Here is a 142,779-nt window from a genome sequence, read left to right as displayed (position 1 = left end):
ACTGGTCTAACTTTAGTGCAGAAACCATAAAGTGGCTTAAATTATATTGCTTCAGGAGTGAGTTCAACAGATTTATCCCATAGCAACTGCGTTCAGTACATGAATATAATTACACTTATTTCAAAATTATATAAATGCCGACAACTATTTTAGTACTTATAAATACATAACCTGGATTTGTATGCATATGAATCTCTCTCTCTCTCTCTCAATATGAATTTGGAGTTGGGGGTGGGGTAGACATGCAAGCATATAAATAATTTAAAAAACGCAACACTGGATTTAAAACTGGGCAACGGATTGTGGTTCCAATCAAATCTCCTATTTTGTTAGTAGTAGACTTGATGGGAGACGATATATTGAACGTGTTTTACATACAAGAGTTATCTTCATATGAAAAACAAGATGACATGTACAAAGTTGTACAAATATTGAATGACCAAAGGTACAAATAGTAAGTATGTACTAGTGAAATGGAAAGGGTATAATGAATCGTTTTACAGTTGAAAACCAATTTAAAATACTATCCCGTTAAATAAATGACGAACTCAAAGTACACATCTCAGGCGACACAACTATGGAAGACGACCGAAAAACACTAAATTTTTAATAGCAGCAGGGAGAATGAAAATTGTGTCCTTTCGTTTTAATGAAAAGAAATTCTAGAATGGAACATGGTGGGGTGGGGGGCCAGGAAAAAATACAAACATATATTTGAAACACCAGGATGTAAGTGCATCCGAAAACATCACCGGTAAATACCTAAATCGGAAACGTTAACAAATGAATACGGCCACTACGATGTAGACAATGTCCTAGCAGGGTAATAAATGACATGACGACAGAAACGAGAACAATAACATTGACAAATTTTATATAAATAGTTACATACCAATGTGAAAAATTATTCAATTTTGGTTAAATGTATTTGCAGAAAAACAAATTTGATATCAGTTATTTTATCTAATTAATGAACTTCAGATTTGAAAATAAAATCTTAAAATGTTTTGCGCCTAACCATTGTTTTGCGATTCGGATGCAAAAGAATCGTTACCGAATCTTTACTAAGTCAACATATGTGTTATGTATATTTAATTTGTTTGACTGCTGGCTTTTCTCAACGATTAGTTGTTACGTATATCTGCATTTTGTAACAGACTTTAGTCCAAAATTAACTTGATGGTCCACCTAACCAGTGACTTTTATTCTGTAAACAACATAATAGATAGTCAATAATATTAAATATTCAGATTATTACTAATCGTAAAAATGTTTACTAGTTTTAGTTAAACATACAGCCTTGATTCTGACCTTGGAAAATTCCAGAAAAGAAACTTTCCATTAAGATCACAGAGTATTTCAAGAATTTAGTAATTGTGACCTAGGTCAAATGGAGGGCTATATAAAACTTGTTACTTAATGATTACTCATTCCTGCCTTAGCATCCAAAGCGGAATAAATCTCATTGTTGTGTTCAGTTTTTAATTTGGGTGTATTTATTTATTCAAATTATTATTCACTGGAACTATAAAGTTCACAGTAATATTTTTGGACGAAAACATTAAATTGGAATTATAGTGAAATCAGTCACGTTGTTATCTACATTTAATTTGTATTATTTGTTAGTTTTTTCTCTATGATTATATGTTATATGCATCTGTATTAAGCACTCGACGTAATTGATTTTGCAAACAACAGAATACACGGCTAATATGTTTCCTTTGATTGTGGATTAAGTATCCAGATTATTATTAATGTAAACATTTTTTTTTTTTTTAAATTTGCGTCTAGGATTTTGGAAATCTCTCATGTAATGACCTGGTTTACCTGATGTTTATGACACTTCTTATTATAATTTTGTTAATAGACTTTATCTGTTTAAAATATACAATTTTCTAGAAATGAATATTGGACCTACAACCTGGCTATTATTTTGTGTCCGAGTTTGTGTGTGTATATATATATATATATATATATATATATATATATATATATATATATATATATATATATATATATATATATATATATATATGTGTGTGTGTGTGTGTGTGTGTGTGTGAAATTCTTTCATTAATTTGGAATAATAGCGAATACAGACAAGGATATCTTGGATTATATTATCGTGATTAATTTGGAAGAATGTTAGTGCATAATCACACTTAGGGCACTGGTACAATAATACATTCAAGACTACAGGCACATCAACGCCTTCAATTTATAATTTTATTCATTTAGACTGGTGATATAACTTTTTGGAATATTTGAGAATTAATTCGCATTGCTATAAGTTCTTTTTCAATTTTCACTTTGTATTCTCAGGAAATAAACTATTTGTTCAATTTTACTAAACTTATTAATTTTCGCTCTTTTGCTATTTCTTACTTTAAGACTATATAGTCGTAATACAATGACATTTTAGACTATATTATTGTGATACATGAAAAGGCTGTTAAGACCTTGCCACATTCAAGTCCATTGGCACATTAGCATGTTCGAGACTACAGGCACATCAACACATTCACTATTGGAATTTATTTGGAACACCACTATAATTCATTTGGAACTTCTTACATCTGGACTTTTGATGGAACTTTTTGGACTATTTGGGATTTAATTCACAATACTTTAAGTTCTTGTTAAATTTTCGCTTTGCATTCCAGATAAGTCAAATATTTTTTGAATTTTACTAAATGTGTTGTTTTTTGCTCTTTTCCGTTACTTAGTTTTAGACCAAAGAGTTGTGGCATATAAACTGCATTTTGTACATACAGCCCAATGAACATTTTGATAACTAATCTTTCAAATGTGATCATGGTTAGTCTGTGAAAGATAAAGGGCACAATGTGATATGAGGATTTTGGAGTATCAGCTAAATTGTACAGTGTTGATGGAAGCACGTTGTTTTGATATTTCCAAATGGCATACAGTGGAGGAGAAATATATCTGAATTAGACAAATCAATAGATAAATTTCATGTTTATTTCATCATGCAAAAACTGTCAACTAAATTTATAACATATTTACTTTATGAGGATGTATCAAAATAAAATAATAAGACTGAAATTAAACGGTTTGATCTGATCTGCAACAATATCATAATTCCAATGCATCCTGAAAGGAAATACCTCAAGGGAAAAACAAATACTAGCTTGATAATGAGTAAGATGAACATAAAACTGTACATCAAACTGTTGGTGAGTCTACACATGATGTTGCGTTTGCTTCTTTTAGATATAGATATAACTATGAAACAGGAACTATTGAATACTTGAGAATATTGTAAGCAGATGAAATGAACTATATGGCATACAAAGAGTAACCTACTCTCTGGACTTAATTCCTTCTGGACGACAGCAGCAGATTAATGGACGAGGGAATATCTAGGTGAAATAAAAACTAATGTTTATAATCTGCATACAATCTGCCAGAAGTGTTAAACGGAACATCTATTACATGCTCTTTTTCAATCGTATCAGACATGGATAACAATTTAATGTTAATTTTTAGGAGAGGACGGCAATGACACGGATAAAAACATTATGGTTAAATTTTCAAGACAGTACCTATCGGCTTCAGAAGTGAAAAAAGACTAAGCCGTTGATGCATGAGTCTTTCTGTTACTGAGAGATGTGATAATCAACGTGTTCAGTCTCAGGAGATAAGTAACACATTTAGGAACTCCAGTGACTGTCTAAACTTGGCTAAAGCCTGACACTTATATAGATATAGAAAAGAAGGGCATTCTAAGGCTGGTAAACAGCGTGATAGTACGACAAGAAATTGCAGAAGACAAACAAAGGGTATAAGAATTGTGTACAGTTATTTTTACTCATTCAAGGTGGGGTTGCTTCTATCTGAAATGAGTACTAGCTTAATAACTTTCAAACATATTAATTACAAAAGACTAACATAAAATAAGGAAGAAATAGAAATAACCAGATATATTGCTTATAAATGCATCAGTAAACGCCTCCTGGTTACTGTGTTGTTGATGCTTATATATTGACACAAATAAACGCCTCCTGGTTAATATGTTGTTGATGTTTATATAGACACCAATAAACGTCTCCTGGTTAATATGTTGTTGATATTTATATAGACACCAATAAACGCCTCCTGGTTAATTTGTTATTGATGTTTATATAGACGCCAATAAACGTCTCCTGGTTAATTTGTTGTTAATGCATTTGTTGTCGTTGATGATGCATTTATGATTTTAACTAAAGTTGTTGTATGTTATTACAACAGTACATGCTAACCATGTAGAAAAATCACTGTGAGAATCGATTTGACAATTTACTTCTTTATCCCTTCAACGATGAAGTCGAGCAGCAGAGGGGGTGAACAGACCGAAACTAAAATAGTACTGAATAGACAAAAACAGTTTCGGTTTACTTATTTCGACGATAAACCTTTCCATGACGACCACAGAATAAAAAAAAAATATCCCTGAACGTCGAATAATTTCTCTCGGAGAGACTCTTCGACGACCGGGGAAATGCAATAACATCCGCGCGCTGACGTTCTTGGTTTACTTCAATAAATCTGAAACTATTCCCCCGCGGGTCGTCATTGACACGGTCGGTCGGTCCAGCCCCCCCCCCCCCCTCTGCTGCTCTACGAAATGAGTTTCCAAGGAAAAACATTTTTATGTTAGCGGAATTAAATCATTGACAAATAAATAATGGCAAATATTGGAGAAGCACATACGACTAGATTAGCTCGAGAACGTCTCGAAGCAATTCAGAAATTTCTTCCTGTCCGTGATAGTGTCAGACAAAAATTACAACTAAGACAGCAAGCACGGGAAGGCTTTGCAGAGACTACGGAGGAATTATTTAAACCCGTGACCAAAGCTACTGAAAAATCCGCAGCTGTTACCAAAGAGGCTTTAATAGAGCAAAGGAAAATTTTACAGGATATTTCAGCTGGACTTAAACCCCCGCCTCCACCCGATGAAGTTGTTGTGTCAGTACCTGCTGGTAAGCGAGTAACAGGGAGAATTACTGACCCCGCCAAAAGATTTACGCCGGATTATATTGAACTTCTTAAAAATGTACCAGAAGAGAAATTACCTGAGACAATACTGTTAGGATTGATTAGAAGAGATGTGTCTTTAAACCCAGAACACGGTTCTATGACAGATGATAATTTTATCAAATATTCGTATCGTATACGTGAAAATAAAAAACAAATCAGCAGGGACGATACAAAATACGATAGACTTGTAGATGCTATACGTAAACTTGAAATTCCACCATCGCAACCTCAAGAAGAAAAATCACCGTTGCAACACACAGAACGACAACAATATCCTTCACGGCGAAGAGCAATAGATCCTGACCTAACTCCGTTAAGTGAATACGAGGCTGCATCTGAAGGAAGTCCGCGGGGCCAAAAATTCAAACAAACTAGGTCGCCGATAATTAGCTTAACAACATCTTCTGAAAGTTTGCCTCAAGACATTTTATCCCCAAGAATTGTACCATCAACAGGGGAGGGTTTAGGATCCGGTTTTATTGCCTGCCCTAATAATATCATCGATGATGTATCACGGTTGGAAGTTCTCATCGGAGGAAGACGTGCCGGAAACAATTCTCCGGAAATTATAAATGAAGCCGCAGATATCTGTCAGAGACTATTTCAGCGTGGCATCATGGATATCAGCATCTACCGGGGGCTCATTGATGAACTCGCAGACGGTTACCACAGCGACTAATAATTAAATTTGCTAGCAAATTCAGTTAGATAAACAATAATTAAATAAAATGATACTACACGATTCTTTTCGCAGACCAAGAAGTGTCAGAGTAGTAAACTCACGATTACCAGTATACGAGGTTGTTTACGGAGATGGAGTCGGTGATGTTGTTAGGGATTTAGTCACAAGAATCGCTCCGAAAGCTGGACCGTTAGCAAAACAATTCGCGATGAAAGCCGCTGATGTTGTCAAGGATAAAGCCATTGGCACTGTTGGTAGTCTTGCCGGGAAAGCATTTCAATCAATCAAGGATCGACTAGCACAGCTGATACGAAAAAAAAACCCAGTCGAGAGGTTGGTGCCAGTAAAACTACCATCCACTGAAGCTATGCCGGCAAATGTTAGTAGCGTAGTAAATAAGGCCGTAAATCAGAAATTAGCTGAGATCGCAACAGCAGGAATTACCTCCAAAGCGTTGCAAGATAGTGTAACTGCTAATTTGATAGCTGGTAGTGGTTTCCGGTGACGATAACATTTTAATTAGATCATCACAAATAATAATAATGTTTGCACGAAAATCCAATGACGCGTTTGATATGTCCAAACCAGTACTTAAAGATGATTCTGTACGTGATTTTCAATATTATTCTTATGAAGCACGTGATCCTAACCAACGCGGAAGAATTCAACTACAGGTCCAGGATACAAGTAGATACTTCTTGCCCGCTGAGGCCTTCATCGAAGTTGAAGGTAGGCTTTTAAAGAATGATAACACTAACTACGGAATCGGCGACCGAGTTGGATTTGTTAACAACGGCATCATGGCGTTATTTAAATCCGCTATTTACATGATAGATGGAAAAGAAATTGAAACAATTCATGATAACGTCGACGTTGCCACAACAATTCTCGGGTTGGCGAGATACTCGGATGATTACACCAGATCAGCCGGACCATCAATGATGTTTGCAAAGGATATAACCGACAGCCCCGAGAACAGGAATGTAACAATGAATAATGCCGGTGACGCAGTTGCATCGATGAACGAAAATTTTAATTTGGGTTTTGCAACACGTAGATCGATGTTAAGTGGAGATGAAGAGTTCTCAGGTGTGATTCCATTGTCTCACATCTTTGGATTCTGCAGAGATGTCCACAAGGTCATATTCGGTGCCAAACACACAGTTGTACTTGTGCGAAAACCTGATGATAATGACGCTATCTGGCGAGATGCTGCTGTTGCCCCTGGTCAGGTAATACTAACTAAACTGTGGTTGTGGATGCCAGTGTTGTCTCCGTCAATCACCGAAGAACAACGACTGTTGTCTTTCATGGACACGGGCGGTAAATCACTGCTATCCTGGAAAACAACAACCACAGACGTTATTCAGGGTGATAATGGTGGGTTGTTTACATGGCATATATCATCGCAACAAGGAGTATCAGCACCACGACATATTTTCATTGCATTTCAATACCGTGCTAGAACAGATAGCCAGGAAAGAAATCCAATGGTATTTGATACACTTGGAGTTTCTGAAGTTTCGTTGAGAATAAATGGGCATCAGGAGCCATCTGAGGATATATTAATAGATTTCGAACATCATCGTGTCGCACGCGCGTATCATCGTCTGATGTCATTTATGGGGCGCGACCTTAATGTAGACACTGGCCTGCAAATATCACAGCGAGACTTTATGAGTTTATATCCGATTTATTACTTTTCGCTGGAACATCTTGATCTGGTTAAACAATCTGTTGTCGACCTACATTTCCGAGCTCGTGTAGGTGTTCCTGCTGGTGGTTACAGAGCGATTGCTGTCATACTCTCCGATAAAGCAATGCTGCTTGAAGGTGTTGGCGGACGAATGAGGGTCATCGACGCTCCAATCGAGAATATGTAACGCAATTAAAATCAAACTTAGGATATAATGTCATACAGTCATGTTAATGTCACCTTGACTTCCGGTCAAACGAAGAAATTGCAATCAAAGAACGCAAGCACGTGCGGGACATCAATAACACTAAAACGAGATCAGATTACTGGTGGTCCAAACAAATTGTCGTTGACTAATACTCAGCTTAAACATTTTAATAAGGCACTAACAGCAAAAACCGGTGTCCGACTTGATTTCTCTGCTGCAGCTATCAAGGACATGACTAAAACCGGTGGAATATTTCCTCTTCTCGCAGCAATACCGGCGTTGATTGCCGCGGCAGCACCAGCCGTAGCAAAAGCCGCAGCACTCGGTGCAGTTGGAACTGCAGCTGGAATGGCACTAAAAAAGGCAACGGGAAAAGGATACAAGAAAAAAAAGGGACGCGGTCTAAGACTACCAGGAACTCCACCATCATGGTATCCAAAAAAATTCTAACGCCGTTGAGCAATTTTGATTTACTCGATGCTGTTAAAAAATTGCGTGTAAAACATTTCAGAGGCGTATTTATGCGAGATCAATTACCGCAACGACCGAATAATCCAGAAACTGGCATTATCAATCTCGACAACAAAGATGGTCCGGGAACTCACTGGGTTGCTTACGCGATCGATCCACGTGGAATTATCTATTTTGATTCGTACGGTTTAGCACCGCCAGTTGAGTTTCTCAAGTATGTCAGCAGATTTTCTAATGTTCCAGTGTGGCAGTCGACGTTACCAACACAAACATTAATTGATCCGCCCATTTGTGGGAGGGAGGTTTTAAATGTTCTTGATGCAATCTCAAGAAATCCAGCAACTCCTCCTCATAAAGTAGTGTATGAATATACCGCATCGAGAAATGCTAGCATTTGAAAAACAGCAATAAGAATAATGGTGGATATTTACGGAAGACCTTTCACACGAGGAGGTAAACCAAGCACAGATGCTGATCTCTCAAAATATGCGACCAAAGATGAAGTCGATAATCTTTTGAATATAGCTGGAGTTGACCCAGATGAAGTTGCTATTTTCCAAGACAGGCAAGGAAAACTAAGAACGAGCAACATTAAGTGGAATGATATAATTCGCAGAGTTCTTGGAGCTACCAAGGATAACTTCGTTGCATTTAGTGATGGCGGCCGGATCAAGGACTCGAATATATCAATCGCAAGCATCAAAGACAGTATTGATAAAGGTGTTGATAAATGTGTGAAAAAAGCCGGTGACACGATGACAGGCGAACTCAGCATGAGCGGCAACAAAATAACCGCGTTAGCGAATCCCGAATCCGACCAGGATGCGTCAAACAAACAATACGTGGACATCGTCAACGGTAAACTAAATACGCTGCGTGCAGAGCATGATGTTCACGTGGGCGCGTTTACAAGATTTCGAAGAAACTTCGTAAAAACTGATGAGGTCGTGGATAAGTTCTTTGGGACTCCTCCAGTCGTCGATGTAAAACTCGCTGATGTAAAGACCGACATTAACACGATCAAACAAACACAGCAGGATATCGTATCGGGTATTCCTGATATCGTTAACAAAACCAGTTTGATTAAAGTTCCCACTGGAGTTACTCCGGGGCATATCACCAACATCGTATTCACGGTATCATCGGGATTCGCAACATGGTCACGACAAAATAACACTATCAAATATACAGCAACAGCCACCGGTGTTTACAGGTTGTCTGTGTTTTCAGCCGCTAAATTTGAAATCTTCACAACATATCCTTGGAGACATTCCACCGATAAGTATTCCGGGGTTTGCACTGTAATACTAAACAGCGGAACCGAGGAAACATTTATGCTTGAAGCCGAGGACGATAGTTTAACAGCAACATCTTACTGGTTTTGTTTGGAATTCGTCGCTGCAACGCCTCAATTGGTTACCGCGTAATTGAATAATGTCAACGACGCCAGATGCTCAACAATATCGATACAATCAAGTCCGTGAGTGGCAATCTGAGTTAAAAACTGTCATCGAAGTAACTAGTCAAAAAGTAAAAAAATACAAGCGCCGCATAACAGTGCTGGATATTATGGTTTATTCAGTATCTGCCGTTGTTGCATCTGCCGGAGCAATACTATCAGCGGTCACTCCGGTAACTGCAGCAGTCGCCGCCACGATCTGTGTTTCCGCGGCCACAACAACAGCTGGAGTTTTCGGCATCATAGCAAAAAAAATATCATCATGTGCTAACACAAAATTACACGATTACACGACAAAATTAAATACAGCCACGACCGCATATCAGAAATTATCATCGCTGATATCATCATCGTTAGACGTGCAAAGTAGCGACGCTACGATATCAGATTCTGAATTCAAACTAATGTCAGATGCGTACAATGACTATTTGAAAACTAAACAAATAAATAATGTCAATAGAACTGCTTCAACAAATAGTCACAAACACAACACCGGTAAGGACCACAATGATCTCAGTGTCCTCGACGACACCAGAATTCGGTATTAATTTTCGAACTCCAATTCCAGTGAGTGAAATCGCGTTAGCAAAGCTCAGTGTGTATCACAGCTGGCCCAATGTTAGGTCGGCATCATTTGGTGGTCTGCAGCCAAATAATTCATTCGTGTTCGGGAAAAGCAAAGCCGACTCCGGCGAACAGGGTGAACTTGACTGGAATACAATTACACTTCCCACTGGGAGTTATCAGATCGAAGAAATCAATAATGAGATACAACGCCAAATAAAACGAATCACCGGCAAGGAAGCCAAAATATCTATAACAGCTCATGAACCAACGCTGTCTGCGGTCATTGAAATCTCAACGCCAGGATATGCCGTGGATATTTATAACAGCTCAATCCGAACATTATTAGGATGGCCAAAGGCCCCCGAGGTTAAACCTCGTCCACCAAAACCTGAAAAATCGGATTTTATGACCTATAAAGAAGCACTACACGACCTCGAGTACAATTATTATTTACTCCTTGCAGATCAATTACTAGCAAGAAAAAGTACTTTAATGCCCGATACTTGGAGTATAGAAGCTCCACGTGTTAAGGGGGGGCAGGAGCTCCGTGTTTACCGTCTAGATGATATAGAATCTGAATTATTTATTCCGATCAATCTAGTACATAAACAACAGCTACAACTCCTGCGAGTATATTTCCAAGATTATATTTCTGATTTAACAAGTCCGCGTGATAATATTATCACAACCATAGAAAAACTAAACAAACTCGCATCGGCCATGGAAACTATAAATCTAAGAATAATTCAGGCTTTACTGGATCTTAAAGACTATATCGATGATAATTATAGACAGATAGCCAGAGCAGATTTTGCAATTAAATATGGTATTCAAGTGAATGATATTTCAGATTTTAAATTTCCTGGATATAACGTGCTCGAGCTGAGAAAATCAGTCTCTGATCTCATCGATCAATCTTTCGAAGATATTCTTGCCGCGTACGAACGAATAAAACCACAACCTGTTATTCTCAAGCACGACAACAGTACAGCATCCGATGGCAGACACATCTCACCCGGGATCGTAAATATCACAGATGTTATTGCGGTCAATCTTGTATGTGACGTCATCGATGGCAGTTACAGCGCATCAGATACTACGACGGCACAACAGGGGTTTATCCTGTATACGTTCACACCAAGAGACCCCCCTGGTTTTCTGATTGTGCAAGAACCAATCAATCCGGTCTATCTACGGTGTCATAACCCGTGGTTGTCAACGATAAATTTCAAACTCACCGACCAGAGGAGGAATTTGTTGGACCTGCGTGACGAGACTGTTAGTATAAACTTACTGGTGAAGTCCTAAGTCAAGGGATCCATAATATTTATAATAGTTTTTTTTTCTGCACTGATCCATTTTCGTCATTTTATCGTGCAAATACCCTATCAAAACCAGCATAAGTTATCGTTGAAAGTGCTAGCACGCATTTAAAAAAAAACGGTTGTGTATAATGTATCAACCCGAGTACATTCATGCACGAGTTCATATTCATGATAAGCAAATTCTTTACGAGGCAATAAAAACCGCATTTCAAATACAGACATTCCCAGAACAGTATTTCCCCGTTAAAATAGTTATTGACGTGTATGGTGACGAAGACTTCTTGTTAACTCCGTCACAATTAACAGAGCTACAGCAAAATCATATGATCATAGTTTGGTGTCAACGAGAACAGATTATGAACTATTCTCATTCCTGTATTGATGTTGAAACGCTTAAGCAAATCCTGAAAATCTGAAAGCGCCCTTCACTTGAGAAACTCTTTGAGTTTCCAAGGGCAAAAAAAATAATACACTTTTTTTTTTACCCGTGGAAATGTGCTTTACACTCCAAGCGGGGGGGGGGGGGCGCTAGCGTTCTCAGGTTCTACTTTCACTTTGTGCTGTGAGTCACACGCTATGCTAGGTTTATACTTCCTTGTCGGCCTCGTAGTCAGAAACACTAGTATTTTTGTCAGAAATGCAAGGCATTTCCGTGTCTAGATTCTTTATATAACCTTTTAACCGTCTCACCCTGGTGCTAATTAATTTTCGAGTCTCATACTCTTGTGACAATCCAAGACGAATCTTCTCAACTGCACGGCACAGTGGAATAAATTCAGATACCTGATTTTCAGTTATCCCGGCAAGTGATCTGTAAACACGATCTTGCAAACCCTTAATGAACCTATAACGAGCAGGGAGATTGTTCTTCCCCAAGCGTGATAGCTCATTCAAGGATTCAAAATCTGACATAATTGTTTCAGTGTCTAGTAAAATATTAAAACCTCGCTGTTGTAATTCTTTAATTTCAACAAGTATGGTATTTATATTTTCGTGATTCATATTATTATATATTTTTATATTTTTAATAGAAACACTTTGCATGAGAAACGCTAGCTTTCCAAAACAAAACGAGACAGTCGGAAACATTTATCCCCTGCAAGGGCCTAGATCGTCAAATAACGTTCTAGAACCCCACGAGGACTGCTTCCGACATGACAATACAACATGTAACACGAAACACTTTATCCCCTGCAAGAGCCTCTAGATCGTCAAATAACGTTCTATAGGCTCAAGAAGACGTGTTTAGTGAATTGACAAGGACAAACATATAACACGTAACTTATCCTAAGGACGGACCCCTCTGACTGCCAAGTGACTCAGAGGCACATTTATTTACAAGACGAGACAGCCCTGGCTTCTAGGATCGAGTTCTCTAGCAGGCCCGGCAAACATTTATTTGACAACACAAACAACCTTTACCTCTGATTCGAGTATCACAGCAAGCAAAGGTACAATGAACATGTAATCTTATCCTAAGAGACGGTACAGAACAGACAACCTTTACCTCTGATTCGAGTATGACAGCAAGTAAAGGCACAATGAACATGTAATCTTATCCTAACTTATCCTAAGACCTTATCCTATGACGACACAAACATACACAGGTGGGTCATTTTCTACGGTCAGCAGCAGAGCAAAACCATCCATTGAATCGACCATTGGATGGTGCACAAAAGACACCCGCCATTGGCGGATTAAATTTATGGTTTTGCTTGCGCGTGCTGACTTTCGATCGACCCAAAGGTCTTAGGGAGCGATTTCGTATATAACCCAACTGTTACTTGCGAGTTGGAAATTCGCTCTAGCAGTGGGCGGGACTTGTTTAAAATATTTTAATTGTATGTTTTCTTAAGCGCGGTCATATAACAAGCACAGAAGAGCAAAACAGTCGGATATATTCAGTAAAACGAGGATATTGTTTGTAAAAAAATATATATTCTACGGTAAATAAATGATTACATGTTATGAACTCGATAAAATATTTTATCAAGGTGGCTTTCTTAGGGGGAGCAAATCCTCTGACCAGCAACGACAACTCTGCAAAGCGTTACACACTCTCGGAGGAGTTATCGTCGTTTGTGTCAACGATAAGAGTTATATAACAGAATGAAATCTTCTGTTTGAGCTTCTTTGAAAATGCTGTTTTGTAGATCCCATCTGCGACATGCTGTACAGAAGGTGGACAAATACCGAAATACCTACCGGCGGCGTTTATTGACTGGAATACAATTTCTTCACCTGTAATTGCGTTTATAGATTTAATAGCTCTTCTTGCAACTGTTTTACAACGCCCTGTGTTACCCAGTAGGCAGTTCTTGCTCTGAGTGACCACGCGAAGATTGTTTATAGAGTTATCAAGTATGTTACCGTTAATGTGATCAATGACAAAACCCTTAGGGATCACTCCAAAGAAACATTCGTAAATAAAACGATGACATAAATACCTCTTTCCGCACGTGGCAGTAAATCTTGAATAACCACCATTATCAACTCCACCAACTGGTCGTCTTCGCGTGCAGTGTCGTACTATGCCATCTCGGTTTGCCTCATAATTTGGAATAGTTGGATGTCGGACGAATTCTTGATTCATTATACTATAAGCAAATCATTTGTCTAATTCATAATTTGTCTGAAAACTTATTTATGTAATCACGCTCCGAGAGAGCGTTATCACAGTCTGGATTTTTTTTATCATAATACCGTTTTAGTTCTCGATAGCGTTTTCCCCCACACGCTGAACATAATTGCGTTTTTCCTCGTACTCCAATGCCGCATCTGATACACGGTATCGGTCCTAGACTCCCACCGCGGACCTGTTGAGCATGTTGTCCACAGTATTCGCCTCTGCAGGGTTTGCTACACGGCGCTGATGAATTTAGTTTGATCCACTTGCATTGGTTCATCATATAATATATTTGTCTATTTAAATATTTGTCTTAATTATAATAATGGGTTTTGAAAGACTATCCAGAATAAAACCCATATCAGGTTCTAGATTCGATCTTGACCGGTTAACCGCTGATCCACGACGAAGAGAGTTAGCAGAGGTAATTGGTGTTATCAAGAATGCCAAAGAAGAGTTTCGTCGTGATGGTGCCGCACACACGTGGTCTTCGTATAAAATTATCCTCGGAAACGCGAGCGTTTCTCGGGAAATGCAAAGCATTTCTCGTGACCGTATCATTGATGCTACCATGAACGATACAATCGCGCGTAACATAATTGGGTATCTCGACGATAGAAGATATTTCGTACAGATAAAATTTATTGTTGGAGTCGGCGAGGGAACGTGGATTATCAGAGACAAACTAGACCCTGTTCTTGATGCCAGAGGCGTTCGTGGAAAAACCGTTCTGTTAAGTAAAGACTCAAAACCGGGAGTACTTGTTGGGATTGATATACCATATTATGCCAGAGCGTATCCTGTGACCGCAGTTGTTTATGGAATTTATCCGATGAAGAAACCACGCGTTGATAAACTCAAACCGATGAAGGTGTCGCCGTTGACAGAGTCAAGGATGAATTGTGTAGCTGAGCGAGTAATGGAACATTTTAAAAATGCAATGCGAGGAAACGGCCTAACACCGCTAAGACAAACTAAAATAACAGCGTGGGCGACACGAGTAGCGGATAAAGGAGCGTCAATAAATGATGTTGCTGAGCTAGAGCGATTACTAAAATTTCCTATAACGGTTTCATCGTTAACCGGTGAGGTATTGTATGAGTGTAAATACAATTCCCGTGGAACACCAATAACTATTATCGATCATAACAGTCACGCCTGGACTGACTCGGTTAGGATATTCCCGCGAGACCGTGTTGTGAAGTATTATCCGGAATTGCAAAGCAATTCTGGGAGCATGTTTGATTTTATTTATCAGATAAGTAAAACCGATCCAGTGTCTGTGTGGTTATTCAGAAGTAGCGAAGATGGAGAATATGATCAGTTTGTGAGACCCAACGGGGAAATATACAGAACAATGGCGTTACAGCAGGAAATGAAAAAACTCGCAGAAAAATATCATGCTGGCAACACTGATACGTTACTGACACACTGTTTTACTGTCCCGGGTGTTGTCGCGCATGTAGCCCGGGAACGAAATTCATGGAGACCAACTCCGAAAAGTTTTCTTGCTGATATCCAGCAGAGCTGTGTCGAATACGGACACGGCGGTTTGTGGAATACTCAGTATGATCACCGCGGTATGATATCCGTGGACATGACGGCGTGTTATCCAGGAAGTTTCCTTGGGCGTGGAGAATGCAGCGAATATTTTAAACGATTTGGCCACGCTGGCAATACCATGACAAGAGTAGCTGTCAACGGTGTTTTACCCGATTTTGACTTGACCGGATTTGCTTGTGTGTCGTCGTTTAAATTCGCTAAGGATTTACATCCTGTGTGTTATGTTTGGTTTGGCAGACATTTCGTTGAGAAGCGATGGGCACCGATAGTGTTATTGCGATACATGCTTGACAGTCGAATACTGTTGTCGCTGACGGTCAGCGAAGCGATTATATGTTATTGTCGTCAAACCGAAGTTTGGTTGCCAACTCCAACGCCGGTTACGTTAGAAGAAGTCATCGAAGATTGGTCACGAGAATATCCAGAAACTTCTATCGACGCTATCATCAAGAAAGCTCCTGAAGTACTTAAAAGCAAACTCAGAAATGATGAAAGCACAGCAAAAGATCTAGGACGAAGAATAATAGGGAAATTCACTCAAGGTGGAGCGTATGATCATAAACAACATCACAGTCGATTAATCATGGACAAGACTGAATTGGATCTTATTGTCGCTGATGCAGCCACGAACAACATGTTCTGTAACCGCAAAGATGTGTTTCTGTCAAACGGGGAAAAACTAGGGACTGTTTTTAGTTATATTGACGGAGAATCATCTCAGTACATACATTTGAGATCTTCGATGCTGGCTTATGTATCCATAAATTTGTTGTCGATGATCAATAGATTCCCTGTTGCCGCAGTGAGAGTTGCAACGGATTCATTTTATATTGATAAAAAACACTCAGCGCTGTTGGATAATGTTATATCGGATGATCCATCGTGGGGCTCGTGGAGAATAAAGAATGAAATGTTACACGGATATTGTAAATCGGCTGATGTTGAAATCGAGGATGAGTATCGCAGCGCAGAAATATCTTCGATGGTTTCGTCGGGGGCAACTTCGTTGTTGCCGCCGGTGCACGATCCTGTTACAAGACACAAAACAGTTTATCTGAACGGTCCTGGTGGTTCTGGTAAAACAACTCGAGCGATTGAATTATTTAGAAACTCTGACATGATTGTGCTAACACCCACACACAGACTTGCCAGGGAGATGAGACAACGGGATGTTAACGCGTGCACGTATCACAGTTTTTTCAAATACAGCGGCGGCACGTGGACACCTGAACGAATGGGAACGAAATATATTCCCGAGAAAATCATCTGGGATGAGATAGACACTGTGCCGTTGGATACATTAAAACAGTTTCTGGATTGGCTGCTAAAGAAAAATACCGCAGTGGTGATGTGCGGCGATCATGGTCAACCACCCCCATTTACAGGTGAATCTCCACACGAGTGGCTGAAAACTTTTGTAGATTATTATGAGGAAATAACTAACGATGTTAGAGCACTCGATGAAACGCTGAAAGAGTTTAAGGCACTGATCAGGCTACAAACCAATAAAGTCCAGTGTGAGATAATGCGTGAAATAATTCCAGAGACTTCGCTGAGCGACTTTTGGGAAACGTGGAAACCAGGTGATTTAATTGTGGCAAGTAGAAAGATAGTCAGGGACACACTTCAGCAGCGGTTATTTCAGTTACATCAGAAGAAATTTCCCATGTTGCCAGTGCCGTTGTGTTATAGACCAGCTGATACGCGATTGCAGAATATTGATGTTGATATTCCAGGGCGCCTGACTGCGTCGGGTCCGGAGAAACAGAATTTAGTATTAAATGATATTGTCACAGTTGATGTTGATGCTGTTGAACAGGCACTGAAAATGAGCAAATCCCCGTGGACGCTAGGATACGCTATGACCATCCACAGTTCGCAGGGACTAACTATTTCAGATACAACAGTTTGGATTGTTGATGATCGCATCGAGTGGTCAAATTTAGTTTATTTAGCCGTGTCAAGAGTAAGAAGGATAGGTCAGTTACGAAGAATTGTATTAGATGATGTTGTCAACGACAGCTCAATCGCTGATGACACAATAAGAAAGAAATTAGCCGGTTACAAACAGAGCGACAAAAAAAATGGTAGAGAGTTTGATCCCAAACAAAGTTTGGATGTTGAATTTGTAATACAATTACAACAACAGCAGAATAATCACTGTGCGAGTTGTAATTGTTTATTGCTGTGGCAGTATTCGAAAAACGACCCAAGGCAATTCACCGTAGATAGAATAGATAGCAGTCGCGGTCATACACGTGAAAATGTGATGTTGACCTGTCTTGAGTGTAACCGACGCAGAGGTGTTGCTGCAGTTATTTAAATGATTGAATCACTTCAGTGCGGATCACTTTAGTGATCGGGGTGGTAATTGTGTATCCTCGGGAATCACCTGAAGTTGCTCGCGTTTAAATCCGCGTTGAGGAGCAGTCGAATCTAATCTGTAGATTGCGTTTCTCCCAGTTGATCTGGTTATGCTGGATATCTTATGTGTAGTAACACTCCATGTGGGATCGGTTGCTCTTTTTTTTCCTCCTTCTAGTTCGCCTGGTTCGTATAAATACCTAACGGTGACATTACCCAGCAGTGGGGACGCTAGCGTCCCTGGCTGCGTTGAAACATTTTGTTGCTGTTGTCCGCGTTCACTGACGCGGGGTATATATTTTTTTGTGATTGCATTTACAGGTCTCATGTTTGTTGTTCTGGTAATTTCATTATTCAGTGCGGCTATCACGTTTGGCAGTCTTGCAACCCATTCACGAGATCTCGTATCGTAAATGAATTCCCTCGCGTACTGGTATCCGAATAATCTCTCAGCGAGTGTTCTATTAAATCGCTCAACAATTGCCTGATCCCGATGAATTTCAGTATGTCCTCGTCGTATAACAACGTTATGCTGCTTTGTCAGTGATGACACCGCGCCCTGAAATTCCTTGCCAGGATCAACTTGTAATAATCGTGGCCAGTTTAGAGGTCCTCGCTGATAAATTCGTTTAAACGCAGAGGCAACTTCAGTGGCTGTTTTAGTCGCTAACGGTTCTGCTTCTTTGTATCTACTGGCAACATCAACTACTGTTAGCGCGTATTTGTATGTTTTTCTACGGACAGTATCATGAGGCAGGAATAGTATGTCAGCCTGATGAACTTCATTGGGGGTACTAACATCAAAATGTGCAAAGTTGATTTGTCGAGGTGGTGGTAAGTAGATTTGCCATATTGCTTGTTTTGATAGCCAATTTTTGGCAACCTCGCGTGTTACTGATGCCGCGTTGGCGAGTTTATTAATTGCTGAGTTACCTCTCCAGTATCCGATTGGGGAATAATAAATCGCTTCCATTGTTATTAATTATCCAGCGCCTAATGCTAATTTAGATTTCATCGCTGATCTTATTAACCAATTAGCGAGTGACTCCTTAAATGATTTATTTTTTATGGCGCTTAGTGCATGAATTAATTTCACATCCGCGATATGCCTGTCTTGTAGATCTTTACTTCGATAAGCAACATCATGTATGTGACACGCTGCGTCGATAGCGTTTATCGGATACTCTCCCGGTTTTGGTTTAGACTGTTCATCAAGTCTGATATCTAGTCGTGTCCCTGGACCGCAGTAATTGTATCCTGGGAGATGTTTTTCTCCGGGATACTTTGCCCAGGGAGTTCCGGGGAGCTTTCCAAGTTTGGCTGCAATGTCACCTCCGCTAAATTCTCGCTTTTTTTTTGAAATCTAAATTTTTTTGTGCCACATCGCGTACACTTACCAGAAAGTGCTTGTCTGTTATTTTTTGTTGTAATGGTTGTTAGATCATTCGTAGGGGTTCGTGCCTTACACTTCACACAATATAGATCCATAATTATTATTCTTTATATACAAATGGAAATTACAGATTTTTCTGCGACGCGAAGAAAGGAGCCAGTTAAGCATAATTCAGTGCTACCAAACTCTATCAGAATGATCATCATAGGACCGTCAGGATCGGGTAAAACGCAACTGCTGTTGAACATGATAATGAAGTGGATGAAGTGGGATAAGCTGTATTTGGTAGCACCATCTGTAGATGATCAGCGATGCTATAATGTTATAAAAGATTTTAATGAGAGTGCAAAAGCGCTGAGTGAAGACGGCGAGGAAGTAGTTGAATTTATCACTGATATCGAAGAAGCTCCCAGCGTTGAAGACCTTAACGGGGAAATAAATAACCTAGTAGTGTATGATGATGTGATGCTGGACAAGCAAAAAAATCCTGCAAGAATATTTTCCCGGGGTCGTCATAAAAACACCGATGTCATTTATATTACTCAACGTTACACACAAATACCAAAAGTAATCAGGGATAACTGTAATCTTCTTGCTGTGTTTAATGGAGTTGATGTTCATACGCTGAGAAATATTCATCAAACCTGGTGTAGCGGCGATATGGATATTAATAAGTTTAAGAATTTCTTTAGTCACGCTCAAAGAAACCAGCACGGATTTGTGACAATAAATTTACACGACCCGCGGACACGATACCGTATCGGACTTGATACATTGTATGGTTAACATAAAAATGTTTTTCCTTGGAAACTCATTTCGTAGAGCAGCAGAGGGGGGGGGCTGGACCGACCGACCGTGTCAATGACGACCCGCGGGGGAATAGTTTCAGATTTATTGAAGTAAACCAAGAACGTCAGCGCGCGGATGTTATTGCATTTCCCCGGTCGTCGAAGAGTCTCTCCGAGAGAAATTATTCGACGTTCAGGGATATTTTTTTTTTATTCTGTGGTCGTCATGGAAAGGTTTATCGTCGAAATAAGTAAACCGAAACTGTTTTTGTCTATTCAGTACTATTTTAGTTTCGGTCTGTTCACCCCCTCTGCTGCTAGTCGACCATCTTGAATCATTCAATGTTTGCCTTGTGCTCTTACATTTCTTTTATAGGAGGCATTTCATCCATTCTTTAAAAAAATAAATGTTTTCATTGCGAGTATATATCTTGTATTTTAACGGTGAAAACTTGTTCTGTTTTAGTTTGGGATGAGACAAACCAAGTGACGGACGTCATCATCTTACAGCTGGACGTTTAACGATGTGTATGTACCTTCAATAGAAGTCAGTATATGATATACTGAGTAGTTTAAGATTAGTATTTAATACTGTCTCTTAATTCCTGTGAAAATTATATTTCTTGTTAGGTGAAATAATTTAAGATTTGCATCACTATTGTTTCGGTATTCACTGAACTGCTCACTATTTGAATTTCTCCATTTTTTCCTGTTTTCTTGCAGTGATCTCTTGTTTTATATTTTCTTTTAAGTTTTGTTTGTTTTCTCTATTCCACATTTTTGTGTATTTCTTCCCGCACAATTTCTGATTAAAATTGGTTATGTTTGTGTTATGTCTTTAGATGCAGAACTAATCCTAAAATCCATAGTTTCGCTTAGCCAATTACATTCGCAAATTATTTTTCACAATTCTCTGTAACATAGAAACATCACTTACAACTAATATTTTGTAACGGCTTCAAATCACGTTGAGACGATTTGGAAAACGTTCACATGAATTTAACAAAGTAAAAGCTGAACAACAACAACAACAAACAAAAAACAACGCAACATGACACCGTTGACCTATAATCCAGGCCCCTGGAGAAAAAAAAGTTAATTTTACAGGTAATAAATAGCGTCTGCAAAAATCATGGCGTATATCATTAGAAAAATAGCATAGCCGCTGTTTACAAGCAAATGTTGAGTGAAACATACAAAATAGTGTATAAACTTTGTTTACAATTAGAGCTGTGGACTATCGCAAGCCATGTTGTATCACAATATGTATTACATTATTGCCCTCAATACAGTATGCATCACGATACCATCGAAAAAATAAACTGAAAATTATATACAGGCGAGTTCAAGCTTGAAAAGCAAATATCTCTTGTATCATAGCATGATATGCTAGAATCCCATCATATAGACAAATTAACTCATTTAGTGCTGCCTTTCTTTTCAATGTTAACAAGATACGTATTAAATACGCTGCAATAGTTTTGAAATGCGTTTCTGTGTGTTTTTGTTGTTGCTGTTGTGTTTTTTTTTGTGTTTTTTTTTTTTTTTATTCTCTCGAAATAGACGCACAAGGCGCTTGACAATAAATGGAGTGCCACTGCTCAATACTCCCATAGCTAATGTATCTTGATCTTTCTGAGTTCGCTTTTAAGTAAAGGTACTTCACTGTAATATATAGTTATGTTTCATTTAAGACGGAAACATCAACGGAAACAAAACACTATATGCTGATATTTCTTTTGTCCGAAAATATACATGTTTAATGGGTAAATCAACATGTACAAGTCAAGATTGTGTGGCACTGACAAAGTCATGGCGTGTTTTAGGTTGAATTCGTTGAACCTAGGGCATATGGTGCGTAAAATTGGACAATTAAAGGATGTAGATGGTGCTTTCCTAATATAATTCTTTTTGAGTGCGTGTGTGGACATATCCAATTAAAAGGAAGGCACATGCTTGTATATAAAGGGTGGAGGTTGGTGGGAGTTTATTTAATCAATTTAATCAGGATGCGATATACACTCTTAGGGATGGTACATTATAAATCAGTCTTAGGCAAACTTGCTGGTAAAAACAAAAACGATATATAATATTTCCAATATTGATAAATGCTTTCTCGTGATAGACTATCATTCGGTGGAGAGAGAGAGAGAGTGTGTGTGTGTGTGTGTGTGTGTGTGTGTGTGTGTGTAGCAATAATGAAGATTGATTATAGTGTGTAGACGGATGCAATTTGTAAAAATGTTAAACCTTTCAGGCCTGTTGACTCGGGGCTATTTTTAAAAAATGGGATTTTATCGTTGATCCTTTTGTAAGTTCTAAATAAAGTGTTCGGGAGAACTGTGTACGTTTGACCCGGTTAACGAAAGAACACATTTCAACGTTGGTACGAAAGTCTACCTCAGAAAACAGATTATTGATTGATATACTAGCCAAAGTAAATATTGCGAGTCATCATGAAATTGAACCACCACTACTGTTTAACGAAATGTTGTTATCACACTGAAGTAATAGAAAGGTTATTACCCTGTCTTAGTAGTGCCAGATTACAAAATGGACAGAGCAGGCACCGGCCTAAGGGCCCCACCACAACGGATCAAATTAAAATTGATAAAACGTATTAGGATATAATTTGCGAGGGTGGGGGTAAGATCTCGACTGCCTAAGGGCACTATCTTACGATGCACAAAATAAAGTGTAAGAAGAACACATTCTGTATCGCACCTATGGGGAACATATGAAATATGTTATTGTTATTGGAGCGGTGCAGAGATGGACAAAGTGAATCGTTTATCCCCCACCCACCCACACATACCAAAGCGAGCGTCTATGTGACGTTCATTGATCATCGACTTGAAAGAAAGATATACATATTCTAAATCTACGTAAAGGCATTTTCGATGGGCCAAGGGCCGCACCACCTTTGATGTCACCTTGTGATGTCAATCATTTTGCGGGACACAGGATACGGCTTGTCGCGTGTTTGAGACCCTTGGTCTAGTTATTAGTGCAAGAAACCGTACACAACAATACAGATGCAAAATGCGACCTAGCGAAATCCGGAGTCGGAGTAGATACGATACATTGTTGAAGGTTTAGTCAATATAAATGTGACTGACTTTCAAAAATCGTGAAGAACAAAAACATGAAATAAAGGTTATTAACATATATAAAAAAATTGCATTTTATGCACAGCAACACACTTTTAAAGTTATATCGTCTGGAGGAAAAGGAGAGCAAGGTGACTGGTCCAATGACACAGAACAGTATCCAATCTTCTCCAATAAATCCCATAAAATGTACAAAACTAGAAGTTAGAATAATCTTCTCTGGTACACTTTTATTAATAACTATTCTGGAAAATATAATTTTTGACACCTATTTCAAATAGCTCACTACTTCCAAAGAGTTTGCCTGGTTTGTTTCAACTCTTGACATTTTCCGCTACTGACCTTGCGTTAACATTGCACCTATCTGTCTCTAACTGTTAACCGAGTGAGTGCTAATTAAAATCCACTCATGCTTCCAAACACGTGAGGTTAATTATTACAAGATGCCAAGCTATATATAGCGAGCATGGCAAATACATCAATCTTAATGGTTACGTGTCACGCTGACCACGACAAAATGCCCAATGAAATTATTCTACAAAATTTTCCACCATTACATGATGCGTCCAGGATTTTGGTAGTCATAACTCATTTATGGGTACATATCGTACTAGTTTTATTTGGAGACTGCTCATGGAGGCCGTTTGTTATAATAATGCAATAAGTATGTGTCAATATAATCAATGTTTCAGCCCCCACCCCACCCCATAAAGATACCCCCAAATATGGGAATAAAGCGAAGATTTTCATATTGAACACGACATATGAACACAGTCTATGCTATATTTCAACTTCCGATCAGTTGTGGTGGGATATAACGGAGACGTAGAAACTTGTAATGTGCATTTGATTATCGCTGTGACACCTGGGCACCTGTCCTTGCAAATCTGGAGATACATCAAAAGGCTGATAAAATGTGATTAGTGGATTAGCTAGAGTAAAATAAATAGTGTGGTTTGTTAATTCTCAAACAAAAAAAGGAAAGGTTGCAACGAAAACATTAGGAAGATAAACCTTTCAAAGTAAAAGTAAATATTTCAAAATGGTTAAAATATACATATGTTAAAATCTGTAAAATGTTTATAAAATAAAAATTACAGTGTGCCCACCAAGTATTATATTAACGATGTTTTATGTGAAGCAAAAGGTATTACAAATAGCTCCACAAAGCAGCTATATTATCTCGATTTTTATACGTTTAAGCCCGTTATTAGCGGTTTGAATGTGTTGAAATATGTTCAAATGAAAATAATGAAACGAATAAATTGAAATGTACTAGTTCGCTTTCTCGTTCCTTCAATTAAAAACTTTAAAAATTAATTTAAAGTAATAATTAAATAAAATTTTATAGTGATTGTGATGGTGCAAAATTTGTGTAGATGTTTTGTCGCAGCACATTTTGTCGTGGTCAGCGTGACACGTGCCCATTAAGGTTGACGTATGGGTTATGCTCGCAATATATTGCTGCTTTCAAACGATGGGATATACTCTGTTTGGACGCATGATTGGATTTTAATTACAACCTGCTTGGATAAAGGTCTGACAGAGATGGTAACGACGGACCAAGTATAGGAACGCGACAAAGTAGAAACAATCCGTGACCTTTGGTAATAAGTCATAATATGAAAATTTTCCAGAAATAGTCATTAATATAGACCCTTTCATTATCAAAAGGTAACTTTAAAAAAAAAAAAGTCTAGTGTTCTAAAGTTAACCCACCATAACAAAAAGTAAACTTTGGCATTTTAACTTCCAAAGAAAACACGGTTCCCACTCACAACGGCGAAACGTTAAACCGTTAACATGTTTGTTTAATATAATGGTATAGCAAAGGACAATGAATCTTAACGTGCTTTCACTTTACCGTGCGTGTTGACCCCCCCCCCCCCCGTCTAAAAAGTAATCAATAAAATATTCGTCTTTTCATCTACATGCACACAAATGATTACATGTATTAAAACTACCTTCAAAGGTAATTCAGCTATTAAAATAATGTAAAATTCAGGATTATTGAAATCTCTAATTTTAGTCTTGAATGAAAGCTCCAGTTTGTCATTACAACGAGTAATAAAATGCACAGGCTTCTATGTAGAAATAGAAAACAATAAAACTTTTCTTCATAAAAAAATAATAAACCATGGCTATAACACATGCAATGAGGAACACAATGTAATTAATACTATCTGTAAGTTTTTTCCATGGACCTGAGATTATTAGACAATAAAATCAATTAACCATCAAAATAATAATTTTTGTAATGATTAGTATGCGGGCGACAATATGGTGGTTTTTATTTTAAAAAATTCTTGACATTTCTGAAAATTATTAACAAGTACAGACTTGAGATATCCTCATGTGCGGATGAATCTGGCTACGATGCTAATGAGAGTTATCATCACTCGAGACATTTTTTGCGCCACAAAAAAAAAGATTATTGAAGCCGATCTTTTTAAATACAGATCGAAGACTTGGTATAAAATCTTCATCGACTCATACAGCTATACAGATATTTCTTTGCTTTGTCCTCGCGACTTCTATTGGATTTCATGAGTTGCCTCATGTGGCGTGACGGGGTTGTTTTGCCGTCACTGTGGTAGGTGTGGGTTTGGGTAGTTCCAATATTTTATTTAAATTATTATAGAAGGCCCACCAAAGCTCGATTTTCGTTGGAAGTTAAATTAGTGAAAGATAGATGTAAAGCTCCGAGCCCCCAGTCAGCAATGCCGACAGCTAAATGATTGGATATACAAAAAAGTGAAATTCAACGTATAACAATTTAATGATAATGCATATGAAGTATAAACATTTGTTATTGGGGTAGAATACAAAAAAAAAATTAGAAAGAAGATTTTATTTTCTTGTTTCAGAGATGTAGGTATTGATAATTCAATTGTCGAACTAGCAGATATAATAGGTAATTTCATATAGTTTTAATGTGTGTCAAGTTGGGATTTTTAGAGAATTTTTTTTTTGGGGGGGGAATTCAACAAGTCATCCAACCATAACTTGTACACAATGAGGACGTTATACAACAAACACATTTACTCTGAAGTCTAATGAATGATAATGTTAAAATACAATGGAGATATACTAGTATATCGGGTGAAAATACTTATCAAAATTAAACAATTAATGATATGTGTCAATATAATCATTGTGTTAGTTAAATAGTCATGATATAAGAATTCGGATACTTTTTCTTTCCCACCTGACACCAAGAAAAAGAAGTTTACGCCAGGCTATATAACTCTATGTAATACAATTTGTAATAGAAACAATCACGCATTTATTGCACCCTAAACTTGAAGGATACAGTTACTTTTACAGATGACGACAAAGATTCTCATAAAACATTGGGTTAATTCTGTATCCTGGCAGAAAACAGTGATTAAAGATGATTTTTCAAGAAGAGAACAATAAAGATGGTAATTTTTAAGATCAAGGCGGAATAACCGTTTCTCTTTGTTTTAAGAAATATATCAGTGGGAAATGGTTAATTAATTTCTGTTTTGGGTCATCTTTTAAATTCATTTGTTCCTTTTTTATTAGGCAGAAAAATGAATCACCGAACAAGCTAAGGAAAGCATATTTTGTCCTAAATAAAAGCATAAATGTGTCTATATTGCTATTACTGTTTTGTAAATGTGAAAGTATCAGTTTTAAGCATAATTCAACTGTGGAAAGCTCACCCACATTTTATTTCAAGAAAACGTATAATCTATGTGTGTTGTTTGGAGAGACCGGTAGGTTTTATACGAACACTGATATCAAAATTCTGGCCTTTATATTTTGAGGTACCGCTCCGGTGGCCTAGTGGTTAGAGCGTCCGCCTCGGATGCGGGAGGTCGTGGGTTCGATCCCCGGCCGAGTCATACCAGAGACTTAAAAAATGGTACTAACAGCTGCCTCGCTTGCGTTCAGCATTAAGAGGTTAGTGTTAGGACTGGTCGGCCTGGTGTCAGGATAATGTGACTGGGTGGGACATCATGCTACATGTCTGCGGCATGATGCCCCAGTGCTAGACATCACTATAAACTGCCACATTGCAGACATCGTAGCGATATGACTGAAAAATTATTAAAGCTACGTTAAAAATCAAAATCACATCACAAATCACATATTTTGAGGTAGACCTGTTACTGAAGACATCGTATATATATCTTAACCAAGTAAATTTTTAAAGGCTTTTTAAAGTATACTATGTTCACATGACTTCTTTGTTTAATACATGGGACAATGGGACAATGAATGTAAGTTAAGGAAATAAAATATTTGTTGATTTTACTAAACTTATCGATTTTGCTTCTTTCTGTTACATAGTGTATGACCAAGAGTCGTATATGTTTCTTTGCCGTGACACAACGAAAGTAGATCTCTGAATACTTCTGGTATTGTACTTCACATATTCGAACTTCACGGCATCGATCTGTAGCTTCTAAATAACGACTTGACACTATGTATTCTGATAATGATTTGCGGCATTGCAAAATCACGTATTGTTTGATGTAAGTCAGCGTTGTAACAAGAGTGTTTACCAAAAGTCTTTGGCTGTCCTGTAAATTCTCATCCTTGTAAGTCTTCGTAATTCCATGGAAAGATATGTATTGTTTGATATCGTAATCATCATGAAATAACTTGACTGGAGTAGTTGATCGAATGAATATTTTTTTTTTTGTTGTCGCCTAAAACAGTTTTAGTTTAAAATTAATTTATGGATATTTTCTTGGTTGCATGTCTGTGGAGATGAACAGTCCTTCTTGCAATATGGGTTAGATGCGGTATTTTCAATTGAATTTTGAAATTATGTGTATTTTACACAATAATCGTGAGCATAACTTTATGTCTTTGTCATATCGATGTTCACCAAATCCCTCGGGTTTATTGAACCGCTCGCTATTTGGACTCTGACTTCAACAACCCTTAGAATTCTGTAAATGTTGATACCAGAAATAAATATTTATGATTCCTCTATTGATAAATGATAAAGTACGTATGAATTGTCTAAACTTACTTACTCTGGCCTTCTTCAAAAACTTTAAACTCTGGCTATTTACACATCTTCGGTCTCTTTTTATACACATAATTTCAAAATTCAATTGAAAATACCGTGCTGTAATCTTCGGTCTGTCTCGTCCTTCTCTTTGAAAGCTGTTCCTTAAAGGACAAATTTACCCCATAATACTGTATACCTTTCTGTTCAGAGGCACATACTACAATTCTTTAATCGGTATTCAGATCCTGTGGCTATCCACACACCGCGTAAATTCTGACCTAGTACGGTAGGATATTGACCTCGCTTTCCAACGGCAAGTCATGAATTACCACATGACTACTAAGTATTACCGTATTAATTTACATATGCTACTACATGTTCGATCACTATTGCATGAAATCAAAAGAAATGTAACTCACTGCATTGCTTAACTACAAGATTATCCAAGCATTAAATCAGATACAATTAGGTAATTATCGTTAACTCACGATGATCTGTATCATACTAACAACAAAAGAAGTTATTTCATATAACCATATGAAATCTTACACATATGAACATTTGGATCGCATGCAATCAATTCTACCAATGAACTAATAATTGTATAATTGAAAAGGTAAATTGCATAACAATTCTATCATCAACACTTTCAATGAAATTGAATAAAATAAATTGCATAATAACTCTAACATCAACATATTTTCATGAAATTGAATAAAGCAAGTTGCATAACAAATCTAACATCAACACATTTCCATGTATTGAATAAACAACACATACTATGGAAACCTAGTCATAGCAAACACATTTGCATAATACAAACAATCAAATAACAGAATATTACGTGAAACTAAAATTGCGTATCTCGTCGCTGTTTTTCTTTCAGTACTTCCGTGCCATAGCATTAAACATGCCTTTCCTTTTACACAACGACCACTGGTCCCTTTCTTGTTTCGCGAGGAAAGCACTAATCTTTAGGCTTCCACGGAGTCGAGACAAATTTTCCCCTCCTAAGAAATTTCCAGACTAAAGAATGTACACTAGGGTCGTCACTTTAAAGTCAGATTGCTCTAAAGTGTACGCCTTAATTTATTCTACCCAATCGTAGGCAAGGGTCCCTGATCTTTCCCAAAGAAATAATTTCTTTCATCAGATTTAGACAGCTCAGAATCTGTGAATGACAGTGCGTAACAATTTTCCGTTTGAAAATATGATAAGTGGACGTAGGTTCCTACCAAGCGGTTAGGGTTGGTAGCTCAAATGTTTACTTCTAAAGACTGTTGAAGATACCTCGGTCGATTTCACTGGTTTGGAAATGTTGTTCCTTCGAAGTTTACACTGACATGCGGGAGATGAACGATGAAAGATCAGAGTGACCCTTCACAAAGACTTTCCTGGCTTAACTGCGATAACTTTAATTGCTAAATGCATTCAACTTTAAATTTTCTGTACTTCAAAATTCGACACTTCACACGGAGCTAGGCTTAGATATGTCCTGTGTTGCTGAGTCATCGGTCTGCCTGTGTCGCAGATATGGCGATTTACACTTTAGCTTTGAATTTTTAAAATGTTCTATGGGGCATACGAATGGGTTTAAACTGCACTCATAGGCAAGTGTTTTTTTTTCCTTACGTTTCCGATGGACCAATAAGTGACCCGAATTTCATACACCATACATACTGAACACACGCTTTTTACTTTCTTTACAATTTCTGGGCATATTTCACAGAATAGAGTAATTAAGTACATTAAATTTTGTAAAGACAGCTAATTAAATTATCTATTTTTATATTTTCATTTAATACACGAAATTATTGATACATTGAACTTAACGAAGATAATTTAGGCATAATTGTTTTAAAGGAAAACTAAGATACGGTCTCTTTCTAACATGTGGAATAGATTTTATAATTCAGAACGATATTGTTTTGTTTAGTTTTCTTTATTTTCTACTTGAACAGTCGCAAGAATTTACAATGCAAATAAACATACAATTCTCTGCATGTGCACCAGTGATAAAAAGTTTCAGTAACATTGTAAATATTTTCAATTCTTCTAATTTACAGCACAGTCCAAAGAGATGCTGCTGTCAGTGATACATCTTCCTTTATGTTGCATGTGTTTCTGTTTTATCCTCAGACCTGCTTAACACATTCGATTCGTCAGTAATATTGATAGACACAAGAAAGTTCCTACCTTAAATTTGATCCGAAAAATATTAAAATACAAACTCCGTAGAACATATTTTTTAAAGTCTGCAGCTGAAATTGATGTTGGGTAAGTTTGAAATTATTTACAATGCATCTTCTCTGTGTCCCCATTACTGTAAATGAGAACTAGATCAATGGGTGCGTCCTCATTACTGTCAATGAGAACTAGATCAATGGGTGCGTCCTCATTACTGTCAGTGAGAACTAGATCAATGTGTGCACGGTTCATAAGTTTCTTGTTTTCTTAGGCCTTCTTGTTTACGGTCGTTGCACCCAGAATTCAACACTTTTAACAAACTCTTTTGACTTTCAAATGCTATAGCCGTAGTTACTGTCCCTTAATTACTTGTTTATAGGTGTGCTGTAACTATGAAGAGTAGCCAGATTGGCACCAGTTTAAGTGTCTAATTAAACGTGGGATAATGTTTTCTCCGAACGTGGGGGGCATTCCAAACTATGCGTTGAATCTTGATATGAGTCCTCGAGTCTTTCTTAATTTGCCTGGATATTTTTACTTCCATTACAATATTTCTGGCTTGCCGCCGTATCCAATGAAAATCACAGATCCAAAGTACAGAAATATCTGGTCGTTACGCCAAGGTGTAGATAGGGTTATCGGAACCTTGGCTAGCGAAGATGGGTATAATGTGGGAAGTACCATTAAGTAGCGACGAGTAGTTTGTGTGTATTTCACTGTATCTACCGCCGAGAAATTAGAGTTAGTTGAGGTTGGCAACAATATTTTGGACAACATGTTTGATAACGAGCTAACAGATGAAGCTGGCGTGCAAAGAGACACCAAACGTGATAAAGAGGGAGAGACCGACCGAGTACGATGCCACTGAAATCTTGCATTGAAAGTTGTAAATAAAATCCAGAACAGCAAGAAAAACTCAGGGATCATATACAGATTTCACGACATGGTTAGAAATGAGAAAACAATTGTTACGACTCAATGGTCGTTAACTAAGTAACGAAAAGAAGCGAAACCTACACGTGTTGTAAAACTTAACACATGATTTAATTCTCAAAGTTATAAAAATGAACATTTATGACGAACTTACAGTATTGTGAACCAATCTAAACTAATCGCAAAAGTTCAATCACAAATTCAATGAATAGAGTGTTCCGAATGAATTCTAAGTCCTGAATATGCTGATGTACTATTATCCATGATGTTCCATCAAATATACAGAAGAACGGCCAACAGCCTTGAACGTGTTTAAGTACCAACATTTTTTATCTCCCAGAATGGCATTGTCCAAAACCTCTTGGAATAAATTCACAATACTTCTAAAACAAGTCCTTAATCGTATGAGCACTTTGTAATTCCAAACGTTTAAACAGTTCTTCTCAAACAAAACCCAAACACAACATTAAATATATCAGCGGACTGATATTAATATAATAACATAAGAAATATGAATACAATTAGAAATCGGAGAACACTTTGTTTTAACTGTGCATCCATTGACGTGTTTCCCGCCGCAGCACAGTTGACACCGGGAAGAGACAGCCCACAATGTAAATTTATCTAAAAATCCGATAATTACCATTTCATCTTCAGAGTTTAAAAAATGTGGACATTTGTTTTAAACATTGTTAAGGAGCACGTTATATATATATATATATATATATATATATATATATATATATATATATATATATATATATATATAAGCAAAGCCCCAGTTACCTACGTCACATGTGGATTTTTCAGATGGTTGTAGAATATCTTTCATTAAAAAAAAAAATGTGCCTCATTTATTGTTTTAATATACATTCTAAAAGTTGAAAAGAAAATGTGACTAAAATGGGATGCATAATTACTAACTACAAAACCACAAAAGTACTTTGTTCCGAGTCGAAGGAAAAGAACTATTAGGAACATAGTCTCGGCTACATCAATAAGTAGCTCTCCACCTTTTTTCTGACATTACTGGTGTCAGCGGTGCTTGGCACTATATGTACCGGAGTGTTCAGACTTTGGACCTCGTGGACTATCGGGACGCTCGCTCCCATGCATGTATCAGCAATTTAAAGTGTGTCGGGCCAATAAACTAAGGATAAACATGAGTTATGATATGAACGTGATGAACTCTGAAAAGATGACTGTTGTGAAGGATTAATGTCATCGGTGAGAAGAAGAGGGATTTTACTTACCATCCGCATATAAAGGTCATTCAAAATAAGTTTATTAATGACTAGCGAGCAGCCGACATTGCGACAGAACAAGAGTTTGAAAACTCTAGCACAACTAGCGCGAAAAACCGTTGGTCTCCTCATCCAGTGATGTCGGGGGGGGGGGGGAGAAAAAGGCGGTGAACTACTTGATGGTCTAACATTTCGGCCTAACGGCTCCAACATATTCCTACGTCGTATCAAACTGATTCTTTCCGCCCACTCAGCATCTTCGCTAGCCCAGCTATTTACACCTTAGCAGATCGAACATCTATACTGGTGCTTTGTCCTGGCGACATCTATGGGGTTTCATGTGTTGCCTCTCTAAGTATGTTATGCCAATTAACCAATACCTTTGTACATTGTACATCGGCCGAAACCGGTGGAGGCAATTGACCTAAAAAGGATACTTTGTAAGTTTAACATCGAAAGTATGACTTTGTACCAGACAGAAGCCATTACAAGTGTATTTGAGTGATAGGTACTTGTGTAAACACGGACCGGCAGTGGAAAATTATTTATCAGTCCATTCAGGCTGTTTGCTCCATTTGACTCGATCACTCTTTTTTGATTGGATGTGGTGGCTTGCCGCCGCATCCCATGAAATTTACAGACCCGAAGCACATAAATGTATGTTCGATATGCTAAGGTATTGATAGGGGTGTCAGAACCTTGACTAGCGAAGATGTTCACTCAGAACAAAACATGTATGTTGTTTCTGGTTCTGAAATTTACATGGAATTTTGTATTCTTTTGGACTTTTTTTCAGGATTATTTTGGATTCACTTCACAATACTGTAAGTTCCTCTCACATTTTCATGTATACTTTTGATAATTAAATGATTTGTTAAGTTTGCAAACTTGTTGGTTTTGCTTTATTCTCCTACTTAGTTTATGACCATAGAGTCGTAACAATCGTCTCAGACGATTTAAAAACATTATTATCTCTCAGCTGTGCAGGTAATAAAGAGTCCCTGTTTCTACGTTTTCTCCTTTAACTGAAGCCCCAGGCAGCCGAGTGGTCCAAGGTGCTCACCTTTCTTGAACACTCACGTGTCTCGCCTTTGCTCGCGTGATTTCGAGTCTTGGCTTGACCAACATGGGTATGCAAATAATTAGCTTTCTTTGAGTCGGTAGTTTCAATAAACATATTGCCGCCATATATTGCTGTTGTTGTTGAGTTTAATTATAGTAGCGTTCGTACAATTGTGCATGTGCCACTTTTTTTCTGACTGCACTGCAGCCTGCTAGTTGTTCCTGGGGAAGGGGATGGTGCCACCTCCCCCAGGCTTTTATGGATTCAAGGAACCCTGATAGTTTGGCCTCAATCTGTGGGTCCATAAAGGTCCCTACAGTTGAATGGTTGGCTGTCATTAGTGGGAAGGAGAGCTCGGGAACGGTCCTGCTTGCTTTACATCGCTTGTTTCTTGTTGCATTTGCCTTTTCTTTTTTTTTTTGTTTTTTCGAGATTTTTTTTTTCTTCTTCAAAATGTTCTAAAAGGAGAGGGGATGTTCTATGCTGTTTATAGAGGTTCTTAGTAGATATCATGTATGAAGAGAGATTTTCAAGGTTATTATGGTATTACTAGTCGAGGTGTTTAGGGTGTGTTTCCTACGTTATGTTATTTATAAGTTTTTAGATATTACCTCTTTAAGTTATTTATTAATTGATGTTTTTAGAGATTGAATGTTATTTATACTTTATTTAGCAAGAGACCGGAGTCCTAGCCGATTACACGGTTCGTTAAGGACATCTAGGACAGGAATCCTAGCTGATTACTCGGTTCGTTAAGGACATCTAGGACATCCGATTTTGCGGTTTCCTTAGTTTTTTATAGGTGCTTCGTAAGTGAATTATTTATTAATACTTTTATAAAATTGAATGATATGTTATGGTTTTTTATGTGGTGGCTTCTAAATTTATTTAGCTAGTTACTGGGTCTTTTGGTTTTGTCGGGATAGTAATTATATTTTGTTCGTAAGTCCTGCTGAGTCTATGAATTGATTTATATTTTAATATGCTGATTGTTTATTTTTATTAGAGTCCATAAGTAACTCTGGGCATGTGTGTGGTGATCCAATCTCTTTTTGGTTTTTGATAAATATTTTCCGAGCGGGTTGATATTTTGGGCATATACTGAATACGTGGTGTAGATCTTCGGTGCTTAATGGTTGCTGGTTTGGGTCCTATAAACCTTCGAAAACTGCTTGCTAGTTTAGTTTTTCCAGTTATTATCCTGTTTATGGTTTTCTGTTCTAAATAGGTACCCTTACGTAGCTGTATGTTCCTATCTACATTTTTTGGGGTTTCATGGTGCTTTTTACCTTTTGTGGAGGAGTTCCAAAAATCTTGTCATGTTTGGTCTATATATGTTTGTGCGAAGCTTATTGCTTCTTTAGAGCTACAGTTAAGCTTGATAGAGTTTTGATCTCCTAGTTTGGTTTTTGCAACTTTGTCTGCTGTTTCGTTGCCAGAGATTCCAATGTGCAACGGTATCCACATGAGCTCGACTAATTGATGTGCTGTGGTGATATCGTCGATTAATTGGCATGCTCTGTCGAAGAATTGTTCCCTAGAGTGTGTATTGCGATTTTGGATCGATTTGATAACGCTTAGGGAATCGCGTATAATGACTGCTTTAGGTATTTGGTTGTCTTTGATCCATTGTAGTGATTCAAGTATAGCTCAGAATTCAGTGGTGTAAATGGAGCAATAGTCAGGTAATCTGGATCCCGTTTGTATATTGAATTCAGGGATGACTATTGCTGCTGCTGTTCTTGGTGGGTTGTTTGTTTTTGATCCATCGGTATATATTTTAACATAGTCCGGGTATTTTTGGCTGATTTCGTTTACCAGTACAGGTTTTAGTAAGTTTTCTTGTCCTTCTTTATTGCCTAATTTGGTAGCTTCAATGTTAATCCTTGGTGGTTTTTGTAACCATGGTGATTTGTTCTGGTCTGTATTGTTTGTTACCTGTTTTTTTTAGTAGAGGTATCTTTTCTCTTAGTTCAAGGATTACTTTGCCACTTGGTGTGATAGGTATGATTTTGGGTTTGAAGACAACTTTACACTTATCTATAGCTATTTTGGTGGGATGGTTGTCTGGGTGGGTATCTAATCGAATGGAGTATCGGAGAAGCAGTTCTTGCCTACGTAATTTTAAGGGTAGTTCTCCTGTTAGTATTTGTAGTTCTTCTAATGATGTTGAGGGGAGTGTTCCTGTGCATAATAGCAAGGCTTTTCTCTGGATAGTGTCAAGTTTTTGTAGTACAGGCTGCTTAGCCGAGTTATATGCTTGGCAACCGTAATCCAGTTTTGATCTAATTAGGCTTTTATATATCGTGAGGAGGGTTTCCTGGTTGGATCCCCAGTCAGTCCCTGTGATGTTCCTGAGTAAACTGAGATTTTTGTTACAATTCTGGGTGAGTTGTTCAATGTGCTGTTTCCATGTGAGGTGGTTGTCAAAGAACATTCCTCGGAATTTTACTACTGTTACGTATTTGATTAATTGATTTTGTATGTAGAAGTTTGGATAGACTAGGTTGTTATTTCGTTTGGGGGTGAATATGATTGCCACAGTTTTTTCATGAGATATTTTGAAACCCCATTTGTCCGCCCATCTCCCTATGTTGTCTAGGCTCTGCTGGATTTCTTTAACTACTGTGTCATTGGCAGGATTTCCATTCCTCCATATGCCACTATCATCTGCAAATTGTGACAAGTTTATTTTTGTGGAGGCTACATTGAGGTCAAGGTCGTTTACCATTAGGTTAAATAGTAACGGACTTATTACACCGCCATGCGGTGTTCCATTTTCAAGTGAAAATTCTTCCGAATGGGTGTTGCCTATTCTTGTGGTAATTTTCCGGCCTGTGAGGAAATCGCCAATCCAGTTGAACAAGCGTCCAGTTATTCCAAATTGGTTTAATTTGGCCATTAGTCCATTGGTCCATACTAGGTCGAACGCTTTTATCTAGGTCTAAAAAAAACGCTTTGAGGTTGCGATCGGTTTTCCTATGTGCGTTAAAAGCGAGTTTGATGTCTGTTTCCAATTCCAATACATTGCTTATCATAACCTGATAAATGACGTCAAACCGCACAAAACTAATTCAGATTTCCCGTAGCTGTGATATACTTATAGGTTACTGCATTTGTACAGGAAAATATGAACGAGTTTTTGGGATGGAAATACTGCACGACCTTGGGAGTGCATTATACCCATGCGACAAAATGAGTTCATATTTTCCCATACAAATGCAGTAACCTTTTTATTATATGCTCATTTTCTTATTCTGCCTAAGGCTTCATTATGGAAACAAAAATACACAACACGAAACAAATGAATGTATGCCGTATTCCAAACTAAATATACGAGCGCAGATTCATCATTACACAATAACAACGTTATTAATGCACACTTACCTCCGCCCAGATATATTTGAACTTGGTCGCGCGCAAGACATACCTTTCGAAAAGAGTGGCGTTTTGGTCTAATTAAAATTGAAATTTGGAGTCAGATTGTGAATGAATGTGAATTGCAACAACTTTTCCATTTCATCTGGAATGAATAGACTTTGGTATTTTTGTCGTTTTACGAAATTTCGTGATTATGGACTGGATTTATGTGCAAATTCTACATGAAGTACATTGGATTTCAGTGGCGACGGAGCAGCGTGTTGACATCTGCAAGTGTGTTTCTGTTCTGCCCTTGCATGTTTGAAATCATAATTTGGGGAAAAAATGCGTAATCAAGATTGAGAACCCATGACATGGCTCATGTAATTCAGAGTTGCAGAACTAAGAAAGTACAATTTGAGGAAATTCAGGATGTAAAACTGTAAGTATATATTTTTTTTTTTTTGTCATTCTTATTACCAGCTAAAGGAGACAGTTTATGCCTTGTAACTTGCATGTTATTTGTAGGTACCCACCAATTTTATGAAATCTGGCGTCTATCGCCAAAATCCGTAACATTGTATCAAAATAGTTAACGCGGAATGTAGCAAAGCAGCTGGTATGTGGCAGTCCACGAAACATCTGCTTTAGTTCGTTCAGAAACAAATTTAATCAACCAAAACGTAAAGCGTCTGCTACACGAGTGTACATGATTTGTTTACAATGTATGTAGTTCATAATGCGCTATTGGGCACCCGTGTCCTGCACTTGAGTGCAATATACGAAGTGTACAATATCGTAAAATATTGCACGATTCTGACAATGTAAAGTTAACGGAGAAAAAAAAAAATATAAATATATATATATATATATATATATATATATATATATATATATATATATATATATATATATATATATATATACACACACACACACACGTTTCACAGGAATTCTGGTCCGCCTCGGATGCGGGAGGTCGTGGGTTTGATCCTCGGCTGAGTCATACCAAAGACTTACAAAAATGGTACTTACAGCTGCCTCGCTTGGCGCTCAGCATTAAGAGGTTAATGTTAGGACTGGTCGGCCTGGTGTCAGGATAATGTGACTGGGTGGGACATCATGTTACATGTCTGCGGCATGATGCCCCAGTGCTAGACATCACTATAAACTGCCACACTCCAGACATCGTAGCGATATGACTGAACAATTGTTAAAGTTACGTTAAAAATCCAAATCACACACACACACACACACACACACACACACACACACACGAATTTTGTAGATAAACGATGCTATTTCTCTAGTGACAAAAGCTGTGCTTTACACGGTATTTATTAACTGTAATAATGGAAGCATCTCATCATTGACTTCAACATCTTTTACAAGTCGTTGTTTAAAACTAAGGACCCCCCAAAAAAAAAATTTAAAAAAATACCCTTTTTACCAAATAAACAAGATACCATAAAGAGTTAGACCAACATCTATAGGATAATATATTTAATTTTAACTTGAAGAACTTATGCGTTTTCTTTCATCTTGCAATGTTTACTTCTCGTTCTTTCCTTAAACGTTTAATATTGACCTTTTAATTTATTGTGAAGGCTTCTCAAGTTGCCTGCAAAGTTAAACTCTTATGATTTTTTTTTTTAAAATGCGACTTAAAACGCACACGGCACTCATTGTATTTAGCATGATGTGTCATAGAATCTTCATGTTTCTTTTTTTTTGTGTGTGAGTGTGTGTGGCCAAGTTGACCTTTCATTCACTCTGGTTTACTCGCAGTGAAGGACCTAAGTTTTTGGACCATCAGTATTCAGGGAATAATGGGGCCCTCGAGGGATCCTTTTGGAGAATGGGACGGGCGAGCCATGCATAATGGATACTTGACCATTCGACGAGAGCTGTGGAACCGGAAATACATCATGATCGTCCGTTTTACGCAAGGAGAACATGTTCCATTTTTTAATCAACGTTATTCCATGAGTGAAAACAATAAATCACTATCGCTGTACGGGTGAAAATCTATAATACATACATCCAGCTTGTGGATGAAACATACATTATTCATCTTTGTCTATACGTGTATACATTGATCATCCACAGTAATACAACCATATCTCCATCATATTAGTTTACTAGTTCCATAAGTTCATTATGTTCGATTACTTGTTGAAGTTGCAAGTTCTGATTACATCCACTTCGGAACAATATAATTTCCTTATATCAGTTATTGAACTCTGTGCGCATTGTTGGACTTTATATGCAAGAGCATGGTGTCAGATTAATTAATCACTCAATTACATTATAAATAAGCATCTCTTTTCACGAAATTGCGTTTAGTATATTCCGTAAATCCAATCACAACCCGGCTTCACGTTGTTACACTAATTTCTCTGTGAGATTTCACTGCAAGTTTGCACCTTAAGTATATTTGTACTTCTGGCACAAAAAAGCCTCTAGTACACGGGCAGGGCACGACATTAAAAACATTGCTAAAGGTACGATTGCATCAACAAAGCAACCAGTACACATTATTGATCAAATATTTTTCTGCCTTGTACTTTGCTTTGCCATGGTATGCCAGTCATTGTCGCCATTGGTGAGATGTCACAGGTAGACAATGATGTTTCTGCTGTCCTGTTGTAAACTGGCCTTTTTTGTATATTCATGTTTAAAAAAACAAACTAGGACCCAAAGGAAAACCGATGAAAGCCTAGTTTAAGTGATAAAAATCAAGCGAAGTATCAAATTCCATTTTATATCATGTAATAATCTGAATGAAAGTTGTCTATTGTAAAATAAAATCTGCTAATAAATGATGTTACAGTGTAGATTACATCTTACAATAGGATATAAATACTTTATATATAGCCAACAAAAACGGTAACTCGTAATTGCAAATATGCTTGAAAAGTTAAATGTGCATACATTTAAACACTCTAATAAATTGGTAGCAATAAATAAAACCTACTGGAATAACGTCTGCACAAAATTTGTAACGTTAGTTGAGTAAAAAAATAAATATCAGTGACCTAGTTTTGGTCTTCATCAGTGCGAGTCTCGTGATAAGTGAACATGTGAATCCAAGCCTAATTGGTTTTTAAGCACTATACCTCTCCCTCGCGCATAACAGGTTCCAAGAACAGACAGTTATAAATGCGAGCGCAGGAGTTACCTTTAAACAATAATAAAATGATCAACAGTGAGAAAGATCCGTGTTAAGTGGATGAATACATGTTTAATAATTACATTGGCAATAACTGTCAATAATAAAAAAAAAACGTTTCTAATGAAGTTCTTTTATTCTCTGTATAATTTACCTTCATTTTAAATGTTTTAAATTCTTTATAGATCGCTTAAAACACTACTCCAAGTGATTTCAACACACATCACTCGTGTACCAGCGAAGACATTGTGTGTTACATCACTGAAATTTATTCTGAATATGGATACATTCTGGTGTTATTGTAGATTTAGAAAAAACAAGATTCCTTAAGTTAGAAATTGACATTGAGAGAAACAGCAATGTTGAACTGTATTTTTAAAAATATTTTTATATTAGTGAAACAATAATGCTGTGATTTCATTGCAATTGCTCGAAGTGCAAACCTCTAAGCGACAATTTGGAAACTTTAAGTTAGCTTTAAACTTTAGAATTCGCTTCTCCATAATTAACCAAATCGGTTGTACTAAGCTTTTGGTGTACCTAAATAATGCATTTTACTTGGTTCCTTTGCTGACGATTGTCACATTTGCCAACGAGTTGAATACACCACTGATTAGGGTTTGGTACTTGATAATACATGTACTTAGAGCGTTCTCGTTGTTCAGTTAGTCAACTGAAACGAATCAACTTAACACACGACCGTGACTGATAGTTGTTGTGTGCTTGAATACATTTTAACTTTTGTTAGTCTAACCCCTCGATTTGATAAAAATTCTAATTAACGGGATATTACATTTGTTAACTGATTGTAACGATGCAGCCAACACAGCTTGTCGGATTATATCGACACGTTTTACTACTGAAATGAAACAAGGCATATTACATCTATGTTTACACTGCACCTGAACTAAAAGATAAGACCCAAACAATGAATTTCACTTTAAAAGACTTTTTAAATTGTTTTTTTTTTTTTTTTGTTTCTTACAGTGTTAATACTAGTTGGCATTATTAACATTTTACTTGATCGATACTTCATTTTATATTGTTATTTACAGTATGCTTAGATTTTGTATTTCAAAAAAAAGAAAATTTAAGAAACATCAGTTTTAATGTAAAGATTACATATTTTCAGTACAATTTCTGGACACGAGCTGTTGTTTTCGACAATAAAACATCGACACATAAATATTTACCATTTTTTCGCGATTTATTCACATTCAGCAAATAGGAGAGTAGTTTGGAGGATGTTATAAAAAAAATGGAGCCATATCGGACACAATGTTTTCTACCAGAAGAAAAACAGCGCTCAGAGACACCTTATGTCATGACAAGCATTTGAAGGGTTATGAGTTAAATAAAAGAATTGTGTTCATTTTTAAAGGTGCGACTTTGAAGTAACTTACGGGCTTTTAATGCATTACTTCTCTACAAGTGCGTGAATATTTGCAAAGTGTGCGTCATTTGCGTGCCCTGGATAAATCTATGTATATATGACCAATAATATATGAAAAACTGACCCAAATCCATGACAAAACCAATGTTATTTAAGTGCGAAATGTAAATCACAGTAATAAAAAATTGTATCCGGTCGCAAGCAGACAAAGATGCGTCTACAAAGTTTAACGTCTGCGGCAAATAATGCCAGAAAAACTGACAAAAATCAAAGTTCTAACCAAACTTGCCAGGGCCAGATCAGGTCAAATGTCGGGGAAGGGGCAAATTTCAAAAGGGCCCTAAAGTTCCACAAAGGCCACCAATGCAAAAAGTCTGTGTCTATTTATTCAAAGTGTGCATAATATTCAATAAAAGTGCGCAAAAATAAAACAAAAGTCAAATTTTAAGTGACAAGTGATTACGTTTGTGTGCGAACGTTTTTTAGCTGGGGGTAGCTGTAAGAACCCCTTGCCCCCCCCCCCCTCCGGCCCTGCTTGCACAAGTGTAAAATATAAGTCACATTCACTTACTTTCAGCACGATGATGTATTACATCTATGGTCTTAAACTAATAGAAAAGAGCGATAACCCCAAAAAATTGTACAATTCAACAAATAATTTATTTCCCTAGAATACAAAGCGAAAATTCCAAAAGGAACTTATAGTAATGCAAATTAAATCCCAAACAGTCCAAAAAGTTTTATCACCAGTCCTAATGAATGGAGTTCCAATTAAATTCCAGCAGTATTCTAAATCAGATTCAGCGCTGAAGGCGTTGGTGTGCCTGTGCTCTTTGAATTTTCGGACCAAAGGGCTGTTTTGGCATTACAGTAAAATCATTTAAAATCATTCTGGATTATATCATTATGATACATTAAGATTCTTAGCACATTCCAGGCTACTGGCACATCAGCACCTTCAATGATAGAATTCATTAGGAACAATCAATAATTTTGATTTGTGAAATAACATGTATGACTATTTGGGATTTAATTTATAATACTGTAAGTTCAGCTTAAATTATCACTTTGTGTTCTAGGGAAATCAATTATTTTTTTTAACATTTTACAAGACTTGTTAGTTTTCGCTTTTTTCTGTTACTTAGCTGAAGAAGATAGAGTCGTAACAGAAAATTAAAATCTCGTCCGGGATACGAATTTCTGTAAAATATTTCAGAGAAAGTAAAACTGCTTTTAATATTTAAGTTCACCTTGTTTAGGAAGGTTTTTTAATCTTTGATTTCACATATTTGAGAACTCTTTAAAGAACCAAGTTTTCACATATTCATCTAAAGTGGAGCTTTGTTAAAATCCTACTCAGGAACAATCCTCGAAAAAGGAAAAATTAATTGAGCCTGCCAGAAAATATAATCTTTCTGAAGGGTAGGCTTCATCAATGAAATATGAAATACAAAATACATTTTAGTCCAATATTCGTTAGAAAAGAATATTTGGGTAAATGCTTTGGGTTTGATTAGCTGGCTCTGAAATGAAATCAAAAGAATTTAAATTAAAACAAAAATACACAAAAAACAGCAGCAGCTGGATGTGGAGTTAAGAAAGCTTAACCTTCAAAAAGAAATTATGGAAATCCAAAATGTATGTGTGTGTGTGCATGAGAGAGAGAGAGAGAGAGAGAGAGAGAGAGAGAGAGAAGAAAATGTAGTTTCAAATTAAGATAAAAAGAGAGGCAAATGCAAAGAGAAAGAAGTGAGAGAAATACATATGCAGAGAGAAGAGAAACGTGATTGAAATAAAAGAATTAGAACTGGCAAGCGGAAAGTCCCCACCCCTTTACATACACGTTCAAGTTTGATGTTACCTAATATAATAGGTTAGTAGTTACTAACCATTTAAATGAAAAAAGTATTATATCAATATTATCCTCATTTTGAGACAATTGATTTATATTTGCAATGGAGAAGACAACATTGGACTCTATTATTACAAAGTGTATTTATCGGAAAAACTCGTTAAGTCAACAATATACTCTTGGTACTACAAATTGTTCATTATAATGTGGTTTAGGAATAAACTTTGAAGAGTTACAAGTTTGTAAGTTAGGCATATCGACAATGGTTTATGAATTGTAGAATAGAAACTGAACTGACCCATATCAGATTTGCAAGAGAAAAAGAACGATTCTTTGATAGGTGAAGCCCACCCAAGAAGGTTAGTCATGAATACATCAGACAGCTCATAGTAGATGAAGAGTTAAAAAATTGCTTCCATAGTGACGTCAAGACCGACCGTGACGAGAAAAAGGTCAAAACTTTAGACAATACTGCTCGTACAGCTTTTGATCATTCCTTGACTCAAAAAGTTTCATTTGTTAACAAGTCTTCCTCAGCAGTTGTTTGGTAAAAAGCCATCCCAGTATCATACGAGGACTTCCAAATCTCAATCTGGCAAAACATTTAGGATTCAAACTTTTGATGAGAACTTCTCTTCTTTTCCCCAAGTGCACTTATTTAACAAGAAATGGAATTTTATGGCTGGTTGCTACATGTTAAAATATAATCAGCAGAATAAAGAAAGATTTACTCGAAACAGTCTTAGTTCGAAAAGGTTAAGGTCAAATATTAAACGCAGTACATTTTTATTGGGAGAAACAAACCGTGTGATTTTATTATGGAGAATTATGAACGATTGATTCTGAAAGGGTCTAGATCACTAATGGCATTTAAATTCAGGGACTTCTCAGAGTTTATATTATCAGGAACATTGCCTTTGTCTTCTTCTAGTGTAAGAGTTTCATTTTCAGTGAGTAGAGTATAGCCATGATATGTACCTCTCCATGACTGCCAGACGAAATCTTTTCAAATTGAGGGTATTCATTTATTACTAGGCAATGACCTAGCTTGAGATAAGTTTGTGACAATCCACTTGTAAGTGACAACCCTTGTTTGGATCAAAGGTTGAACCTGTAGAAATTTAAATCCAGAATTTATACCTCACTTGTGCAGTTACCAGAGCTATGATAAAAAGAGCTCTTGAAAATGATGTTGATCAGGATAGTATTCCTTTAGCTGACTCATTTATTGGTCCGTTTTTTGACGATGTCACTTTGGCTCCTACAGGGTTTGTACAGATCAGGAAAGCTGAAATTCGATGACTTTTCAATGACATGTTTTCAGTTATCAATGACTATTCAATGTGTGAAGTGTTTTGCTTCAGTTACTAGTTGAAATACGTGAAACAAATACATAAATACAGAAATAAATAAATGTAATATGAAAGGGAAATTATATTTAAAACGAAATTCATTGAAACCCAGATGTTAACCATAGCTCTTTAGCTTCTATACCTTCTGCTCTAGTGCTTTCACTTCTGAGATTAAATATAATGCGGGGTGGGGGTGGGTGGGGGGAGGCACATGTTACGAAAATAAGGGAGAACAAAAAGGGGCGAGGAGGAAATGGCCCCAGTTCACTATATACCCCTAACACTTCATCTTTAAAAGATGTTGCCTCTAGTTGCATACGCATTAATCTGTTGCTTTTTCTGAGTTTAATCTGTTCCTCAGCAGTGTATAAATATTGTTTTGTGCCGAGACGTTCCTGCTGATGGGGCATAGACGTAACTAGCTTAGCCAGTTGGAACAAGTTACGAAACTGTTCGTAATGTTTATTATGTACATTTTTTCACTGCTCATGTATATTGTCATTTGGATACTTTGGCTCCAAAATAAGATTTTTCACCGCTCTGCTTAAGTTTCACTTTCTTGAAATATATTTTATTTCCTAATTTCATATTGAGGTTATTTATTAAATTTATCTGAACCATTATAAGGCTATATGTAGCTATGCTCAATGTAATTTTGGATTTAACCTCATTATTACATATTTACGATATTACGCAACAAGCTGATTAAATTTGAAATCTGAAAATAGCATGTAGTCACAATTTTCCTGACTTTGGAATTTTGCAAACATATAAAAACAGTTTATAGTATCCTAAATTAAATAAATGTGTGACATCCCCACATTTCTTCAAGTGAATTAAGAAGACGGCGAAAACATGTCCCCATGTTTATCCTATCTGGGGAAACCCTGGCTGTAAATCATCCCCGATTGTATATTAAAATTCACCATGCATTGATTTACTCCTAAAAGAAAACATACACCAATAAGTCAATGAAGATAAATTAGTGTTACTATTCACTGCTTTAATTGCACTCATTTTTTGTACCAGGAAACAAAATATCCAGACAATTCTTTAAAACACTCCACAAGAATAAGGAGGAGTTAATCCGTATTTATAAGTCAAAGATTAGTGCTAACAATCCCCAACTGAACAGTCCAGAATTGACAACCTCTTACGCTGATGATCAGACCTATTAAAATTAAATTACAAATCTAGTGCTTGAAAAATTACAAATATGTTACATGCTCTGCCGATTTCGGGTCAAAAAGTTGACATACATTTGCAGTGTATCATATTTTCGAGCTTTCAAAATGATGCCAGTTCCGGTTTTGATTATGTGCGTGACCCACTCAATTCGAAGTTAAATTTCAGTCAATGCGCATCCGCTAAAATTGTCACTTTCAACACTATTCTAGCTTCAATAATCTGATGTTAATTCATAGCTCATATAAACTGCCAGCCAGTAGGCCTATTTGCCAAACTATTCATTTTCTCTATTCTAATCAGGATGACAATCACTCAGTCTTGAACAGGAATAACATCCCCCATTTGTTTCAGTGGGTTATTAGCGAAACTGAAGTCACAAAGTACGTTATTTTGTGAAAAAATGGTGTCCTTATGAGAAAAGGGTCACAACTTTTTTCCACTATTCATTTTCTCTATTCTAATCAGGATGACAGACAATCACTCAGTCTTGAACGGGAATAAGATCCCCCATTTGTTTCAGTGGGCTATTAGCGAAACTGAAGTCACAAAGTACGTTATTTTGTGAAAAAATGGTGTCCTTATGAGAAAAGGGTCACAACTTTTTTCCACTATTCATTTTCTCTATTCTAATCAGGATGACAGACAATCACTCAGTCTTGAACGGGAATAAGATCCCCCATTTGTTTCAGTGGGCTATTAGCGAAACTGAAGCCACAAAGTACGTTATTTTGTGAAAAATGGCGTCCTTATGTGAAAATGGTTTAACCAATCTTCAGAATACGGAAATATTAAACAAGCCGGACCAAAAACTTAACATCTTCAGTCAAAAGAAAAGAGTGAACCTAAACCGCTGCGAGTATGAGCACTTGTTTCCGGATATTCTAACAAGAACAAATAAAATTTACCATGATGGTGAAATTGTATCTTCTACACCCGAGAAACAGTATCCTTACAGGATGAATCCTGTCAAACAGAAGTGTTTGAAAATGGACATTCAATATTTTCTGGAGAATGATTGAAAAACCAAGTAAATGTAACTGTAGTTCACCGTGTATTCTTCTGCTGAAACAAGACAATACTTAATGCTTGTGTACCAACTACAGAAAATTGAACAGTTTCACCAAAAAAAGATTAATTTCCAATGCCTAGAATCGCTGAATGCATGGAAAAAATCGGAAATAAAAAAAAAGTTTGACCTTTTGAAAGGATCCAGACAAATTCTGCTCAAGGAAAGGGCAAAGAAAATTTTGGCATTTGCAATTCTAGAAAGAATATATCAATATAAAGTGGTGCCATTTTTTATGAAAGGTTCTCCTTCAGTTTTGCAGTGTTTAATAAACATGATGTCTGGTCGAGAAAAGTGTGATGGTTACATCAATGACCTCTACCTGGAAACAATCCTTTGAAACCATTTGGAAATTTGAATCAGTGATGCAAATTTGACAATTTAGGGTAAAATTAGTTTTGCCATGCTTATGTTAGTTTTCTGGATATATTGTATCATTCTCACGTTTAAATGGATTAGTTATGGTCAAGGCTGTCTCTGAATTCACAGTGCAATTTTTGGATATGATCATAAATGTTTAATTTTTCCATAACTCCTGAACCCTTAAAAAGTTGTTAAGAAAAGCAAGTTTCTTCACACTGACAAATATCAAAAGGCACTTGATAAATAAAGGCCATACTTTTAAAGAATGCATACATGCCAACCTCTGGCGAGTAAAAAGTATAATCCAAGTGGATAAAAAGAGTAATCTGAGAAAGAAAGAAAACAAAAAAAAGAGTAATGCACATAAAACATGATAAATATTCAATGAGCATATCTATAAAATGATTTATTTATCCCTTTGGACTTTTAACATCAATTATTGCTTCAAGTTTTTGTATATAACAATTTGAGCTTTAAAAAGCAACAGACTCTCATATTGCATTTCAAAACACTTTGTACCAGCTGAGACTACAAATGTTTTGCACACCAGCAGAGCACTAAGTAATGGGTTTTTACAGAGCCTGGATCCGAGTTCAGTTTTACTTTTGATAACAATGCTTAACAATCTGAGCATTAGAATGATAAAGAACCAATATTCCTTCCATAACCTGACAAAGAAGAGCAAATTTAATCTTCCAGTTATCAGGTCTTTAAGCTGGGAAATAAGATGAAAAACACTGTGTTGAACATTGTCAGGTAGAGTGCCAACTTGATACTTCATTTCTCCTAATTGATCAGCAGCCTTTCCTGCAGCATATGACAACCTGATATGAACAATGATTTTTCAAAATATAGTATGCTACTCCTTTATGAATTCCCATCATCACTGATGCCGCATCAGCTGAAACCCCCATACAGTTCTGCCAACTTATATTTATTTAATCTACTGTTAATTCTGGTGACTTTGCCCTTTTCATTGTCAAAGTCTCTTACACAGACTGGGTACAACTTTTTGTCATCATAATCATTACTCCTGTCACAATACTAAACGGCCCAATTTTCATGATTTCTGCAATTTTAAGTGAAGTATATTCTGCTAAACACCTAACAATGTTAGATGGTTTTGTTCTTGCACATGCATATTTCTGCAACTTTGGAATCAGGAAACATCCGTCTGAACAAGTGACCAACGTAGTCTTCTGCTGCTAGGGGTAATCTGTGTTCTTTTAAGGACTTGGTACATAATGCCTCTGCATTTATGAAAATCGTGTCCACAATTTAGTTCTTCTGTATAAAAAAAGTTACCTTAGTACTGGAGTTAGTAAAAGAAGTAATTCAAGGTTTCTTTGTTTTACCACCACAACCAATATTAAAATCCTTTCCACACAACTTGCAAGGGGCATGAAGCTGCCATAGAATGCTGTAATATGTTGTTCATGTATTCATCTCTGAATAGATTTTTCATCTTTTGAAATCCATGTGTGAAATTTGAAACACATTTTTGCTCTAACACACGCATCAACTAGTATAAATCTGATTTGACATATAGCGCCTACAGACTGGTTTTGTACCAGTTATCAGTTTGAACAAAATCTGTGAGCAAAGATTATAAGTCAGAAAACCAGTCATACTGTTATGAAGGAAAGTGCATGTAAGTCAACAGACTATGTTGTAGTTACACAGAAGTAGTCTTTTCTAGAATACGGTCTGTGGGATTAATGGGATGTTAACAAGAATGAGAATACTAATTATTTTTGGAGGGGGAAATGTGTAATCTGAACACATTCATGCGCAAGGCGTAATTTATTGAAAAAATGCATAATCATTACGCCAAAAGCATAATGGTTGGCATGTATGAGAATGCATCTGTTATTTCAGCTCCCGATTACAATCCTTTAAAATGTTCACTGATTAAAGTGATGTTTTGGTTGTATGGAGTACTGATTCAAGACAAAAATTGTATGGATCATCCAGTGTGCTATTTTTCTAAAAACTTAAATCACAGAAGAAATTATTCCACAACCAAGAAGGAATGTTTGATGCTAATGTTGGCTTTGCAACATTCTGAAGTGTATTAATTCAGCTCCTCCAATTACTGCATTCAGTAACACCCTCTTGCTTTCACTAACAAAATGAAAAACAGATCGTTGGGGTGTAGGAGGAATACAACACCGACACCAGACACATCAACAGAAAAGATAATCTTATTGCAGATGCACTTTCACCTATATGTAAGTATTATATTACTTTATGCACATTTGACATTATTCAAAAGACTCCTATGCGACTTATTACAGGATCACAAGTTCCTGCAATAAATTTTAAAAATTTCCTGACCTACCAATGTGGCAAGTTAACTTAATGAAACTAAAATACTTAAAAATTGCAAGTAATATGTGAAGACATAAAAACAATATAAACTACAAGATTCTACCTGTATACTAAAACTTTTCTCAACACCAGAGCAGTAGTCACCTTACTGCTTTAAATAATAAGAAAAACAGACTTTTTGTGAAAAATCATCTTTCATTTTCTGACAATTTCAAGAATTGGAAAAGCAATTTTGAAATTTTAGGCCTTTTCCCGATTTCTATACTTATACAATTACTTTGTACGTATATTTAAAAGAAAGCATTATAATTGAAATCTTTTTTTTCTGCGCGTGGGAAGTGTTTTGTACATTTATATTGTGATTAACATTTGTTTATCAATGATTGTAGATTGTACGTCATTTTGTAAACAACATATTACACATCTGTCTGCGATTGTAGATTATATTTTTTTGATAATTATCACATGTAGGAAAACACGCTTACTTGGGTTGGTTTTCCCATCAGAAATGTATGGTCTACCTGTCCAATTTTGATTTGCTAAAGTGTTAAAGACCTGACCTTGTTTACAACTTCAGAGATGGCACTGGGCATCGCCAATGTTGCAAACTGTGATATTTTGGCGACATGGTTTGACTTCAAACGTCTATATACCAACTTGGGTTCAGGGTACAGAAATTCAAAGGCACCATACTAGGAAGTCGCAAACTTGGATGTAAAATGCACTAGGAGATATCAAGTGTTACATAAATTATTTGTTCATATTGATAAAAGTGTCTCAACATTATAATCCAAATATGCAGACACACGGCCCGTGTACTGTAAGCTGTAATACACTCTGTCGTGCTATCGATTAATCTCCAAAGACAGGGACAGGAATGGCTGCAACTGACCAAGTGACTTTGGTCAATGTACCCCACACCAAACAAAACTTCAAAGAAAAACTGATTACTTTCTAAGCACTGATTGTTCTGTATAAATACTAAGCAAATGAAAACAAAAATATTGGTCTCAATCAATGCTCTGCAATAACCAGCATTTGTTTGGTCATCAAAGTTTGCATTAAGTGGCAACATCAATAACACCTGCAGCCTTCATCAAAGTATGCCAATTAAAAAACAAAGTACCTTTCATCAAAGGAAGTCAGTACCAAACTTAAAATAAATGGAAGCTGGATGATTGTTGCATTTTCCAAAGTGATATAAACCCTTTTATTGCGCCGGTTAAACTTTCTTCATTGCTGGAAAAATGTTTAGGCTTACAATCACCAAGGCATAAAATACAATTATTATGCCAATGTTTTCACTTCCCTATTAATGGCCTCTTCCCCTTGGCAGCCTCAAAAACTTGTTAGCTGTCTCCGGCTGAGCAAAATCTAGTACATGTACATGTAAACAGCTAAAGCAATGTCTTACTGGCAACCATAAACATCTGATTGAACAGTTTATAGTGATGTGTGTTTGCTGACAGTTGATAGATCAAACAAATAGCATTTTTTCTTTTTTCTACACGAATTATTTGTGCTTTCTAACTTGATATGAGTGACAATTTTTCTAACACGTGATCCTTATTCAAATTTAAGGACTCTTCATATACATGTAAAGTACCTTGTGCATTATGGATTTTTGTACACAATTGTAAGTTGTCAATACACTTGTGTATTTTAGACTAGTTTTTGCCTTCAATTAATCAAAATTTCAATTTCAAATGTTAATTTTCTCTCCCTGTAAATTCTACTGATGTCAAATCCCCCGTTACAAATTTGATCTTTGTAGCACTCCTCCACTAGCTTCCCATGTGTTGTGCTTCTTTTGGGGGTTTTCCCAGGTTCTTTCTCTACCATTGATACTGGCCACCATGTATAGCCTATCTTGTGCTGAAAAATGGCATTAAACCCTGAAACAAGCCATCCCTGGAATGTTCCTCTTATCGTGTCTTATGTTTTTATATTACGGATGTTTACATCAGAATAAGTCATTCCTATCTTTAACTTCAGTTGTGTTCGAGAGGAATCTTTATTGAAATTATTCATTGGAATTTCTGTTCCACTTTTCTTACTAAATCACTATTTTGAGATTATTGTAAATACATCAACAGACATTCTGGATTATATCATTGTAGTAGATTGAGATTCTTAGAACATGGCTATTGGAACATTCAACATTTAAATTTGTTGCCAACAATGTTATTGAGATCTGGACATATGCAATTACCATTCAGCCCCAGGTCATTGCTGGCCACAAAATTTGTACTAGCTAGACAAAAGAGTGTAAACATGCATATCATGCACTGAAATGCATGCAAACCTTCCTGCAAGAGACAATGGGACAGAACAACAATATAGCCTGATGACATTAGTTGGGCAAGAAAAAAGATATGCATTACGATGGAGCCGTAACTCTATTTTATTTCACTGTGGACTCTGAAATAGTTTTCTGACAATTTTACATAATAGTTTATTACATGATCAATATTCAGAGGAATCTTGTAAAATGAAGAGGAAAATGTACACGAGATGTATAGATATGCAGGAATATTCTTTACTGTTACACAACATATTATGATAACATGAAAAAATTTGTAATATTTGCTCCGATAAATGTAACTGCTTTAAACAAATTGTCAACAAAATAAAAAAATTATATTATAAAAAAATGATGACAATGGCAATATGAAATCTACCACAATAAGATGAGCATTCCTTCCCTATACCATTTTTTTTCCCCACAGCAATCAGAGTGTGGGAAAATGAAACTTCAATGAATCATTAACCACTATTTGAACTGCATTAATACAAGCAAGGGCAATGAAACAAGCAAACATACATTCTACAGGCTGCAAAATTTAACTGCCTTTGAAGGGCTTTGCTGAAAATGTTAGTAAAATATTTATCACTTTTATATTTAAGTGGTGAACTGTTGAGACTGCAATATAAACCAATGCGAAATGAATACCCCATCTCACTGAAAGGCCAATTTCTTCTATTTATATGAATGCTACAATGAACTGGCAGGTCTGCACTGAGCACTGCATATAAAAAACTGCCCAAAAATTTAAAACTAGTATGGGTACTCACCAAATGTCAAAATAGTTAGTAAAACTGCTTGTTACAAACTGATCTAGAGCATAAGGTGTTTGAGTGTTCATGAAAATCAGTTTTTGTCCAATACTGATTTTTAAGCTAGTATTCATACTGACAATAAAGTTGCCACTAGTATTTAATAGTGAATGAAACAATTCCAATGCAGTCTTTAGCACAGATTCTTCACACATTTTTAAATAAGTATACAATTAAAAACATAGCCAAGAGGAAAGTGGTCTGTTTATCTCCCTTGGTAAATTTGAGCTCATTTCAAATTAAATTTATTAAATTTGTTGAATACAGGCATTTCAAAATTTTTCCTTGCCAGGGCTCACAAGAGGCAGAAATTTCTCTACCTGCTTCACAGATTAAAGTTTAAATAATTGCTCCTGCAAGATCCTATATTTACCTAATCTGAAGTGCATTTCCATATTATATGGATTAAAAAAGATAGATGCCAGAACAAGACAAAACAACGAAAAATGATAAAAGCTACCATAACACACTTGGACATTCATCCTCAATCTACAACTAGACTGGGAACTCGCACACCACAACTGAACAAGATTCAAACTCAACTCTTGCACCACATATGAATAACGTACATACTGGCACACACAAATGTGGTCATTATCGTTTACAGCTACAGCAAAGCCTACCCAAAAGATCACCTGTATTAAGCAATTAAACAATCACCGGTCATACAGAGACAATTCTTGAAGGTCCTCTAACCTAAATTATTTTAATAAAAAATCTTGCTTAGGCAACCAGCTGTCTTTAAAAGACCAAATTTCTAATTATCAAGAAGTGTCTGCATAGGACTAGTTTGATTGTATTTACATAGTGAGGTTATAATCCTCCAAAGAATTTCAGGATGCAGTTAAAGGCAAAATCAAATGCAAGACTGACCAATTAATTCCCCAGTAGGAACCACTGAACTAATGAACTAAGAGAAAAGATCGCTATTGAAACACAGTAACTCAAGTGACATTAACAAAATCATTGAATGTAACAATATTTATGAAAATGAACATGTATATGGGCTACCCATGACACACCTATGCATTGTGTGTGTGTGTACGTGCGCATAATTTTGTAATTAACCAAAATTCAATCCATCTATTTTTTTAATTTACTAATGTGTCCATATTAAAATTCTGAGAGCTGTTGATTAATCTAGATTAAAATGTAATGAACGTTCACTCATTAAATATGGGAACTGCAATAGAAACAATACAAGTCTTTCTAAAAAAAAACCTGCTGCCTGTAGCATACATGACCTTTTAAAATATGCATTGTATACACTACAGATGGTAGTTGTGTTCATCACCATCAGCACAATTATCAAACTGAACAGTTCTCACCAGTGCATTCCACATTTTGTACAAATATGAAAGGTAAGTCTTTCTTTGAACAATTAATCCTGAACTACAGCAGAATGGAAATCTGAATTAGTACATTTCATTTATCACAAAATAAAATTAGATTCTTAAAACCTTAATAACTTTGCATGATCTAATTTTTTCTTTTTTTTCCAGTGTTGCAGAGATCAATAATATTTTTTGTTGTCACTCCACTGCATTTAGTATCCTGGGTAAGATAGACATGAATGATTTTAACATATGCTAAAAGTCGGTATAAAACGACTAAAATCACGTACACCATGGTCTCTAGTCACTGTCAGAATCTAGCTTTACTTTCTTGTTTTTGGATGAACCGGTGGAATCAAAAGACCTTCTTTTGTCCCCAAATCCTCTATCCCCTCCTCCTCTACCACCTCCTCTTCCTCCCCTACCACCTCTGTCCCAGTTTCCTCCTCTACCTCCTCTACCACCACGGAAATTGCCTCTTCCTCCTCCTCCTCCTCTGCCACGACCTCCAAAATTACCTAAAGTGTAAAGAATTGTTACTCTTGCAATTTTTTTTTATCAAGGCATCGTATTTAATTCAAATGATTAATTGATAAACAGAGGCTTATACAGAAGTAATAATTTTTTTCAATCTTGAACTTGCCAACCCTGATGTAAGGCAGTTGATTTTTCTCCCATATGACTGACCAGTTTTCAGTATGTAACAAAATATCATTAACTGCAATTGTAAAGCTGGAAAACGTAATTAAAAGTTTGATGTATTGATGATAAACATTATGTTCAACTGAAAAGTTTGTAATGTATTTGTATACTTTATTTACCACTAGTACAGTTGCATAAACTCTAGTTCCAAACCCTATGCAGCTCAATGACTGTTACAATCTCTCAACTTGACAAGTAGGGCATAACCGACTTTTGATCCGGAAATCGGATTCCACCGGATAGTATGAACTTCCGATTAATCGGAGTCGGACAAGGCAGGAACGGCCGATTCGGATAATAAAAATAATAAAGTTGAATTTCTATAGCACCGTGTCTAACACTGAATGTCATTCAATAGTGCGTTAATAAAGTTAAATAAGAAGTCAGAAAAGTCCAATATGGTCAACACAACGGGGTGAAACGATAATACTCGAGTTAGACCGAAAGATTTAAATTTATTAAAATATATAATACAGTCCTACCCGTTTATGTCAACATCCTCAATAATGAAGGCATAATATTGAATACATTGACACATGCTAATGAGGTATTAAAAGAAAATGATTCCGCAAGAGGCCAACTTTATAGGACCAAACAAAAGCCTGTTTTATTTTTATTTGACCGCGACATTAAAGCATGGCGGCAAGATCAACTAATTGTTGAATAAAGTACAGGATGGAACTGGCCGCTTGCCGACATAAATGATTAAGGCGGGAAAATAAAAGCCTGGCGGCAAGATCAACTAATTGTTGAACAAAGAATGGGTCGGAACTGGCAAAAAAATAAAAAATTTCATGGATTCTTTGTGGCTTTGAACTTCGTTGCATTTTGCTATAGTCCTGCCATATCCTTCCCCTTGTGACATCGGTGTGATATGCAAAACGTGTGTAACACGGTTTAAAAAGTTGATTTGAAAAACCTTTTAATTTAGCATTTCCGATTAATTGAATCGTATCCGGAAGCGGAAAAATTTCATGCCCAAAATCCGGAATCGGAAATCAGTAGAAAAATGCTAATCGGTTACGCCCTATTGACAAGCCTTTTCCATTTTACATGATGACGGCAATCATATCTCCCGCCATGAGATGTTCAAAAAACGTAATTGTGTCCTTTCCAGCTTTATTCACAAGAATCTGAATACTAGAAAATATGTCTGATCTGACAATTCTAGCATAAAAAGACCTATTAAAAAAGGTGCAACTATAAATAAACGGGGGCAAAAAAATACCAATTTGCATATGAACTATATATATATATATATATAACAAGATTACCTAAACCAGTCAGATTAAAATTTTTGATCAGTGACCATATGTTGTATGGGTGTGGTACTAATGGAGAACTGTAACATTAAACAATTAACAGTTATTGAAGCACGAAATCAGGCTCAGTGACCTATGTTTGATAAGCATGTAGCACTTACTTCCTCAAGATTCACAATTCCAGGTATAACAGAATGCAGTGTGCAAAAAAGGTCAAGCAAAATAACCTTTAACCAAGAATATAACTAATGTACAAAATTAGTCCATCCCAGATGGGCAGTTGCGCCAAAACTATCCAAAATCTTGCATAGAATGTAACAAAGAATATTCAAGATGCAGTGAGGCTGTACGTGTGTGACTGCTCTGCTCTCTGCAGATGCCAACAATGATACCAAGGTGCAATAGCTCCTCTCTACTCAAAGAGAAGCAACTCATAATAAATACCATACACTAACCAGTTATAAAATACAAAAATATTGTCCTTACCACCAGACGATCTTCTATCCCCTTTGTCCAAGGCAAAGTCTACTTTCATTTCTCGGCCTTCCAAGTCTTGTCCCTGACACTTGTCATAAGCCTCTTGTGCTGCCTCAGCGGATTCAAAATCGATGAAGGCGAACCTGGAAGATATAGATTCATGCTCCATCAGTCATCGTCAAAATTAAAATCAGCTCATAGCAATGGATGCATCACAAACAGCCTTGCTCAGTTCAATTTTCTATATAGTGTTGAGAAATCAATATTTTGAGAAGGCTGGCATTCATTCACAACACTCTTAAAATTACAATGTGGAATGCCTGAAATCTTGCTCTTTATAGTCTCATTGATACAAACAGCATCCCATTTAAAGATAAATACATAGTGCAGTCCAAAATGGAATATGCGAGACGAGTATTTGAAACATTCACATCAACAACCTACGTGAGACCACAAGTCCTTCAAAAAAAAGAAAAAGGAAAAGAAAAAAAAAAGGAAAGATTTAAAGCCATAAATTGCAGTTCTACATTTACATAGTAATGTACTTGCCAATAGCATTAATATATTCTACATGGTTCTTGAACTATGCGTTACAAGGATCTGCATTGTCCAGGAATTAGTACATGTCATTGCTTCACAAACTATGATGTAAACAGCCTGCTACAGACACACAAAACAAATTTCAGTACAATTTATAGAAATGTTTGATCATCACCCACAAATTATACTGAATATCCTGTTAACAGTAATTACCCTTTAGGTTTTCCTGTATCTGGGAAGGTTGGTATCCTGGCAGAGACGGCTCCTTCAAAGGTGTCCAGCAGCTTGTCATCTGTCACAGAGTAGGACAAATTCTTCACAAACAACACCTTGCTCTTTCCTGGTTCTGAAAAATGGCAGTACCAAAACATAATACGATGACCAGTCCTATGAAACAGAAGCTTAATCTTATGTGTGCAAAAAATGTAATCAAAGCAACAACAAAAATGTAATCTACATATAATAAGCTATGTAAAATGTAAGTATTTTTTTTAAAGAACATGGATCTACCACAAAGTCAAGTTCTCATTACAAATGGGCACTAGCAAAATAGATTACTGCCCATTTTCAAACACAAAACAGGTACAAGTACTTAACACACATCTATTCTAAACACAATCTTTGCCGTGATCATGAAATTGACCCCACAAATCAAGCAGCAATATCTTGCTCTTCTACAACGCATCTCCACATTTCAGAAGAACTTAAGCTGCATCCTTTAACAGTTTTCAAGTTCAAAAAGATCTCTCTTCCAATATTTTTGAGTTGTTTAACATTCAAAAGTCACATTGATAAAGCATGCTTAGGGCTGTTCAATTTAAACATACATGGTACCAAGGGAAGGCAGTATTTTGAAAATATATGCCAGGGTACTTTGATTTCATCAGAGTTCATATTAAAAGAAATTTCTTTAAAAGTGCATACCCTGGGTCCCATGGAACAGCCATCAACTTAATCAGACAATTTGGATAAAATCTGTCTTTAGACACGATTTCAATATAACAAACCAGTCTATTAATTTTCTGCAAAATCTAATGCACATCTTCTATAAACTACTACCACTAGAAAAAAAAACATGGATGCATATTCCTTTGGATAGGAAAGAACATATGCATACTCTTAAATAGGACAGAACATGTACACATACTCTTTTAAATATGAAAGTGATATGTGGCAACATCCTTTCCTTGAATTTTCTCCCATAAGTAACTTTTGGAGAAAACCTGGATTTAAAAAAGGACAAACACAGCTTATTATTGCCTCCTGTCATTTTATTTTGATCAATGTACATAGCCCACAGGTGATTAAGATGTAATTCAGTAAATAATGTGACATGCATTACCATTTCTGCAAAACATTTTTTTAACAGGCATATCATGTTCATGAAACAACAAATGTATCTGAACAGTGACCTACATGCCAACTTTGATCATATGGATGGGCCTGATGCAACTGACCTGGCACACAATGGTCTAAGAGACATTGGATTAAGACTGCAGGTTGAGAGATACGTCAGATTAATATCTAGCTGTTGGGAAGAAACTGGTGGCATGTTTATCTCCATTTATACTTACGCTGGACTAGATGATGCATTTGCATATTATTCTGAATGTGATGGATGCCCATCATGTTCTGATACATATGAAACACTCGTGAAAGGTTTAATAAATATTGGGTCTGCCATGTCCGGAAAAAAGTACAACATGGTCTGTCCACCTAGTTGCCGAGAATGCCACTCCACTGCCAGAGAAGTCAACTCAAGTACCATTTCATAAAGCATGTCCAAAGAAACATTCCCATCAAGTCTGAACAAGATTGGCACAGCTGCTCTGATGATGCTGAAAACAGGTTTTCTGACTGCTGCCATGGAAGCTATACCACTACAAGAGAAGTCACTCAGACAAAATGATCCCAGAACTGAGCGTGTGTGTGGCATCAAAGACACGGCCCCAAATGGAAGAAATAGATTTTGCTAGGAGCCATGATGTACATATTTTAATATAGCATATCCCATCCAACATTATGAAGTTGAAAATGGATCATCCACAAGACGTTTTCAACCTCACTACTGCCTGGGTATCACCCCAAACATAATTTTGATTCATCATTTCCATAACATACATTCATGCCAAGTTTGATCAGGACTGGCTGAAATTTCCATAAGAACATGTTAAAAATACATTTCTCATTTAACTAATTGGGAAGGGAATTTTTATTGATCATGCCCATCAAAAATGTAAAATCAAAAAAAAAGTCTGATCATGTAATACCAATGCAGCTATGACATTGCTATGGGAGCCAACAAAGATGTAATATTAGAACTTGATCAAAACTGGCACAGCAGAAAAATATATTAAGGCAGAAGGACAACAATCAACATGTTGGATCATACCACAAAATCACTGGATCTTGTAGGCTGCTGTGCCAATAGATCATCAGAATCATACTGTGGGAATACTTTGGGACGCATGTGTACAAGTTTATTTAGTTTGGGAGACATAGTATTGGTTCACATCTAATTCAGATAGTGAACATTCAGATCACAGAATTTCTGACAATTTTGCTAAACTGAATTCACAAGATTCTCCTTTTTCGTTTTTTTTAAAGGAAATGTATAAGAGTATTTAAGGTTTATTGCCAGTTATCATGGTTTTAGTGCAAATGTGTAAACTCTAGCTTTTATTATAGAAAAACCACAATTATGGTCTTGAAATCCAAAGACATACAAGACTATTATATTCATTATTCTTTTGGATGCACACCTCCTGAAGACTTGTTTGCTTGAGGACTCTTGAATGAGCTCTTCTGGCCAACATAATCTAAATAAAGGGCCTGCCCCTCCAGTTCTGCTCCCTGGAATTTGTTCATCATCTTCTCCACTACACTGGCATCTTTGAACTCTATGTAAGCAAATCTGGAAAAGATGGAAAGATACTTTAAACAAAACAAATTTAATGTAAACTATGCAACATAAATTTCAGTAATTTTAAACACCAAGATGACTTGTGAAGTCTACGGACAACTACAAACCATAGTGGTGTTATGGGGTTTAATGCCATTTTTTAACACAAGATAGGCTATATATGGCAGCCAGTACAGGAAGAACCTGGAAAATCCCCTGAAAGAATCACCAGCCCAAGAGAAACTAGTTCTCACATTAGCTGAGCAGAGCCAGAGTTCATACATATGCAGACAAGTTGAAATGGCAGTGAGCGAGAGCACTCAGCCATTTGGACTCCAAACAGTGTAGACCCAAGTAATGGGGTTCCATGATGTACTGGCAAATCAAGAGTAAAAATGCTGCTGGTTAAAACTCCAAAGATTGGTTTATGTTTGGTATTTTACAGCACAAGTAGATTATTTAGAGCCAAGTGCTTGACCTAAGAACACATCAGCTGATCTGATTGTAGGATTTAAACCTGCAACCCAGTTGGTCATTAGTGTAATGCACTAACCAGTTTGCACCATAGCTCATTTATAACAAGAAATAAATCAATTACATGCAGATCTAAATTGTCTTAGGTGAGCTTACATTACACTAGAGCAAAACGAAACATTAAAAAAACAAAGTAAAAGCACTGTCAAATTTTTCTTCAAAGTGAAAGATGCATACCCTTTATGGCTACCATCTGGTGACTTGGGCATCCTCATTTCAACAGCATCTGAGAAAAACTCTCTAAGGGTTTTTTCTGTGACAGAGTCAGCCAGGTTTTTCACAAACAAAGTGCAGTCTTTGTCTAAGAGAAAAATATTCAAAGATGAGTCCCATTGCAAATATTATCTGTAAAGTATTTAATTCAGAAGCAAATAATTCTAAAAATAAAACTGCTTGATCCATAAATGATGCCTCTTGAGAAGCACAGAATTTATAAAGCCATTCTCACAAAAATAGCAATGAACTCTAGTCTAGTGCATACCATTTTGTCAATTTTCTTTCTTAACTGAGGTGTAAATAATACAAAGCTCGTCACGTCAAAACAAGAATTTAAAAAAGAAGAAGAAATCAATAAAACATTTTAACACCTACAGCAATGGGGAAAGTTTCCTGCAATTCTTATCTGAATGACTGATGCATGTTCAATAGCACACCAGCATACAGACAGCATTATTTATTTGGTGGAGATGCACGAGAGCAACTGACAAACTGATCTGGACAAAGTTCAAATGTACAAGTGCTAAGACTATTAAAGAGAAAAATAGTACTATTGGCACAAACTTGCTTTTAAGTAGAGTAGAGTCCAACAGCAATGGTATGATTAGGGTCCATATTGTTTGTTCTGTTGATTACTCAGACCTGTGCAGCTTGCAGTAGCACAACTTAGAAGTACACATGGTAGATGAAATTAACACACACCCCCAACATGTTCTACATGGTACAGTAATCTTACCATCTTTCTGTGATTTGTCTTTAGCTGCATTTGGAGTTTTAGGTGTTCCTGTCATGTTGGGTCTTTTCTTAGCTTGTTCAAGTTTAATTTCCTGGTCCTGGAAACTGGACTGGTCCAGAGCAAGGGCTGCCTTAAGGTCAGAGGCATTTGCTAGATCAACATACCCAAACCTAAAAAAGAAACTTACAATGAATAATCCAGAACTTTCTACAAAAAAATTACAATTACAAAATACTTTATTCTGGACAAGTTGTTGTTGTTTTAGGGTTTAACGCCATTTTTCAGCACAAGATAGACTATACATGGCGGCCAGCATTAATGGTGGAGGAAGAACCCTGAAAAATACCAGACCCACGAGAAGCTACAGGCAGGCTTTCTCACGTACCAACGTTAGCCAAGCCCGAGCTCAAACTCACGCAGACAGGCGAGGTGGCAGTGATCCGTAATGGCGAGCGCTTAAGACCACTCAGGGCTACTATACCAGATTAAACAAAATGAATTTTTATCAATTCTTTGAAACATTTTTCAGTGGGAAAGACGGGTTTTTAAGGCAGTATCCCTTAGAAAATCAATAACCATGCACACAATAACTTTGAACCTTTAAATTTTTAAAAAAAACAAATATATTAAAAGGTTTATATAAAAGAGGCCATTGAGACTGAATAGTAGAATCCTCAGTTTATCATATTAAAAAAACAAAAATTTTGGCATGATATCGAATATGCTGGTCTGACTAGTCAGACACGTCAATTCCAAATTTTGGTGGGCAAACTCCCGAACTTTTTTATATTAACAGTCATGCCCCCCCACCCCTTCCCCCGTACAATATAAGCAATCTAGTGTGCAAAATAATAGTATTTTCTGAATCAATACTAATGGCGTCCACACAGAAATAGAACTATTAGAGATGTGTGCATTGCAACGGGCCCATTCTGACTAATCTGCTTAGGATGGCCTTAAACAAAGATACTCAAAAGTTTAGAGATCAGCAAACAGAGCTTAGAGCTCTAAACGATTACATAGAATGATGAAAATTCAATTCTCATCAGGATAAAGTTACAAACCAAACTTGGTTGATATGGAACAGAACTTTGTCATGGGCTATAATTGCTCTAAATGATGTCATGAAATCCTACCAACATAACACAGTCAAGATCTCTTCAATCTGAAACCACACAAGTTTAAATAAGAACAAAATTTGTTTCATTTTCACAACTATCAAATCTGGTAAACTATATCAGAGGAAAATATGCAAATACCTTTTGCCAACTTGTTTTCTTGCATCAGTAATGTCTATGCCATTCTTCTTGAAGAATTTTCCAAGGTCTTTTGGTCCACACTCGTCCTTGAGGTTCCCACAAAATATAGTTACAATGTCTGTAAAAAAGAAACGTAAAATAAAAATAGCAACTTTTTGTTATTATGGTTGTAGAATTATATATTCTGTTAGCAGAAAGCAGTGTGGTTTTCTTTAGAGTCAAAAAATGAACTGACTAGCCGTTTTAATAATTTCAATAGTAAGACAATTACAAAGGGCAAGTAATAATTCTTGCAATAAGTTGCAGCAAGACTGAAATGCATACTCGACTAAAGCATAAAGAACAATCAGATTCACTCCCACAGGGTAAAAAGTGAAATAAATTTTAAAATCTAAGGTATTTTTCAAGGCAAAGTCGCATTATATCCATGGTGAGCACAATATAAAAAAGTAAACTGCCTGTGAAAAAGCAGTTTTTGTTGAGTTGGTAAAAAGATATTTATCAGTTTTAAATTTATATTTTTATATATTCATATATATACATGTAGGTTACATTATCAAAGATTTTTTTAATTAAAGTTTCTAAAAGTAAAATTGAAAATTTCAGGTTCTTGAGGTCTGCTTCCAACCTTGCACACACCATCATGCATAGAAAACTAAAAATTCCTGTACCTGCAGGCATTTCTCAGAATTCAAAATCATTCTTTATTTTCAGGAAAGAATTTAGAATTCCAATGATTTTGGTAGTGTATCGAATGCTATAATTTAAAGCTAGTGCCCTTGTCAAATCTCAAACAATGGTCTTAACATTTCTTCATTATTTCCAAGTACATACCTCCATCTGGCACAGCATCTGATGCCTTGACAGATTCCTTATTCTTTTTCTTCCCCTCCTTTCCTTTTGTCTTTTCTTCGACCTCCTCCTCTTCATCATCAGATTCTTCTTCCTCAGATTCTGTAAATGGGAATAACTAAGAAATTGATAACTTTTACAGATATGAGATTTGGATTGAGATTTACTGCACAAGCAAATTCATATTACATTTTGAAGTTGATCCTGGCAAATACTTGTTAATTTAGTACTGAACCCGGAAGAAATTTAACACGGATGCCATTTAAGTTTCTTCAATTACAAATTATGGAAACCTTTTTTTAAATAAAAAAATTAACAAAATTAAGCAAATCTGCCACTACCTCAATTTAGCCTGATACAGTTGTATTTCTGCCGCCATTTCAATATTAGTCACAAGGAAAATTTTGTGCGTTGAATAATCTGATATTCTGGAAATGGTACTATGCATGTGGATCTGGAAGGAATGCACCATAATCACTGACGGTTCCCATTGTCTTTAAAAATACTCTACATCTGTTATTAAACTTTTGGCAAATTTAAAATGCATATACATTAACTTACCTTCATCTGAATCTTCTTCATCTTCACTGCTTTCTTCTGCTGCAGCTGTCTTCTGAGCCTGTTTGCCATTCACTGTAATTGAGGATGCTCGCTTGTGAAATGTTGGAGTATTTAAATTTTTGAAAACTTAACGGCTGAGGGTCAAGCACCCAAAAATCCAAAAGTAAATATTTTCTCTTCAGCTTTCTATTCACAGAAAGAAATATGCAAGGCCACTTGCATCATATATGCATACTCTTTCCTTGTATCTACTACTATATATACCTAATTAAATGCTATAATGTATTTGCCAGCCTGTAAGTCGAAATTGGCAAATTATCCATCCCTCATCCTTATACAAGTCGATGCAGAGTACAAGACAAGGCCAGATCAACATCCGTGTTTTTCACTTCGTTTGTGTAACCCAGTACCTTTTCCGGTCAGGATCATTAAATACAACTAAAAGTACCTAATTTATTTCACAAAAAGTATTTTAAATGCATTATGTACTTTTAGCTACGTATAATAACAGTTGTATCCATTTAGTCTCCATTAGGTTAAATCGCTATAATGACCATTTTGCAGTCTAATTTTCTTTTAAAGTATAACGAGCTCTCCATTCACAACAATTAAGATTTGTTTCGAGAGCATGTACTCTTCATGTACTTGGGCTGCAATTGATTCTGATCTTTGCTTATGCTAAAAAATGATACTGGATGTGAAATTTACAATAGTATCCCACTTGGCATTTCCTTCAACTATATGGTATGGTATTCAAAATATCCATGGGTAGCCTTGCTAATATGATCTGGTCTGCAGAATCTTGACCTCAAACAGGCATTATCTTGGAATGACTGAATATAGTCATAGCGCATTTAATGAGCAGGTAAATACGATTATAAAAGCCCTGTGATTCTTTTAATAATGGAAGTGGAAACAAATGTTAGAAGAAATTGATACTAGTGGTATTAATTGATAATGGAATATGGTACTGCACTTTTACACAAGTAAAATCAGTTAACAGGTAAATAAACAATACAGAAAATAAACAATACAGATTTACAATCATTAAGACATCCATCTGTCTCTCTCAATGGGGCATACAGATTGATTAGTAGGTACAAAAAGAAAATTGTGATGGAATAGGTCTTTGTCATGGTTATTGATCTTCTAACTTGTAAATCTGAATGTACATATGTAATTAAATTTAAACGTATATTACAAACAATGTATGTTACAAGTGCATGCTGCTTTAGTGCAATTACATATGATCTCTAAATTTTTAATTCTAACGATCATGCAATCATTTAAAATACCAACTGTGGGATCCTATTTGTTCATTCACAATCTCTTCCCCAAAATGAATCATTTTTACACAATTATTTTTCATATGATCAAACCATTTGGATGACAATCCATATACAGGTCAATTCAGATTATAAGACGAGGATAGGCTGGCAAATACTGTATTCTTTTTAAATTCAAACAATTGTAGTCTTTCATGAAAGCACTTTTCAAATAATATCCCAAGCATGTTTTTGATCATTCACAAATATTTGTTACTGCTTGCGCTTGAATGCTTTCTCAATATGGACTGTTAGCTTTGAGTAATCATGGTACAATTAAATCTGTAAGTACATAATTATTCATTTTTATCTACCTGCTCTAAAAAAAAACTTAAATACACCAATCGAAGCCCCATATACACAAGTGTTAACCTTTGACTTTCATATATCAACAAAGCAATTAAATATACGTATTTAGTTATGGAGCATGGATGATGTTTTACTTTATGACATGTCAATAACAAATGTACAGTACATGTTGCTAAAGTGTGCCCTAAGAGAAAAAGATAAATGTCATTGATCCACATGGTATATTAAAAATATATGGTCCAAATTTTTCAAAGGCATGCTGAAAGTTTTCATGGGCTTCAATAAATTAACCCGCTCACTTTTGAAGTCCAATTTTTAAATGATTTTGCAGTTTTCTTCCAATTATTTCATTTGTGGGCCGTTTCTTTACATCTTTTCCCAGGAAAGTTTGACTAACTGAATGGTATTTGTCGTCTGCCATGGGTAGTCAGCTTCTGATGTGATTGGGAAGATCTGACCCAAATGTGGGTTTGATCCAACAGGAGGGGGTCAGGGGTTGCAGCCAACCTTTGTCATTTTCATAATACCACCAGTTGGTATATTTTTACTTCTAATATTTGAATAAAAGGTAAGATTCCCCCACCTTTCCCAAAATCTGTAAACTTGTTCCACCATGCACACATTGCCATGGACTTGTACCTTTTGAACTCCCCAATCCAGGATTTTCGGGATCTGTGATTAAACATGCATTGCTCCACTGTTAATGTGGTTGAAGGCATCTTCACAATGTTGATCTGCCATTTGCCGAGACTAGCTTAGCATTATAGACACTTGATTCATGGGTTTTTACAGTTGTAAGTTGCATGGGTTCATCAAGACCAGACCTCAAATTTTATTTTAGGTTGGAAAGATCTGCTTGTGCAAGTATGATCAAACCAGAACAAGGGATATGCCCCACCCACCCATGCACTCTTTCTTTCTGCTCTCAGACCAGCCAATCATAACAAGACCTCAGTATGGCAGTCTATATTTTTTCATAAAAGGTTGACAGATTTTCAGTAGTGTTTAACAAAATACCATATGCTGGAGGTATCAACTGGAAAACATTAAAGTTCAGAAGTATGACCAGAGACTGATGCAGTGAAGGTTGTTCTTGTTATAGGGGTTAATGCCCTTTTCTGCACAAGATAGGCTATACATGGCGGCGTAACCAGGGAAAAAACCCCATGAGATGCTTCTGTCAAGCTTTCTCACATACCCACATTAGCCAAACATGAGACTAGAACCCACGCAGAGAGGCGAGATGGCATTGATTCGTAATGGTAAGCGCTTTAGACCACCCAGACCCTCAGGGCCCCTACAGTGAAGGCAAACATGTTAAACTAAGGAGCATGTAGAGTATACTTAAACTTAACTACATCCAGTTCACTTCAGAACCTGCAATTCTAAATTCCATGGAGCACAATGGCTTCTTGCCATCTCTCAGCCTGTCCAATATACAACCTAGACTAGGATCAAACAAACCAAGGAGGAGGAACTGACATCAACAATCGTATTTTTTGCAACATTTGGTAATATTTAAGCAAGATCGACTCAACAAATATCAAAAACATGCCTTTTTAATGGCAAAAAAGATGAGAAATCATAGCAAGGGTCGATCAAGCCATGGCCCACAATACCAGTTAAATTGTCAAAAGAGAAAATATACTTGTATGTTAAAACATTAACTGGTTTTCAAACCCCTTTTTTATTATTCTGCTGACATCAGCTATGTGCTCAGATAACCAAGAACCAAAAATGTTCCTGTATTCAGTATGGCAATGCAGGGGCTTCCCAAATGCCTTTTTCAGAGAAAGCATGGTCTGCAAAGGGAAACTTTCATTTCATGTTTAAGTAATCCATGTGCAACTGGCAGAACAAAGTTAATCAGAAATCACCACTAATGTTTCAAGAGGCAAACCATGACGATTCAGGAAAAGAGCAAAAACATTGGCAAAGACAAGACGATATTGTGTAAACAACTGCCCCAGTGTCAAGAAAGATAGATGGATGGATAAACACAGCCAAAAATGAAACTTTAATTTGCTAAAGCTTCTACAACTGCCCAAGATGAGCTACCAAAACAAAAGTCAGTAGTCTGGAAGACAGGAAAAATGGTCTGAAATTACTTATCTTCATGGTTTTGCTTATTCTTTTAATGTTCATGTGGCATGTGAACCATATAACTACTAAGTTGTAAAAGCTGCTCTGAGTGCTGTACATGTACCAACATATGGTTCTATTGGGAGAACTGGTCTCATCTTGCTTCATTTTAATTACTCCTCTAGTATTTGGGGACACTTCATATTATCCTTTAAAAAAACAATCAACTCATGCAAAAGAATTGCCTGCATTTATAGATGAAAAATATTAAAGTTAGCAGAATCCGAGACTCGAACCCACGCAGACAGTGGTGAAATGACAGTGATCCATAACGGCGATTGCTTTAGACTACCCACATGATCACAAAACATTTACAATGTTGTTATTTATGGTGCATTTCTGTTTACGAATGTGCTGAATGAATTTTCATGTTGGAGATTAAGGTTCCTCAGTCAACAATTGTATCCACTGTTCAATACAGCTTGTACGTCGTCACTAAGAATGTATGCCATTGGGAAAAAGGTCCAAGTCGTGGACTGGGTGCTTCAGAAACTAATAGCCTCTGCATCTATTTGAACTTTATTGTGAAAAATTAAAATGGTTAACCAACAAAAATAAGGTTAAATACATTGAATCAATTCTTGTGTATAACATTCAAATCAGACTGGCACCAGATTATATGAATACTCCCCACTTGAGAAGATTAGAAGTAATTTTACAATGGTTATGTTAATATAAAATATTTTTTACCTAAAAATACATACAAATTGTGCCATTTTTAAACACAAACACAAAACAGTCTCTATAACCCAAAAGATAGTACTGATGGCTGGAATTTTAACGTATAGAATCCCACCAGCAAAGTTGCAGTCCCCTCCCATAAGATGTGCAACTTTGCAGATTAGAAGAACCTGTGGCTACCACTTAATTTTGGACATTTTTTTTAACACCAATGACAGCTCTATTTTTGTCCATCAGAATTATACTGAATTTTGTCACTCCAAGGAATCGTCTTGTTTCAAACACTAAGCCAGACATTGTTTTTAAACTTGGCTACTAACCAATCTCTTCTAGATTTCAATACAATCAATTTGCTGTTTAACCCCAAAATACTTTTCCCAATTTTCAAACAGCATTTGTTTTAAGTCTTGATATATTTCAATTTTTAGGTCACAGGTGCTACTAATTCATCTGCACTCGGAAATGAACACAATAAAAAGCTAAAATTGTTCATCTGATGTACTCTTTTATATCTGAATTCACAACTAAATATTGGCACATTTTCCGAACAAGCAGCTAACCAAAGTCGTTGAGCTTGCTGCCCTGTTGCTGCATCATGTTCTTTTGTTATATTCAGTCATTCAGCTAAAGTGTTTAATTGATCAAGACATTTTCCCCACTCGGCAGGTGGTTAAAGAAGAACTGGCAATCTTTGAATTCGCTTATGTATATGGAGGACTACATGTGAATAAATGTTTCCAAGACCTCTGAAGATGATACCAGGAAATTTTTAACATTTTATTAACACTTGTAAAACTGTTGGACCAATTATGATGATTTCCTTTTCAAAGCATTTTAAACTGTCTTGCAAGTATCTCCATCAGCGGCAATAGCTAAATAAATAATTCAAGTGTAATCTTTTATCTAAAGCATAGCAACCCCTGTAAAGGCAAGTTGATCTATATACTTGTATTAAATCTTGCAAGTTTGTTACTATTATTAGTAATACCAAATATTTAAAAAAATGAGAACGGACAGGATGCCATAAGCATGGATGAAATGAAATCCTTTAAAGTAAAAAAAATTAATGCACATCCAGTTTAGAACTGGGCTTACCATGGTTAGCCAGTAAGAAGTCAAAGTGCCAACTGGATGGATGAGTAAAAATGTGGAAGTAAATCAAATACTGGACAAGTCTTGAATATTTATTATAAATATCAAATTAGAAACTGTACGCATCATCCATCAGAAGAATCACAACGAATCGAGAAATGTGAAGAAATGTTTCCTTTTTAATACATAGTAGTAGATGAACCCTATTATCTTTACAAGTTTGTCTTAAGCCAAAGCTGTAATATAAATGATAAAACAATGTCAGTCTGAACCAAGAAACAGGACCAGGTTGGTGTCATTACTGACTTCATATTAGTGACGCTTACCATTAGCTTTATTCTTCTGGGTCTGTTGGAATTGTTTTTGCTTCTTCATATCTACAACTGGTTCATCTTCTGATGCCTCAGACTCTTCGGAGTCTTCTAAAAAAAGAACAAGAAAATAGTCAATGTCTGGTCTATGTAGCTTGTTAGGAGTAGCGAGTTGAACTGATATCCTGATCAGACGATGCATTATGCAAATGGAGATCAGGGTCTGTTGTTTGCAGTTGAACTCTTATCGATTGAACGATTACAAATGGTAGTTTGGGATCCATGAGACCTTTCGAGTTATAAAACATTTTGTCCTGGGTGATGGAGGCAAACATTCTTCCTTGCATATTTAACTATCGATAGAGCACATATATATCTTCATTACATCCAAGTGGCTCCATAAAACTTGTCCTTATTAAAACAACACTATTTTTATGTACCTTTTCAGACTAATTTATGTACATTTTAGAATAATTCAAGGCTATAAGCAAATACCAATTAATTCAAGACTATAAACAAATACCAAATCGAGACCCATCATTATCATGACTTCAATAATGCCATCACTATTGTAATATACATTTTAGTCCATGACAACTTACCATTTTTAATTTTATCTAGTCATCACTACCGATGCTGCCATTATTTTTACCAACATGGCCTTACAAACTTCTGGTTTAAATTAGTGTTCTTGTCTTGCACAGGTATGGCTGGTACTGTATTTTGCCAGGCTCAGCAGATACACAACATAGCTGAAAAGTGACCAGTGTACTCTTTTGAAGTCTGCCACTGTCAGGTCAGGTTGTGAAATATACACTTACATCAACTGCTATACCACTCTGAACTTTGATAGAGTTTGTATCTGGTTTTAACAAGATCCTGAAAGGGATTCTTATGAGCAGGGTCTATTTAAAAATGTTTGAGGGAACACCCTCTCTACCAAGACTTCCCATCTGAAAACAATGGGGATGCATGGAATTGTCTGAATGGAGGAACTGAACAAGCTGCACAACATGAAATTTTAATACACAATTGTTGCCCAGTCTGTAAATGTTTCCAGCCAACTTCAGCAGAAATTAAGCCGCCAGCCCATTAGAACCGACTCCATTTTGAGTGCTATAAGGCAGTAGATAAGTTGGCTGGAAATGAACTTAATTTTTTAAATTTACATACACCTAAATCAATGGCTAAGCACTTGTATTCTGTGATTTCCTTACCCATCTCCTTACGAGGTTGTCACAGCAATGGTGACAGGCAGAATATTATACGCAAGATGCCATTACTTTCTTTGTTAGGTCTAATAACAGAGACTGAATGTAAAAGATTTTATAAAATTACAAACAGTTAAATATTAAGACTTTAAAGTATAAAATTAGAAATATCTTAGCCGTTGTTCTACTAAAAGAATCACAGTCTAAAAGCTACTAAGACCATCACCAAATAACAAGAATTTAATCAAATTTGGCCTGCGCTATGTTCAGTGTAAAGTATTAGCTCAGGCGGTACAAATAAAAGATCAGCAGTCATTTCACCACTGCTGTGAAGCCAGACCACAATACCAGCAAATGATATACTACGGGTACAAGTCAACACATTTTAAAGAGATAATAATTTCACAATGCGATGATTGTTCCCATATTCTACTTTTCAAGGCATGTTATTTTCATTTCAATAAATCTTCCCAACTGAATCGCTGCATGTGAAGTTAGTAAAGCTATTAAAAGGCTCACCCTCATCATCAGATTCTTCCTCATCTTCACTATCTTTTTCAGGCTTCTGTTTATTGTTTCCTAAAAATAATTTTTAAAAATTCAATTATATTGCACAATTTTTCAAGTTACACTATTACATTATGAGCTTCCTCTATGATGTATGTACTTGTGGCCATGTATGGCACGTTGTGCGCTAAAATTAGCATACACACATACAATCACAAAAATTTAAAGATTTTTTAAAAAAAAAAAAGCAGATCCATTACTTTATATGCAGACATAAGAACCAAACCATACACAGAACTTCAGGATGCTTTCCCAAGTAGAAAAAAAAAAGTTCTCAAATGTGATTGCTTCACAATCTTTCTGAATCAGTGTTTTCTAATAATTTGCCAAAGATAGCTAGAAGTACAATTTACACGGCTGCTTGTAAGATCTTCTCAGATCACTAATTAACAGTAAAGGGAAACATCCACCGATTTAAATGCAATGCCTGCAAATTACTTTCATTATTACTGCACACCACAGTCATAATGCAGGAATGAAAATGTCAATGCTCAATTTGGAACCTTATCCAGAACTTAATGTAAAGTGTGCTTAATTGAAGAAAAAAAAAAACCCAGACAAATCAAAAAACTTTGATTTTCAAGCTGTTTTTGTTTTTTTAGAACCTTGCACAGCTCACAACTTCTAAATTATTTGAAAGAATAAAGCACACCTTCCTGTTAACAATGTTTCACATTCTGTATAGATGTCAGCAATGCCAATTCTTCACAGAAGCTAGGATATATAGCAATTTAATGTCCTAAAAGGTTACCTTTGGTGGCCTTCTTTGGAGGTTGTACAGTCAGTTGAGGGAGTTTTCTTTTCTGTCCAACCACTGGCTTCTCTTCTTCCTCCTCTTCTGATTCAGAGTCTTCTGCAAAAGAGAACTTCACATTAATTGTTGAGATTTTAAAGAGCCAACAGAGACATTAGGAAACAAGCAACATTCTATCTTGTACTCCATTGACAGGATTTAATATGAATGCAATTTATCTTCCTCCTTTATCCATAAAGCATCGTTTTGCAGTACATTAGTTAAAATGCAGGTAAATAGATCAGACTGTAGTTACATATTTGTGGAATTTCCATAGATGGTATAGTAGGTACAGGATATGTATAGTACAGTGGTAGCACACTATACAACTTTGTATCCATCATGGCACTAGTAGTAAAGGCATACAACTTGCGACCAGAAGGGATGCAGGGTTTGAATCTCACCAGCATCCAAAATTGCCTACAGTGGCATGTCCTTTAGTACAGCAGTTTATACTCCTGCATCAGAATAGCAAACCTTTCAAATATTGCTGAGCGTTGTTTTTAGTCTTGCTTGTAGAAATACATGGTTGGCTTTCTTAAGGGCACTCTGAACATATTACTGTTATATAATGCATAGAAAATGTTTGCCAGGTGCCTTTCCAAAGTCAAAAAAGCTTTATATTTCTTCATTTATCATGCTAATGCTGGTTGTTGTTGAAGGGTTTAACGCTATTTTTCAGCACACGAGAGGCTATACATGGTGGCCAGTATTAATGGTGGAGGAAGAACCTGGACAAACCCTGGAAAGAACCACTGACCCACGACAAGCTACTGGCAAGCTTTCTCACATACCCACATTAGCCGAATCCGAGACTCGAACCCACGCAAACAGAGGTGAGATGGCAGTGATCCGTAATGGAGAGCGCTTTAGACCACTCGGGGCCCCTGCTAACGCTGGAAATACTTTTACATTACCATTATCTCTGGTAGACCAGAGGCTAAAATGAACTACAATTTTGAGCTTTGGATGCTTTTGTTATCACATACCTTAAGAGCCATACTTAGCTGTTCTTTTCTAATACAGATAGACAAAATAAATTCTTAAGAAATCCTTGCTTACATGATCCTGTCATTTTTTTTAATAAGTAACATCAACTTTAGACTCACCTTCATCACTTTCAGCTACATTTTTCTTAGCTTGTTTTACAGCATTGACAGGTGTTTTATCTTCATCGGATTCTAAAAGTTCAAATTAACTCAACATCATTTTAAGAGAAAACTATATACATGTTTGAAAGCCTGTTGTATGCATATAGTAGTAGTGTTTTATAAAGGTGACTATGTAGTGACAACAAACAACCATGTTGTAAAAATGTAAAACTGTAAATATTTAGATAAAATATAAAAACTTTCTAACATTGCACAAGTTTTCAAAATAATACTCTTGTGTGGACTTCTTAAATATAGTGGTCAACACCATATAGATCACATGAAATTTGGAATACAACTACTTATATATATATATATATATATATATGGCCAACGACACAGATCACAAACTTCCCGAGAGAAGTAAAAAACCGCTGATGGTCTAAGAATAAATATGATCACAGGACAGGTGGTAGGTGTACAACTTGTCATTAAACAAAAGGCAAAATGTATTTCTGAAGGGAAAATAGGCTTCCATCTGCTTAACATTTCCACTGACCTCTTTATAACCACAGAATGGTTGCCATTAAAATGATTGGACTGCTTGGAGGAGATATTCAGAACAAAGTGAGCATGTGTGTGATTCTGGATTTTTTCTTTTTCAGTACTACTGCTATGTCTGCAATGTGACAGCTGATAGCAATGTATATAATGGGTGCATGATGTCGCAGACACGTAGCATATCCGATTTAGTCACATGAATGCTAAATCACATGTACTTCTTCACTTTAGCAGTGCTGCACAGGATTTGCTTCCACTAATTTCCTTGCATCGGGAAGCTGATGACTTTCTCCTGTTTTATATGTTGGATAAAAGAAGCAAGTCTTGTTCGATGTAGGAAAAGTGGGCAAGATAGGCTATATATCGCGGCTAGTACAACTGTTGAAGAAAAAACTTGTGTAAACCCCATGGAAGAACCATCAACACACAGGAAGCTATGGGCAGCTTTCTCACCCACATTAACAACTCCAGAACTCAAACTTGTGAAGAGTTGAGCTGGCAGTGATCAGTAAAGGTGAGCGTTCATGCTTTAGCCTACTTGGGACCCTGTAGCACATTTAAGGGTCAGCATTTAAGTGTTTGCAGGAAACAATTTGCTGTTTATGTGAAATGTGATGCATTTCACTTGTCACACGTTTGGAGAGTTCACATTTTTCTAGCATCTCAAATATTTATAGTTTATTTATTTGTGCAGCAAAACCATAATATGCATCTAGTTTCAGATGAAGGTCTGGCAACCACAACCAAGAAGCTGGGCCTAAATGCAAAATTTTTTAGTCTATATACCTTTCCTATGAATTTTCTGTGCATCCAAATGGAGATTAAATTTTATCACCAAAAACTTTACCGCATAAAGTAAAAAAATTAATGTTTTGAGGGTAGTCCAATTCTGTTAGCATGTTTAGTATTCTGGGAGGTCAATGATCCTTTGATCTTCATGCAACAGTAATTCCACACTGGAATTTATAATTTAAGCATATAATCCAAATAGAGTTTCCACAATACCTTCCAAGTCATCATCTGAATCATCATCTGATGGTTCTTGTTTTTTGGCTGGAGCTGATGTCTTCTTTACAACAGCACTGGCCTTCCCAACTGGTGGAGTTTCATCCTTCACAAACAAAAAATAGCACATGCAGTATATATTGTTTAGCATGATACAAATGGATAATTCTAATATGAAGATTGCACTATTTGCTGCGTTTTCTAATTCTGCATGAAGGAAACTGCAAGGACAAACCAAAAGACTGGCCCAAGCTAAAAATATTGGACATTCAGACTCTGGAAATGTAGAATGTTCACCCTACATGCATGTAAAAAAATAATATGTCCCTCCATCTTATGAAGATCTGCTTAGGTTCAAAACTTTGTAGAGAGAAACAGGTTGTATGAATGGAGAACAGTACCATTCCATTGGTTACCTGTAATTACTGCTTCTTGATGTATAATGAATTTGCAATTATATGGCAATTAAGCTAAGCCCCTGTGGCCAATAAGAATGAAGGAGGGTACATTTTCAAGAATATTAAACATATCAAGAGAAAATGAAACCAGACATACTTCAAATTCTCATGAATTAGAGATCTATGATCCAATCAGCAATGGATGGTATTGATATGGCAATCGAGATGCTAGCTGTCATTGCTTCAAGTCAAATAAAATTATATAATATATAGTTTTGCATGAAATCACCAATTAGTTTGGTACATGATGACCTGCAATAATTCATTTAACAGCAATTTGGACATGTCACAATTACAGTAAATGCTAGCCTTGCATCAATAAAATCAATAAATACTGTTTTAATACATTGATCAAAGTACAATATAATGATCTTGGTTACTTTACGATGAAAAAAATAAATATAGAGAGCTTAATTGTCAAACAACTGCATATGCTAGACACATTTAACCAGCGATGCATTATCAAGTATTATTCCCCATCGACTGGTTACCTGCCCACTCATCTTGGCTGGGCAACCAAAAATGTTACTATCTACCCATCCCTGGGCACTTTCAGCATCTGGCATGCATCAGTTAGTAACAACTTGTGCTTAATCTTCCTACATCTTGTCTAGAACACAAGATGTTTATTACAATTATATAATGTACAATACAGAAATACAAAGTCAATTTGGCAAAGCCACGGAAGCAATCAAGAGTCCACAAATTTGGAAAGGGGTGTGTGTGTGTGTGTGCAGTGTCCTTGTCTTTGGGATGTAATGTCCAGTTTTCTTTCTATGGCTTATTATGATTGAAACCCTTATTGTTTCTATTGCAACATGTGTTTATTTCTTTCACAATTGCAGTGCTGAAAGAATTTTTTATTTTTTTTTATGAAATAGAAGAATGCTATTGCTTACACTATGGCAAGTAGTTTGTATATGGGATATATCAAATACTGAACTGAGAAAAATGAATAACAAAATGCACACTAGCAAATTTTTTTTTTTATATCCAAGTCAAGTCCAACTTCACTGATCGCAATGGCTGAGTAATCACAAGAACAAGCAATACAGGCCCTAATCTGCCAGTACAGATGTGATGGTAGTTGTATGCATTTGGATCAGCCTTGTAAAAGAATATCTGACAATTATGTAGACTTGTAACAGTGAAGGAAAAAAGCTACCAAATACAGCTATTCTGCCAACATCAAAAATTAACCACAGTACTATGCACTATCACTTGCCTAATGAGCACAATTCTTACCTCCTCAGAAGATCCCAAGTCACTAGAGTCCTCTTCAGAATCTGATGCATCCATGGGAACAGCTTTTGTTGCCTTGCCCTTGGTTCCTGGAGCATTCTGTGGACCTCCCTTAAAATATACATTCATCCAGTCTAGTCTGGTCTTATAAACATAAACCCCGTTTATTCCTCTATTTTCTCCAACTTATCATCAAGAGCATTCAATTTCTTGGTATAAAAAATTATGTTAAGACTGCGTGTATGTACGTGATTTGGATTTTTAATGTAGCTTTAAAAAATGCTGCCATATTGCTATGATTCTACAGTGTGGCAGTTTATAGTGATGCCAAGCACTGGGGCATCATGCCGCAGACATGTAGCATGATGTCCCACCCAGCCACATTATCCTGAAACAGTCCTAACATCTAACCTCTTAATGCTGAGCGCCAAGCACGACAGCTGTTAGTACAATTTTTATAAGTCTTTGGTATGACTTGACCGGGTCTCGAACCCACGACCTCCCACATCTGAGGCAGGCACTCTAACCACCAGGCCACAGAAGTATCAATGGGAACAGCTATTTTTGCCTTGCCCTTGGTTCCTGGAACATTCTGCGGTCAACCCTTAAAATATTCAACATCCAGTCTAGCCCGATCTTATAAACATTTGCCCCATTTTCTTTATCTTATCATCAATGGAATTCAATTACTTAAAACAAAATATTCTGAAAAGCAGGACTGTCTGATGATCATGCTCATATCAATGGCAGAGTTCATAGACTTTGCAAGATAAAATTATTGGTCTTCTCCAGGACATTGGCAAGTTTTTCAAAGGATTAGATCTGACAAATCAAAAACCGCTTTTTTTTGTTGTAAAAATAGTTAATTTTGAAAAGTAAGAAAATAATCAGAGGCTAATCAATTTCTGAATATCAGAAATAGTAGCAAATGTAGTGCATGGCTTTCATCTGCCAATTTAACTGAAACAGGCCAAGTGGTTACCACAAAAATGTTTTTGGGATATGATAATATACTTTTTCCACAAGTGAAGGAACAAAAGGAAATACTCAAGATTCATGTTGAAAGTATAATCCAAATTAATAAATAAAAATTTGTACATGGAAAACAAATTTATGCCAATAATACTGGCAATGTTTTCCCCACCCTTTTTATGTAATTAATCATTAAAGTTTCATTAAAATTGTAAATATCATAGATCATCCTCAAAATTAACACTGAAAATCGGACGAAAAAAATTCTATTAAAATTAACCTTTCCAAGGCTTTTTACAATATTTTTTATATTTTTTTAAATTATAGATTAATGGAATCAGTATGCAAAGGTCAAGGTAAAAAAAAAAACGGCCATGTTGCAGCATGGTCTCATGTAGTGCTAGCCATTAATTTCAGCAAATTGTCTTTAACGAATTATTTTCATAACATTTTTTTATTATTTTTCCTACAAGATCTTTCTAAATCGTTACTTTAGAAAATATGGATTGCAAATCACAACAGTGGCATGCGATTATTCAAAGATCACGCTTTTAATGTTCGAATATCTTATAGCCAGTTTGGGGCTTGTTCAACATTTAGGCTACAATTACAAGATCCATGACTTTCAAAACCAGACCAAATAATGTGAAATAATTTAAGTTCATGTGAACAAAATTCTCTGTCCATTAGGCTGTTCACATTCATTTTTATAGGTAAATGGTACTATAATCACGATGTGCGATGTTGTTTGAAACCAACTATAGACTCATTTTGTTTTTAAAAAATCGTTTATCATGAAAAATTATGAAAATATAAGCTTGCTCAAATTAAGAATAAGCAAAAATGCTTTTATGATAGATATTTCAAGTTATTTATGTACTCCTGTATTTATAAATACATGCTGTAAGGACGCTTTTCTTTAAGAAACAAAGCAAGGAGCACGTGGTGTTTAAATTCCCCCCCAATTCCATGCCTACACAAATAAACCTCAATTTAAACAGTTGACACAATGTACTTTTTAAACAAATTGGACATCATATGATAGGTTAGACCAAACTATAAAATGTATAACATAAATAAAATTGACTACCTTTCCTTTCTTCCCAATTTTAGGTGGCATTCTGGAGACGTTCTGTTTGATACTTCCAACACGCGTGGTGAAAGAGTTATAAGAGAATGGAGGCTTACTGTTAGTTTAGTATTTAGCGTTTGTGCGTATTCATATTTTTGAAGTAGAAAACAGAAATAAACCATCAAAAATATATATAAATTCAAAATATTTAAAAGAAATATTGCCTCAATTAACAAATAAACGAATATATTCATTTATTATTTTTGCGAATAATAAATATAATGCTAGCTTTTATCTAGTGATTATTTAGCAAGCATATAATTGTTAAATTCGAATTTCTTAGCTATGCAAATGCATCACAGAAATAAGTAACAATAAAATGTTTTTTATTATTTGAATAAACTTAGTTATTCATACTAAAAACTACAAATTTACACTCAAATGGCTAATGTAAATCAGATACAAAACTAAAGCTAGTAAACACACGTGCTTTTGAACGTGGAATGGCATCCAAGAGAAACGCAAAGGTATAATTAATCTTGATTTCCAAGTATTTTTCGTTCTTTTTAACTGTAAAAAATAGAAATTTGTTATTATAAGCAAAAGAGGTATCAGTATATGTGTACATGCATATTAAAAGTATTGATAGCTTATACAGAATATTTTTTTTGAAGTTCAAGCAAATGTTCAAAACTTCTTGATCTGATCCCAGTCTGCAATTTCTCCATGTGGATTTATTTGCGAGTGCTTCAATCATCTATTCAGTCAGATGCAAAGATCATCATTATGTGGCCAATCCAATTGAAGTACCACATAATTTTAATGTTCAAACTTGGAGAAACGATATTGCTTTTAACTGTTACTAATATATATTTATTTTATGGATCCTTGTTAAGTCCCTGCACCATTGCCTATCTGTGTGTTGTTTGTTGTACTGTGGATCATTGTTAATGTTAAAATTATAATTTGTACAATTTTTCTTATTGAAAGAAGACTTGAAATGCCCTATGCCGAGACATGCCATAATACATAGTCTAAGTAGTCGTATAATGTAAGACATAGCACATGTTGGTTTTGTTTTAGTGCTATGTCTTACTTTCTAATAACAGCCTTGTATAGCATGTAGTCAAAGTTTCAGGAATATCACACATCTGGTAGCATATATCAACACTCGTCCACTAATTTATGTGTAATTAAGAACTTGCCCCATGGTAAACTCGCCCCAACGTATCTGGAGAAGTCACCGCAATTGGTTGAAGTCACCCAGATAACCTTTTTATAACATAATTAAATCATCTTTTACGTGATTCATATTTAGATTTTTATATATACGTGATCACAAAACAGATATTATTAGTAATCATAAAAAGCAATATTATAGTAATATTTCTAAGGACGAAATTCTTTATATAATTTAATGAATGACGACAGTATAGTGATTAAAAAGGATGATAAGTCAAACACTATTATTATTATGAATCTAGATGACTTTTAAAGAAGTTGAACGTCAATTAAATGATGAAAAATACTACAAACATATTATCGAAGACCCATCAATAGAAATTAAATAAAAAATTTCAACATGCATAATTGAGATCGCTAAAAATAATAATTTCTCATGAGGAATTTGATACTTTACCTCTTAACATACATACACATCAAAAATAATAATTCCATATACAAGGAATTTGATACTTTCACTCTTAACCCTTTCATCACTAAGTACTTGGGAGGCATAAAATGCTAAACACTGAGTAACTTTGGAGTTGTAAAGCAAACTGACTTGTGGATTTTGAAATGATGTAACTTTGCCAGTTTTAACCCTTTCATCACTAAGTAACTTTGGGGGCATAAAGTCCTCAACACTAAGTAACTTTGGAGTTGTAAAGCAAAATGACTTGTGGATTTTGAAATAACATAACTTTGTCAATTTTAAAGATATCTGGCTGGATTAGGTGTCAAAATCAAATTTTATGCCTAACTGACTAAAATGTGCATATCTATTACAACTGTTAAAATACAGGTGCAAACAGGTAACACAACAGGTAAAATACAAGTAATTATCTATTTACTAATTAGAAAACTTAGAAAGTTCCCAAAACTTGTTCAATTGACTCTAGATATACTCGTGAATAATTCCAGTAGCAATACAAGTCTTTCTTTCAGGTATATGACAGGTAGAAATTAAAATTCCATAAAATGCCTTGATTTCATCCAAGGTGAGATCTGTCCACACACTTATATCGCCTCTGGCACGTTTGATCGTCGCATTCAAATTCGTTAGATGGACAATGTTTCCAAAAACTTCATCTGAATAGAATATTTGAAAATATTCCAAAGATTTCCTGGAGCCATCTAACACTCAGGTGGGTCCAACTCTCTCAGAAAACTGAAACAAATCTCTTTGGTTTTCCAACTTGTCCAAACAAAATTACTTGGCGCATACACTTCCTCCAGGTCAAAACCTTCAAAGTCCTCTTCGTCGTCATCACTGTCACCCACAAGCGCATTCCATTGCCTCTCCAGACGCCTTCTCTCATTTTCATCCAACTTTACTGGGTCGAAATTGGTAAAATCCTCTGATAATTCAAAATCTAACACTTCACTCATTTTCTTCGAACTCCATCATATTGTATACAAATTTCACCATTCGGAAAACTCGTTATAAGTGCCTATTTTGTTCAATCTTTCTATTTGTGTAGAAGTTAAACTCACGAGATAATCCAAATATATCTGCATTACAAGTAGGAAGTTATTAGAGGTATCCCAAAATTTATATAGTCGGGTACTATACCGTTAGAAAAGAACATTGCCCCAGACCGGTATAGTGGTCCATAGGTTTTACGGACTTCTGGACCGGAAAACCAGTCCATAGTGATGAAAGTGTTAAAGATGTCTGGCTGGATTAGGTGTCAAACTCAATGTTAAAAACAAAATTTTATGACTAATTGACTAAATTTTGCATATCTGTTTAGTATTACAACTGTTAAAATACAGGTGCAAACAGGTAACACAACAGGTAAAATACATGTAATTATCTATTTACCTCTTAGAAGACTTAGAAAGTTTCCAAACTTGTTCAATTGACCCTAGATGCAGGGGTGGTCCTGGCTTTTAAAAAGCTGTCGCCAAAAAAATCGCCAACCTCAATATTTTGTCGCCAATTTTCAAAAAGTGTTGCCAGAACAAGCAGTGTACATATTTTCAAGTGTTAATTTAGTCTATTAATGTAACAGGCAATGAAAATTACAAAAGATGGGTTAGTTAATACTCTAATTGCAACAAGTATTAACAAAATGTTACAAAGTGTTACATGAAGATCCGTCGCGATTTTAGGGCTGCCCACTTGTTGAATGCAGTTTCAAAGTCTAATTTTTCACATCTGTACATGCTGATTCTCATTAAATTCTCGAGAGACGAGATGCAGAGTTTATTTCTGATGTCAGTTTTTATGAGGTTCATCTTACTGAATCCAAGTTCACAGTCTACAGTGCTGACAGGTGACACCAGTAGTCTCTCAGCAGCCCCCCCCCCCTTTATGGCTAGCTTCACAAAGCTTGTAGTGAATTACTTCCTAAATCCCAAGAATGATCACTGAATGCTGTATAAATTTTCTCGACAAGCAAAATAGGATCTCCATTCCCATGAATGAAACTTACATGAGTCAACACCTGGCAATATTGGACCGTATATATAAGCATAAATTCACACCCAATTTAGGGATTCTTTCACTCCTGTATTTTGAGAAATAAATAATTATTATTAATTATGCAAAACTTTTTTTTTTGTTGCTATTTCTTGTTGCGGAGTTTAAGTCTCTGCAGCAGTAACACGGATTGATGGCAAAAGGAAAAGATCAATGAGTAAAATGCTGCACTGACGACAGATATAATTGTGATTGAGATTTTTTCCATTTGCTTTGTATTTATCCGCAGTAGTCGGTACTTCAAAGGTTATCAGTTTTCTATGAAGGTTCAGCAAAACTACTGTATTGGTATATGTAAAATAAAATAAAAAACAACAGAAGGATTAGCCATTCAATTGTATCTGTTCTATTTGCGTCTTCAGAAGTCGGTCAGTTGTAGGTATAGTTCGGTAGCATGATTTACTTTATCACAGCATACAGTACTCAGCCCAGATGTCAGCATAAGCAGATTATGATGTAACAATGCACTGTAAAGATGGGGTTGTCAATACGAACAAAGGATCATTTGTGTAAAAGATTGATTCCAATGCATTGCTTAGTCAAGTTTGTGGCTTCCTTTCATTCTCTCTTTTAATTTATCCAGTCCAAATCCATGATTGTATGTACAAATTAAATGACCAAAAAGTCTGTCGCCAAAAAATTCGCCAGATGGGATATTTTTGTCGCCAATAAGGAAAAACAATCGTAATTTGCAATGTTGGCGAAGCCCAGGACGATCCCTGTAGATGTACTCATGAATAATTCCAGTAGCAACACAAGTCTTTCTTTCAGGTATTTGACAGGTAGAAATTAAAATTCCATAAAATGCCTTGATTTCATCCAAGGTGAGATCTGTCCACACACCTGTATCGCCTGTGACACGTTTGATCGTCACATTCAAATTCGTTAGACGGACAATGTTTCCAAAAACTTCATCTGAATAGAATATTTGAAAATATTCCAAAGATTTCCTGGAGCCATCTAACACTTGGGAGGGTCCAACTCTCAGAAAACTGAAACAAATCTCTTTGGTTTTCCAACTTTGTCCAAACAAAATTACATGGAGCGTACACTTCTTCCGGTTCAAAGTACTCTTCATCGTCATCACTATCACCCACAAGCGCATTCCATTGCCTCTCCAGACGCCACCTCTCATTTTATTTTACTGGGTCGAAATTGGTAAAATCCTCTGATAATTCAAAATCTGACACTTCACTCTCATCTGATCCTTCTTCGAACTCCGCCATTTTGGATACAAATTTCACCATTCGGAAAACTCTTTAAAAGTGCCTACTTTGTTCAGTATTTCTAGTTGTATACAAGCTAAACTCACGAGATAATCCAAATATAATATCTACATTACAAGTAGGAAGTTACTAGAGGTACCCCAATATTGTTATAGTCGGGTACTATAACATTAGAGAAGAACACTGCCCCATACCAGTAAAGTGGTCCATGGCATTTACGGACTTATTTCCCCTGGACCGGAAAACCGATCCATAGTGATGAAAGGGTTCATACATAGCTGCCAACCCTCACGAATTTGATGTGAATTTCACGACTTTTTTAGTGATTCACGGATTCACGCCGCAAGCCAAAAATTCACGAATTCTCCAATCCTCAATTATTTTAAATCTTTAATAAAATAACTGATTTCCCGTTAAGCGCTAGTCGTGATATTCGCAGTTGCCGAAATGGTCCGGTACTGCTGGTCGCAATATTAGTAGATCTACAGCCGATTAGTACAGTTGGCCCGGTAGCAAGCATTTTAGCCTATTTTAATCTGTATGTATAAGAGTAGTTTTACAAATGCTTTTGAGAGAAACTGGGGCCTAACCGGAATTTTGCTCCACGCATGCGTCACCAACACTGATTTGAGTTACGGTTCAGCATCGCATGTACGATTTTGAAAATGTCTTCACCACCAAGAAAAAAGAAATGTATTACCCAAAATTTGGCTGTGCATTCTGCCATTAAACATTGATATTCATCATGCTTTTTGCACTCAGTGTGCCATCGCAGAGACGATGTGAGCAAGTACATCAGTTGCAAAAAACACGTAGAAGTTAGGAAAATTAAGAATTCGCAGATTTCAGCTCCGGAATATTTTAAACAATTGGCGGAAGAAATGCAGGGTACCAACGCTGAAGCATTATTTGTGAGTTTTCTTGTCGAACACAATCTACCTTTATCAGCTGGAGACCATGCTAAACATTTGTTCTGAAAAATGTTGCTGGACTCGAAACTCGATTCCAAATTTTCATGTGGAAGGACCAAAAGTGCTGCAGCTCCTGTGCATTCCTCACAGCAACAGTGCAAGCAAAAGTGTATTTTCTCTAGTGAGGAAAAATAAGACTTTAGGGCCACCTTAGCTGTAGAAAATTTGTCAATAATTTTAGTCACCAAGATCAACCAGCCGGCAAGAAGTATGAACTGTTTAGAAAACAAATTTACAATCAAGCAGTTGAGGAAGTTCAAGTCTGCCACAGTATCATGTCTTGATAAATAAATATTTCTGCATATATGTAGTGTTTTACTTTTATATTGCTAACTTGATATCGTGTAGTATTGACGGTCAGAGTGGATGGAGTTATTGTCATGGTATTTTTTACAAATTCTTGTCCAAATTCACGACTTTTTATCCCTATTTTCACTAATTGTGAGCCTGGAAGGTTGGCAGCTATGGTTCATATACGTACACCTCAATTCTACATATTACTCAGAGCTTTTAAATTTTCTATGACGACCCATTATATCGGGTTGTAATTCATATACTGAAAACCTATCTAAATTTATTGATAATGTTTTACAACCTTTAATGAAATCACTTCCTTCGTACATTAAAGATACAACATCTTTCATTAAAAAGTTGAAGTCTATTCAACATCTATCTGATAATTAAAATCCTGGTATCATTAGATGTAACATCACTTTATACCAACATTCCGCATGCAGATGGTATTGAAGCGTGCAAATATTTTCTTGATAACAATCCTAATAATAGCACACTATCTAGTGAAGATATTTGTAAAATAATAAAACTTATCTTGGAAAATAATTATTTTCAATTTAATAATACGAATTACGTACAGATAATAGGTATTAATATGGCTCCTTCATACTCTTCCCTTTCATTAAGTACAGAAGCAGAGTTGATCAAATGGAAAAGTTGAAAGACCGCAAATTTTATAGATTTAACAAGTTATTAAGTTGAAGAAATACAACAATAAATGAAGCCTTAACAACCATGAGGCGGCTTCTCAGAATTACTATATATGTTCCTTGTGGCGACTTCTCCAGGCGAAGTGGGGCGATGGCTCCGACCACCATAGGGCGACTTCTCCTGACACCTTGGATGAGTTCTCTGCTATTCCTTGCTGTGCTGTCTTTATCATGACAGAATGAAAATATGACACTTAGCAAATGGACGCATTTTAATGATCCGTTGACATACATTTTAATTTGTTGCAATGCGATGATAGTCGAGGTATGCCGAGTACGTTTAAGTAGGTTCATGTGGCGGATATGCTTCTTGAACAAAATGAAACGTTGCATTAAGTTCCAATAGACCTATATTTTTATTCGTTCGTCAAAGAATAATATTTCAACTTACCCCGATTTCAGCATTCCCAGCTTTCATCACTTTCCAGTCAGCTGAAATGTAGGCCAACGAAAGTTGAAAACAAGTCCATTTCTTTTGTGCGAATTTGAATTTATTAGAGAAAAGACATCAGAGTAAGTAAAGTCTGACTAAAACATTATGACTTTACTTTGTAGAAAAGAGTCATTATTTTAGTTACCAATTGTGTGAGATATTCCTGAAAATTTGACTTCGTAACAATGTTAGTCGACATCAAAACACACTACACAGCGCTATTAGGCAGTAAGACCCTGATGCCCAAAACATAAATATCAGTGTCAATGTCTTACATGTAGGACTAGACCCCGACCCTGATATTAATGTTAATATAAACGTTGGAATGATTATTAACCCTTCGCTTCCCATATAAAAATCTAACCTTCTTACCTGTGCGTCCCATATGATGTTCACGACGTGATGCTCTTGCTCCCCATAAAAAAACATCAATAAACTGCAAAGCAACATCTTCAAAAAAAATTATTCTTGCTTTCTTGGAAAAGCCTCAAAATAACCTAATCATTTCCACTGCAATTGTTATTAATGCGGGATTACCGTAAGTTATTATTTATCATCATTTTGTGATAAAAACAGCTACCGATGCACAAGTTGTTTTGTTTTAATCATTGCAACTTGTGCTTTGAAACTTTAAACATTAATATGTAAATACCAAGATGTATTTAATCAGCATACTTTGTGACATTATTTTAGACAATTATTAACTAAAACTTTTCACTACCGTGTTCGCGTTATATTCTTCATAGTATTAGTTAGAAGTCACAAGTGAACCTGACAAGAGGCAGAAACAATAATGGCGGACAGCGCATTATCTAGGCAGAACCTGTTCATTAGACTGTAATTCATTTGGCATACACATTAAGGAATATTAAAATAGATGCACCCACATGGCATGCGTGGTGCCATTTTACTCGTGTACATTACAGATTTTAACTTGCACTGAATGAAATACATCTCATTGTTTTGAGTCATAGACACCGCTACACTAAACTTAATGTCTCAGAAATACAATAAAGACCTCTGAAATAATGTGTATATAAGAGAGGAAGAACTGGAAATAAAGTGTTGCGAAAGAATTAATACTAATTTGAAACCATTTTAATATGACTAATGTGTACACCAAAGAAAGTCATTAGAACACCTGCAAAATTCAAACATTATTTTCCATGCCATCAATGTACAATAGAGTTTCTGATTTGGAAAGCATCTGCCTGTAATCCTCTGATTAAATATGATCGAAGTGTGTATCTTCATCATCACAATCAGTAGCTGACTTGTGGTATTGGGTCACACATGCTGATCCTCGCAGCCATTTCTGTTTTTTTTTAATGCTGCACACTTTAACATATTTTTTTGATGATCTCTAGTTCCCCTTCAGTAATTTAAGTGTCATTTATGCATTTAATTTCTGTCAGCAGCTTTGATTGTTCAGGTGCAGTCCGTGGTCTTGGCTAGCTTTTTGCAGCTTTCCTAATAAAGGCAGGCCAAAGTTTCTTGTGGCTGTGTATGTTATGTACATGCCCCTGGAATTACAGTAGAGATGACATTTCCTGTCTGTATCTTAGGGGGCAGGGTCCAGTTTTTATGTACAAATTTAATGCCGCAATCAGCGACCTAGTATAAAAAATCATAAAAAAATCAAATACACAAGTGAGGTCAAAAAGGTCCATATTTTTAGATACCTATATTAAAACAAAGCATAAGAATAGTATTCACTTGACCAGAGAAGTCAATGGCAGTTCATAGCAGAAGAGGTTTATGCACCCCAACCCCTATTTTATACCTGCATTTTTCACATCCAAATGCCATTTTTGACAGCATGTAGTGCTCACAGTGCAAACGCAAGCCCTTTCCCTGGATGAAAATTTTGAAAAACATTGTCTACTACATAGTTTGATGCAATTCAGAATAGTTGTCATCCAAGCCGTTTTTGAGATACTCGGCTTGCCTTGAACCCACGTGTCTACTGCTATGGGAGGCTAGCTCTTCTTCCTAGCCAACTATTGGTATTTCACTATCAACATACTGCAGAGCAACTATGGAAGGTGTACATGACTGACATCAATTTCAAGAACAACACAAGCCCAAAACACCTAGTTCACAAATATATCCATATCTATAAATAGTAAACAATAATAGCTGAAAAAGTCACACCATAGCCTTAAGTTAAGAAATTTGCCAGGGACCAATTTACGAAACTGGACCCTGCCACCTTATGGGCTTAACTGAAACCTTGATAAAGGTGGGATCTTTCTGTCAGCACCTCATTCATCCAGGCTTTCTTGCTGGGCAAGAAACTGTCACCAATTCAAATTAAAGCTGATTTTAAATAAGTTTGTTTGCCCAGAAACAAAATTAACTGATGAAAATAGATATTTTGGCACTCATTTTCATTTCTGCAAAAAATTGTGTGCTACTTTTGAAAAATTAGGCAATGAATTTTTTCTGTTGGAATTGCCTTGCAGATATGTAATTGAACGGTTAGATGTTTTTTCTGGGCAAACCGATTTTAGTCTGGTATTCTGGTTGGCAGCCATGTGTTTGAGGTTGGAATAGCATGAGAAACTTTTCTTTTTGAAGCAAGAAATTTGCAGAATTAATAAAAATTTAGCATTAACTTATGAATTCATTTGAAAAGAAAGTCGTCAGAGAAGCTAAAAATGGAAGATAAATGAGGTCTGATGACTAAAGTCTAATTAGGGTAAAATTTAAAACATATTTTTTTACCTGTGAAACCAAATAATAATAAATGTCAATAAATTGTAATGGGACCAAATATGAAAACCAAAAATAAATTCTTGTGCCATTCTGGATATTCACATGCAAAGATAAGCAGTTGGATAAGTAAAGGTGTAGTGTGAAAATAGAGATAATTTCAAACCTCGTTTATTTAGTGTATTGGATATTACAATGCAATCAAATCATACACATGTGGCAAATATTTACTGGCACATCTCATTAAAACATTTCTGGCTTCTTTTTTAAAAAAAAATGTTCACAATGAGATTACTTGTATGTTCATGTTTTTAAAGTTGTGAAAACAAAATCACAAAAAAGTTTATTTGTATATTATCATTGTTATTAATGCTGCAAATAAATGTTAGGCATAGATTTGGGGAAGGAATGGTCCATTTTAATATTGTTAGCAAAACACTAGTTTTGTTTAATTTGATCACTGTTTACGCATTTCTTTCTTTAATTGAATTAAATAAGAATGCTGAAAATGGGCCAGTATTGTTTATATTTGTACTACAGAATTTGTGCTTACATCACAATGAAACTTTATAGCTAAATAATGATCCATGGTAATCCAGATCTTAGTATCTGGACTCTAATTTCTTTTGTCTTGGACGCCACCATTTTCCATGTTGGGAGTTCTGAACTGTAACTTGAAATCCTTGTGAGAACCCTGCCAGAGTTAACTAGATATCACCTGGAATTCAACTCCATGCCATCAAGTTTAGTTGAAGTCCAGTTTCTTGATGACTTTAGGGATGGGTTTGGTGCAGCATTCTATTAGCTCCATTCATGATGAATTTTTATCAAGTCTTGGAAAATGAAAATAAACGTTAGTTGTTGTTGCTAATATTTGTCTTGCTTAATTTAAACTTGATCTTACATATTTTGTTCTTTACTTTTTACTGTTAGGGACTAATCTGATGTCTGTAGTGCTGACGCTTTGGCAGTCCTTCAATTTTAGGTCTTGTTACAAGTCCAGGAGATAAGCTTTCTTACCTCTTTTGTCTGATTTTTAGAGTATTTAAACAAATGGCAAAGCATAATGACAGTTGTACTTTGCTGGAAACACATCTGTTGATTTCCCAATAGAAACAGTGTAGTCTGCATTGAATTGAGTTTAATCTGCAACATCTTTATTGATTTTTAATAAAGGATCTGTGTCAATTTCACTGATCCTGCTAAAATCAAACAAAATCCAGTCAGTTTTCTGCTTCAACATTTATTAATCATTAGAATTAACTCTGCATAAGAACTGCATTTCACCAGCTAGACTCTGACTCCAGTTGCTCTAAATCTTTGAGCCAAGGTAGTGTAGTTATTAGCGTTGGAGTCCCGATCCAAGGGGTGGTGGTTTGATATCCACCAATGCCAGGCTGGATCATCTGCCTCTGTGTCCTTGGGAAAGGCACTTAGCTACCATTTCCTCTGCATGGTATAGCTGTTGATGTTTTAAAACAAAAACAAATAGTCGTCGTTGTACTAGTATTTTTGAGAAAGAATGCAGCATATGAACTGAAGATGAAGAAATTCAGTATATTTTTAACTTGTTTGACCTGTAATATTTTTTATGAAATCTATCTAAAGGAGTTTTGTTTTTCAGAAAGCACAACTCCAGAAGGGGAAGGGAGCTCTAACTCCACAGCCCCAGAAAGGGTTTAAATCTGTTAACAAAGGCCCTAGTTCTGAGCCACCAGCCAAGAAGAAAACAGTGATGGAAGTGGTAGATGATAGTGAGAAGGTTGGAATGCTGACTAGACTCATTTTCATGCTCAAGACGATTATAACAATTTTTGAAAATTCATGTTAATACTTGATATAGAAAGTGGCAAATAAATGCACCTTTCACATGTAGTTTTATCAGGATGAATTTCACATCTGGTCCGTGAAAGCTGCATTGACATTCACAAGATCAGACTCTGCATTTCATGTATTGCTGAATAAATGAAGCACATGGGTAATTGCATGCATGTGACAACCTTGTACAGTAAAATCTGTTTTAAAAGACAATCTCACTTGAGGAACTAAATGAACCAAATTCTGTGATGGCTTAGGATTAGTTTTTCAATTTTTGGATCGAAGGTCGGTGAGACTAAAAGAAAAAAAAATGGTTTCTGCAGAATAGCTTTAATTTAGCATCACAGACCTGGACTGACTATTGTGGATGTCTTGCACTTGGAGTTAGGTAGAAGTCAATAGATTTGGGGGTTAAAAAGTCAAGGATCAAGGTCAGTGTGGCTGAAAATGTTTCTGCATAGAATGTTAAGTTGTCAGCCATGTACCTTCACCAAAGTTTGTCGATGGCTTACATGTTGGGTAAAAAAGAAGTCAGCTGAGATAAAAATGAAACACATTAGTAGTCTTGTTCATATGAATAGCTGAGACAGAAACATCCTTGTGATTTCTGCTATTATCAGTTATAAGAGCTTTAAATTTTAAGGAGAGCGAAAGATTTCATAGGCATGGAGCATCTTCCATGTTCATTATCTAATTAATGAAGCTGATTTCTGTATTGTATACACGCGTGAGGTAGAATATGTCATGTCCATCAGTTGTTGGTAAACTTTATTTTGTGCACAATAACTTAGCTGTATACCTTCTATGGTGATTTGATGTAAATGTCTTGTGCTTTGTGTACCGTAGAAACCTATGCCTATTTGGCTCAAAAGTTGAAAGGTCAAGGTCACTGACTGAAAGAAGGAAATTAGCTTTTGCACAATAACTACTCTACAATTAACAGTAAACTTTATAGATAGCTTGTATGTGAGATAAGTTTTGAACCCAGTCATTGTCATGGTGAGGTTAAATAAAAAGGTCACTCTAAAAGAAGATGAATGGTTTTCACACATTAACTCTGTAATCAGTGGTTTCCAAACTTTGGATGGCTTGTATGATGAAATACCCTATTGAGTTTGGAGCCAAGGGGTCAAATGACAAGGCATGGTGTTGAAAAAGAAAATGTTTATGTACAGTATTAGTTCAAAATGATATTCCTCAACCAAACTTTAAGGATGGCGGGCACTTGGGGTAATGAAGAAGGCTAATGACTTGGTGGTTCAAAGTTCTAGGTCACTGAAATAATTTTGTTATGCGCATCAACATTAGTATTGCATCACCAACTCGACCCATACTTTGTAGATAGCTTGCACTTATGGTAAGAATAAAGCCTGTTGCTTTTGGGGGTAAACTGGTTCATGGTCAATAAGAGAAAAAATGTTTCTACCGAAAATTTCAGTTATCATCATAAAGGCATATATTATGTTCATGGTACTCATGCTACATTTTGGAAGTAACATGTGATAAAAAATGTCAAATGTGTACAATTCACTTTGCCAAATGAAAGGTGCCTTAGTAACATGCATTATAATTATTGGCTGACATTTTTACAAATATAAAATTTAGTATATTCTAAAAACTAGATATATTCATTTATAAGAGACCAACTGCAAACTGCACAGGCCCAGATCTGCCATTGCATAATGCAGTGGAAGAGCTGGGTCTGTGCTATTTGTTAGGAGAAATCATTAGAACAAACAAGATAGCACTGATCTTGAGGCACATTATGCTTATGCTGGGAAAATATTTCTTCCTTAATAATATAATGTATGAAGCTTTTTATTTAATTTATTCCAATAATGCTATTTCCCATTTACTTGTTTCCATTGAATAACTTATTAGCATGCTTTTCTTTATGACAAATATTTAAACTTTACAGGTAGTTCAGTTTGGTCCATTTTACTGTTACTAGGCATGTGCACAAAATAGTTATGTCCATATGCCCCTCCACTAATTTAAAAAATATGTGTATATACCTAATTTGTCAAGATTTTTAGAGTACTATAAATGGGAAAGAGACCACTCCATTGGCCTAGTGGTTAGAGCATCCACCTCATATGCAGGAGGTTGTGTGTTCAATCCCCAGCCGAGTCATACCAATGACTTAGAAAAATGGTACTAACAGTTGCCTCGCTTGGCGCTCAGGATTAAGAGGTTAGTATTAGGACTGGTTGGCCTGGTGTCAGGATAATGTGACTGGGTGGGACATCATGTTACATGTCTGTGGCATGATGCCCCAGTGCTTGATGACACTAGAAACTGCCACACTGCAGACATCATAGCGATATGACTGAAAAATTGTTAAAGCTACGTTAAAAATCCAAATCACATACACATAAATGAGAATGAGATTATATCAGATTCCTGAAAGAGTATTGAAGAACCATACAATTCTTTGATAATTCCCAGTAGTGTGTGTTTGCATGTATTAAATTGAACACAGTCACATAAGTTGTGTTGCAGTTTTCTGGTTCAATCATTTTCAATTGACAGCTGATAGAAAATGTATAAAAATTATGCTGTAATCAAGTTCCATTATTTTTTGTTACGAAGTCCTATCCATTTCCTATATTTATTGGAAAAATTCCTATATTTTGTAATTTTGGCATCAAAGTTCGATTGGTAACCTGTCTGTGGTTTTGAATCATAACCAGCCTCTTTTTCTTTCCAGGAAATCACATTTGAAGGACCTGAAGCCACTGAATTGTTTGCTGCTGTAAGTAATTTGTATGTGTAACTTTTAATTCAAAATTGCTGGAGTAACAGCATGTTAGCTAGCCAAGGTTTTGATATGATAACCCTATCTACACCTTTGCATATCAAGCATATATGTCTGCTATGTGAATTTCATTGGATGCAATCGCAAGCCACTACATCCAATCAAAATTAATTTGTTCATGTTTGAACACTGTTCTTGCATGATTGAGACAAGGGGAGCACATAACCTGAATTGACTGATAAATAAGTAATTTTCTACTACTGGTCTGTGTTCAGACAAATCCCTTTCACTCAGATACACCAGTAATGGCTTCTCTCTGGTATGTAGTTGTATTTTATATGTTAAATTTACAAAGTGTCCTTTTTAGGTCAATTGCCTCCACCATTTTCAGCTGATGTGGCACTGTTACACGCTATTGGTTAACTGGCATTGCATTCTAAGGGAGGCTACTCATGAAATGAATGTTGCCAGAACAAAGCACTGAAATATATGTTCAATCTGCCCAGGTGTAGATATGGTCATACTGGAGTCTTCGCTAGCAAAGACTTTTATGATATGTAGTTGGTCCTTGATGAAAACAATGTCAATGATACATCCAATATGGCTTTCATCATGGCTCTGGTGAAAATCTTGCTGTCTGTACTTTTGAATGGATGGTTTTATTGACAAAAGAATTTCTTCAAAAGGCTTATGTCTGCTTGGTCATAAATGAAATAGTGCCTGTCTGACAGCCAGTAGGTAAAAAAATGCAGCTGATTTTACTTTTTTTGTGCTGAAGTATATCAGAGATGTTTTCAACGCTGTGTAGTTAAAAGGAAGAATTGGTTTTATCTTGAATTTCTTGAAATTCTTTACGCCTAGTAGAGCATGTCTCATCAAGGGACTATTGTTAACTATTTATACTTTCTTCACAGCAACGTGCAAATCAGTGACCTCTGGCCATGTATGGGTGTAGTTTTTAAACCAATGAAGATATTTTAATAAAAATACAGCCTCTTATGTATCTGGAGTTGACAGCATCACACTTATTCTCACCCAAGCAACAGAAAAATCAAGCTGCTTTGCTAACCCTTTGTTCTCAGTCTGGTTGTCAGTCATGGTGTCCATGCGCTAGGAACTACTTTTAAAAAGAAGAAACCTTGATGTTTTCTGCTGTAGCTGATGGAGTTGTTTTAAGTTCCAACAGCAGCAGCAGCAGATCTAGAAAAAATAAATTCACTCGTAAAGCAATTTATGGTATCGTACTGTTGCCCACAATAGAAAGTTTTTGAAATTAGAACAGATGACATTAAAAGTTAACTGTATAAAAGATATTATACACCTGTTGTTATTTTCATATAACATTCATTCATTGATTAAATGTGACAATACAGAAATAATAATCAAACCTTTTTATGTTTCTGTTTTATGCATCAAACTTGTATACTTAGAGTCATGAGGTCACCCCGTTGCCTTTATTAACATATTCATATGAATTGGAGGTATTTATATAAACATTAACACTTTACTTCAAGCCACCCATAATGCAATACTTCCAACACAACAAAAGTAAGAAATTTCTTGATTTTTTTTTTTTTTTTGATATTTTATCTAAGAGCGGCAAATATAGCTAAAGTCTAATTAGATAATTATTCATATTTTCATAAAGTAGCATAAGACCTGAAGACATTTATATAATGTGAGAGTCAACAATAGAAGCTCATTAATATTACGTGTAGAATCTGCAAAAATGCAGGGTTATTTTGATTGGGAAAAATTGAGTGACAAGGAAAGCCCAGTAGCAGGGTTACATAATCTTTCTCCCCACTCAGCATAGCCTTGAATAATAAACTGCTTGACTGGGATTTCCTTATCTCGGAACAAACCCCAACATAGATACTATTAGTTCATGGCCCATGCCTCTAGATCAAGGTCACAAGTTGGGGTAATAGAGGCCATTAGTCTATTTCCCGTTGAGCAAATTTTTGAAATCTTATTGGTGTTGTGATGAATTATTTTCTGTGCCACATATTATATACAATACTCAGACATGATTTTTCTCCATTTTAAAGTGGAATTCAGCTTTTCTTCTGACTTAATCAGATTTTTCTTCATATAGTCCGTTTTTTTATATCATCTCCGATTCGGTTTTTTGAAAATGGTCCATCCGCTCCCATTCTGCAACAGCCCTTGTAAATTATTTGTTCAATATATCAGTTAGCACACGACTCTTGTAAAGAGTATTCTGATTGGTCAAAGGTTTAAGTTCATCCAGTGAATCTTGGTGTAATGGAAACTGATGGCATTGGAAAGAGGAAGCATGCATGCAAAACATGGCATCCTGAGTTGAGAGGCCATGACATGAAAGGTTTAAAATATCACTTTAAGGGAAAACTGAACGCTAGAGGACTGGCATTTATGACCGCTGCAATAAAGATCTGAAGTACTGTAAACCTCTGTCAGAAATGCACACTGCATGTCGCCAAGCACCAGCTTGAAAGGAGAAAGGAACTCATTCAGAAGGAAAAGAAACGATTGCACATTGAGCCAAAAAAGTCAGTGGTGACAGAAAGGTAGGCTAAAGAAATCTTTGCCAAAGCCACAAAACAGCTTGACTGGCATATCAACAGGATGCGTCCACTGGACAAAAAGACAAGTGAATGTATGGGATTATTTGTATGTAGTTGATGTACTTGGGTTGTTTATTTTACAGATTTGCTGTGAAAAGAGAGAAGTATAATATATTTGCTACAGAAATTGAGAAATGATTGTGACTTCATTAGAGCGTGAACACTGACATGCACATGAAATAACTTCAGCAGCAGTAGTATTGGAGAACAAATTCATGTAACTATAAATATTGTGAATTTAATGAAGTCAACATTTTTGGTAAGTTTATTGTTTTTCAGATGATTATTTTGGTATATTTTATCATCATAAGTTGCACTAGGAGCATTTTTTTATGAGTGTTAAATGCGTTTTTTGTCAAGGTTTGTCCCCACCCCTGATCAGGTGCACTGCCCCAGAAGACCGGGGGGGGGGCAAACCCCCTCTCTCTCCCCACCCCACCCCACCCCACCCCCAGCTTTTTCTTTATGGAAGACCAAAATTATGTCTGAATATTTATATCCAATGCTCAGAGATTAATGGAAAAGGTAAATATCAGTGTATCATTCACTTTGCAGTAGTCTTTTTAATAAAGATCATGAGCTTTTCGTTTTTTCATTTCAGAGCGATTCAGATTCTGAGGACATGGATTCAGCAGCAGGTATTGTAAAAATATATTTTTATCTTTTCTTTTCTGGACAGGATTTCTACTGTTAACAGTTCAGTTTGCCCATGCATTAGTGCATGCCTTGATCTGTATGATTTTTTAGTGGGACAAAATACCTTATAGCTCACATCTAGTAGAGCAGTTGTAGTATCCCTGGTATCAGTGTCTGCATCCTTGCAGATAATAGCAATTATATATGTGACCACTCAGTAAATATCAGCCACTCTTCCAAGGACCTAGGCAGCAGTTTGGATGGGTTTCATAGCATCAAGGCCAAGGAAAAATACTGGTTGTGGTGACCCATCCAACCTTATTTTAAGGGGCCCCAATTGACCTACTGGTCTAAAGCGCTCGCCATTACGGGTCATTGCCGTCTCATTTTGGGCAAACATTGTATGATTTTTGTGTAAATTACAGCACGGATATACATAGTAGGCATAATTTTGTCTTGCAGAAATAGCCATGGTAACATTTGAATGAGTCAACAAGTCTGATGGTACACACAGGGTTCATAGTCTTTGAAGGTCTTTGACAGTTTGGGAAATATGAGGTAGCATTTTCAAGGCCTTAAAAGTTTGGGAAAATCAAGCAGATTACCCTGAGGTTTTTAAAAGTCTTTGAAAATTGAAATAAAACCCAACATTTTAATTTCTTTCCATAATCACAAATAAAATTGCCCAAGGTTAAGATTCAGATATAGTCTAGTTTTCCTGGTTTCTTTCTTTTGATGACCATTTCAGTTTTGTTTCATCATTAATCAGTATTGTAGTATTTTGAATTTGTTGTTTTCTCATATAACATACCTTTTATACAAAATGTTAGTGAAAATAGGTCTTGGAAATCTATGTTTCTGGTCTTTGAAAGTTTGGGAAAAGTCTTTGAATTTATCATTCAGAATTCTTTATGAACCCTGTATACAACTTGAAACTAACTCAAGTTCGTGTACTGTAAGGGACTTGCTATTTAATATTTTTGGCTAGAATGTTTTTCTGAGCTTGCTTTCTTCACAAGATAGCTTGTTTCAAGTAAAATAAGGAATGGAATAAAGATTTTTTAAAATTTATACTTTGAATCAGAGCAAGACCATTGTTTTCAAGTATTTTAACTTCCCCTTTAAGAAAATTAAATAGTCTGACATTAGAGAGACTTGACTTAATTGAATGTTTATCATAAATCAGGCAGTGGCCATTTTTGGCACAGTTACAAAATATTGATACTGGCTAGTATCTAATTTGGCATGGTTAAATTTAACAGCCATAATTATTGTCCCATGTTAGCAGTGGAAGTTGTTAATTGTTATCAAATTAATGAACCTAATGCTTATGTGAATAATAATATAGAAAACTGTAAAAACTCACATGCTTTAGAAATTTATTTTCAGATTGTTTACCTATTGCACTGATGTTTTGTCTCCTCAAGTACGCTTTTATTAACTTATTTATTTATTTTTATGGGGTAAATATACAAACTAAATTTTTTGTCATACACAAATTTTAAATCACCTGGAAATTATCTGTCATTAACCAAATCATAATAAGTAGAACCTGTCTTGAAAGACCGCTTCTTTTGCCAAAAAATTATGGTATCAAGAGACAGATGGTCTCTCATAACAGGTCACAATGCTATATAATCAATAAATTTGTGCACAGAGAATGTGGTATCTCAAGACAGGTGGTCTCACATAGCAGTGGTCTTTCAAGACAGGTTTTACTGTATATATTTTTTTCTTACCAATTTATGGGTGCAAATATTGAAGTATTACTGGAGTAATTGATGACTTTAATGTTCACTTTCTTACATGCTATTGACAGTATATTTTAGTATAAATTTTCTTTTAACCAGTTCTCTTTTTAAACTATTAAATATTAAACTCGACAGAAAGTTCTGAAGTTGACTAACATTAATGAATACTCTTAAAATAAAGTATGCCAAAATGTATAATTAAACCGGTCTTTGAGTGACTTCTGCTGTGAATGACAACCTGTTATTTTTGACCATAATCATAATGCACAGATCAATTTTATTATACAGAAGGACTGTCACGAGCAACTACATGCACAATGTGACTTACAACCAAGATTTTTTTTGAGTGAAATTAAGCATTTTGCCATATGAATGACTGCATCACAAAAACAGAAATAAACATCATGACCGTGATTTAATCCTTAACCCCTGGAGGTTTTTGTCATTTTTGCCTGAAACATCCTAATACCTCGACTTCCAAGAGATATCCCCTTTACCTAATGCCTAGTTGCATTAGAAACGTTTTTCATTGAATTTGTTAACATTTGAATCTCCCTGTGTCGACATTGTCAGCCATATTTGAATTTTCTAACATCTGATAACAGTGTTAACTTTTCCACAACTGATGTTCCAAAACTAAACTTATTATTATATTCGCACAAATTTTTGTGCCAGATAAACATGCTAAGATGATTTTTTTTTAGTTTTTATCGTATTAACACTTGTACAGTTTAGACAGTATACAGTCGCAAAATGAACACGCAACATGTAGATTTTTCGTCCACTATAAATAGGCTCAAGTTGTCAATGCTTTAAATATCTGAATTGACAAATACTCAGTAGTTTCAAAATATGTTCAACCTATGTTACAGTTTACATTTTATAATGGGATATTCTCTGATGAAATAACGATAAAAAATCACATCACTATCAGACAAATGCAAAGTTTCAGTATGACAGTTTTTGTTTTTATTTTGACAAGCATTTCAAAGTAACTACACGCACACTTAAAAGTGGGTTCTTAAATTCCCAATGCATTGATAACATTTTTTATGATCAATAATGTTTTCAAAATACAAAACAAAAAAATACAAAGTCTGAAAGTGATAAATTATTTTACAGGTATATGATATTGAAATGTTAGTTCAAAGTGAAAGATGGCAGCATTGCCTGGTCCATTCTGCAAGGAGCTAAATATAACATCACATGATTTAGAGGATGAGACCAACTTGAATTCTATTCATGAAATTAGGTCTTGCAACATTGTTTCAATGACAATTATAAATAAAGCATTTTTTTAAAAAGTTGTTTTACATTCATATGAACTATTACTAATGTGATATATTTGTATATATATTAAGTTAAATGTCTTAAAAGTTGTGAAATGTTTATATGCTTTTGTTTATAAATAAAAATATTGAAGTCGAACAACAGATTTAATGAGAGTATGACTGCCACATAATCTGAATACAATTATATAAGACACAGATTCTAGAAATTTGTAAATATTTTAGAACTTAAAAGTTGCATAACTTTTTTTTCTAATGGAGATATACTTTTTAGTTTTGGAATGCTGTTAAACAGGTCTGTATGAAGAAATCAAGTGTTTCCAGTTATTTCAATATCAGAAAAATGACTGGGGTTGCTACAAGTAGATTGTTCTAAAATAACGTGAACAACCTTACCATGTGGACAAATACCATTGACTTTTAATCCTTTGTAACTAAAATTAGTTAAAAAGTAAAAACTTGGCTTTCCAGTTTCCTAAATTTTACAGATCATGTATATAGCTTATCTATCTTGCCTTTGTTATAGATTATAAACTAGGTTTAAGTAAATGTCTCTAATTGCCTTTGTAGTGCTAAAGTCATTGTTTTAGTGGTCGAGTACATCATTTGGTTTAATCTATATTGGGGGAGTAAGGGGATGAGGTCTTTGCCTTTAATATCAGTAAGTGCCAATCATTTTCGAGATTGTCACTGTCTAAGTATTGTCATTTTTTGCCTTTTTTTTAATGCGACAATGGTTTCAGCCCCCCACACAAAACCATCTGTTAACCTTAGTGCACACTTTGTAGATTTAATCCTAAAGGGATCATCAGTAAATTAAGCCTTTGACTTTTGTCTCTAAATAAATTGACTCTTTTTTTTTTTTTTGATGAGTCATTTCTTTTTATTTCATTCATTAGTACATATACATTGTAAATATATTCCATATTTCCCCAAAGCCTGATAAAAAAAACTGCTTCAGTTGTTATTACAATTGATGACAGACTGATAAAATGAACAATTAGCATCATAATAAGAATTGCTGAAACTTCATCAAAAAAGAGAAACACTGGAGGAAATAATTAAAATAATTGAAAGAATTTAAAAACGATGGTGGGGGACCACTCACAATATAGCAGCCAGTTTCAGCATTGGTAAAATTCAGATTCGTGGTGTTGTAAAAGATGACGAGTCAACCAGAAATGAATTCGTTTGCTAATAATACATGTACAAGATGTATATCTTTATTGCTATATAATTTATTTTCAGATGAATGCATGCAATATTTTTACAAGAACTATGAATAAAGAATACATGTACAGTCGTTATTTTTCGTTCTTAAACAGCAGACCTGCCAACTCCTATGATTTTGTCGTAAGTCTTAATTACCCTTAAAATACAGACTTATGGCATACTAGCAAAAACTACGGAAAAATGATCATTGCCAAAAAATCTGGACAGTTGATTCATCCATGTTTTATTTGGATCCAGGGAACCAGACTAATTTTACAGCAGCACCCCATATGCTTTAAACTGCACCTATTTGTTAAGTGAAGCATCTGCATGATCAAACTGTTGATTACAGAATTATTTTAATTGGCGTCCAGAAAGCAATGCATGTTTGAGAAGAAAGGGAAAACAAGCTTTTAGAAAAGTGTTAATAATCAACACAGAAGAATAAAAAGGAATATTCAGATCCTTGTGAATAAAAGCTGGAAAGGACTCAATTTATTGGACATCACATGCCAAGTTGAGTATGTCTCGTGGTCGGAGATATGAATGCCGTCATCATATGAAATGGAAAAGAATTTCCAAGAATTGAGAGATAGCAACAAGCCATTGAGCTGCTTAGGGTTTGGAACTTGAGTTTGTGGTAGATAAAGTCTGCTTGTACTTTACAAACTTTTCAGTTGAACATACTATTTATTGTTGATGTATCAAACTTTTAATTACGTTTTCCAGCTTTACAGTAGCAGTTATTGATGTTTTGTTACACCCTCCTCAAAACTGGTCAATTTTACGGGGAAAAAATCGACTGCCTGGACTCGTCAGGCTTGACAGGTCTGAAACTGCTGAATTTCGACCTTGGAAACTGGTCCTTTTATACAAACCTGTAATGAGAGACCACCTATCTTGAAAGGCTTCTTTTAGTAGGCATTAGGGGTGATCTCAATGTATATTTTACTGAATTAACCAACGTCATTGTTCTTCACTGAAAGGGAAAAGAGGCTGTCTCAAGTCATATTTAATTGAATTAACCAGTCATTGTGCTTCTTCACTGGAAGGCAAGAGGCTGTCTCAAGGTATATTTTTACTGAAATAACCAAAGTCATTGTACTTTTCACTGAAAGGCAAAAAAGGCTGTCTCAAGTCATATTTTACTGAATTAACCAAAGTCATTGTACTTCTTCACTGACAGGCAAAAGAGGCTGTGTCAAGTCATATTTTACTGAATTAACCAAAGTCATTGTACTTCCTCACTGAAAGGCAAGAGGCTGTCTCAAGTCATATTTTACTGAATTAACCAAAGTCATTGTACTTCTTCACTGCAAGGCAAGAGGCTGTCTCAAGTCATATTTTACTGAATTAACCAAAGTCATTCTACTTCTTCACTGACAGGCGAAATAGGCTGTCTCAAGTCATATTTTACTGAATTAACCAAAGTCATTGTTCTTCTTCACTGAAATGCAAAAGAGGCTGTCTCAAGGTATATTTTACTGAATTAACTGAAGTATTTGTACTTCTTCACTGAAAAAAAATCAGTTTGCTTACAAGTGTTAAAACGTTAGTACTATTTTCACCTTGGCAGTTCTGCATTGTTTCTGCATGGCCTTGTTACCAATATTCATTTGTTCCCGACTGCCCCATCTGTGCATGCTTAGTTGTTAGCAGCTGTCCCATCAGTACATATTAAGTTGTTTCTGAATGATAGACTTTTTGAGCCAAATCCATATAATTCCTTCAAAACTAGTATTTAGATTCAGGTTATAAATGCATGGTGATTGTTAACACAAAAAATGGCAAATAAATATGTTACATGTTCATGGTTACCATATCAACTAAGTAGGAGAAGCAGTTGACAAGTATTTGTTTTTAAGTTTTTCAAAATCTTGTAATTATTTCATTCAAATATAATCATTCAAAATTGTGTGTGCATATGTATGTATATCACTTGCATCCTTAACCACTCCGGTGGCCTAGTGGTTAGAGTGCCGACCTCCAATGCTGCTTCGAACCCTGGCTGAATCATACCAGATACTTATAAAAATGGTACTAACAGCTGCCTTGCAAAGCGCTCAGCGTTGAGAAGTTAGTGTTAGGACTGGTTGGCCTAGTGTCAGGATAATGTGACTGGGTAGGGCATCGTGCTACATGCCACGATACCCCAGTACTAAGCATCACTATAAACTGCCATACTGCAGACATCCTAGTGATATGACTGAAAAATTGTTAAAGCAACGTTAAAAATTCAAATCACCCACACACACACTCGTATCCACAGTTTATTATGTTTTGTTTTAGGACTAAGATGGATAATTAAAGAGAGAGAGTGGGGGAGAGAGAGCACCCTTACACCCCAAAAATTGAATGGTTTGTCCATTTCAGGCAGGTTACACTTATTATTCTTGATGGTGTAGTGTAACCTTAAGAAAAGGCTCAGCACATGACAGACTAATTCACAAACAAACATTCGCAGTTGTTTAAGTTTGATCTTGTAGAAATTTAATTTCTTTCTGAGTAGGCTGGACGTATCAGACCACTTGAATATCAACACATGATTACTATGTGGTATACCGCCGTAGAAAATCGGTTCTCAAATTTATCATCAAAGTCAGTCTGTTATTAATAAGTCAATATTTCCACATAGAGTCCAAATGATCTTATTCTAATCAAGATTACCCCAATCATATGGTAATCAGCTAAAACCATCTGAGACAGAAGTGAAATTGCAACTACTGTACAGCAACCTTAGACAATGTGTCAGATGTTGCATACCTCACATGAGAAGAATATACTTGTGTGCTTTATCAGTCTCTCAGGAAGCCTAGAACCTTCAGTATTTGACCAAGTCAGATGGGATTACCCTCTGAGTTTGTCATATTCCAAGGAAGAAAATCATTCTTGTGTCCAAACAGGCAAGTTAGTCCTGACAGAATGGACTCCACATCAAAGTCTCTGTTCATTCTGTGGGAGACAACTCTAGTGGACTTGTTTGCAAAAACTTTGAAACAATCTACCATGTTAGGTCTCTCCAGTTCCAGAACAAGCAGCCTGGGCAAAGAATACCTTCAGCCTGAACTGGGATCAATTATTAGCCTTTGTATTCTCACCCTCATTCCACAAGTATTGCACAAAATCAGGACATCCACAGCATGGACCAATCTGATTGTACCTCGACCAATTGATTGGCAAACCATGGGTATTACTTCATTGGGACCAGCTCCTCACAACACTGCATTAGACCAATCTGCAGAATCTCTACATTCCTGCTTGGATCATCTCAATTGATCTATCTGCCTGGAAAATCTTTTAGCAGAGTTTCCAATTGCATCATCTGGTGACTTTAAGCCTCAAAGATCTACGGAGCAAAATAAAAAATCTTAATTGATTTATTAGGAAATGTGTTGATCCTTCCAGTTAATCTGATGTTTACTATCAATGTATCAGTCTCCATTTACCCTTCTGAATGTTTAAATGTGCGTTTTCCAACTTGACAATATCAGTACATGATATTTTTATTATACCTTACTGAAAATTGGTCTGACTTGTCAAAAAATAATGACTGCTTCTCTGAGGTCTTGTTAGGGTTGACAAGTCTGCATTAGCCAGACATCATGCAAAAGAATGAGGACAAGCATTAGCCCTGGGGCTGGTGTTGTAGGTCAGGCTGGGTTGATGCACATATCCTAAGAAATCTTGAGAACAGAGAGTTGATACTTCTAGCATGGACATGGTAAAGCATACTAATAGTGACAGGTACTTATTGCATAATTAAAATTAATTTTACTCCGCCACCAACAAAAAACCCTAAACTCCTATAGGTTTAAAGTGATTGGTGATATTTATGGATTTTTTTGCATATGATTTGCTTGATGATGATAAAAATAATTTCCTGGAAAATTTAAATGAAATTTGTACATTTTATTTACTTAATTGAATGTTTACAATCATACTGGTTCAATTATAGTTGACACATGGAACAATATCACGTACATATTCACTGCTACATAGGATGGAAAGAGGTTTTTAAAAATGTTGATAAAACAATTACTGTTTTTGTGGGTTTCAGCAGCACTTTTAACACATTGTTGACTATCATACCAGTTAAATATTTCGGGAGCAAAGTGCCTTTCCAAAGGACATAGCTGAAGCAGCCACCCCAGTCTGACAACTTACTAACTAAACTACTTCCTATTAGAACAAGTACAAGTTACTGTGGTCAGGTTGTGAATTATAACCACAGTACTTTTGAATCTTTTTTACAAAAACCAGATGAGATCTAAAAATTTACAAAGAAACTACTTATACCCCAGAAATAGTGATCATTTCATTATCAAAACCTGATTGACATATCATATTAGCAAGGATAAATCCTCACTATAATTACAAATATCTTGGCTGAAACTGACCTCATGCACAGCAGCAGATAAACAAGCACATGGGGAATTAGCTTAAACTGCAATATTTGTACACAAATGAATCGCAGTGATTAAATGAGATCTTGAATATCAGTCAGTCTGTCCAAATTCCCAATAGCAAAATTGGTCTGAAGTGAAAAGTCTGCCACTTGTATTTTGTGGTTGCCTTGCAAATGCTGGGTACTCGGTAGTCCTTAAAAAGTACTTGAATTTGAAAACCAATGCATTTCTTTGGAAAATATCAATTTACTGATATAATCAGGAAGATTGTTTTATGTCCATTAAGAAGCCAGAAAGTTGATCTTCAGTGAAATTGTACTACTGTGTGTGGGGGGCATTTATGAATTTAGAACACTTATGGTATTGTCAAATGCATGCCTTATTTGGGATTGTAATGACAACATGATGTTGAAATAAATGGATGCAGTGTTTGACTGGGCTGTCAAGGCTGATAAAGGAGTGAGTGAAGTGCTCAGCAATAGAAAGCATGATTTCCAAAGCAGTTGACATGGTTGGATCCCACTAAAAGCATTCTGGCATCCCATGCTGTAAGACATGGCTAGAGTGAAAAGGACAAAAACTTACTTTATAGCGGTTTGGTACATGATGTGGTTGGCACTTATGGACCTCAATTACTACATGTATGTTATAGTGAAGAAGAACTGCACATACCTTTTGTTACCTATTTCAGTTCCGATGGCAAAGGTGGGGCAGAAGAGAAAAAGTGGTCAAGGCCCAGCATCAGCACAACTTGGAAAAAAATCTGAAACGCCCGTTAATAAAACACAACCAACTAAATCTCCCCAACAAATCGAGCAGATGAATGGACAAGGAAGGACTCCGGCCCAAAAGGGAAAAGCACAGACACCTGCCAAGGGTAATAATCTGAAAAGCACCCCATTGACAAAGGGACAGACACCAATTCAGAAAACTCCAAAAGGTACACCTGGCCAGCAAAAAGATCTCAAGCAAACACCTGGTTTAAAACAAACACCCAAAAGTAAACCAGCTGTACAGGCCGAAGATTTGAGTGATGATGAGGATGAAGAAGAGGATGATGAGGATGAAGAAGAGGAAGAGGAGATTCAGCAACCTGTAAAGGGAAGTAATCAGAAACAAACCTCAGCAACTAAGGTACAAACTCCAGTTCAGACTGTTAAAAAAAAACCTGCAAATACCCCAGGTCAGCAAAAGGGCCAAAAACAAACACCAGGTCAAAAACAAACCCCCCAAGGTAGATTAGTTGTAAAAAGTAAGAAGGATGAAGAGGAAGAGGAGGAAGAAGAAGAAAGTGATGACGAAGAAGGTATTCTGTTGCAAACTTTTATTTAATTGTGACATCGTTTTTATTATTATTCCATTGGTTCTCATCTTGGTTTTTAGCATTGATTTTAATATTTGGATTTTACTTCTGTATTATCATAACCATTAGTCACTTTTAAAGTATGTGTGAACAGCAGCAATTAACTTTAACTTGTACCTGCATTTATTCAAAAAGCAGACCTATATTACACGGATTCTACTTTGGTTACATCGATTTGTAGCTAGAAGCACGTGCCAAGTTCATTGTCAGAATAGGTAAATAAAGGGTAATAATCACTGACTATTATTTTATAACATGTACATGTCAATGACATTTTATATATATATATATATATATATATATATATATATATACACACACACACACACACACACACACACACACACACACACACACATTTTAAAAAATCAAAGTGAATGATAAATTATGACTAGCAATTGCATTTAGTCCATAAACTTACTTTTGAGAACCATGGAAAAGTGTTGTTAGTCATTGATATAAATTGTAATGTCATTTCTAGTTGACAGTGCATCTTGTAACATTATTCAAAATTAAAATGGAAATGCACTTTTAGGATTAAAGCAGATCAGTGGAATATTGTTATTACGCTGTTAAGGTGAATGATGAGAAGTGGTTCATGAGAGTAAGGACCTTAGCTTCAATTGGGGTATTTTTATAAATGATTGTTACAAAACGCTGTTTGCAGTAGAACAAGTTAGGCAGTAGTTTCTTCTAGATAAAGAAGTAAAACTAATTTTAAAAGTATTAAAGGTATTCAGAAGTTAGTTTAATGAGAACTGGTGGAACATCATTAGACATTTCATTTTCAGTTTTAGATTTTCTAACTTGTTTAAAATGTCTTGTTCAAGGTACAGAAGAGTAAGTAGGATAGTATTAGAAATCTGGTAAATTTCAGAAATGTACGCTTACATACATCATGGTCTGCACAGCCTTGAAAAGTCTTTACATTTCATGGGTAGCCTTTAAAAGACCTTAAATTCAAACCTGATTTGAAACTTCTTGAATTTTGACTTCTTGAATTTTGACAATGGTCTTTAAAAGCCCTTGATTTTCACATGATCAGAGCTTTCATCCACAGAAAGAGTTATATTTGAAGTAGTTCAGTTTCTCAGTTTCTTTTTAAGACAAATTCAGTGAATTTCGGGTCTGTAATAATAATGTACACCAATTGTTGAAATGTTCAAAGCACTACTATTGCATGGATACCACTTTTAATTGGATCTTGTATTATACATATCCAATTGCTGTTGCTAGTACTTTTTCTAAGCAACAGTGACATTCCATATAGTCAACTGAGAAAACAAAATAAAATTTAGATAACGATGGAAAGACCAAACACTTTTTCAAATAACAGTATAAATGATCCAAATGGTTGAGGAAGAAAGAAAAAAATTCTGATGTGATGGAAAAGACCAAGTGATTTCCTGATTAACAATACAAATGGCCAATGTGCATGAAGGAGAATTGTCAGTGTATCTCATAGTGGTGCAAGATTGAAAGTTTTAAAAAATACCCCTGGTGTCAAACCTGGGGTTCAGACTGATTTAAAATAAACATGGGTATCAATACTGTGCACAAGTTGTATATCTGAGGCAGGGGTGTGTGTGCTTTTGAAGCAGAAGTGAAGGTAATGGGAAATGCTGATTATTCTGCTTCAATTGGTTGTCTGTCCACATTTGAGTCAATAAAGTAAAAAGTAATAGGTACTAGGCATACAGTGCCTACTGACGTAAGAATGTTGATTTTAGGGAAAATGGGTGAAAGTGCTGAAATCATATTCAAAAAGTGAGAAGCACAAACTACTTGCCAAATTACAAACCTTCAGAAATTTCTTCATTGTGAAAAAAGATTCATTCATGCTGTATACATTTAATGCAACCATTCCACGTCTGCCTTTGTTCCTTCTCCAGCAGCAAATGAGGCATTGCTGGCTTTGTTGAAAATAAAATGTTGTTGTAGGGTTTAATGCCATTTTTCATTACACAATAGGCTATACATGGCGGCCAGTATTAATGGTGGAGGAAGAACCCGGGAAAACCCCGGAAAGAACTACTGACCCATGAGAAGCTACTGGCAAGCTTTCTCACATACCCACGTTGGCTGAATCCAAGACTCGACCCCACGCAGACAGATTTGAGATGGCAGTGATTCATAACAGACAGCGCTTTACACCACTCGGTCACTTGGGACCCTGAAAATAAAATGATATCCTTAAAGCTGAAATTTTATGAACAAAACAAATGATTGTGATTCTTATCTCTTATAAATCTAATGAAAACAACACAAGATTTTCTTGTGGTGAGAGAAAGCTTCTTTCTTGTATGTTTTGCAGTGTACATAACATGAAGAAAAACATTTATAAAAGGTATGATAAATAGGTTTATTTGGGCATTAACAATAGTGACAGGGCCTTAATAAGGTAATGAAGTAATGAAAAGTCGTTAAATTTTTCATTTGGAAATTTCTTTGTGAACCATCTTTATAATTGTGACCTTTCTTTAAAGATATTTTGCATGTTTGGAAGCTAGAAATATTGTTTGCCAAAGTAAAGAATGCAGTTCAGAATAATATTTTTTAATGTGATAGAATTATGAAGACTGTTTTGTATAGAAGCACAAATGGATCTGTGAGAATATATTGATCTTAATTAGTGCCCCATTCAAAAAGAAAAACACATCCATTTGTCAGAGAATTGATTGATTTCAACGAAAATTTAGTTTTCAGCTTATATCAAAGGGACCTAGAAAGAGTTCATTTTCAGGTTGTCAAGATAACTTCATTCAGATTTGGTATGTGACTTTATCTTGCTGAGACCTCAGAAAGACATTAGTTCAATCATTCGACAACATCGTTGACTGGAACTGTGGCCTGTAATAGCATATCTTTCTAACTTTTGTTTCTATGCTATAACTTTATCATGAATTGCATGATTTCAGCCAAAATTTGACATTTAGCTTTATTTTAATTAGGCAAAGAGAGACGTTTCCAACTTGACAGATTATGATTTACTAGAATTGTGGTCATTGATTGCCAGTTGACATAATTTTGGTATCCATTGTATAAATTTGCAGAGACTTGTTGGACTTAAATATGTTTCTTTATCGTGATGAGAATTCACATGATTTCTGTGCAGAGTTCCATTATTCAGTGACATAATTTACGAGTTATTCATTGTCCTTATTCAGTGATTTCATTCCTACAGTGCCCCCCCCCCCCCCAAATCATAGTGATCATCAAATGTCTTTGGCCGTGATTCTATGCCCTGCTAAACTGGTCACAAGAAATATCCCTAGCCTGAGAGGTCTATAGCTCTGCTGACAAAATATTTTAGCAGGGCTCCCAATGGAACTGCTGCACCCCATTTAAAGGTTCTTCTTACCCCTTATTCATTAAACACGGTGGATGAAATGGCCAGGGCAAAAGTATGTGAACTTTTCTATCCACCCACCCCCAAGGGGCAGGAAGTTGGCCCTTGAGAGTGACACCCTCTTGTCATGACCTCCCCTTGAGGTCTCATTTCAGATGTCTGGTCAGACCTAACAGTTGATGCTTGGTCCTCACCAGAAGAAAAGAGTTGCCACCTTCACTTCCAGGACAAAAGATCTGTCAAAGACCCCATTTTGGTTTCATCAGACGCACATTAGCCTCCTTGTTTTTTTTTGTCTTGTCTCACATCTTTGAATGTTAGTTTCAGTTTGAGAGAGAATAAAAGATGTGTAACTGGATTTGAACCCATAACATCAAGTTTTAGACGTTAACCCTCTATACCTCTCAGCTGCAGATCCCAACACTTAAAAAGGAAATAAAAACATTTAGATACTGTAAATATATTTACACATTTGATCTTTTTCTTGTTTTTACATCATATGAACTCTAAGGATGTGATAAGTGGTACTGCTCTGCCTCGTATGCTAGATTCCATAACTGCCAAGTGTCCCGTTTTGTTCCGTATTTGTCCCAAATTTTGGACATGAATACAGATGTATTTTTTTGCACAAAAAAATGTTTTTTAATTTAAAAAATAAAATAATTTCCTTGCAATTTTCAGTTTAGAACAGGCACTCTGTTCCATCTGATAGAAATGTATCGCATGTATATAGGAATACAGTTCTACAGTATGATTGGTTCATTCAAAATCAAGGCTACCATTCCTGTCTTTATATCTGCTTTTTGGATTTTGCAAACAATTACCGCTGTCACCGTATCTCATCTTCGTAATATTCAACTTCTAATCATGTTGAATAGGAAAGCAGAATATTCAGAATTTTCTCAAGGAAAGACAAGAAAACAGAACTGGAAGGAGAATTGTGCCATCTTGTTTACATTTGTGAAACCATCTAGTAAAGGAGAAAACTTGACGTTTTGCTAATTATGTAATGTGATTTCATTATTGGGCATGGAGGCGCCTATGAAATACAAGAGCATGAAAAAGCAAATAGACATCTGCTTGTTGCTTCATCATACACAACTCAGCCTGAACTTACAACATATAAAAATACCAGAGAGAACCTTGATGTAATTCAATCGAAATTTAGATTATTAAATTTCTTTTCAAAATGAACATTCCTCTTTCAGTTACTAGTGTTGCTGGCCATTTATTTCGCGTACGTTTCCCAGACGGTAAAATCACAAAGGATTACTCTTATCCCAGAATGAAAACGGTTCGGTTAAAAAATCGGACAGAATTGAGATCATCATTGAAAGTTGGTACATTGCAATTGGTAATGATTGGGAGAAAAAAACAAGGTGTGGAAAAGGCTTCTATAAACAGCCTGTATGTCTGAGTGTTGCACTCTTGCACCTTCTGAATGGGCACCCAAATGGAACATGGTGTCTGTCCAGAAGGTACAAGTGCTGTGTGCAACACGTGCATCTTTGACATTAAATAATTACGTGAGGCACTGTCATACTTTACTGATGGTTGTATATATTGTAAATAGTTATATATGCATTAAAAATCAGTATTTGTTCCTGAAAATCGGTATTTTTGTCATAAGCTGTCAGTATTTTTGGGGCCCCGAGTGGCAGAGTGGTCTAAAGCGCTCACCGTTCTGGATCACTGCCATCTCACCTCTGTCTGCATGGGTTCGAGTCCAAGGCTCAGCTAGCATGGGTACGTGGGAAAGCCTGCCAGTAGCTTCTTGTGGGTCGGTGGTTCTTCCCTGGATTTTCCAGGGTTCTTCCTCCACCTGTTATACTGGCTGCCATGTATAGCCTATCTTGTGCTGAAAAATGGTGTTAAACCCTAGAACAACAACAACTGTCAGTATTGTTGTACTCGGAGGTTGGCAGCTATGGATTGCAAGACTTTTTGTCAATAATGGAACATTGATTATGATGGCTTTTTCATGTTGTGAACAGTGGTTTTTTTCATTGACAATGGTGCTTCTAGTGCTCAGCTTATGGGGTAAAAATATTACTTTCTCATTTATCTTGTATGCATTACACTAACCAAAAATTATCTTTATGCATAAAATGTAAGAAAAATATTACCCTGAAATTAGTGGCATTTGAAGTCTAAAACTCGTGCAGGTGATCATCATATTTTTCTAGAAACACCTTCCAAAGCTGGACAGAAGAGGAAATCAGGTGCAGCATCCCCGGTGGAAGATAAAAAAGCTAAACTTACCTTGGGAGATACCCAAGTCTCTGGAGGTAGGTTACAATCAGTGTCAGATCAAAATATTTTATCACAAAACAAATGTTTATTGTTTTGGTTTAAAACAAGTATTGGTTGTCAATCTTTGTGCAAAATCTGTATTCATGTGACTGGATTGGCTATTGTGTTTTGTGCTTGGGCAAGCTACTTTGCTTGCCTTGGCACAATATAAATTTCGAAATTTTGCTTTGCAGTAAACCAAGAAAAAAATTATTTCAGAAAACGACAAAACAGTCATTAAAAACAGTACAGATGTGTTATAATGCCCCTTAGTATACTACTGCCCTCTTATAATGCTAGTATGGTCATATATCCCATTCATTTGGTTGAATTTGATTTCTATTATTGATTTTTATTTTTGGGAGCTGCAGTATGTCAGTTTGCAGTGTCAGACTTGTTATCTAAGGGTTTCAGGTTTTGAATTTGCCCAGGCCAACCAAGGTCATATGCTGTTGTGTGTCCTTGGAAAAGTCACTTAGTTTCCATTTCCTTAGCATGATAAAGCCAGTAATGTGTAAGTGCTTTTTGAACCAACAGTATAAAAAATATTCCTCTTTATTGTGGTACTTGAATGTTTAAGAACCAATTATAATTTATTTTCACATCATTAGATGCACTCTCCTGTAGTATTACACAGTAATTAGGATTCCTATATGCTGCCTGATTTGTGCAATATAATGAGAAAAATTTTAAACTCTTGCATATGTTATGTGAAATGGGGTGTGCGGATTAGTGACAACAATGGGAAAAGACTGGCTAATTGAAGCAGTATTTATGCTCACAAAAGTATTTATCACAGTGTGTGTATTCAGACTGGTCAGATAATATGTATAATCACAGTGAATGCAAGCTTGATTGGTAGATCAATCACATCAAGTTATCAGCATCAGAAAATCAGGATCATTATGAGGCGTGGATTTTCTGAATTTGACTAGCACTTACGAAGATCAGATTACTATGATAATTATACTTTTATCATGTACTTACCAATGTGGTAAATTGATATAATTGCAAAACATAACTGAAAGAAAGAAATTGCTTTACATTTTGATTGATCTCATGCAAACTTCATCTTAAGTCGTTAATCAAATTTAATTTTTTTTATACAGCTGACATGCACATGTATATCAGTTTTATGCAAGAAGCATGTATAACATCAGTTCTCATTTTCACTACTATCACTGTTAACAACATAGATTTTTGATGCATGGAGGCTGCAGATGTGTGTTTTACAGCTATTGTACAGTTGTAAAAGTTTGCATCATGAAAGAGTTGATCTGTTGAATAACTAGAAAAGTTTCTCTCCAAGGCTGGGTGATAGCATCTGAACTATTTCCAGCTGGACATTGTAAGCAGCTGCGATATGACCTTGCTATGGGAATTACACAACTGTTTTAACAGTTATTTACAGTGGGATTGGACAAATTGTTAAAAAGATGCAGATTTGTTAAAGAGAATATTATTCATTTCCATTTGTATATCAAGTGAGGCTACAGTTGATCATTCACGCTTGTTGAGTTATAACTAGGAAGCTTGAAGGAAAATGTAGTTCAGTATCGTTTAAGAGTAAGGTAATATGCATCTTGGCTATACAAGGTTCCAACGCAGTCTATACCTTGGAGGATTGTAGGATTGTACAGATATTTCAGCTTTGTCCTGGTGATAGCTATTGGATTTTATGAGTTGTCTCCTTTAGTATGTAATGCCCAATAACCAATAGCGACAGCGATGCATTGTATGTCGGCTTAAAATCGTTTAGGCAATTGACATCAAAAGGATACCTTTTAAGTTTGACATTGAAAGTATTACTGTATACCAGATAGAAGCCATTACATGTGTATTTGAGGGAAAGGATGTATTTGTACAAACACAGACCGTCAGTGAAAAATTGCTTATTTATGAGTCTGTTCTAGTTGTTTGCTCCACTTGTCTCGATCTCATAGGAACAGTGTTCAGATTTGAACAGCTTGATATTGATTGGATGAGGTTTCACAGACCCGAAGCACCAGAATATCTGAAACATCTGCCAGGGTATTGATAGGGTTAACACATTGGAACCTTGGTTAGTGCAAATGGTTAATATGGGATCAGAAAACGACATGGGATTTGATGTTATAATTCAGGCTTATCCATGGGTAGAAAATTGATTGGTATATAATAAAAATATCAACTGAAACTTGTATTCTTTGTTGAATCAAAGCTTGCTGTTTGAGCTGGGTATGACCAATCATGTTGTATTATAATAGATATTATAGTTTGTCTTCAATATGGTACATATTGTGTTTGTATTGTATGCATAAATCAAATGTAAATTAGCAGGTGAGTGCATGGAAAATAAATATAGCTTGTATCTTTGAAAACACTATTTGCATGACTGGCTGAATTTTCAGACTGAATTGAAATTTCTTTCTGTTTCTTTTGTATGTTAATAGTGCTCAGATACACACAAAAATGCTTTAAATTTGTTTTCTCACTTAGTTTATAAAAGCACTTTCAGCACTTGAATCTTGTGAGGAAATGGGATTCAAGTTTTTTTTTTATACAGATACAACAACAGAGTATTTGAAACTGCAGCCCTTAGATTATGATGTCCAAAGCTCTGTTGGCTGAGCGAACACGTCTCTTAATTCTGTTATTTAATACTTTGGTTGGAAAAATATTTACCAGACCAAATCAAAACAGTATCCATAATTGTATCATTGCTGTGATCCCAGGCTACAAGGCTACACAACTTTCCTCCATTACATCACCCTTCATTATAACATGATTCTGGCTATATCACATTCACACCATGGACTCCATTTAAAGATTTGAAATAAACAAATTTCATCTTTCTAATTATAATTTCACAAGATGTAAACATGATTATTTCATTTATTAAAACAGATTTTAGAAAGTAAAAAACAACATGGAAATGTGTTTTCTGAGTGAATATCGAACTCAAAGGGCTTTCAATGACTTAAGTGAAAACCTGATCAGTAATGAACATCGACCAAGGGATTTAACCAAACAAGGTAGTCCTAAATGATCATCTTGAGATGTCAACATATTAAACGCACCACAAGTAGAGGTGGTTCAATAAAATGTGTATTCACATTATTTTCTCTAGTATAGTTACAGCCTGACAGGAAAATAACTAATTTATATTATTATATAAACTGACAAAATATGAACATTTTCTTATCTATCTATTCGAATGAATTAAATAACAAGGTCACTCATTATATGCTTCAAGTAACTGAGGCAGTGTTACACCTTCAGCACCAATTGTGGGCACAGCACAATTAATGGCTGAATTATCACAAATTTCAACCCTTGAATGCCCCTTCATGCAGTATTAGAAAACAATTATATATACATTTCAAACTGTATGCTTCTCCAATATACTGGGGAACAAGGGGACAGACTATCTCTATATCAATGGATACTTCCTGCAACAATGGCTAATCATACTTGTTTTTGAAAAACATTTTACAAATAACTTTTTGGCCTGTCACAAAATAGCTTCAGTGTGACCCCGCTATAACAAGGTATTTAACCTCTAAATAAATTAAATTTTCATTGCCTTAGGTACAGCCAAAAATACATTTCATTTGTAGCCATTGAAGACTTTATATTGCAACTCTGCCCACTTGCACAAACCTTGAAAGTTGCAGATATTGCCATATTGCAGTGTTCATCAAATTTAGTCGCTTTGCCCATTGCAAGTGCCAACATAGATGTAGATAGACTTACAGTAAAGAAAAGTTGTTGGTATATTTGGGGGGGGGGGGAATTTCCAATAAATTATTTTAAATGATCCTTGGTATGGATGCATGAATCTTTGGCACATCAGTACAATCCTGACTGAATTTATTCATGGGTAACAATTTTCATAGATTTTGTGCTTGCCATGAATCAGTAAGACTCCTTGCCCAATCCATAAATTGGAGTATCATCAAAAATTTTATTTCTGAAAGTCACTATTGTATGCTTCAGAAGAAAAAGGAATTCACAGTATATAGTGCTGAACAAGAAAAACAAACCTCTCCATTGAAATGTAAATATGCTTCACAAAAGAAGAGATAAAAGGTAAAGATGTTGCCATATCTTCCAGAAAATGCGCACATAAAGAAAAAGGCAAAGTGTGGTATAAAAAAATGCAAGGCTCATGTGTAATTCATGTCCAATTGCAAATACACAGGACTCTCATTTGCCTTTCATCTTGTGCCAACAGATCAGGATCTGTGATGTTCATTTAACTTAAAATTTGATGTGTGCAGCATAGATCATTGCCTGCCTGCACATTTTGTGATGTGATGGTAGATCTCATTTTATGATGTTTATAATAGGTTTCATGCTGTAGAGATACACGAGTAGAAAAGTTGGATAAACGGACTCTAATTAAACGGACTCTAATTAAAAATTCATGGCATGGTTCCCTCTACTGCCTGCCGCATAAATCAAGGATAGTACGTTAAGACAAGAATCTGTGCAGGCATTTTATGTACTATTCAGACTATCCCAGAAAACAATAATGTGTGGGTTGAACGCTATCTTGCAGTTGTCTTCATTGAAACGCTTCTTATGTTGAATTTCATGCTTTCAAAAAGTTGCAGTCTGTAAGTTGGATGAACAATTTATTTGGCTCTTAGTTTTTAATCACTCAACAGTATATGAAAGACATTTTTAGAGGGATTGCTTGTTTCACTGCAGATGTATTTTATCTTTTTGAGTATAGTGTTTGGCAGTAGGATGTTATAATTTGTAATGATCTCTACAGACCTTGTAAAGTACTTTCATCATATTTATGAACATTTAAAGTAATAGTGAACTTAGACTAGTGCAAAGCATACCAGATTGCATTTTCATTAATTATATAAGTGACAATAAACTGTATAAAAAATGTACTTTCATGATAGAACCCTGATGAACATGCCTAAATGAATGAAACCGTTATGACTGGACACAACATTTGGCAAAGGGGGTGTGTGGAAAATGTCATTGGTCACCATAAAAATTTTTGAATGTTGGATTGATTTCTTTAGATTTTCTTTTCCTTGCAGGTGCAGAAGAAGATAGGCGGACACTATTTGTCGGAAATATAATGGAGCCGGTTTCAGAAGAAGAGTTGAAGAAACTATCCCCTGACATTATTGATGTGCGATTGCGATTCAGAGCACATAAAAGGAAAAAACAAGTAAAATTAATGCAGTAAGTACTGTTAAGTTTTATTAAAAGCAATTAGTTATGAAACAAGCCTTCTTTTTCCTTGTGATGAGTAAATAAGTGAATATTCTCCTTTTTAAATACCTTATTGTTATATTTGTACACGTTTAGAAAAATATATTACTAAGATAAGATTTCAGAATAATGCAGCTTAGAATTCCATTAGTTCCTAACTGCTGGGCAAAAGAAATTGCAGCTGCAAAGGGGTGAGTTGGATGGAGTTGAGAGTCTTTTATAATCCATACAGTTATAATCTTCAACACAAATCATAGTGAAACAAACAGGCATGGATTTGACCAGCAGTCCTGACTGAAATGAAGTCTGCAATAAAGCAATCTGATCAGATAATGGTTAATTCTGAATCAAAATAGACAATAACGACCTTGGACTAAAAAGTTAAGACTTGTTGATGAATTTGTGTCCCAGTCACATAAAAGTCTGAATTATTTGCATTTGATAAAAATAGAAAATTTATAAAACATACATTTTCTTGAGGTTTTATTATTATATGCTACAGTGAGTTTAGTTATAGCCCATTTCATGCAGACTTCTGTGAACTTTGTAATTTGCTCGGAATTTTGATCACGTGGCGGTTGGTCAGCTGACCATAATAGTCACTCAATAGGTGGTAGGCAAAATATGGTGGACGCTTCAGCATCAGCATCAACGTTTGTAACTACTTCAGCATCGTTTTCTATGCTAGATTTTGTTGAGGCCATCAGTCTTCCTCCTGACTCATAAATTCGTCAATTTAATATTAGCAGGTAATGTGTTACTGCTGTTAAAATGGTGGTGGTGGTGGTGATGATGGGTAAAATTAGTTTTACTTATTTGCTATTGTTGCAAATGTTTCATCCTCCCACCCTGCTGTGATGTCCTGTACTCTTGAGACCAAGTCAGAAGAGGATTGTATTCCACATGTTGCTGTGACATAGGAATCGGATTGGGAGTATGTTTTTGATTCCACCCCTCTAGTACTCATTGCAGAAGGGAATTATAAGTATGGACTGGGAACTAAGAGTCTTGGAAAAGGAAAGCAGTGCAATAGTAGCAGTGAAGTATTACATAATTAAAATTAGTTTTAAACATTCTCCAACAAAAACATTTTCACTCTTAAATGAAATAGTTGAGTATTACCTTTGTTTTAAACTTTCTACAAGGTCTGTTGCCAGTTAAAACACAAGTTGTTTACTTGGCATAAAGGGATGGATGACCATTTCTCTTCTTTATATTGTTAACTTTATGCATTGATCCAACAAAAGCAACCATATTAATTTACTAAAATGATGGAGTATATTTGTTGAGGACCGTTGTAACATTTATTGGCACTGTTTTTGAACCTCTTTACCATTAACATTGAGTTCTAGGGGTCAAGCAACAGTGCTACATTAATGCTGTTTGATCTAGATGATGTTCCATGTATGGCACTATCATTCGGAAATAAAGAGCTACAGCTTTCTTCAGTGTACAATTTGGAACAAACAGCATAGACCCTAATTAGGCCAAACCCCACTGCTGACCCTAGCACTTTTTCCTGCATCATTAAAAAATAACACACATGCACACACAGTCACATTAAATATATATAATGTTAATATTTTTCCTAAAAACGACCTGCCTACAGTAATTTTAAAACCAGTAGTGCAATAGGAAACACATTTTTTTTTTCTTGGCTTTGGTTGGTGCATCATGTAACAGATCTGGCTCTACAATGTAAGTGGATGTACAGTGGTGATACTAGGACCTGTCTTGAAAGACCACTTTTTAAAAAATCATGGATTCTCATGATAGGTCATAAAATTACATAGAATATCTGTGCAAAGGGAATCTGGTCTCAAAATGGGGTGGTTTCTTGTAGCAGTGGTCTTACAAGACAGATTGTACTATATCATAATTGATATTCGTATTTCATTTGTAGCATTGGTCTTACAAGACGGACTTTACTGTATCATATATTATTTTCATATTTCATTTGTAGCATTGGTCTTACAAGACAGACTTTACTGTATCATAGTTGATGTTCATATTTCATTTGTAGCATTGGTCTTACAAGACAGATTTTACTGTATCATAGTTGATATTGATATTTCATTTGTAGCATTGGTTTTACAAGACAGATTTTACTGTATCATAGTTGATATTTATATTTCATTTGTAGCATTGGTCTTACAAGACCGATTTTACTGTATCATAGTTGATATTCATATTTCATTTGTAGCAGTGGTCTTACAAGACAGATTTTACTGTATCATAGATGATATTCATATTTCATTTGTAGCATTGGTCTTACAAGACAGATTTTACTGTGTCATAGTTGATATTCATATTTCATTTGTAGCATTGGTCTTACAAGACAGGTTTTACTGTATCATAGTTGATATTCATATTTCATTTGTAGCATTTGGAGGATCTTAAAGGAAAGCTTAATGTTGTCACCTCTTTGTAACCATGAATGTATAACTTTTATCTCTATTACTATGTAAATTATTTGTCTAAGTTACATTATAACAATTTTTTGAGTTATTGTCACATCTTTTCTGTTAGTTCATAAAAGTCCCACAAATGATAAGTTTTTTATTGAGCGTGATATGGATGTTTATGTAGAGTTCATCTGATTGAAATGTTGTTGTTGTGGGGTTTAACGCCACTTTGCAGCACACGATAGGCTATACATGGCAGCCAGTATTAATGGTGGAGGAAGAACCCGGAGAAAACCCTGGAAAGAACCACCGACCCATGAGAAGCTAATGGCAAGATTTCTCATATACCCACATTGGCCGAAACCAAGACTCGAACCCCCACAGACAGAGGTGAGATGGCAGTGATCTGTAACGGAGAGTGCTTTAGACCACTTGTCCACTCAGGACCTCTGATTGAAATGTCACATTTGTTCCATTTTTACCATGACTGGTTATGGACAGATTAATGTACGGAATGGCTTTTTTTGTGTGTCCATCATCTAAAGTCCATCCATTAGCACAAGTTTTGTTATTGCTAATTGGAGGATTTCCAGGAAACATTACACACACATTCATCGTAAAGTCTGGTTGGTCCTTAATGAAAATGGTGCTGCTTAAACATCCAGTACCTTTTATGTCAGGTTGATCCTAAATGAAAGTAATGCCGAACCGATATCCATCTTGAAGATCTTGTTATTGATACCTTTTTTAAAACAGAGAGTCTTATCAATATGGGGACTTATCCAGAATACTTCTGCTTTCTAGTGGGTCCTAAATGAGAGTGGTTCTCCCAGGGCATCCAATATGGCCACACTGATGGCCATCTTGAAAATCCTGTTGTTGCTACTCTACCTGAATGGAAGCTCACGTCAACATGATGTTTGCACTGTAAGACTTTTTATGTCTAGCTGGTACTATATGAAAATGGTTCTGACCTGACATACAGTGTGACCATCAGGGCAGCTATCTTGTAAACCTTGTCATTGCTACTTCTCCTAAATTTCATATTGACATAAATTTTCACCACAAGACCAAGTATTTTATCCAGTTGGTCCTGATCTGATAGAAGTTTGGAACGATTCTGTTTGAATATTGCATTGATCGGCCATTTGATTGCCATGGACTTTGGACTTAAGGTCATAGATTATTAGAGTGTAACACTTCATTATGCAAATCAGGGTTTTCATTGTTCTCATTCAATGTTGTCAACTTTATCCTGTATCGTCGTAAATAACTTCTTTATCATTACCACCACCAGTACCATTATCATCTTCAATAAATGCACTGTTGTAATTTCTCTTATCTCCAGTTGACTTGGAGTTTAGGAAAAGCAAGCAGTAGTGCTATAGCAGTGCTCTTGATCAGAGATGATAGTCTTTGGGACTAACATCTGGACTTAAAAGAGCAACATTTTCCATCTTGTTATGTATATAATGTACTTTGAAATGCATGGAGCCATCAGATCAGGTTCTGTGCCATTTGCATGAAATCATAATGAATAGCCTAAACCAGTGTACTATGAAATGGCAGATCTGTTGGATCTGTGCTGTTTCGACTTGGCTGCATTTTATTTATACAGGTAAAGAAGATGCCAGACCTGCCACCTCATATGATTTTCCTCTAAGGCTGAATGAAATGAACTTAAAATCCTAGTCTTAAGGAACAGGAGCAATAAATATGAAAATATAATCATTACAGTCAAAGTCCAGATTCGGGTTTTAATTTTCGACATTGAGAACTTGGTCACTTAACCAGACAGACTTTACAGGGGACACGTCAGACAAGTTGTTCATACAAACATGCCCATGTAATTGAGCCTTTCCTTTAAGTTACAGTATTGTTTGGAAATGTCCAGTGAATGGAAACCTGTTAACGGTGAAGTGGACAATCAACCTCTTAAAAACTCCAGACAATCGGCACAAAAGTATTCAGATACTTTTCGATGTTTGGTAGAAAATGCAGGAAAGGCAATCTATTGAACATCTTGTAGTGTCAGTATTAACCACAGTTGGAGATTATTTCCAGTCTCATGTGAATTTAAAGAGAAAATGATATTGAGTTGAAATCTAGCATAAACTTGTTAGTGTCCACAAGGATTGGGACTAACATTTTTCAAACTCTGCTGGAGGTCATTAAAGTTAAAGTGTATTTTTCTTTTTAGTTCAAATTACTGTTGTGCTTGTTGCTTCAGGTGACAATGTAAAACTTCTGAAATGCACATTTTCCAGATTTCTTTACACCTTATTCAGAAATGGTCTAAATTACAGAATAATGCTTGCTACCTTACCATTGCATCTTTTTAAAGCTGGATGCTGAGTTAGTTGTTTGCGGTTATGTCCTTGCAAAAATTACTAACAATAAATTGCAATGAATAGATCATTTTATAAATTATGGGTGAATAAGATGCAGTATGCCAGTGTTTCTGAAAGCCCAGCTTGTGACCCAAATCAGTGTCAAGTGGTGGGTAGCAGAGGGATGCCAGGATTGTTTTTTTTTTAGGGTGGGAGAAGTTTTCAAAATGAGGAAACAAGGTAGTGAGGTGCAGAAAAAAAAAATATTTGTTAGGGTCATGGTTAAAAACCATTGGGAACCACTGCAGTAAGCTGTCAGAAGTGAAATAAACGGTTTTATGTATTCACATATGTACATGCCATTTATAGATACTGATATTTATGTGATGGTCACATGGAAGTATTTAAAGACTTGAAAAACAGCTGGTGTTACCTCTATTTCTGGCTGAAACAACGAGGTGACTATATGCATTAATGATGTCTTGAAAAAGTTAAAGCTGTAGTTAAAGTAAAATCTCACTGAAAGTCTTTTCAGGAATGGTAAGTTTGAGATAGTGTTCTTGTCTCTTTCATATCAATCATTAGAATGGATAAATTTTTTTGTGGCTTGTTTTATCAGCAAAGTTTAGACAGGATTAATAGAATCCCTTATGCGCTTTGGTGTGGGATGGGAAAAACTGCATATCAAGATTAGAATTTTTATGGGGAAAATGTTGTGTCAACTCATGCTCAGTCTGATGTTTTTATTTTTAACTCAGGATGTAAAATGTCCGATTAATTATATCTTTATATAGAAATCAGGATGAAACTTGGTTCTTTTTTTTTTCTTTGAGACTTGTTAGATAAGCTAATAGTTCAAAGATATAAAACATAAGAACCATTTATGTTCAGGATAATAAAAAATGTGTTCTTGATTACATGGTCGACTGCACAAGACTTAGCCAGATGAGCAATCGCTGGCTATTTTGACCTGTTGTTTTGCCTCATTTTGTAGTTGATCACAAATTCCCAAGGTGTCTCCTGTAAAGTTAAATGCGCATGATTTTGTATATGGAGAGGTTATTGATTTTGTTGTGAAAAAGTGACAGGATATGGGTTGGTTGGGGATAGAAGGCAGTTTGGGTTTCATTAGTTGGTTTAAGGGCACTTTTAGTACATTATTGGCTATAGTATGCCAAAGAAATGGGAGCCTTTCCCAAGGGTATACTGAAGTAGCTGGCCTGGGCTGGCTTGGGTTGATATCAAACTTGTGACACAAGTTAATGCAGCTTCCTGTTTAATGGATTCCAGAAGTGTTTGTGAAATATTTGGGTTTTTTTATTTATTTTTTAAAAATAATTTTTCCAGCTTTGCCTACCTGGTATTCAAGTCAGAACAGATAGCTGAGAAGAACTACAAGAAATTACAAGATGCCAAATTTAAGTCGTCTGTACTTAGAGTTGATTATGTTGGAGACAAACGGCAGCATGGAAAAGAAATAAAGAGAGAAAAAGAAGCAGGTATGTTAATGCCTTAAAAGGTTCTCTAACAAAAAGGAAGTGGCCATTATCCTTAACTGCAATAATTTTGTTAAATTTCAAGTAATCTTTACATATTACATGGGGACAAGTAACTGGAGAATCTGTTTGAGTCTAAATTCATTTACTAAAATTGGTATGAAGTTTCATGGTTTGTAATAAAAAGGAAACAAATGAAACATTTTATGGATGCTTCAGTTCTTGGATCTGTTAAAGGATTGGAGAAGTATTTTGTGTCAAGTCTTTACATTCTTGGCTTTAAGCAACCATGAAATTCACAACAATTGTTTGCCATATATAAAAGTTAACTTGTATGTCTTTCAAACCAGATGTTATATATTTAAAATGTTTATGCATTCATCTTGAGAAGAAGAACTATTTTTTTTCTTCTAAAATTTGGGAACATTTGTTCTTTTTTTCGGTTACCGCTATTGTGGTAATGATGGCAGCATTTCTCTCAGCAGTCTGCACACACGTCTATAGAACTGTGCAATGTGATTTTTTTTATTTTTTTTATTTTATATATATATATATATATATAACCAGGGCAGAAAAAAGTGCTATGGTCATCAAGGGAAATCCTGAACAGTCAGCAGACGGGGAAAATTAATTTTTTTTTGGTCTGACTGTCTTTGTAAGCACAAAAGTGTACAATACAATAGATGACAAAACTGTACTATAATAAATAACAAGAAAGGTTCATGATCATTTCTTAAAGACTTTACAGGTGTAAACTTGGTGGTGTGTTCAAAACTTGGATATAAATTTGTAATGTATACATGGCTGAGCCATGAAAGACAAGTATTTTTTATAGACATTTGAATATTTTCATTAAAAAGACAAAAAAATACAGATGGAATTCAAAGGTAATTCATAAATTTACCTGTATATTTTCCTGTAAATGCCAATATGATAAAGTTACATATGTGATTTTAATGTGTTTAATAAAGTTCAGATATCAATAATTATTTTTCTTATAGGGTTTGTGTATATATTATGTACAATATGTAAAATGCAAGAAATTTATTTTCTTTTGATTTCTCAGACAATTCAGCACATTGGGATCTTGTAAGACATAACTGTATAGCACTTTATGGGTTAACTTTTTTTTTCTTTCATTCTTTATGTATGCAATTCTTTTAACATGCACTATATAGTCAGTATTGTGCGCTATCATTCACAGGCAGCTGAATTATCTTATGTTCTCTGGAACCAGTCTGTGTGGTTGTATAATAAATACCATATTTTAAATAATAAAGTTTTATAATTGGCTATATATATATATATATATATATATATATATATATATATATATATATATATATATATATATGTATGTGTGTGTGTGTGTGTGTGTGTGTGTATATCTATGCGTGTGTATATCTATGTGTGCACACACATAGGGCTTCTAGTTTTTAGTTTTTATGTTTACTTTAGTCCAAGCTCATAAATGCCCATCATAAAAGCTAGTTGCAAAACTTGCCAGGTACAAAATTAATACTGTGAATTAGTTATTTTGTGTGGTAAAGTCTTTATGGATTTCCTGGCTGCTATAAACCAGAAATTTAAAGACTCTACCAACAATCATCTTTTGGGGAAACAGTTGGACTCCTTCCAAGATTGTGAATTTACTTATCAAAATGTGTGATGTTCTTTAAACAACAAAAATTGATTGAAGCTGACCAGTTTTAACTTGTGTTTCAGAATTTGACAGAACACGACTATATATTTCTGGTCTGAAACCCTCGACAACAGAGTCAGATGTTAGGAAGATTTTCCCTACTGCCAGTGCAATTTCTCTTCCACGGCACAAGATAACCCAGCAGCATTATGGGTAATATGAGCGATTCAGAGATTTTTCAGAATAATATTTATTGTCTCGCACTAATTGTGCATAATATTGACTTTCCTTGCCAAAGTATTACCTCACAAGTGGCCAGGATATATAGGAGTCATCTTATCAATCTTACTAGTGCAAATAGTCTCGGTTTTTGATAGATTGCCATGATACTTGGTAATTATTGTGGTGTTCTATGGCACAGCAACATGATACATTTTATTTTGTACCTTTGCAATTGGAGTAAATTGCCTTGACAATGGATACACAGTGGTAGCCAGCACAAGTTAATCGGATGGTAGGATTAGTGAGTCTGGCACACTAACCCAGCTCCTTTCATGGACCAGTTAATGGGATGGCAAAATGTCTGTCATACATAGATATTTTAGCAAAAGTTTGTTATTACTATTCCTTCTAAACTACTTTTTGATGATTGCCATGAAACTGACACGTCTATTCATCCCATGGTCTAGTTGGTCCTCATCGATAATGGTGCTTCTTGGACATCTAGCATGGCGGCCACAGTGGACATCCTGAAAATTTTATCAGTGTGCCTCCTGAACAGATGGTCAGGTCAACATTAGGCCCACACTGAAAGACTCCATATGATGTCTAGCTAGTCCTAACTGAAAATAGTGTTCACCTCTAATTTGGTTGCAATGGTGACCAACTAGAAAAATCTTTTTTTATCCCTACTCTTTTTTAATTTGATGATCACATCAGCATGGGATTTTTTGCCAAGACTTACGTTGTCGATCTAATTGAAAATCTGATCTCCATTATGGCCACAATATTAGCCCTATTCAAAATCTTATCACTACTCCTAAATGAAAAGACCTATCAGTGAAGAGTTTTCACCAGAAGGCTTATTATGCTGTCAGGTTTATCCTAAAATGAAAATGGTGTGGATCTGACATAATTATGGTCACCATTGGAAGGATCTTGATAGTCTTGTAAACGCTACTTCTCTTGCATTGATGGCCTGATTTATGCTGGGTTTTCACCACAAGACTTCTAATGATACTTGGTTCATTTAAAATGAAATTGGTTAGAATTCAGTTGGTTTCAGTTTGGTTGCCATGATGAATTCAGTCAATGATCATATTATCATCAGTAGACTTCTAATGATGTCTCGTTGGTCCTAAATGATAATGGTACCACTCTTACTTCCAGTATGGCAGCCTATTTGAAAATCTTTTCATCAGTCAAGGATTTCAAGGATTATTTCTACACTTGGCCTTATCTAAGGACTCTTGTTAAATACTCATTCAGCTGTAATTTTACAGACAATTCGTGGCAAGGTACCTTTTCCCATGCTGTTCTTTGTAGTGATCCCTTCTTTGGGATTGATATTCAGCTAAGAGTTGCTGAAGAAAATGCACCCAACTTATACATTTTGTAGTTATTTGGATTGCTTTGGCTCTCAACTTTGTAAAAGAAAAAAGAAAAAAAATTGTTAAAAATGTTGAATACTCGAACATTTAACAAGGAATCATCCTTAATAAAGACAGCTGCATCAGTGATTAAAGTACAATCAAAAAGAATTAAAGAGATCAGTAGAGTATCATATTCTATGTCCTATCACTCCCTTACTGTAGTGATTGTTGCATGAAATTACTGTTATGATCATACCCTATGTCCTATCACTCTCTTACTGTAATGATTGTTGCATGTAATTACTATGAACATTATATCACTTCATTTGCATCATTTACAATATATACTCACAAAGGCTATTAAATAGCAGGGCTTGAAATATTCATTGACTGGCAAATGAGGGCCAATCACAAATTTGACGGAACAAGTGGAATTTGTAAGTTGCTTGCTCATAAATGTGTCAAAAACAAATGCTTTTTCAATATATAAACGAAATTCAGATAAAATAAGTTAATGATGTTTAAAAGAGGTTTTAGTTTTTTTTCCAGCCCTAATTAGGTTTTCAAACTTTCAATGATTTGCATGAAAAACTACATGCTTAATATATTAAAATTGGTGACTAACATTTTAACTTGTAAATTATACAGGTTTGGATTTGTCCAGTTTGCCAATGAGGCATTAGCCAAGGCAGCAATGGAGAAAGTGCAAGGAAAGTTTCCAGTGCAGTTTGCCAAGATTAAGGCAAAATCTAGTAAGATTATTTTATTTGTAATATAACAAAATGTTGTCAAGGTTGAGGAAATTTGTTCTTAATTTATGTTATATTTTACCAGAAAACGAAAATTCACTAGCCCAATTAGCCTGGACAACTAAAACTCAATGTTGGGCAAGTGAAGTTGCAAGTCAGCAATTGAAGTTTTAAATATAAAGAAAATGGAACAAGATATATTTTCTGAGCATCTTTCCTTTTGGCTAGTAAGTCAGAATTGGAATTGTTGCCATGATTGATTTGAATTGAATGAAGTTTGTGACTTGTGATATATTTATGCAACCCATTTGATACAATCATTATGAAATTGTCTGTAATAAAAGCATGCTGTAAGAATGTAGCAACTTGAAACTTGGTACCTATTTTATCATTTTGAAGTTGTTCTTCAAGGGACTTTATCATGTATAATGCTAAATTTTATTTTTTGTCTAAGTTTTGCAATTAAACATTCACACAAAAACAACTGGCTGATGACAATAGAAAACCTGTCTTAATTATTTTTAAAAAAGCTACAAAATTTAACTATGTAATATATTGTTTATAATAAAACGACATTAGTCAGGTGGGCCCAACTCCTACCCTAAGTTATGGACAAAAGTTGATTACACAATACAAAAGAAATATACATAGCATAATCATAGACAAAAACCAATGCAATACAGATGAAATATACATACACTTTATTTGGAAATGTAAACAGATTATAATAAATGGCTTACATTGAATGACATAGAATATTCAAATATGGTATAGCAAGCATTATTTTGAAAACAAATTAACTGCAAGAATTTTGTTTTCTGTCATGGTGGGCAAAGTACAGTTGGTATAAACATACCAGTTTAATATGGGCTTGATAACTTTATCATTAGCCAAACTTCCTGAAAAGCATTACTTAGGTAGTAGATTGTAACTCTTGTCATCTTTTTGTCCTTGTTTTATTTACTCTATTGTAGTGTATAGGATCACTTCATAGCCTCGACCAAATCGAGGCTATGACGTCGTAGCTAGTTATAGTCCAGAAGAGCTTACTGAATGGTGTTCTATGGTTTGTCTGATTTCTGTCCGTCTGTTTGTCAGGGACAATTCCAAATATGAAATTTTGGGGCCCTATCCCTAGAATTGGAAATTTTCATCATGAAAATAAGGGGAATTTTTAACATGTTGGATTATTGTCAGATTTATCTTTTTATTCTGCTAGCATAATATAAATTTTAAAAACCATTCCATTCTCATGAAAAGCATAAATAGATTGTTATAGAAGGAATGCATGCATCTTTTTTGACTATTCACACATGGTGGGGAATCCCAATATTTCAGGGTCCATGCTAGGGGTGATTCAGGTAAAGTAGTAACCTTAGCGTCGGTCTTTGTAGCTAAAAAGACCCAAAAGGCTAATTTCACTTTGCCTTGCATTAATTTCCGGACAATACCCCCTGCCCCATTATGTTTCAGTATATCACATTAGTAGTTAAACGTTGATGTTTTTGTTAGTTTTCCCACACAAGAGGAAGATGGAAAGATTTTTAAAAAAGAGGTCTTATGTATCTGTCGTTGGTTTTGGTACTTATTTGGTGATCATAAATACCAGAAATAAAATTTCTATATTTGGTATTCCCACCATATATTCCCACAGGAACTTGAAAAACAAGTAAAAAATATAATTTTTGTTGCCCTGTCTGAAGCAGGTTGTGTCTCAATAGATATATCCAGGTCCATTACTAATACTGTTTTTCATTTTATTGAAAAAGTGGGCATTTTTGCAGTGGAAGATGTTGCGGATATTCATCTGCAACCTATTTTATAAGCAGATGGGGTTTTTTTTACATTATCTGTGAGGAAGCAAAGTAGGAACAGTTGTAATACTTTTATAAACTTTCAATAATTTATCATCATCATTTTAATAATATGACATTAAAATATGCAAAAAACATTAGTATAAAGTAACTATCAGGGCCACTTAAGATCATGGGGTTTTCATTAAAAGACTTTTGATGTCCGGGGTGTCTGATATGAAAATAATTGCCTAATCTGATATCCAGCTTGACATAGCTTATTATCACTATTCCTCTAAATAAAGGTCATGTCTAGATTGGGTTTTGTCTAAAAGGCCATGGGGTTTTCATTAAATGACTTCTTAGGATGTCTAGTTTGTCCTATATGCCCATCTCGCGTCAGATATGGACCCTGTGGCTGCCATCTTCAAAATCTTGTCACAACTACTCCTGAACAAAAATGTATTGGTATAGGATTTTCATCAGAAAACTTCTGATATTTAAGTTGGTCCTTGATGGAAATGTGGCCCACCCAGACAACCAATATGGTCACCACACTGGCCATCTGGAAAATCTTGGCATAGCTCCTCACCAGAATAGGTGATCATATCAACATGGGGTTTTCACTACAAGACTTCTTACGATGTCTTGTCAGTCCTAAGTGAAAACAATCTGACATCCAATATGGCCACCACAGCATCCATCTTGAAGATTTTGTCATTGCTTCTTCTCCTGAAAGGAAAGTTGTATCAGCATGAAAGACTTAATAATAGGGTGCCTATTTTGGTCATTAATCATAATAATTTGATAACCAATATGACTGCCATGGTGGCCATCTTGAAAATCTTGTTGATACTCCTCTAGATTGAAAGTCATATCAACACTGGGTTTTCACCAGACAACTTGCAATGTCTTGTTGGTACTAAATGAAAATGGTACTCATCTGACATTCAATATAGCCATAATTACAGCCGTCTTGAAAACCCTGTTTTTGCTTCTCTCAAGTGGAAAGTTGTATCGACATGGGGTTTGTCACATGATTTGTGATGTCTACTTGGTCTTGAGTGAAAATTGTGCCAATCTAGCCTCAGATATACAGTGTATCTCCTAAGGGTGCAAAATCGAGTCAAGAATCAATTTGGTGTCAAAACTGGGGGTGAGACTGAGTAAAAAAACAACTCTGGTATCAAAACTGGGGGTCATTTAAAAATTTTGGGAGGTATGTGAAGCACAAATGGGGGTAAAGGGAAACACTGGATATATCTGCCACAATGAACATATTGAAAAACAAATTCTCCAGAATGGATGGTTGTGTCAACATAGGGTTTTCACCAAAGGACTTCCAGTGGTGTCCAGTTTGTTCTAAATGAAAATTGTGATGATCCCCTATTGCTGCCACAGTGGCTAATTTGAAAATATGTCTTAAGAATCTCGATGGTTTGAAGTCTCAGCATTTAAATGGAAGAAATAGTCTTGAATTCCTGGAAAATCCCTATGGACAGTAGAGTATCACCTGACTGCAAATACAAGTGAGCGTAATGGGTATGGTGCTGCATATGTCATATATTGATTGAAATAGAACCAAAATTTGTTCTAGGTTAGGAAAATCAAAGAAGAAACTAAAATTTTTAATTCATTGCCTTGATTGAGAATTTTTAAGCAGTCTTTATTGGAGGTTATTGGCTGCTTCTTGATCAGCACAAATGTTTCTATGAAGTCAGATTTTTCTCCATGTATAAAACGCAAAGCATGTTTTTGGTAGTTAAAATAGTGCGAGTTGAAATTAATCATAAAAAGGCAGTGCCAAAATGCAGCTGTGATTCTGAGAAGAATGAAGTGTAAATCCCAGAAAAACCAAGTTTTAACTACTGGTTGATAGAGTCTGAGTAGTATTGTGCCTTGTTTTACATTCTGAGGCACGTGTCAAAAATACTTGGAAAGATTCCTGTTGATGAGGTTTGGAAAAATCAAGCTTCATCTTGAATGGTTCAGATGAGTAAAAATATAGAAAACTCGTGCTGTATCTACATGCCTTTGCAGTAGGTGGCTTTTCTGCACACTTGAGTGATGAGATCTTGTCATACTCTTCAGTTGTTAGTCTGTCCAGCTCTTACCATATACAATCATTCACCACAGGCTGGAACAGCACCAAATGTGGTACACACAAGTTTAATTTGTGGTGACCCTCTGCAAGAGGGTTAGGATTACTGGGCTTAGCATTGGGGTCAATGGGAAGGAGTCAGAGATCAAATTAACACAATTACAATTTCAGTGACCCGTTTTGAATGTTTGACCAAACTTTTTACATGCATTTGTAGGAGGATGACTTATTTTTTTTATGACACCTGGATTGCTGTCTTTTGGAAGGGGGGTGGGGGTGGTTTTTATTATTTTATTTTATTATTATTTTAAAAGTATGATTAGTTACATTCCTTTTCTTGGCTTAAATGGGGTTTTATTTAGTATTTGGGAGCATGAATGTTGTTTTTTTTTTTACACACACACAAGGCAGTTGAAACTTTACATTCCAAATGCATTTATATTTTGGGGAAAAGTTCTTAATACAGATGTTTCTGTTACATTCCCATCAAGATTTTGTCCTTTGATACAGAAACTCAAATGAAAAAGTTAAACCCGAAGAAACAGGAGCCTGATGCTGAGGAAAATGATGATGATGATGACGAGGATGATGATGATGATGACGACGACGATGAGGATGATGATGACGACGACGATGACGAGGATGATGATGATGACGACGAGGATGATGATGATGAAGAGGATGATGTATAATGTTTCCAGTATGATCCCTCTTTTTCTGATGGAATATGTGATGATAATTAATAGATCAAGGGACATGAAGAAAAAAATTCCTTGATAGTTTATGATAGTATTGATCTAAAATGAATTTAATTTGGAGACAAGAGCATAGTCCATATGATAAAATGTGAGATAGTGAATTCTTTTTTCTTTCTTCCATTGGTATCTATTTTTAGTCATGTCTATCATTGTATTATCAATTTTCACATTACCAATTTCGTGTTCACAATTGTCAACCATCAGGAATTTACCAAATTTGTTTGCACTTCGGATAAGAAGAACCAGAGCATTTTTCGGGGTCAAAAACCTTAAAGGTCTTGGTCACTGGCTGAAAAAGTTCTCTTCACAATAACTTGAGTTCTCCACCAAACAGTAATGCAAACTTTTACTTTGGGTTAAGAAGAACCTTAATGATCCTTGGTTCCAATGGCCAAAGGTCACGATCTCTGACAAAAAGAAGAAACGTGGTTTTCCAAAACAATAACTTTGAGTTCTTCACTATTTGCTGTTCCCATACTTTGCTTAAAAAGTCTGTTGATTTTGGAATCAAAAGGTCAATGTAGCTGTGAATGACAAAATAAAAATGGTTTCGTCACAATAAGCTTAGTTCTACATCACACACCTGAACCAAGCATTGCTTGCTTACGCTGAAGACACGTATCGATGTGGCGTCAAAAGTCCGGGTTACTGTGACTGAAGAAGAAAAATTGGTTTCCCTTAAAGTAACATTACTTCTAGATTACTTATTTCAACCAGACTTTGTGGATGGCTTGTAGTTAGGGTAAGGAAGAAGCCTATTGAATTGGGGATCAGAAGGTCAGAGTTTAAGGCCACTGTCACTGAAAGAAAAGTTATTTAAAATTTAAGTCATCCATATAGAGGACTATTAAATGTTAGGCAAATGTACAGCATACTGTTCATGGTATTTTTTGTTCCTGTTTGATTGCAATGAATGGCTGCATTGGAGGAGGGGTGAGTGTACTGTTGTAAGAAATGATCAATTGTTTGTTGGGGCTATAACAATTTGTAGTGAGGGGAAAATATGAAACCCATGAAAATAGCTAATTTCACACTATTTTGGTTTATGTACACCTCTTTTAGTTTTTATTTACACATCACAAGTTGTTACAAAATATAGGATATCTACAAAGGATATTCATTGCAACACAAAAATGGTGACCTTTTATGGACAATTGTCCTTTATAAAGAGGTTGAAAATTACAAGAAACTTAATAATTGGGACTAACAAATATCTCTGGAGCAGATTTCCTTTATATGGAAGGGGCAATTAAACTGCAATTGACTTGCTACATTGTTGTAAAGTGGCAGTTTTAATTAACATTGGATTATGAACAGTCATTTTATTCAGGACAAAGTTAAAGATGTCCAGAACAGTGTTGAGTTGGGAATTTTAACCACATTAAGGATTTATATGATACATTTTATTTTATCTGAAATAATGGATTTTCATTTTTAAGCATTTATCACAGATCATTTTCAGTTGCATGTATTGGATTACATTTGTCGTACATTGACAGGCATGTAAGAACAAGTTGAGAAAATAAATAAACTATTCTTGACATCTGTCTTCTGTCTTAACCATTAATTCATTATATTAATTGATATCATTATGCATTGTCAGTTACCAAAATTGTTGCAGGGCTGGGGAGAGATACTTTAGTTCTAGCTGTATGAGTTGTTTGGGAGTTGTTTTCTTTAGAGGACTAGACATCTGATCTGGAACCCATTTAGTATGCCTGCCCTGCCACAGCTATTTTGCAACCAGAATCTTGCCAATATTGAAACATATGGTTGCTCGCATTTAAGGAAACCACACCCAATAAAGATTTCTTGATATTTGTTCACCATCTTAGAGTTGTGGTTTTCAGATCACCAGGTCCTAAGGATAAGTGAGTTTGTGTTATGGTCCTGCCTTCAGCATACATGATATGTAGACCTGTCAATCCTTATTGGTCGGCAGGCCTTACTAGGCCTCTTAAAACATTGAAACAATCAGTACAGAGGTATAAAAATTCTTGGTTTCAATAACAAAAGCAGAAAGGCAACAACTGCATTTATTGGTATCGTGTTCTGTTGATTAGAGTATATATCGTGTATGGAGATATAATTACTTTAACCAAAATGGAGAACTGCCGTCTCTGAAACTGTAATGGAGGTAAGAAAGCTCCATGTTTATTTGACAAACCGTTCACTTGAACATAAAATTTGCTTTCATTGCATCAGTCTAAGATCACACTTCTAAACTTGTGTTTTCCAACTGAACAGTAGCAGAGATAATTCATTAGACTTTAGTGAAAATTAGTCTAATATCAACTGCCTAACTGAGGAAACCTTATTGGGGTTGACAGGTCTGTATGCTTCAGCAATTGTCATTTAATATGATTCATTACCTTGCACTATTGTTAAGCATACACTTTTCACACTGGAAAAACCTCATCCATACTACATGCAGTATCCTCCTGTTCTAGAAATGTTTTTACCTTGCGCATCTTTCCAGTCTGACTTGCTATGATTGGCCAGTGTACAGTATTGTAATCTTCATTTTTCGGACTTCGGTTAGAGTTGGACATGGAAAAAATACCCACTTCAAGAAAAATTACCTACAGTGATTGTTATGCTATCTCAGGACTTGATATTCATACAGTGGTCCATCTTGTGTATGGCCACCCCTTCTCACCAGGAAAGTAGCTGTATAAGACAGTTGTTTTTTCAGAGAGGGAAGTATATGTACAATATATGTAGTAAGAAAGTTGTGTGTGACTTCCAAAAACTGTAATATCTTCATTTATAAGTAACATTAATTATTAAATGGTTCTTCTGGTCATAAAAATAAACTCATTTCAACTGGACATGCATTAACAGTATGTGTTTTTTAAGCATGTAATGTGAGTTGGGTATTGTTGGCACATGCATTGAAAAACCATTTTAAAATGTCATTTAAATCTTGGTACAAACACAGCTTGGCATTTAGAATCATTCTCTTTCCATTTGCTCCATTCTTCCATGGGTGCAGAATATTCTCCTTATTTGTTGCAATGTTGTCTGAGTATTTCCAACATCAGTTTATGTAAGAACTCTTCCCATTGTCGTCTGGTTGAATAACTTTCTCTTTTAAAGACCGCTCTAGTGGCCTAGTGGTTGGAGTGTCCACCTCGTTTGCGGGAGGTCATGAGTTCGAACCCCAACCGAGTCGTACCAAAAAACAAAAATGGTACTAACAGCTGACTCGCTAGGCACTCATCCTTAAGAAGTTATTGTTAGGACTGGTTGGCCTGGTGTCAGGACAATGTGACTGGGTGGGACATCATAGCGATATGACTGCAAAATTGTTAAAGCTATGTTAAACTTCCAAAACACACACACATTCTCTTCTATAAAAAAAATCCGTTTGATGATGATTTAAAGTTTCGGGATGATTTATATGTTGCTGATTGTAAAGTACTGCAGTTTAATCATGCAGGCAAATCTTTTGTAGAGTTGATTAAATGCATTGTTTATAAAGGAATCAGTACATGTACAGTCCCATGGTTTTTCAGTCTTTGTCTGGTACCCTGTTTGGTTCAAGGTTAATTTCTCTTTGCGAATCCACAAAGGTATATATAGCCTATGCTGACAGTGTTATGATCTTAACAACTTAATGTCAAAATCATCAAAGAGAAGAACTCAACAGCTGTATAAAGCCAAAACTAATAATGACCATTTGTACACTTAAGTACAAAACAAATGCACCAAGTGGAGAAGGTGACTGCTGTTGAGGGGGGCTGTAATAGAAGGGGAATAATGTATTTTGTTTTAGTGAAAAGTTGTTCCTCTGTCTGAAATTGAAGTATTCTTTGTTATAATTTATTTTGAACATTTCACATGAGATGACTAAGCTTCGTACTCATAGGTTTGGGAATTACTTGTAGGAATAATTACTAATGGATCATCAACCTTTCAGTGTTTACAGTTGTACAAGTTAAAGGAAAAGGCACACATCATTTTTCAGAAGGATGCAGTAGAGAGGGTTCAGACATCCAGTCAACAGCACTCTTGGTTATATATTATCCCCAGAAATGGTGGGAAACAGGTTTATAGATCCCTGCTTAGCGAATTTCTGCAAGAGAAAACTGTCAAGATGGGAACTGTAGCATCAGTTTGGAAAGGTGTCAGACCCATAGATGGGGCAGTTTCCATTGATCTTCAGAACACTTATTCCACATCTTTCCTACACACAAGAAATACTTCCAGTTTTCAATAACAGACTGGAGGTATTCCAAGTCTGGCCATTCGTTCAAGCCCAAGCACCCAAGATCTTCAACAGAGTTGTGGGAGTAGAACGTATCTGGGGATTTATCTCATTCAGTATTTAGACGACAGTCCCTATTACATTATTTGGCCCAGTTTTGATCTAAGGTGACTCGGTTAAGACTTACTTACTCCCAACATAGAGAAATCAGATCTCATTCCTTCTCAAAATTTTGTGTCCGTGATAGGACAGAACATCCTTACCATTCTATCAAGTTTGTGTTCTGATAAACATTGGAATTGTTGAGGACTTTACAGGCCAAGAGTTCCTTGTCATTTTGCTTCCATCTAGTGCTTGGGTGAACCTTGATTTCTGTGGCAGGTTTGGTATCCAGAACAGACTCAATTTATGTCCTGATCGATTTCTCCCATTTATGGTCTAGAAACCATACAACGATTCACTCTCTGACTGAAGTTTTTTAGAGAGTACTTCTCCATAGACAATGGTCCAAGAATGAAAGCCTCCAACACAGTTTGGGCTATGTGCTTCTCTCTGAAAGGGTGCATAGATCATATCAAGGGGCATTGCATCATGGTCGTCTCTGCAGACATCAGTGGTTGCATACATCAGACAACAAGCCTTCTGTCTGCGTGCAAATCTGAAACCATCTACACTGGGCAGAGTTAGAAGGAATTACACTCCGATTTTGTCACATTCCAGGAAAGAAAAAAATCTTTACTGACAGTTTGCCTGAAATGTGCAAGGTTGTTCTAACAGATTGGTCTCTTCATCAAGACAGTGGCAAAGTCACTGTTGATTCTATGGGAGGAACCTCTATGGACTTGTTGGAAGTGAAATGTAACATAAAGCTTCCAGTTATTTTCCCCAATCCTAAACCAAAAAGCTTTGGCAGTGAACTCCCATAAAGGGCAATTTTGATAAATCCTTGTGCATTCCATCCCTTCATGTTGACTCCACAGTTATTGTACTTTAGAAGGTCAGGACATCCACAGCTCAAACTATCCTTGTAACATATCTATGACCTCTCAAAGGTCATGGTTCAACAATCTCCTGAACCATTATATTGACCAACCTAGTGGAAGAAATTGTACTTGACACACGAGACTGAACAAGGTCTCTACTCAGAACGTAGCTCATACTTAGGTCATCTCAAGTGCCAGGCGAAATTTTCAAGCAAGATTACGTCTGCATTGTGAAGCTCTGTGTCTAAGGCCTGTGATTCAAAGTGGTGAGGCTTTGTTATTAGTGCACAAGGAAATGTGTTACTCCTTGAACCCGCTCTCTTGCTGCAATAGCAGATATTCTGCTCTTACTTTGGGAGCCGAGATCTTGTATTGTCTTTACAAACAAGGTTATAGGGCTGCTCTTAACACATTTTTAAATTCTCCAAAGATTCAGTCCATTGGCTCAGATCCTCCTTTGGTGGATCTTTTTAAGTACATAGAACTTCAGAGGCCCATGTTTCCCTTGGTACCAAAATTTAATCTCTTGTTTTGTGCAGATTGGGCAGATTCATTTAAACAAATCTTGTGTTTAAAACCATCTGTTTATTAGTTCTAGTGTCAGCATGGAGAAGCAACTGCAACTTTTATCAACTGAGGGATGTTGTGGTTCACTGGGAATTGATTCTGCTTCCTTGGTTGTGTCAGTGAGAAACAGCTTCCATCACATCACTACTTCCATCCTTAATATAGAGCCAATCTCAGTCGCATCTGTGCTGGGGACAAACAAGATAGACTCCTTTGTGAAGTTAGGGTGCTGAATTTCTGTTTAGCAGTTGCAAAGGGAAAAGGAAATCTCATAAAAGTTTCTTTTTCTCCCCTTAAGAGGGGTTGAGATGACATTTCAGCATCACCATCTCAAGATGGAATTTGCTCAAACCATCAAGAGAAACCACTTGTGAGAATAAAAGATAATGATGTTAGGGCTATTGTAGTTTTGTGGGGCCTATCTCTTGGCAATCATACATGACCCTTTTATTTTGCCTTCATCATTATCAAACCAGGCCAAGTTATTTTTTCTTAGGATACAATTGTTGCACAAACGATGAACCAGACTGCTGCTTATAACAAATGTTGATTGGCTGAGGCTACAAGGCAAGTACAGTAAACCCTGTCTCGCAAGACCTTTGCCATGAAAGCCATCTGTCTTGTGACCAGATTCTCATTGCACATATTTATTGGTTGTATAGTAACTTGTCATGAGAGACCAACTGTCTTCAGAGACCATTATTTTTGGGCAGGAGTGGACTTGCAAGAAAAGTTACACAGTAATTTGTTTTCTCTTTTTACTCTCTTACAGTCCATCAGCCTCATTCATTACTGATAAATTCAGCTTAACATTAACCTTTTACCTTGTAGAGTCTGTGGCTGTCTATGTAGTGTGCTGTAAATAGAACACGTTACCCATTAAACTCCATATACATAGGCCTGTTTGTTAAATTTATAATAGTGTAGCATATGTGGGCCTCAACATCATTTTAAACCATTTTATCATTTTTGGTATAAAACTATTGTGGAGTTTTCACCAGATAACTAATTATGATATCTAGTTGGTCCTGAATGAAAGTGCCCCACAAATATTGCTGGCACAGTGAAGATATTGAAACTCTTGCCAACAAGTCTCTTGACTGAATGGCTCTATCATCATGGGGTTTACACCAGAAGTATTCTAATGGTATCTGATTTGTCCTAAAAGGAAAGGGTGCAGATCTTGCATCCTCAAGGCTATTACAGTGGCCAATTTGAAATTCTTGTCAGTGAAGAATATCCAAGATGGTTTCAACACTCAGCAGTTAAAAAGAATGGTCCAATCTGGCATGACTGTAAATTCTTTTTGGACAGTTGAGCATTAGTCCCAACAAGGGACTCTTGTTTCCTTTTACCAGAAAAATAGTAAGTTGGGAGTTTTGTTTAAAAAATGGCCACAAAAGTAAAGAGAGAACCATATGAAAAATTTTGTGAGGTAAACTTGTTATTGGCCTTCAAAGTGGAAGTTGTATATGCTTTTGCACACTGGAGGAATGGATACATTATAATTTATCCACAAGGCCCAAAAACTGGTTATGCATTAGACTGGGTTTCCTCAAGCCTTTGCTACATGTTTGATATTTAGACAGTTGGGTGAATGGTTAGAGTGCATTACCTGTTGTAAAAGTTGAAAATCACCAAAACTGCACCATAGCAGCATGAAGGATCCACTTGCCACTACACTAGCAAAGTATATAAAAAAAAACTTGCAATGGGCCCAACCTGCTTGAAATCCATACTTACCATCTAAGACATAACAATTAAAACCATCATAAGTGTCCAAATTTCATGGAGCTGAATATGTCAGATTTACCTCAGGCTATTAGTTGGGTTCCTTATAAGGTTAAAAAGTCATTGTGGAAGTTTGTTCCATTTATCGAAATAGTGGTCATTCTTCAGGACCTGCTCAAGGTCTGGAATATTTATACCAGGATTTCCAATAATACTGACATGCAGCATCTCTGAATTTTGTGCACAGGGTAATAACAGTACACCATCTTGAATCTTTTAGTAAAGAAATGAAGGTTTCTTGGAACATCATGACTATGCTTTATAACCCCATACTAGATCCAACTAGTATAAATTTTAAAATTTAAAAAAAAAAATAATAACACAGATGATGCTGTTAACTCCAGAAAAGCATTACCCACCAGTTAGCATTGGCTACCAAAAGCATCTAGATCATCTATGGAGGGACTTAATGTAATGCTCACTTTGCAGTCACTGATGCATAGATGTTCAAAAGAGAAAAATAAGTGCATGGATTTTTATGACTGAAAATAGCACACATTAGTGGATCTTATATTTCAAATTACACTTGCACCCTACTCATCTTTCATAAATAAAGGGATTAATTTAAGAACTACATACCTGGATCAATGCATTAATCTAAGAATGTTATTGTAAATGTAACAGCTAAAAGTATCAACTTCCTACAAAGGTTGAAGGTTCCACTATATTCATTGCATTTACCAGCCCAATGCATAATAGACTAAGCCAAGCAAGGACTCAATCTTCAAAAGTTTAAACAAATCCACTTGTTGAGAAAGTTGATAAAGAGTTCTCAGACCTCGCTGATGATGGTTAGTGGGTTTTTTACTCGTAAGAGGGACAATACAATATAAAAAAAGGCCACAACTTTGACAAAAATTGTATATGCACAATAACACAAATTTTCATTTCCACAGAAACCCACACTTTATGTATGTTCTACAAATCTAGTGACGTAACAAGTTCTTTCCAACATGCTAGACACTGTCCCATAGAATGCAAGAATGAATAAAAACTGAATTTTTTTGTCAGAAAGAAAGAAAATGTATTGACAGCACAAGTCCAATGGAGTGGATTGATCTGTTTATGAAGGTTCTAGAAATAACTGCTAACGCATAAAACATGTTAGGAGTCTTTGGTATGCAGAATTGTTAGGGTGGCGCTCACCAGATAATATGTACTTTTGAGAGAGTGACGTATGTAAGGTGAAGTAGTTCGCATTTAAAACATGCAGAGTGGAGAGAATGTTTGCATACCTCTATGCTACATTAATGTAATGTGGATGATATTTCTTTTGGATATTGTACTTTTGGAAATTTTACATGATTTAAGCACACTGCTAACTAAAATGACTGCTCCCTTGTGTTAAAAAATCAGTCTGAATTAGTCTAAAGTACACTATACATAGCAGCTATTAAAATAGGGAAAATGAATTTTGCCAGACTAGACAATACCAGCTTCTGAAAGTGCAATGAATGAATTACCAAATATATAAAATGTAAAAAAAGTTATCGGCTCTTTTTTATACAATTGACCTCTGAAGTTCAGGAAGTGAAAATGACCAAGTAGAGCTAGCACTTTTTTGAAAGGTGCACATTTGAAGTAAGGCCAAGCTGTATACTCTATAACCCATAGTACACCCATCAATCATACACCAAAATAAAAGGAATTAAAGGTTCTTTGCATTATACCTAAGATATACAAGGTCTTTTTTAAATAGCCAGTATAACCAGTGAGGAAAGCCGGGGACATTTTTTTTCTTTAAATTCCTAACCCTATGCAAAATGCGAAACTGTATAGCGCCACCTTAAAGAAAATAAAAAAATGTTTGCAATTATTTTTTTTTATTTTCATATAATTATGTATGATGTTCTGAATAAAATGGTACATTCATATTGCATTTAAGCATGAAAATAAGCTAATTATGATCGTTTTTCTCTTGCTTACATAATTTGCCATGAGGTATGTTTGTGTGAGTAGTGACCTTAATTATGGGGAAATTAGAAGACTTAGAATATAGGAATAGAGTCAACTTAAATTTAAAACTGTTGCAATAAGTGACAGAAATATATGGTGAAAATGTTTCTTTTCATTTATTTGCAATGAAATAAAAAAATAAATGATGAGAAAGTGAATTCGCTTCTTCCATATTAAACAATAGGCAAATATTTTACACTTTGACCTTTGACCTTTATGAAGCTGATGAGTTACCTCCCTTTCTAATTGTAAAATTCATTGTTGATATCTCAGAAATAATTCTGGCTAGTTTCATGTTCCTATCATTCAGCATAACATTGGTTGCTATGTTTACAAAATGTAATGTGCATTCTTAAAATAGCTCACTTTTATCATGGGTGGGGGTAGGCTGGACTTGTTAGAGACTCTGACACTCATAAATACTGTTCTGTGGGGAAAAAGGCAGGATAATTATTCATAAGGATTGTTTTGATGCTTGCGACTTAAATGTTTCAGCCATATAAACATAATTAAATCATAAAAAAATAAT

General features: G+C 35.7%; 2 protein-coding genes across 5 annotated transcripts; one reads left to right on the top strand and one right to left on the bottom strand.

Annotated features, from left to right (window-relative positions):
* Positions 1 to 52,172: 52,172 nt before the first annotated feature.
* Positions 52,173 to 79,250, bottom strand: LOC149802756 (uncharacterized). Of its 2 annotated transcripts, XM_089952182.1 has the most exons (16): positions 79,135 to 79,250; positions 77,076 to 77,183; positions 75,373 to 75,478; positions 73,825 to 73,896; positions 72,674 to 72,775; positions 71,875 to 71,934; positions 70,160 to 70,255; positions 64,285 to 64,356; positions 63,706 to 63,825; positions 62,872 to 62,989; positions 61,613 to 61,782; positions 60,838 to 60,961; positions 59,987 to 60,138; positions 57,438 to 57,570; positions 56,694 to 56,827; positions 52,173 to 54,761 (listed from the first exon to the last, which is right to left on the bottom strand). In XM_089952182.1, the coding sequence occupies exons 1-16, from the start codon at positions 79,162 to 79,164 to the stop codon at positions 54,544 to 54,546; spliced, it is 1,815 nt and encodes a 604-aa protein (XP_089808308.1). In that variant the 5' UTR covers positions 79,165 to 79,250; the 3' UTR covers positions 52,173 to 54,543. The 2 variants fall into 2 exon arrangements, with proteins under 2 accessions (XP_089808308.1, XP_089808309.1); XM_089952183.1 differs by lacking the exon at positions 73,825 to 73,896.
* Positions 79,251 to 79,593: 343 nt separating this feature from the next.
* Positions 79,594 to 134,291, top strand: LOC149802755 (uncharacterized). 3 transcript variants are annotated; one of them, XM_089952180.1, is made up of 11 exons: positions 79,594 to 79,643; positions 90,796 to 90,933; positions 93,700 to 93,744; positions 96,958 to 96,994; positions 106,342 to 106,956; positions 112,549 to 112,650; positions 117,700 to 117,847; positions 123,960 to 124,111; positions 125,834 to 125,963; positions 127,991 to 128,094; positions 132,496 to 134,291. In XM_089952180.1, exons 1-11 carry the CDS (start codon positions 79,620 to 79,622, stop codon positions 132,675 to 132,677), a joined length of 1,677 nt encoding a protein of 558 aa, XP_089808306.1. In that variant the 5' UTR covers positions 79,594 to 79,619; the 3' UTR covers positions 132,678 to 134,291. The 3 variants fall into 3 exon arrangements, with proteins under 3 accessions (XP_089808306.1, XP_089808305.1, XP_089808307.1); XM_089952179.1 differs by having other exon boundaries at positions 117,682 to 117,847; XM_089952181.1 differs by lacking the exon at positions 106,342 to 106,956.
* The last annotated feature ends 8,488 nt before the right edge of the window (positions 134,292 to 142,779 follow it).

Source organism: Sinohyriopsis cumingii, chromosome 3, assembly GCF_028554795.1.
Source record: "Sinohyriopsis cumingii isolate HCF-2022 chromosome 3, ASM2855479v2, whole genome shotgun sequence".
In the NCBI taxonomy this organism is placed as follows: Eukaryota; Metazoa; Mollusca; class Bivalvia; order Unionida; family Unionidae; genus Sinohyriopsis; species Sinohyriopsis cumingii.
This window is presented reverse-complemented; position numbering and strand designations above follow the sequence as displayed.

Coding starts and splice junctions, on each gene's coding strand:
- LOC149802756 (XM_089952182.1), bottom strand. CDS start 79,164: ATGCCACCTAAAATTGGGAAGAAAGGAAAG. Junction 71,935..72,673: donor TCCAAAGAAGGCCACCAAAG/GTAACCTTTTAG, acceptor AATTATTTTTAG/GAAACAATAAACAGAAGCCT. Junction 62,990..63,705: donor AGATGCTGTGCCAGATGGAG/GTATGTACTTGG, acceptor TCTTTTTTACAG/ACATTGTAACTATATTTTGT.
- LOC149802755 (XM_089952179.1), top strand. CDS start 79,620: ATGGCATCCAAGAGAAACGCAAAG. Junction 106,957..112,548: donor AGAAAGTGATGACGAAGAAG/GTATTCTGTTGC, acceptor ATATTTTTCTAG/AAACACCTTCCAAAGCTGGA. Junction 124,112..125,833: donor AAAGAGAGAAAAAGAAGCAG/GTATGTTAATGC, acceptor CTTGTGTTTCAG/AATTTGACAGAACACGACTA.